The sequence below is a fragment of the Schistocerca gregaria genome, chromosome 3 (assembly GCF_023897955.1).
Source record: "Schistocerca gregaria isolate iqSchGreg1 chromosome 3, iqSchGreg1.2, whole genome shotgun sequence".
In the NCBI taxonomy this organism is placed as follows: Eukaryota; Metazoa; Arthropoda; class Insecta; order Orthoptera; family Acrididae; genus Schistocerca; species Schistocerca gregaria.
In genome coordinates this window covers 530,875,814-531,019,992 of record NC_064922.1, presented here as the reverse complement: position 1 = coordinate 531,019,992, position 144,179 = coordinate 530,875,814, and positions in this window count along the sequence as shown.

Here is a 144,179-nt window from a genome sequence, read left to right as displayed (position 1 = left end):
CACATGAGCACGTGACATGTTACGCCAGGGACATCAACTCCGCTCTCCAGCACTGTCACCTGTCAGTCACAAAATAATTTTAATCGGAGTGTAGAGGGAGCTGTGGAGAACAGAAACTGTAGGGGAAGGTGTAACAGCTACTCTGGCACGAAGAGGTTGGCACAGGGGAGAAATTTTTGGCAGACTACACACATCAAACCAAACAGATTAGCACAAGTGAACCCCAGCCTCTTTCGAGAATAGGAATCCACTGCATAAAACCACTTCAAAGTATGATTACGTTACAAATAAGATAATTGTGTTAAGCAAATAAGCGAGAAATAGTTTGGAAACAGTTTGAAATAATGGTTAAAGTTTGTTGGGACTCGCTAAGTGCTGTCATGGTGAAACACAATATGACTATAGTTTGGAGTCCGCAGCTCGTGGTCGTGCGGTAGCGTTCTCGCTTCCTATGCCCCGGTTCCCGGGTTCGATTCCCGGCGGGGTCAGGGATTTTCTCTGCCTCGGGCATGGATGTGTGTGATGTCCTTAAGTTAGTTAGGTTTAAGTAGTTCTAAGTTCTCGGGGACTGATGACCATAGATATTAAGTCCCATACTGCTCAGAGCCCTTTGAACCATTTTTTATAGTTTGGATTAACTGCCCCCTTTTTAAACATAAGCTAGTGCTTCCCGCATCTCAATATTTCTGAAGTCGTATTGAAAGTTGTTAGTTCTAACCTATCAGAAATTGTTATTATTACTGGCCTGGTGAAAGACGCACTGAAATGTGTAAAGCTTCATCTCTGATAATGTTATCGTCATCTATACTTTTTTCTAAAAAACTGCAAGGCTCTAGAGAAACTTTGTTATCGTTATCATAAAGTCTGATATTTAGCTGCACAAACGCTAATTCCGACATGCCAGCATTCAAACATTTTCTGTAACCTCCTACTGTCGGACATGTCCGTATACTGATAGAGAACAAAAACAGAAATTAATTACTCTTTCTACAAATCACGAAAAATTGGTTCTCTAGTACATGACTGCGAACTTTAAAATATTCTCTAAAGTCTCCAATCATACTACACTGCTTTTGTTTACACAACAGGAAACTTACCTCGCCTTTCCGCTGCAACTGCGTGATCAGCAACATGCCTTAAGCGGTGTAAAAAAAAACTGAAAGGAACCAATAAAAACTGTTACTATATTTTGAAAATGAAGATTCATATATTGACAAACTTTACTCAAACCTTTCGTTTCCTTGAACTGTTTGAAAACTTTAATTATTTGACAGTGTCTGCAATAAATAATAACGTAACTGGTCACAAAAAGATGCGAATATTAACTGTCAATATATGTGTACACAAATCTAACAAAATCCCCCCCCCCCCCCCCGTGCATCAAAAAGGCAAATTACCAAAAATCCTCAATTAATACCCATGTCTCCTCCGGCGCTAGCCAATATATATATATGATCGTCCAGCTTTCAGTATCTCCTGAATTGTGTGTCGAACAACGATACAATTTTCAGTTTACATGTAGATACCATTTCAAAGTGTGCTGCAAACAGAGTTAGTATTATAGAAGCAATATACGTATTAAAACGACATGCTCGACGCAATTTTACTGCGCGCCATTGTAAGCAGAAGCTAGTTTACCATTAATCTAAATATCTGTGACGTCACATCTGCCGAACTGCGTGTTGCACAAAGATATAATTTTGCAAGTACATTCAGTGGTGTATGTGGATAATGTCTGCAAATTGTACTGTGAATAGAGTTTGCAGTAAAGAAATAATTACTTCAAACGTCATGTCCGATGTTGAAATATTACAGCATGAACAGCGAAAATGTAGTAAGCGACAAACTTTTTTGTCTTTCACCGTTTTGTGAGAGTTTCAGTGAAAAAAAATCGTAAAGGTTTGATATTACGTGTCAAGTTTGGTGGGAGTCGTTAAGTGTTCTCATTCCCAAATGATGGATTAATAAATTCCAGGTATTTGTGTGTGGTCAGTTACACTGCCTCAAGAGAACCACACAGTTTCTAACTGTAATAGATAGGTAATCTGCAAATGGTACCGGCTTACGGGATAATCATTATGTGGTACAGATGATCCAAAAATAAACTCTGCAGTAAGGCGAGAGAAGGTACTCAAAACATTAGGCTTTTTGTTTCACTTTAGGAATGCTATTTGTTAGCAGGCAGTACAAAAAGCTGTTCGATTGTTCGAAAGTAAATTAATTTCAAGTGGAATAGGTTCCCGATAAGAATGGTATTAACAGAACGAGGAGAAATTGTGGTATGGAGACGTCGACCGTTGTTTTAAGAAAAACTGATTTCAAGTGGGACAGGTTTTAAATCATCGTAATTAGAACAGGGTGAGTTAAACTGATGAAAGGTCTACGAATTTAAAGATTATAAGACACAAAATATTGTTTTCTCGGAATAACTGGTTTGGCTACGTATTTTCACGACCGCGAAGATTTACAGTATCTCAAATGCGCTAATTTGATTCGTACTTGGCTATCGCACTTTTTAATCAAAATGATATGCAGGTTCTAAGCAATTACTATAATCCGTAATTATCTCGGTTCGACGGCCATAAGAGCGGTTATCCAAACTTCGCCCAAGCCGGTTTTACCATTCATATTTTGTTACAAAACCTATTAATAACATATAAAGAATTACATAATTATGAATGAAAGACCGTAACACAATGTTTGGACAAAAAATGAGTGATTATTTTCACTTAAACTTACATTAATATAAGCATCTTAATAGCGCAAGCTCAGGAGGAGGTAAGGTAACGAAGGAAGTGACAGGAGAAGAAAGACAAAAGACAGAGATCACAGACAAAGATATTGTAATTTATACCACTACCTCCAGAGTTTCACACACTATGGTTTCAAATTATATAAATAAGACATTTTTCTTTGTCATTAATGGCTCAGTGCATTACAGTTAGTAAAAGTAATTTTACGAGCACAAGAAAAACAAGGAGAAAATATTGATATGTCGTTTAAGGTTCTCAGTAAGATTGGTATTAACCGAATGAGGAGACGTTGTTACCTGGAGATGTCGTTTGCTTTGTGATCTGCTAGCGGTGAATATAATATTAAGAATTGATGAAACAAGAGTCAAGACGTGTCATAGATGACCCGTTGCGTGGACAGAAGATTCGTGTCATAGATCGAGTGTACTAGCACCAAAGGGTTAAAACCGAAAGGTGAGAGACTGATTCTAGTTTTTTTGGCTCCAATACTACGCTGATATGGTGACAAAGAAACTGTAGATTATCAAGAAGGAATGAATTCACGTACATTTACAATCTGGTTAATTACCTGGTTGCTGCCAAATGTCAGTTCAGCTAGTGTTCTTGTGGGGAATAATGTTCCATAGCACGCCATATTGTTAATAGAAGCACCAAATCCCCTGAAGAGGATAATATAGTTTCTGAACTATGGAAGTACTCTAGTGACAACATGATACAGTGTCTATCAGAAATACTAAAAGAAATCTAGACAGATTACCACCAGACTGGACATCTGCATTAATACATCCACTACATAAAAAAGGGAAGAAAACAGATCCTAGCAATTATAAAGGAATCTCCCTCTTACCAGTGACCTATAAAATCTTGTCTAAGGCGCTTTTAAAAAGAGCAGAAGAGATACTTGACAAACAGCCAGCAGAGTATCAGGCTGGATTTAGGAAGGGAAGGTCATGTGCAGAACAAATACTAAATTTAAAGAACATAATAGAAATGAGGAAAATCAGGAACTTAAAATATGTAATTACTTTTGTGGATTTTAAAAAATCCTATGATTCAATTGACAGAAATACACTGCTTGATATCTTAAAAGAATTGGGACTCGATGCTAAAACAACTGCAATAATTAAAGGTACTTTGACAAATACAAAATCGAAAGTAAAATTTAGGGGAGAGCTCTCAAAATCGATTGAAATAAAGTCAGGTGTTCGACAGGGAGATGGTCTGTCACCTGTGCTTTTCAATTGTGTCTTGGAGAAGGTAGTTCGAGAATGGAGGAAGGCCATCAATAATTCAGGGATTCAACTAGGGAGAAATCCAAACAAGATCACTGTCGACTGTTTAGCCTTCGCAGATGACATGGCATTGATTACAGATTCACTAGACAATGCCCAAGAACAAATAAGAGAACAACAAAAACAAGCACCCAAAGTAGGACTACAAATATCCTATGAAAAAACAAAGTTTATGACAAACATCTGTGTTGCTCCTCAAAATATTGCAGTTGACAACAACATAATACACAAAACAGATTCCTTTAAATACCTAGTAGAGTGGATTACATACAATGCCTAAGAAAATATAGCTATAGAAACTAGAGTGCACAAAATGGAAAGAGTGTTTTATATGACCAAAAACGTTTATAATAAAAAATTCTTGTCCTGGAACACGAAATTAAGACACTACCAAACAGTGGCCAGACCTGAAGCTCTCTTTGCGGTAGAAACACTTAAACTAACAAGAAATGGAGATCTTGAGAAACTAGAGAAGGTCGAAAGAAGAATTTTAAGGAAAATACTGGGAGCTAAAAGAAACTATTATGCTGAATACACGTTAAGACCAAACAGAGAGCTATATCTGAAAACGGAGAAACTAACTGATGTAATGAAGAAGAGGAGACTACAGTTTTTTGGACATATATTCAGAATGGATAACAACAGACTAACCAAGCGGATATTCACATTACTCAATAGCTACAAATCCAAGCCAGCATGGTTCATACAGACTGAAAAGGACATTGAAAATGCTGGAGTTACAATAGACACAATAGAAAACAGAACACATTTCAGAAAGGCAGTTCAAAAGGCAGAATTTCTGGAGAGAAAGAAAATAACTAGATGAAAGTAGACTCAAGAAGAAAGTGAACAACACTCTAAAAGGATGAAGGAAATTTGGAAACTGAAGAAATCTAATACAATGAAGAGTAGCCAAAGTTGATTCATCGTACCCTCCAAATGGGTTATTCGAAAGAAGAAGAAGAAGCAGCACCAAATGTGTCTGAAAAATTTTGGATGAGTCGAAGAAAAATAATATAGATTTCACCAAGAAGGTTAAAGCGAAACTTTTGGAATCAGTGAATCTGTGTAAGTCACTGAAAACTCAGTATGTAATTCCTTCGTAGTGCGGAATCACTACCACCGAACCATTGCCGTTTCATTGCTAATGAAATTGTCTGGCCTCAAATTAAAGCACATGTCGCGGAGCCAAATAAAATGTTTGTGCTGTGAGACATGGGGAGACACCACACGAATAACGCGAGAGAATTGGTAGAACAACATGAGCCACATGTGTTATGAGATTAAAAGGTCCAATGAAGAAGAGGACGTAAGAAAACGTCACCAGATGTTTTACTATTTTTGGGAGTGACAGTCATTTATAATTATCTAAGGTCACCAAATTTTTTTCACAGTGAGTCAGATATCTGACAAAATGACGAGCGCGGTCAGTATCTTTCTGTACATTACTTGCAAACTATGAGGAAAGCTCTGGCAAAAAGACGATAAACAAAGTTCAGCATTCAGTATAAATAGTGGGTGAGTAGCATGCAGTGAGCCAAAAATAAGGGCAACCAACATATTCAGTTGCTAAAAAAGTTGCCAAGAAGGCGACTTCAGAAAAAAGGTTAGTTACATCAGACCTATGTAACGTGCACATATCCGAATCTCGCAAACTACGCAGCAAAAAACATTAGACTTGTGAAGCTGACGGTTGGCTTTCAGACATCGTCAGTGTTTGGTTTGGTACTGCTGCATCCAGTTAAGAGAATTGCTTTCAAATGTTCATCAGTCAATTTCATTCGATGAGCTGCCTTCACATACTTCTTTTTCGAAAATGTTTGCTCACAGACACAAGTTGTTTCAAACGCTGATGCCATACCAGCAGCAAAATTTCTTCACTTTTGGAAACTCAGTATCAGATAAGTAACACGTTTTCCTTCTCTGTGTTTCTCTTTCAACAAGTCATTTGCTTGTGAATCAACGAGCTCCACCTATAGACCAACTGGCACACCATCAAGGTTACAATCAAACTGATTCTGGAACAGAAGAAAGTCACTCTCACTTCTGCCAAGTTATGAAAATCTCTCCAAGCAATGCTTCTCCAAATGTTGATATTTTTTCGGAAAATAAAGGTTAACATCATCGTGTATTATAGCATAGTACTCTTTGAAACACTGAAAATGAGGGGAAAGCTTTCTCCTTCCAGTTGTGCCCTGCACGGTGGCCTCCTTCTCCGAAATCCTTTAATGATACTGTAGAGATCACACACAGGATCATCCATTGCCTGGAGTTTCAAATTCAGTTCATTCACGTGGAACGCGATGTCGACCAGAAATGACAACTTTGAAAGCCAAGTAGGATCCGACAGTTGTGGACCAGCTCTATCTCTTTCAGTGGGAAAAAACATCTATTTCGTTTCGGAGCTTGTAAAAGCGGAACAGGACTTTACTGCAGCTGACACCCAAACCTCCAGATGTAAGACTTTCAGATCGGTACCAAACGTTGTACATCGATGTAGCATGAACCAAACTCCGATTTAGTTCGTACTGTGTGGTGCCGTCTAGCATAAAGGGCGTAAACGTTAACTAAAAGTAGCATCAGAACTAAGGAGCACAGGAGAAGGATACCTGTGAGTAACTAATATCTAGAGTTTCCATGGGGAAGTTAGTAGAGCGTTAGATCGTCGTACCAAGGGTCCTGTGTTCATACTCCAATGATGACATTTTTTGTTGCTTTATTATGAATGAAAGAGTTATATGGGACTATTAATACCTCCGAACGTGTTATGCAATTGTTTCTTTAGTCGTCTGTTCCGAATGTTTATGTTTATTCTGTGAAACTACAAATCCACTAGCTGCGTTATCACGAGTGGTGTCTGTTCTGTCGCACATGTCAGACAGAACACCATATTTATCTATACAAATGTACTCTATAGTTTTGCTACTTTCAACTAACGAAGAGAAAGTAGACTGCCGAAAGGACATTGCTATAAATTCCGAAAAGTTCTTTTGCATGTCAGGAAAATGTTCTCTCATGTAACAATTTCGCGCGCGAACATTTAAAACAAATTGCCATCAGTAGGGTTTCAACGTGGGACTTTTGGCATGACGACCTCACGCTCCATCAATTCATCCACGCGACATCTATAGAACAGTCACTCACCGACACGCATGTTCTACTGAACGACAGTGGTGGTTTGGTTGACACTCCATCTACATGCAACGTTTGGTACGAACAGATTGTCTGAAATCTGGACGTTTGGGTGTGAGCCACATCACTGCTGTGTGATAAGGCAGGCCACAGCATTCAGAATCAATATCGTCAAGAAAATCTTGGAACTGACGGTGATTAAGTGCTTGTCCCCGAATGAGCCTCACAGCAGAAGCGGCTTGTTTCTGTACACAGCAAATATCTGAGCTCTTCCCACAGAGTGGTTGCTGAATTATGATGCAGTGTGTGAAAAGAGCAACCGAATTTTGCAAGCCTTCCAACAGGTTCATGATCTGCCCCACCAGAATCTTCCTCACTCCAGTCTTGTTTTTTTTTTTTCCTTTTTCCTCCATCCAATGTAACACCTCGAAGCTGATTCTATTGAAGGTTATGATCTCGCAAATGTTTTTCACTTCCACGAAAATGTCTTTTCCAGTTTTTGTTACACGCGTCCCCCAAACGGATACAAATCTTACATTATCTGAAAAACGAAACCGACACCATCAACACAAGAAGCTGAGACGTACTCGAGAGATCAGCAGACTCGTCCAGCGCCAGAGAATGCAGAAGAAGTTCTTAGCTTTCTCACATATCCCCAAGTTTGTCTGTCCTGAGCACAACTGAACTTGCCGAAAGGATGATACTTCCAGACCAGTCGGCTTTTCTTAGGACGCAAGTCATTTACCGCTTCCATCATACAATCTTTAATGAAGCTGCCGCCGGTAAACGGTTTTCCTCGTACTGGAGTCTTTGCACTACTTTGTAAGTTGCACGAGCGACGGATTCGTTCCCAGCAAACTTTCCCGTGAACAGATTTCTTTGGGTTTCTAAATTACGTTTCACGAATTCACGTTACTCAAAGCCCAACTTTCCAGAAAACTTTGAATATGTTGATAGATGTTCTGCTTCATAGTGAGCCCGAAGATTGTACTCTTTCAGAATGGCAACTCTTTCGATGCATAGTACGCCAGTAGTTTTCTGGCCCCTCATTTCTACGAAGAAGTACTTTACTCTCTGTTCTTCATTCAAAATGCGACACTCGGCATCCACTTTTAGTTTCTTAGTACCCACGATCAAGGTTGAAGTAAACGCTGTCTGGAAATGAAGAGAACATTTAATTATAAACATTGTAAAAATCTTGGGATGGCGCGAACTAAGCGAACATTATAAGAAACAAGAAAATATATGTACAATAATTTAACATTGAACAAAGTAAATTTAAGACATATAGTAGATCTGTCTCCGAGAATGTGAAGATCTCCCAGTATTCTAAACATAAAATTTAAATTTAAACTGTATAATAAATGTCTCACGATCCATATCTTTTATCAAGCTAATGCAAGTACTATCGGTGGGCCAGGTGAAATGAAATCGAGGGCCTGATCTGGCCCACAGGCTGTAGTTTGATAACCCCTGGTCCAAATGGTAATTCATCCGGCATTTGAGTGTTCTTTTGTTTCCTTCCGGACACCATCACAAATATTATCCAAATACTGAATAACTTCATAATGGTGTAGAACTTAAAGCTAACTGGATCTTTGCTGAGATCTGAGAAAATTCATACAAGATGTTAGTTTATTGGCAGACAGATCCTTCAGCCAAATAATGCAGTGTATGGAAACTGTAATGTTGCGCAATATGGGAGTAGCTAAAATGGTCAATATATGTAAATTGTGTGCTGGGTGAATGGTCGATCATGTGAAACGACTGAGAAATACGTTTTCTCATCTCACATTGGCTATCCACAGCACGCCATTATAAGGAAGTGGCGCGTTTCCTGCCCCCTAAGAAAATGAAATGATCCTACGGCATTACTGACCGGAAGGGCACGTCTGGGATACTTCGACCACCTGGTGCAAACCCTACGATGTGGCGCCACTTCGGCGACTTGCGCGTTCTTCATTGACTAGAATTTGAGGACAGGGATTCCAGAGTGGCGTGACACCGAAACGAGACTATAACTAGCACGCCGCACTTCACCTAGCGCATGCGCAAAGCGTCTTAGTAGCCTGCACGGGCACCTCACTGCTGTTTTCGGCGCGCCGATGGTCGTGTGCTTAGAGGCGTCAGACTACAACGAGCAGCAAAAGCTGTCGTCTTAGCTTCCTACCTAAAAATACTCTGGGATATAGCGACATATTCGGTAATAATCAGCCAAATATTTGTAACAAGCTAGGAATTATAAATGTCACTGCTGCTCGTTTGACTCGAAGCAATTTAAGCTATACCCTTCGTGTCCTGCTTTACTAGACCTTCATAAATCACTACATATTCGGAAAAAACGGCCAAATATTTGTGGTAAGTAAGAACATAAATGTCATTGCTGGTTCGAGAACTGTTACAAACACGAAGATGGAGAAAAAATAGCAAGCAGTTTTCCTGAAGGCCTTTATCGCCAATGCGTCATAAACAGACATTTGTTTCATTATGGTGTAGTATTTATAGGTAATTGTAAGGAATGATCAATCATCAACGCCCCTTAAACAACTCTGTGAGATGCGCGTGCTGCCTGCTAGAGGCTTTGCGCACGTGGGGATACTGGCTGTAGAGTCTCGTGTCACGGATCAGCGGCATCAGTCGACATGGAAAAGATCATGCATAGTGTGGCAGTGTGTTTTATTCTGAATCAGCCGTGTCGATCGCTTGTCATTGTTTTCATAGCATTTGTATTGAGTATGCTACACATTGCACAAATGATAGTAAATAAATTGTGACATCCCTAAAAATATGTAATTATTCATTGTCAGTAACTCAGCAGACTGTTAAAATTGTAGCAGTCGATGTGAGTGTTATTAGTGGACCTAAGATTGTGTGATGCCTTCTGCGTAAGAGATGCAGCTACAGAAGACGCAAGGTAAGTGGATAGAATATTCGCTATGTGTGCCTGTGTGTTCAAAAAAATGGTTCAAATGGCTCTGAGCACTATGAACTTAGAACTACTTGAACCTAACTAACCTAAGGACATCACACACCTCCATGCCCGAGGCATGATTCGAACCTGCGACCGTAGCGGTCGCACGGTTCCAGACTGTAGCGCCTAGAACCGCTCGGCCGCTCAGGCCGGCGCCTGTGTGTTCAACGCCCACGTGAAATGTTTGGCTGTCACTGTCAGCCCACATCGTCAAGTTGGAAGTCGCTTTCACTCGTCAGTTTAATTTCTTCCCATCACATTTTGTTTCTGTAGACTGGGGTATTTATCTTTGCAATACTTGGCACAAGTCAGCTCTAATGTAGTTAGATTAGTCAATAAAGACACTGTAAAAATTCTTTGCTTCGACACTGAAGCATATTTTCGTCTTTCGGGATTCAGTTACTTTTCGACCAATGAGAATCGTTCTTGGGTTGCAGACCATGTCTATCTATGTCCTGTCTGGATTAGGTTGGATGCTATGAGGGGCATCAATAACTAATACAGCACTTTTTTTTCTCAGACAGTTTCGATTGAAAAATGCGGAATTTGTTGTGGGATATCGTGGAATATTGCCGTTTCAGCCCCCATATAGTTTCATGAAATTCCGATGGATGGTGGCGCTATACTTAACCTTCAAAATGGTATGGAGGTGCGTTTCAAGCAGAGAGTTTCCATTGAGTTACTTTTGACGGAAAACCAGAGCATCGCAGATATTCATTAGCGTTTGCAGAACGTCTACGGAGAGCTGGTAGTGAACAAAAGCACGATGAGTCGGGCGAAGAGTCTGTGTTTATACCAAGAAGGTTGCGATAGCCTGTCCGCATGCCGGCCGACCGCACACAGCTGTGACTCCTGCAGTGTTGGAAAATGCGGAGACTAACTCGATGTTATCGACGTATCACAGTCGAACACCTCACTGCGCAACTGGACGTCTCGGCTGCTTGTGCTGAGACAGTAGTCCACTAATTCAGACACTCAAAGGACTATTGTTACTCATCCTCCCAACAGCCCGGATTTCTCACCTTCCGGCGTCTGTTTGGCAAGAAGCCGTACGTGGACAATGGGGAGGTTACTGAAGCGGCAAGACGTTGGTTCCGACGTCGACCAGTAGAGTGGTACCATATGGGCATACGGGCTCTCCCAGTAATGTGGTGTAAGGCCATTGCGCTGAATGGAGATTATGTTAAGAAAATGGTTTTTAGTGAAAACAGTGAGGAATAATATGGTGTATTGGAACCCAGAATAAAACCAACCTGCTTTCAGAAAAAAAATCTGCTTCATTACTTACTGAACCCCCCCCCCCCCCCCCCTCGTAGTTCGAGTAGCCGTGTTGGGACAGAAGACTGCCGTTATATGGAGTAAAACAAAAAGTTTTGCATCACATCGGTTCCGAGAGTTCATGAACCTGTACAGAAAATTGGAATGGAGATCAACATAAACATCATTTCCGCCCTTTTTATTGCTCATGGAAACCACACATTGCATGTTGTACCACCATACAGCGAGACCTTCAGAGGCAGTGATCCAAACTGCTGTACACACCAGTACCTCTAATACCCAGCAACACGTCCTCTTGCATTGATGCATGCGTGTATTCATCGTGGCATACTATCCACAAGTTGATCAAGGCACTATTGGTCCAGATTGTCCCACTCCTCAACTGTGATTCGGCGTAGTCCCCTCCGATTGGTTGGTGGGTCACGTCGTCCATAAACAGCCCTTTTCAAGCTATCCCAGGCATGTTCGACAGGATTCATGTCTGGCCACACTGGTCGAACTATGTCAGTATCCTGGAGGAAGTCATCCACAAGATGTGCACGATGGAAGCGCGAATTGTCGTCCATGAAGATGATTGCCTTGCCGATATGGTTGCTCTATCGGTTGGAGGATGGCATTCACATATCGTACAGCCCTTATGGCGCCTTCCATGACCACCAGCAGTGCACGTCGGCCCCACATAATGCCACCCCAAAACAGCAGGGAACCTCCACCTTGCTGCACTCGCTGGAGAGTGTGTCTAAGGTGTTCTGCCTGACCGGGTTGCCTCCAAACACGTATCCGACGATTGTCTGGTTGAAAGCATATGCGACACTCATGGGTGAAGAGAACTGATGCCAATCCTGAGTGGTCCATTCGGCATGTTGTTGGACACATCTGTACTGTGCTGCATGGTGTTGTGATTGGAAAGATGGCCATGGACGTCAGGAGTGAAGTTGCACATCATGCAGCCTAATGCGCACAGTTTGACTCGTAACACGACATCCTGTGGCTGCACGAAAAGCATTGTACAATATGGCGGCGTTGCTGTCAGGGTTCCTCTGAGCCATAATCCGTAGGTAGCGGTCATCCACTGCAGTAGTAGCCCTTCGGCGGCCTGAGCGAAGCATGTCATTAACAGTTCCTGTCTCTCTGTATCTTCTCCACGTCAGAAAACACCGCTTTGGTTCACTCCGAGACGCCTGGACACTTCCCTTGTTGAGAGCCCTTCCTGGAATAAAGTAACAATGCGGACGTGATTGAACCGCGGTATTGACCGTCTAGGCATGGTTGAACTACAGACAACATGAGTCGTGCACCTCCTTCGTGGTGGAATGACTAGAACTGATCGGCTGTCGGACACCCTCCGTCTAATAGGCGCTGCTCATGTACGGTTGTTTACGTCTTTAGACAGGTTTAGTGACATCTCTGAACAGTCAAAGGGACTGTGTCTGTGATACGATATCCATAGTCAACGTCTATCGTCAGGAATTCTGAGAACCGTGGTGATGCAAAACTTTTTTTTGATGTGCTGTTCTGAAGATGCTGCAATGAATAAAGATTGAGGTGGGACCATTTCAACTTACTTGACTTGGTGAAGCTTTTTTACAGCGCAGTGATTATATTGGCATGGTTTGGTTGAAATCACTCCGCGAGTTGGAATGGAGGCATGCTTCCACGTAGTAAAATGGAATCTCATAGGTTCTCATACTTAGCTGAACGGAAGCCGATTACAGCGTCGTACATTCTCTTCAAATTCAAAGATGTTGTCCTTTTCTGAAGAATAAAATAGTTCTGCCTGGGTGAGACATGATGATCCCATTGCTTGTCGTGAATCTGAATCGTGTATTTAAACAATGGAAACTCCAGGTTGGAATATTAACAGTATAAGGGAAAGATAGATTGCTACTCACCGTAAAGATGACAGGTTGAGTTCCAGATAGTGACAACGAAAAGACAGTAACACGTTAGCTTTCGGCCAAAGGCTTCTTCAGAAAAGGAAAAACACACACATTCATTCACACAAGCAGGAATACCTCACGCACACAAGGGCGCCATCTCCGGCATTCCGGTCCGAGCTGCAGGAGACAGCGGTCATACGTGTGTGTGTGTGTGTTTCCTTTTCTTAAGAAGGCTTTGCCTTAAGCTAATGTGTAACTGTCTTTTCGTTGTGCCTGTTGTTTGCAAGTGTCATCTAATGTGAGAACAGTCTACCTTTCCTTATATTGTCGAATCTTATATTTGTAAATTTGAGTACACATGCGGACTTGTAAAATCATTTCTTGTGTTCAGTTATAATGTAATTGCTTATCAATCCATTTCTACATCTACATCTACATGACTACTCTGCAATTCACATTTAAGTGCTTGGCAGAGGGTTCATCGAACCACAATCATACTATCTCTCTACTGTTCCACTCCCGAACAGCGCGTGGGAAAACGAACACCTTTCTGTTCGAGCTCTGATTTCTCTTATTTTATTTTGATGATCATTCCTACCTATGTAGGTTGAGCTCAACAAAATATTTTCGTATTCGGAAGAGAAAGTTGGTGACTGAAATTTCGTAAAAAGGTCTCGTCGCGACGAAAAACGTCTTTGCTGTAATGACTTCCATCCCAACTCGCGTATTATATCTGCCACACTCTCTCCCCTATTACGTGATAATACAAAACGAGCTGCCCTTTTTTGCACCCTTTCGATGTCCTCCGTCAATCCCACCTGGTAAGGATCCCACACCGCCCAGCAATATTCTAATAGAGGACGAACGAGTGTAGTGTAAGCTGTCTCTTTAGTGGACTTGTTGCATCTTCTAAGTGTCCTGCCAATGAAACGCAACCTTTGGCTCGCCTTCCCCACAATATTATCTATGTGGTCCTTCCAACTGAAGTTGTTCGTAATTTTAATACCCAGGTACTTAGTTGAATTGACAGCCTTTAGAATTGTACTATTTATCGAGTAATCGAATTCCAACGGATTTCTTTTGGAACTCATGTGGATCACGTCACACTTTTCGTTATTTAGCGTCAACTGCCACCTGCCACACCATACAGCAATCTTTTCTAAATCGCTTTGCAACTGATACCGGTCTTCGGGTGACCTTACTAGATGGTAAATTACAGCATCATCTGCGAACAACCAAAGAGAACTGCTCAGATTGTCACCCAGGTCATTTATATAGATCAGGAACAGCAGAGGCCCCGGGACGCTCCCCTGGGGAACACCTGATATCATTTCAGTTTTACTCGATGATTTGCCGTCTATTACTACGAACTGCGACCTTCCTAACAGGAAATCACGAATCCAGTCGCACAACTGAGACGATACCCCATAGGTCCGCAGCTTGATTAGAAGTCGCTTGTGAGGAATTGTGTCAAAAGCTTTCCGGAAATCTAGAAATACGGAATCAACTTGAGATCCCCTGTCGATAGCGGCCATTACTTCGTGTGAATAAAGAGCTAGCTGCGTTGCGCAAGAGCGATGTTTTCTGAAGCCATGCTGATTACGTGTCAATAGATCGTTCCCTTCGAGGTGATTCAGAATGTATGAATACAGTATATGCTCCAAAACCCTACTGCAAACCGACGTCAATGATATAGGTCTGTAGTTCGATGCATTACTCCTACTACCCTTCTTAAACACTGGTGCGACCTGCGCAATTTTCCCATCTGTAGGTACAGATCTATCGGTGAGCGAGCGGTTGTATATGAGTGCTAAGCAGGGAGCTATTATATCAGCGTAATCTGAAAGGAACCTAATCGGTATACAATCTGGACCTGAAGACTTGCCCGTATCAAGCGATTTGAGTTGCTTCGCAACCCCTAAGGTATCTACTTCTAAGAAACTCATGCTAGCAGATGTTCGTGTTTCAAATTCTGGAATATTCCATTCGTCTTCTCTGGTGAAAGAATTTCGGAAAACTGCGTTCAATAACTCCGCTTTAGCGCACAGTCGTCGGTAACAGTACCATCGGCTCTGCGCAGCGAAGGTATTGACTGCGTCTTGCCGCTTGTGTATATACGACCAGAATTTCTTCGGATTTTCTACCAATTTCGAGACAACGTTTCGTTGTGGAACCTATTAAAGGCATCTCGCATCGAAGTCCGTGCCAAATTTCGCGCGTCTGTAAATTTTAGCCAATCTTCGGGATTTCGCGTTCTTCTGAACTTCGCATGCTTTTTCTGTTGCCTCTGCAACAGCGTTCGGACCTTTTTTGTGTACCACGGGGGATCCGTTCCATCTCTTACCAATTTATGAGGTATGAATCTCTCAATTGCTGTTGCTACTATATCTTTGAATTTGAGCCACATCTCGTCTACATTTGCATAGTCAGTTCGGAAGGAATGGAGATTGTCTCTTAGGAAGGCTTCTAGTGACACTTTATCCGCATTTTTAAATAAAATTATTTTGTGTTTGTTTCTGGTGGATTTGGAAGAAACGGTATTGAACCTAGCTACAACGACCTTGTAATCACTAATCCCTGTATCAGTCATGATGCTCTCTATCAGCTATGGATTGTTTGTGGCTAAGAGGTCAAGTGTGTTTTCGCAACCATTTACAATTCGCGTGGGTTCGTGGACTAACTGCTCGAAATAATTTTCGGAGAAAGCATTTAGGACAATCTCGGAAGATGTTTTCTGCCTAACACCGGTTTTGAACAAGTATTTTTGCCAACATACCGAGGAAAGGTTGAAGTCCACGCCAACTATAACCGTATGAGTGGGGTATTTATTTGTTACGAGACTCAAACTTTCTCTGAACTGTTCCTCAACTGTATAATCGGAGTCTGGGTGTCTGTAGAAGGAGCCAATTGTTAACTTAATTCGGCTGTTAAGTATAACCTCCACCCATACCATTTCGCACTGAGTATCTACTTCGACTTCACTACAGGACAAACCACTACTGACAGACACAAACACTCCACCACCAATTCTGCCTAATCTATCTTTCCTGAACACCGTCTGAGACTTCGTAAAAATTTCTGCAGAACTTATTTCAGGCTTTAGCCAGCTTTCTGTACCTATAACGATATCAGCTTCTGTGCTTTCTATTAGCGCTTGAAGCTCATGGACTTTACCACCACAACTATAATTCCGACTGTTCCTTGATCCAAGCACGTCCTGTATTTGCCATGCACCCTTTGACATTGCAGCCCACCCCGTACTTTCCCGAGGCCTTCTAACCTAAAAAAAACGCCCAGTCCACGCCACACAGCCTCCGCTACCCGTGTAGCCGCCAGCTGAGTGTAGTGAACTCCTGACCTATTCAGCGGAACCCGAAATCCCACCATCCTATGGCGCAAGTGAAGGAATCTTCAGCCAACACGGTCGCAAAACCGTCTGAGCTTCTGATTCAGACGTTCCACCCGGCTCTGCACCAAAGGTCCGCAGTCGGTTCTGTCGACGATGCTGCAGATGGTGAGCTCTGCCTTCATGTCGTAAGCAAGACCGGCAGCCTTCACCAAATCAGATAGCCGCTGGAATCCAGAGAGAATTTCCTCAGATCCAAAGCGACACACGTCATTAGTGCCGACATGTGCCACCACCTGCAGCTGGCTGCACCCTGTGTTCTTCATGGCATCCAGAAGGACCCTTTCCACATCAGGAATGACTCCTCCCGGAATGCACACTGAGTGCACACTGGATTTCTTCCCCTCCTTCGCCGCCGTATCCCTAAGGGGCCCCATTACGCGCCTAACATTGGAGCTCCCAACTACCAATAAGCCCACCCTCTGCGACTGCCCGGACCTTGAAGGCTGAGAATGATCCTCTGATACAGGGCAGGCAGCTGCATCTGGCTCAGCCAGAGACTGCCTGAAACCGGTTTGTCAGACGCGCCGGGGAGGCTTTCTGATCTGCCTCCGGGGACGCCTTTCGCTCCCTGCCACGCCTTGGAACGACCTCCCAATCAACCACAGGCGAGGGCTCAACCCCACTGCGGGCAGCAACCGGGTAACCACAGTGGCAGACAGATCTGGGGACAGACGGGACGAGGTTGACATCCCCGTGATACCCAAATCCGGCTCCCCACAGTGGTGTCCATTGGCAACAGCCTCAAGCTGCGAGACCGAAGTCGGCGCCGCTTGCAGCTGTGAGCGAAGGGATGCCAACTCAGTCCTCATCCGAACACAGCAATCGCAGTCCCTGCCCATTCTAATCGATGTTGAACAACAGTTACTGAAACAAGAGTCCGTGCCTAGATAACGCAAGCGAAACACGCGAAGAATGTATCAACTAACCTGTACAAATGCCTAACGGCTGCGCTACAATCTGCCTGAATTTACGATTACAGTAACTAAAACTCGAAATTACACCTCCTATACGAAACTCACACGCAATTTAAGTAAGAATCTACGAAGTAAACACTAAAGCGCGATGCTACAACTCTCAAATACTATAATACGCCCGAAATATATGAATTAAGCAATGCAAGTACCAAAAAACACGCAAAGAAATTAAGACTTAACTATGTAACAAATAAGTAAGCTAGGAGTATACGACTTGCTGCTGGCAGCTGTTTATCCAATGGCGGCAGGGAGCACATTGGCTGTGACCAACCGACACTGGCTGTTCAAAACAAAAACAGAAGACAGACGACTACGCGAATTTCCACTATTCAGGTACTAAGGCGCGATGCTACAACCCTCAAATACTATAATACGCCAGAAATATATGAATTAAACAATGCAAGTACACAAAAACACGCAAAGAAATTAAGAATTAAACTATTTAACAAATAAGTAAGCTAGGGGTATACGACTTGCTGCTGGCAGCTGCTTATCCAACGGCAGCAGGGAGCACACTGACTGTGACCAACCGACATTTCTTTTCGAATTTATTTTAACAAACGCATTATTACTCTGTACACAAAGACACTAGAGCGTGCCACGCTACATGGCCACCGTGTTTAAACATGTGGCCTTGCTTCACGGTTTACAAATACTTAAGCCGTATCGGAAATCAAATACTGAATTCTGATCTCACAAGATACTGATAATTACTGGCTCTTCTTTGCATGCTATTAGGTTCCAGGCCCAGCCAAGGTAGGATCACAAGTGCTGCCTATCTGATTGCTGCTTGTTGTTGTGAATAAATTTTGCAAATTATTATGTTGTTACGTAAAGATGAAAGTCGTGAAATACATTTTGTCTCATATGTTTTAATGACCTTTTGTTCTCAAATACAACAGTTCCAAAACTGAGGGAACATGCTCATAGTACAGCTGGATGTTATATGCAGAAAGCTAGCACTGGTTAAATTTAGCTCACTACATATACGAATCAGAATTCACTGTGTAAAATTCATGCTACACAAGGCGATTTCTTTTCCATAGCACTGAATTATGATAGTATATTAGCATGTAAATATGTCTATTAAACTTAATCGACGGTTTCAGTCCGTGTCTAGCTATCCATATTTAGGTCTACCGCTGTTCTCCTGAACCGATCCATGTAAATGGCGGAATGGTTCCTTTGAAAGTGTACGGCCGATTTTCTTCCCCTTCCTTGAAACAAACCGAGTTGTGTTCCGTCTCTAATGAAATCGGTGTCGATTGTACGTTAACCCCTATCTTCCTTTTTCGAATCACACTGCTCTTCCAAATTGTTTTTCTGGAGCATGAGATTTATATATTTTGCATAACTTGAAGCGTCATGACTCGATTATCATTATTTCTGGGAGGAGCCTTTGTTTTTCATCGTAACACAGGTCTTTCGATGTATTTGGTACAATGTCGGGAGGAGCTGCTGCGATGACTGCAGCACTGAAATTGCAGTAGTGCCCAAAAGGAAATAAAAGAACGGTCGAATGGAGAAAGTGCGACTATTTAGCCATATACACTGCCTGACAAAAAAAGTGAAGCACTCAGAAGACAAGGTCGGATGTCAGTTTAACTTTGTATATGTACACACCATCGACGGATATGTAAATGATTAGAGTTTCAATTCCCTGTGAAAGGTAGAACACCCACCGGAGAACATTAGTTTTGTTAGTGGTTAGTGTTGTTACGAGACCGCCGGCCGCGGTGGTCTCGCGGTTCTAGTCGCGCAGTCCGGAACCGTGCGACTGTTACGGTCGCAGGATCGAATCCTGCCTCGGTCATGGATGTGTGTGATGTCCTTAGGTTAGTTATGTTTAAGTAGTTCTAAGTTCTAGGGGACTGATGACCACAGCAGTGCTCAGAGCCATTTGAACCTTTTTTTTTGTGTTACGTGACCTAGTAAAGATTACGTATAAGTGACGTCAACAGGGGCAGATATTTGGTGATCACTGTAAAGAACACTGAGTTGCTGAGCACTGATGTGAGACAGCGTAATCAGCAGCTAACTGAGCTTGATAGGGGCCTCATCATAGGTCTCCATTTGGCTGTCTGGTTTAATAGTGCAATATTCACATTTATGGCGCGTTCGGACGTGACCGTGGTGCGATGTGGACAGCATGGGAATGTGAGGGTAGGCACCTTTATCGTCAGTGTACCGGTTGACCGAGAGAATCGCCATATTGCACACCAAGCACATCGTAACCGCCTCACCTTTGTACCTGCCATCCAAGAACAAAAAAATGGACTCCCTGCAACATTCTCTGTTATCCCACACCATTCATCAGAGACTAGCACCAAATGGACTAGGGGATTACTTTCCCACATGTAGCCAGTTGTTAAGAATACAACACAAACAGTTCCATTTGTAGAAGTCCCGTGACCAAGAAATATGGACTCCTGATGAACTGTGTTGCATTGTGTTCAGTGATGAATCGCAGTTCTACACTACCCTTGATCATCATCATCGATGAGAATGGCGGTGACCTGGGGACAGGTCCCATTATTCCATTGTTTTGTGGAGACACGGCAGTGTTACTCCTGATGTCGTGGTGTGGGGAACGATGTGGGGAGCCATCAGGTATGTGTTCAGGTCACACCTGTAAGTGACTAAGGGAACGGTATGTCACGAGCATACTGTATTGTGGTGTGTTACGTCCCATACGACAGTATTTCGGTGACATTTTTCAACAGGATAATGCATGTCAACACATTACAAATGTGTCAATGAACTGTCTGCGCGATGTTGACGCACACTCGCGGACAGCAAGATCCTCAGATCTTTAGGAGCGTCCCATCTCCAGTACCCAGGACATCAAGAGCCAGTTACAACTCTTGTCCCCCGGCTTGCCTCAGGAGGGAATACAACGGCTTTACGTGACTCTTCCTAACCGTATCAGTGCATTCAACCGATCACAGCAGATGCATCGTCATAATGAGAAGTGGGCTCATTCCACCAAGTTCTTTGTAAATTTGGCTAAATACTGTAATCACTGAAATAACCTCACATACGCTCTCGATCCGTAAAGTTGTAAGTAGGCTGTTTAGGTTTTTTATATTGGTAACGCCACGTAGCGCTCTGTATGAAAATCACTGGCTGTGCTGTGTGCAGTCAGTGGCTGGTTGGCATTGTTGTAATACTCGCCATTGTAGTGTTGGGCGCTGGATGTTAACAGCGCTTAGCGTTGCGCAGTTGGAGGTGAGCCGCCTGCAGTGGTGGATGTGGGGAGAGAAATGGCGGAGTTTTGAAATTTGTAAGACTGCATGTCATGAACTGCTATATATATTATGACTTTTGATGATATTAAGGTAAATACATTGTTTGTTCTCTATTAAAATCTTTCATTTGCTAACTATGCCTATCAGTAGTTAGTGCCTTCCGTAGTTTGAATCTTTTATTTAGCTGGCAGTAGTGCCGCTCGCTGTATTGCAGTAGTTCGAGTAACAAAGATTTTTGTGAGGTAATTGATTTGTGAAACGTATAGGTTAATGTTAGTCAGGGCCATTCTTTGTAGCGATTACTGAAAGTCAGATTGCGTTGCACTAAAAATATTGTGTGTCAGTTTAAGCACAGTCTTGCACAATTTTTCAAAGGGGACGTTTCAAAGTTTTATTTCGTTTCCTTCTCCCCTTTTGAGTGTTTCGCTCTTTTTTTGTCAGGCACTCTATAACAGTCTCTTTGCCAAAAGATGAAGACAACAGAAAAATTGCTATAAGCACTATGGGACTTTACATCTGAGGTCATCAGTCCCCTCGACTTAGAACTACTTAAACCTAACTAACCTAAGGACATGACATACACCCATGCCCGAGGCAGGATTCGAACCTGCGACCGTAACAGCAGCGCGGTTCCGGACTGAAGCCCCTAGAACCGCTCGGCCACAGCAGCCGGCTAAGACATCAGAAGACAGTGACGGCATTGCCGTCTGCTTACGATGATATTGATATTTCCTTTCTCTCGCAAGAAAATTAAAGAGAATGTATTCATTTGTTATTACATACGTAACGTTTGTGCACGTTGGTGTTTCTTGTCACCTCTGAAAAGCGCTAGCGTGGCCGCGCTCGTTTGTCTGTATGTAAAGAGACGAATACTGAAACCATATGCACATTTTTTGAACAAACTCATATTTTTGCTGATCTTCCATAACTGAAAGGAGTGTAGGCTTGCACGTAAGAAAGCCTGTCTTGCGCTCTTCCTAGAAGGCTGAACTCAATGTTTTGTTCCTTCAGGCGTTCTCCGTAAGGTATGCTAATCATGTTCTGTTAGATGAATTACTCTGCGGCGATCTATAACACATAGATCTAACATTAACTTGTTAGAAGACCGAACTTAACTAGGGAGCAAGTAGGACTGCGTTGCGGCGTAAAGAAACACACTGGCATCTGCCGTTCCTATATTTAATTTTATACAGTCGTCCTTCTTTAATTCGCTCCGTACGACTTCCTGTACATCATTCCCTGATCTGACTGTTACAGTGACTGCTCGGGAATCAAACGAGGACGGGTCTTTCCGCCGGTTTATGCGCAAAACGCTGCATTTACACTGAGGTGACAAAAGTCATGGGATACCTTCTAATACAGTGTCGGATCCCGTTTTGTCCTGCGTTGTGCAGCAACTCGACGTGGCGCGGAAGAAGTCGTTGGAAGCCCCCTGCAGAAATATTCAGTCATCCTGCCTCTACATCCGCCCATAGTTCAGAAAATGTTGCCTGTATAGGATTTTAAGAACGAATCGACGTCTAGATTAAGTTCCGTAAGCGCTCAACGAGTTTTATGTCCAGTGATCTTGGTGGCCAAATCATTCTTTCGAACTGTCCAGAATGTTCTTCAAACCAGTCGTGATCTATTGTCATTCCATTTCCAGTCAATGATCGCTTCAGTTGGACCAAAGAACCAAGCCCATTCCATATAAACAGAGTCGACGCCATTATGGAGCCACCACCAGTTTGCACACTGCCATGTTGACAAACTGGATTCATGGCTTTGTGAGGTCTGCGGCGCATTCGAAACCTACCATTAGCTCTTAAAAACTGAAATCGGGACTCATCCGTCCAGGCCACAGTTTTCCAGTCGTTTAGGGCTCAACCAATATGGTCATGTGCCCAGGAAAGACACTGCAGGCGATGTCGTGCTGTTAGCAAAGGCTTTCGCGTCTGTCATCTGCTACCATAGCCCCACTAACGCCAAATTTCGCCGCACTGTCCTAACGGATACGTTCGTAGTACGTCCCATACTGATTTCTGCGGTTATTTTACGCAGTGTTGCTTGTCTGTTAGCACGATGCTGCTCTCGGTCGTTAAGTGAAGGCCGTTGGCTACTGCGTTGCCGTGGTGGGAGGTAATGCCTGAAATGTGGTATTCTAGGTACGCTCTTGACACTGTGGCTCTCGGAATATAGAAGACCCTAACGATTTCCGAAACAGAATGTCCCATAAGTTCAGATTCAACTACTATTCCGCGTTATGAGTCCGTTAATTCCCGTCGTGAAGCCATAATCAAGTCGGAAACGGTTTTCATGGATCACCTGAGTAGAAACAACTCCGCCACTGCACTGTCCAGTTACAGCTCGTGTACGCGATACAACCATCATCTATATATGTGGATATCTGTACACCATGACTTTCGTCACGTCAGCGGATTTACGTTGGAGCCCATGGAAAAGAACCCGAAAAGAGGCCACGATGCAATAAATATGCATAAACTAGATATAGCTTTAATCGAAAATAACAGTTAAATGAGTACGAGGCGGTTTCTCGCCTGTGCTTAACTTCTGATGGCCAGAAATTTGTGGACTGTTTTCAGTTTTTCGTTTATAGCTCTAAAATGACTCATCCGACATACAGTTTATAACATAGAACAATGAATGCGGGGGAAAGCTTGCGTAGAATGACCTACTTACAAGCTAAAATCGGTTGAGCCGTTTAGCTACAGTCAATCGTCAAAGATCTCCAGTTTAACCACTTGCCGTAAAAATGAATTACGCTCGTGTTCCAATGCCTGTAACTCAAAAACGAGTACCCCAAATGAAAGGTACCATTCACGAAAGTTGTAGAACATCAAATTCTACTTTAAACAATCTTCCTAAATTTTAAAAGTTCCTCACTCCTTTGCAAAGATACAAATAAAAGGGTGAAAGGTTGCGAAGCGCTAAATTTCTGCTACGACTTTTTACGAAGTCAAATTACTTTTGAACGTCATATCATTCACTTTCGTCCAAATATTCAGATTTAAGGACAATTTAGTTAGGTACCTTCCTATCAACGTCTTCAGCTCTATTTATTAATTTAATTATTCAAGTAAGTGATGTATAGTGTTTTGTGTTAATTACTTGTGTCCTTGGTAACTACCGGTATATAAGGAGTATCTAAGAAGTGGGGAAAAAACATGCGAACTATTCAAGCTTTAACGATGTGCAGATCCTGAAGAAGACCTGAAATTGAAATTTGTGGTAAGTTCATATAGGACCAAACTGCTAAGGTCATCGCTCCCTAGACTTACGCACTACTTAATCTAACTTAAACTAACTTACGCTAAGGACAACACACTCGCCCAAGGCCGAGAGAGTTCTCGAACCTCCGACGGGGGCAACCGCGCGAACTGTGGCAAGGCGCCTAAGACCGCACGGGAGGAAGAACTGAGTAGTGCTCCTATGGGTCGTGATGGGGACAATCAAGATTCCTTCGAATCGCTTTCTGTATGAAGTAACCACAACAGCTCCAATCATTCCCCACATCCATTAATTCTTTTTGACGACGATGGGATGATGCGCAAGACGAAAAAATCGTCTTTAAATTGTTCAGTCCTGTCAATGTTAAAATCAAGCATTGTCCTTGGCGGTGGGTCCTTCTTAGACCCTGTTGTGTGATACACTGATGAAGTATTTACCTCCATCCTTGAAAAGTATCTAAACTACCTCAACAAACACTTTGGGTCCTACTGCATCATAGTGTTTGATGGATACGCTGCGGGTGAGCTGAGAAAAGCACGAAATCTGTTGAATCTGTCCGAACACTCCTCCCTGTCTCATCTGCTTCTGTTTCAATTGAAGAGACAATGTCACGTTTCTTACAAGCAACCCCTCGAGTGCGGGGTTCGCAAGTTCAAATTTAAGTAAGGCTCATTCTAAACTGGTTTGTTACCAATTATGACAGGAAAAATATTAGCTACTAATGACGCACTATGTGCGTCGGAGGGCGACAGTAAACAAGTGTCCGGGAGGTGCAGAGATCGACCTTCTATGGCATATATGTACTACATTTCACAAAATGGACATCGTCGACATTCATGAAATGTTCGAAACAAACTATTAACTTGCACCGTGAACACCGAGTGAAAAACGGTGTACTGCAATGATGACAAAAGTTCGCAACATCAAGATCGACGTCGAATCCTTGGCAGCTAAAAACCGTGCACGACGTTCAGCTTGGTATCCGCTCTTAAGGAGTGCAAATAGAATGAGGACGTTCAGCTAGGTATCAGCTCCTAAAGAATGCGTATAGAATCATATTGGTGTAATGGGGTGACGAGAACTGATGGAATGTGATGGCAGGCAATCGAACGCCAACTTGGGCTGTCGTGGAGCTTGTCGTCACACTCGCTACCCTTTAAGGTGTAGCTGTAGGTAGTGCGGTAATGGATTTTACAGCCACGAAAAAAAAAGAAATATCCAGTTGCTGAATTTGTCCTGTGGTTCCACGTGGTATGAACTGCAATGTCACGCGCTTTTCAGGAGGGACAATGAGCCTACTTGTGGTACTCCTCCGGTCGGTGTGCATAAAGGGCGGCAAGACATTTGTAAACAATCGAAAATTATCATATCGAATGTACTCACGTTTTTTTACTGATCTGTTCGACAATGGAGAACGAGGAATAACTTAAATGCGCAAATTCATAAACTTACTGCTAAAGCGTGTGGTGTCTCCAAGTCAACTGCAGGCCACAGTAGTGAATCTGTGTCACTCGCAGAATCTCCAGACAAGGATGAGTGTTTCGATTCTCCAAGAAAGGGATACGAACTTGAACGGAAATCAACCGACATTGACGATTTTAACAAAGAGCTTGTGCGTTGAACTGTACTCAGATATTACGACAGAGGAGAGTATCCAACGTTTAAAAAAGTACAGGCTGACCTCCGTGAAAAATTTAATTACTCGGGCTCAGAGATCTCCGTTCTTCGTCTTCTCCGCTCTCTTGGTTTCCGATTCAAGCAGTGTAATGACGGACGGAAGTTCTTAATGGAACGCAGAGACGCTGCAGCAGCAAGAGTGAAGTTTTTGTGTACGATGCACGTCTTGTGTGCTGAAGACACCAGGCCTGTAGTGTGCTTGAATGAAACTTGTGTTTCACAGAACCACACCAATAAGTATACATGGCACGACTCCAAAGGAAACGGCGGTTTGAAAGGGCCCAGGCTGGTTCATTAACCACAGGCTTCATACCAGAGGCCATGTTTGTTTTTCGTGGTGGGAAAAGTTCTTGCCAATCCGATTACCATTCAGAAATGAATGGAAAACTTTTTAAGAATTGGTTTATTCGACAGTTGTCTGCGCTGGAAGAAGGATCAATTTCATGATTGATAACTCCCTTCAGATAGAAAAGCTGCCATGTTCAAATTGGCGCAAGGTAGATATTAAAGAGAAAGAATATTTCATTTTCAGTAGATGAAACGAAGGCAGAACTCCTGTCTAAGAAAGAAATCGTTGGTGCCAAAAACACTTACGAATTAGATCAACTGGCAAACGAAATGGGACAACAAGTGGTATGTCTACCATCGTATCACTGCCAGTATAATCCCTTTGAATTGATATGGGCCCAAGTAAAGCGAGAAGTAGCGAAAACAAATACTACTTTCAAACTTGCTGATGTTGAGAAGCCAACACACGAAGCTCTTGACAATGTTACTCAGCAGGACTGGCAGAGGTGCGTAAAAGACACAGAAGCATAGCAAGAAACTGATTTCTTGAACTAGGGCTTAAGAGACACCATAGTGGAATCTGTAATGATGCACCTGGCTGAAACAGGCGACAGTGAATCTGAAGACACGGAGCCAGAAGATCGTTCAGTTTAGGTAAGTGCCGTCTATGTAAAAAAAACTGACTTGATTTAAATGTTTGTCTATTCATTTCAGTTGTAGAGGACATACTGCGAATGCTTTTCCCTTACAGTAGACGTCTGATAAATGTATCATAAGTGGCGGCGATTAGTTTACTGGACAGTAACTGTCAATTAAAATAAGATTGTAAATTCTGCATTAACTAACAACAGTTTTTCCTAAAAACCTGTATTGAATGTCTTTACATTCGGATTTAATCTTACTTCATTCTGTTTACTTGTACATACGAAATTTGACTCCTTTTTTCATAAAAGGATTTACTGGCTGTTTCGTAGTAAGGGTAATGTAATTCATAAAATGACATGGCGTTGTGGTGCTTCTGTATCGACTGTATGTATAAACAATGCAGTAACATCAGAACAGTCCCAGCACCTATTCTGATTCTCCGAGAAGACCATTGAAATCTATGAAATATTACGACTTTTACAAAAAGCTGGAACGTACAATTTATTACTTTAGCATGACAGAAGATAGTATCCGATGGCTAGAGAAATACAGGGTAATGTCCGTGATAAAATTGTTTATTCTGGCCAGTCACTTCAGTAAACAGTCTTCTCCGCCTACTTGGTTTTTAATTCATTAACTATAATGATGGACGAGATTTATAACACAGTACAGGGACATTTCAGTAGTAAGAACGAGGTTTTTGTGTACCAAGCACATATTGCGTGCTTAGAATAATAGGCTTACAGCAAATTTAGATAAAACTTGGGTTTCACGAAACCTTTCGAACAAACATTTTGCTCGACATTAGTGAAAATATTGGCTTCAAAATAACTACAATTACTTTTGAGTAGCGTATATTGACGTTTTGAGTGGTGGATGCAATGACGAAGGATATGTATTAGCAGCCAGTAAAATATTTTCGGGAAGTAGGGGATATTCTCGGTCATATTAAAGTGAGCTGTCCGAACAAAACTCTTAGCGAAGTAATTTACCTCTGTACGTGATTCAATACTATAATGATGTCTGAAATGTCACCAAAAATAATTTTGTAGTTTTCTTAACAACGGGAAGTTTTCGCAGTCCTACAGAAAGAAAATTCATCAGCGACTACATTTTTCGCTACGCAGTCGTCACAGGTTTACACCTCTTATAATGTTTTATTTTTTATCTCAGAATGCTTTTATGTTTCCGAAATAAAAGAAGCAGCATATGCGTCTGGAAACTTTGAGGATGTTCATTTTTTTTCACTCCAATTACATTAATGATTCTGTTGCTACCACAGGTTGAAGTAAAAAATTATTTTCCTCCAAAATTTCTTCTAATGTTAGTTTTCATTTTTCCCCCTAGTAGCTGGTACGAATTTTCTTTTGGAAAGTACTCTATCATATGCCAGACTGAAAATAGAGTTGCCCAACATTTTTTTTCTTCAATTTTTACGATCATTTGAAATTATCACTATTAAAAGAACAGGCAATGCTGTAAGATGGTGAGATGACCTTGAAGCCCTATTTTCGTGCCCGCCACTATAGTGCTGTAGTTCTGTTGTGATTTACTAGTCGAACAAGCAGTTCGATACGCTCCGTAGCCTCATGCTGTGCTGACCATTGGATATCTCCATTCCCATCCAATGTTGCCATTAGCAGCCAATATTGTGGTTGCATGATAGACAATACGTGGGCTGTCAAATGCTGTAAACATAACTGGCCTTTTGCGACCTCACACACGCAGGCGTTCCTTGTTAATAAACGAAGTTAATAAGAAACTTTTAATCTCAATAGGATAGAAAAATTAAAAGATGAAGCGTTTCAGGCCAAGGAGACCGCTGAGGAATCAGATCCCTTGATTGTTGGTTCACACACGGAAAAATCGAGACAGGGAGGCAACGTCTTCATTTTTGGGCAAGATAGTTATTTATCCTGCCGACTGATCACATAGCTGATACTAGTGAGCAGGAAGAACCCTTCACCAATGCCTTCCCTATGAAACCTGGAAAAGGCAACCAAAATAAAATCATTTACACCCCCAACAGTTCTAAGCTCTCTGAAGAGTCCAAAAAGCGTGCGTTATTTCTTCACTCCTTCAGTGGCTGTGACACCACATTTCCTTTTTTTCTGCATGGCAAAATGAAATTCTTAAGCACTTTCAAATGAACGCTAACCTCCTAGGCGTCGCCGCAGACTTCATGGGTCCCAATGCCACCTATGACGAGGTCACTGAGGCAGGAGTTAAGTTCATTATTTGTACGCAGGTGGCAGCTCCATACCTTTGAATGTAATTCGTATGCAGCTGTTCCATAGAGCTTTATCGAAAAATAAAAACTTCAGTTTGGCATGTTTGCCTCTCACCGGGCGAGCCGCTAACTGGCATTCCCTCAGGGTGTGTTCGCATTTTCAGTACTGGAGGAACAATCAGCTGGATCTGTTGGAATGGAGATACGAGACTATAAAATACGGCTTTATACCTAATGCAACCATTCAACCACTAGTGCCCCAGGAACTGCTCAACATAATACACTCCTGGAAATGGAAAAAAGAACACATTGACACCGGTGTGTCAGACCCACCATACTTGCTCCGGACACTGCGAGAGGGCTGTACAAGCAACCATCACACGCACGGCACAGCGGACACACCAGGAACCGCGGTGTTGGCCGTCGAATGGCGCTAGCTGCGCAGCATTTGTGCACCGCCGCCGTCAGTGTCAGCCAGTTTGCCGTGGCATACGGAGCTCCATCACAGTCTTTAACACTGGTAGCATGCCGCGACAGCGTGGACGTGAACCGTATGTGCAGCTGACGGACTTTGAGCGAGGGCGTATAGTGGGCATGCGGGAGGCCGGGTGGACGTACCGCCGAATTGCTCAACACGTGGGGCGCGAGGTCTCCACAGTACATCGATGTTGTCGCCAGTGGTCGGCGGAAGGTGCACGTGCCCGTCGACCTGGAACCGGACCGCAGCGACGCACGGATGCACGCCAAGACCGTAGGATCCTACGCAGTGGCGTAGGGGACCGCACCGCCACTTCCCAGCAAATTAGGGACACTGTTGCTCCTGGGGTATCGGCGAGGACCATTCGCAACCGTCTCCATGAAGCTGGGCTACGGTCCCGCACACCGTTAGGCCGTCTTCCGCTCACGCCCCCAACATCGTGCAGCCCGCCTCCAGTGGTGGCGCGACAGGCGTGAATGGAGGGACGAATGGAGACGTGTCGTCTTCAGCGATGAGAGTCGCTTCTGCCTTGGTGCCAATGATGGTCGTATGCGTGTTTGGCGCCGTGCAGGTGAGCGTCACAATCAGGACTGTATACGATCGAGGCACACAGGGCCAACACCCGGCATCATGGTGTGGGGAGCGATCTCCTACACTGGCCGTACACCTCTGGTGATCGTCGAGGTGACACTGAATAGTGCACGGTACACCCAAACCGTCATCGAACCCATCGTTCTACCATTCCTAGACCGGCAAGGGAACTTGCTGTTCCAACAGGACAATGCACGTCCGCATGTATCCCGTGCCACCCAACGTGCTCTAGAAGGTGTAAGTCAACTACCCTGGCCAGCAAGATCTCCGGATCTGTCCCCCATCGAGCATGTTTGGGATTGGATGAAGCGTCGTCTCACGCGGTGTGCACGTCCAGCACGAACGCTGGTCCAACTGAGGCGCCAGGTGGAAATGGCATGGCAAGCCGTTCCACAGGACTACATCCAGCATCTCTACGATCGTCTCCATGGGAGAATAGCAGCCTGCATTGCTGCGAAAGGTGGATATACACTGTACTAGTGCCGACATTGTGCATGCTCTGTTGCCTGTGTCTATGTGCCTGTGGTTCTGTCAGTGTGATCATGTGATGTATCTGACCCCAGGAATGTGTCAATAAAGTTTCCCCTTCCTGGGACAATGAATTCACGGTGTTCTTATTTCAATTTCCAGGAGTGTACTTGGCCGGCCGCGGTGGTCTAGCGGTTCAGGCGCTCAGTCCGGAACCGCGGGACTGCTACGGTCGCAGGTTCGAATCCTGCCTCGGGCATGGATGTGTGTGATGTCCTTAGGTTAGTTAGGTTTAAGTAGTTCTAAGTTCTAGGGGACTGATGACCACAGAAGTTCCATAGTGCTCAGAGCCATTCCGTCTGTAATGACCTCGTTGTCGACGGGACGTTAAACACTAACCACCACCTCCACCACCAGAGCCATTTGAACCATTTTTTGAACATAATACTTGCACATGCAGGATGGTATGCCAAGCAGCTTGTTCCTTCAGGAAAGCGTGCATAAAGTGCTATATGCAGCGATTCAAAGAGGCTTTCCGGCCTCAACTCTCTAACAGAAGAGGACATCTTCCTTGATTCAACGAAAATCGCCGATGGGAGTGGCAACGTGGCGGAGGAAATCGACTAAGATCCCACGCTAAAAGAAGACGAAGAATGAGACGACAACGTTATTATTATACCATTATTGCACCTAACTTGAAGTGCAGTTCAGTAGTAATTTTATGTAACAATTCCCATTCGGGAAAGAGAGTGCTGTGACGCTTATTTTAAATAACATTATATTGCTACCTTTGACGTTGTATTGGAGTACTGCGGTTAACAGAAATAACTCACTTTATTGAGTAGAATTGTCGGGTATTACCGCTGGGATTTTGATAACATCTTTTGTGTACGCCAGATGTGTCACAAAATAATCGCAAAAAATCGATATATTCATCTGGCGTTTGTTGATTTAGAAAATGTCTATGATTCCGTGGGAAGGAAGTTACTATGGGCAGCACAGGACAATGTTGTAGTGGATCGTGGATTAGTAAAGTTTGCAAAAAGGTTGTACCACCAATGTGTGCCAACTGTGAAGGGTAGTTGTAACATGTCGGAAAGTTTTAAAGCAAGTAAATGATTAAGGCAAGGATATTCTACGTCATCACCATTCTTTAATTTGTATTTAGAAGCTTTTCGTGGGTACTGAAGTAGACAGTGCGGAAGTTTGCGTGTGGAAGTACAATGTAATCGTTTACATTCATTGCTGTTTGATGACGACAAAATGCTTATGGCTGTGAATAAGGATGATGTCGTGCATCAAATGTCGAAGTTAATGAATATTTATAAACAATGGGGACTAAAATTCAATATGGAAATAACAGAATATCTTGTTGTCGGAAATGGGCAAGGTGAGGATTTGGATTTTGAGTTTGGATGGGTAGGAAATGTGAGGTGTTCAAATATGTGGTTTGGCTAATCGATCATACTGGCCAATACGAAGTGGATGAAACCCACAGGATAAGTCACGCGAGGGTAGCTATTATATCATTAAATGATATCTTTTGGAACCAGCACGTTTCCACACGAAAGAAGCAGTTTGTAACAACTGAGAATAAGCAACAGTTTATAAGTGGAAACGCCTGCTAAAGTAAATGGAAGTAGATCAGCATTTCCATAAAATATACACTGTCTAGTCACATTAACGCGAATAACCAGTGCAGACTGCTTAGAGACATGCAGGAAGAGAGTCTGATTCTCGATTGGGTTTAAATACGGCGTCGCTGGAGGCCAGAGGAGTAAGTGCTCTTCGAAACTAGTACTTACACTGCGAGCTATGCGACACTGTGTTGTCCTGCAGGGAAAAGTTATTGTGCCGAGGAGAAACAGGCTGCCTGTAGGGGCTGACACGGTCCTCAAGGATAGATGCATATGTGGGTGCCTTTCAGAATGACGAGGTCCCAACGAATCCAACGAAAACATTCCCCAGACCAGAGCGTTATTGCTGGGTGTTTGAATTCAGACGTTTCACGCCCTACACACCAACGGCTTCTGTCCGATGGAGCATAAAACTTGACTCATCTGAAAAGGCCACGTTTCGCCACTAAGTGGACGTCCAATTGCAACTCTGGCATGCAGATGTCAGCCTTCGTCGCCGATGAACAGTAGTCAGCAGTTCATGAAACAGATGCTTGCTGTGTAGGGCCATGCGCAGCTACGTTTGCCCAACAGTCGTTGAGGAGACATTGTTGGTAGCCCTTCGGTTCATCTAGGCGTTCAATTGCTCAACAGATGCACATCTATTCGTCCACGCACATCCCTGTCATCTATGGACCATGGTACAGCACAGATGCCTCGGAGACGATTTTGAATAGCGTCATTTTGCCATCAACGGTATCTTTTAATCACGGCGGCACTCGAACAGTTTAGTCGTTGGAAAATGCTTCCAAACATTGCCTGAAAGCCAGTGATCATACCCTTTTGGACATCAGATAAATCGCTCCGTTTCCCCATTTCGATAACGAATGTGCTGTTTTCCGAATCCTCCCATCACGTTTTATAGACTCTCCATTGCTAGCGTTGCCACTCGTCATGTGTGAGTGGTTATTGCACGTATAGGCAGTGGTCACATTAATGTGACTGGACCACGTATTATGTGAAAGCTGATACACTGGTACAATAACATTTACAGGCAAAATATATACTCTCCTTCCAGTTACTAGTTTGAGAAGAATTCAAACACACGTCACAAAACTACTTTGACCCCTTGAAAGGCATCATTTCTAGGCCACAAATGTGTGCTATCCTGTTCACTATTGTAGTCGTATCAGCTAGTTTTCGCTTGCAGGGGGAAAGGACTTTTTGTTCGGCCTGAAGTTGATGGCTCGTGCTTTCCCTAATCCTCCTACATGTGTGGTTTCAGCAGCGAGTAATTTTCCTATGATGGGCCTTGCAGAAAATTTAAAATGTTGCCAGAAGACATTAGCTCGCAGAAGCGCTGTCAGCAGGAACAGGAAACGGCCAGTGAGAATTCCTATATTCTGCTCCTGAATCTGATTGAATGAAAGGCCTATATGTTAAATTACTTCATGGAGGGATTTTGGAGCTCGTGAAGTCATGGTAGTGGCGGGCAGACCGTGCAGGGTAGCAGTGTCAAGTGGTAGGGTTGATGTGTCAAGTAGTGGCTCCTGTGAAGCGGAGTTTGTGTCTTAAATGGTTATCATTTCAGAAGTCTGAAATGATAGAATGAAATGGAATGATCGGATGGTACTGACGGCTGGGAGTCCTCACCTGGGGAAGTTCGGCCGCCGAGTTGCAAGTCCTTTTAGGTGATGCCACACTAGGTGACTTGCGGTCGATGATGATGATGAGGAAAAGTCTACACCCAGTCCTCGAGCGGAGAATGTCTCCGACCCAGGTGGGAATCGAACCCGGGCCCGCAGCATGACAGTCAGAGGCGCTGACCACTCATCTAAGGAGGCAAATTCTGGGATCGGTGATCCTTCGTGATCGACGAAGTTACTTTCTCAGTAAGTAAAGCCAACACAGCACTCGAAAGTGCGTTCCCACGCACGTGCGTCGCATTGCGCCTAGGCACCTTGCTGTGTTTCTCCGCGAGTGTTGCGGATTAACGAGCTGCTTAAGAAAGAGACCTCACAGCTGTACATGGAAGGTGTCATTAGTTAGCTGGAGCTGGTGTGGAATAAGAAAAAGTCGGACTTAGCTAGTACTAATTCATGTCAATAAATTTTATTCCTTAGAGATTGGAAATTTGAGAGTGATGTTTTTCCCTGACTCTTTCCCTATTGACTTTAACTGTATTGTTATTGTGATTATTGGCGATATTTGCTAGTGGCCAGTTAGAGGTGGTGTACGAACTGTAAGAGGTGTAAATATTATAGTCCATGGGCCGAATCTCGCTATCCTTCTGAAAGTAATTTGATTGCTGCACGGCTTTGATGTTGATATTGGAGTAGTGAGAAGTTAAACCTTCTCTCGGGGAACAAAGCGAGGCTGGCGACCCTTGATTTGGTACCGTAGCAGTGCAGATAATTAATCCGGGATCGGCAATAAACGTTTCCAATTAAACCCGTCGGGGCAGTACGTCGCGTCATTTGTCTTGCACGCCACACACAGCCCGGAGTAGATGGATCCAGACCGCGGCAGTGAGGGTGGCTCCGCGCGACACCACAGAAGCTCCAGAGAACAGAAGAAAGTAACTTCTCACCTTCAGTGCCCCACACAGTGTATTTGCTGTTTTGCCCAGATTTTCATTTTGTGGAAAGATATTAGTTTGCAAAAATGATAAAAATTGTAGGGTCCATGATGTTTATCGTTCTAATGTTTTGAAACGACAAGGAAAGCGTTATTGTATGCTTCATTACTCAAATGTTGTGTAGACAAAAATTGCAATATTTTGCAAAAAAAGTGCATTCTTCATTAGTCTTCTGTCACCTGTAGCTCGTAGGCTTGTCTACAAAAAATCCTTAATACAAATATATCGCATACTTAAAGGTTAAACTGAAGTAAAGGACACAGATTAAAAATGCTAATGAAACACAGAGAAAACAACAAGATTAGTTGTGTCTAACCATCGAAAAATCGTAGGAAAATTTACAGGATACTGTGATATAATCGATTCTGAGTATAATAGATTTTTATTCGCTCTAATTATTGGTTACAATACACAAGTAGATAAAAGACAGCCGGGCGATGTGGCCGAGCGGTTCTAGGCACTTCAGTCCGAAACCGCGCGACTCCTACGGTCGCAGATTCGAATCTTGCTTCGGGCATGGATGTGTGTGATGTCCTTAGGTTAGTTAGGTTTAAGTAGTTCTAAGTTCTAGGGGACTGATGATCTTAGAAGTTAATATCCGTAGTGCTCAGAGCCATTTGAACCATTCGAAGTTAACAGGCAGCAAAGTTTTCTAACAACGTGGATTGGATGTACACAAAACGACCTAAACAGTGTGGGGAAACACCAAATTATATGAAAGACTGCATAGAGGAAATCCAACATGTTACCCTTATCTGGACGTCTCACTAATTCGACATTAATGAGACAAAATCACAAATTACAATCAAATGGAAACTCAAGTTATGTGCCAGAACAAGTAATACTAAGCTGTTCAGACGGCAGGCGGCAGACCAATCCCATGGCGACCTAAACAGCAATGCATCGAAACTTATTTATCTCTCCTCAACTCTCGACTTTCAAAAACTTCAAGGAGGGGACAACTGAATGCTATTGCCTATGTGGAGGACGAGATCATCATTTATTTCATGAACGAACAGGGGAACAAAGCAGAAACTTCCCACTCTTCACGCACGAAACACTCATTAACAGAGGTGAGGCTGACACAGGACTTTAGCAGCGTATCCTCGATTGGTCGCTCTCTTTGCGCGAGGCACAGTGGCAGGGCAAATCAATTCGACTGGACACCAAAATTTTGTACCGAAAGCAATCGTATTTCTCACGCTGTCCGTGCAGCACCGCGGCGTCTCGACCTTTGATGTTCATGCAGAAAATGCAAAAATGTCACACTCATTTATTCTCTGGAGACAGCAGTGGTGCCGTGGTGTCCCCTGCATTCAGCTAGTCCAGGCATCAGCTCTAAGCAGAAAAGCACAAAGATGACCACAACCTTACTTTCACAAAGACTGGCTGTGTCCCTGGGAAGATTCCCTTCTCCTAATGAGTTTCACTGACAGCCTTTTGCTGACAACAGAATCCTCAGAGCACATAGCAGTGCACCTTCCTAGCGCGAAAAACGCATGTCAAGTACTCTCAATAAAAAAAAAACACCAAATAATCGCAAAAAGTGAAGCAATATCGTTTAGTGACGTGATAGTAATGTCACAGGAAGAACAAACAACTTTTTGTGAAGTGACAGTCCAACTGGGCACAATGAATTAGCTTTGAACAATACAAAGACATGAAAAACTATTTTTAATGAGAAAAGATTAGACTGGCTGGGTGGAGTGCACATGTGTACTCAAAGTGCAATCAGATTAAGACTAAGTTCAGATGTAATGTGCGTTGACACACGCTAACGTATGACTGAATTTAAAAGGAGCTCAGATGATGAGCGATAGAGCTTCTTATTCGCTGCTATTATACTCTCTTGCAGTCTGTCTTGGCATAAGCATGATTAGCGGCAGAGCTACACAGTTGCATAAACAATGCGCTTGGACATCTGCAAAAAACATTTGAATCGCTGTGGTAACGAAGGGGACAACTTCTTAGACAGGATCATTACTGGTGACGAAACATGGATCCATCATTGCGAGCCGGAGAGTAAACGGCAGAATATAGAATGGGAACGCCCAAATTCGCCGTGAAAGAAACAGTTCAAGACCCAACCGTCGGCAGGGAAACTGATGCTTACGGTTTTTTGGGACGCACAAGGTCCAATACTGGAACTTTATGGGGAAAAGGGCACAATGATAAACCGTCTACATTACAGAGTGATGCTTACTGCCTGGCTAAAGCCTGCAATTCGAGGCAAACGCCGGGGATTGCAGTCAAAAGGTGTTATGTTGTTGCACGGCAATGCCCGTCCGCATACTGCTGCCCACACTGCTGAAACGCTCCAGAAACTCAAATTTGAAGTTCTGGATCATCCCCCATATAGTCCCGATCTTGCCCCTTCTGACTATCACTTGTTTGGTCCACTCAAACAGGCATTAAGAGGCCGTCGATTTGCCTCCGACGAAGCAGTGAAAGAAGAGGTGCATTCCTGGCTCGCGGCTCAACCGAGAACTTTCTTTAATGAGGGCAGCAGGAAGCTTGTACAACGATGGACCAAGTGCGTTCAAACGCAAGGAGACTATGTCGAAAAATGATGTTCTTGTAAGTTTCCTATTTGATTACAATAAAATTTTATAACTATTTTGTGGATAATAATTGACTTACCCTCGTACAATTAATATCTCGCATAATTTGATAAGAAACATTCTTGTAGTAACCTTGTATGGACATATGTGAATAAATTAAAAAAATGGTGGAAATGGCTCTGAGCACTATGTGGTCATCAGTCCTCTAGAACTTAGAACTACTTAAACCTAACTAACCTAAGGATATCACACACATCCATGCCCGAGACAGGCTTCGAACCTGCGACCGTAGCTGTCACGTGGTTCCAGACTGAAGAGCCTAGATCCGCACGGCCACACCGGCCGGCAATAAATCAAAACAACAGGAACAAAATAAAATAAAATCAATAATCGGGTTTCCAACACGGGGTGCAAAATCAAGAAACCGCTGAACCATCATTCCATTTTAGAACACTGCACGGTAAAAGGCTCAGACAATACCTCGAAAATACCTCCAAAACTTTGACCGCCGTTTGTTCAGAAACGTATGCGTATCTACGGATATGGTGAGACACGTGTTCGTTTGTTTTGACTCCTCTTCCACTGAGCGGGGTTTCTGCGATATCGGGTGATGGCACCTGGCCGTGTCCTCCTCGTGAGACAAGGAAGCCTCTCTTGAGAACCGGGCTTTTCACTTGACAGGCGGGCAGGCGCGAGCTGGCAGCGCGTGAGGTGAACCTCTGTGGGAGAGGAACCTGTGCGGCCGGCCGCTCTATTTGTGGAAACGTAACGCTCCGCTCTGCTGCCACGCACCGCCCCAGTCAATGGCGCTCACTTCACATGTACAGTCTCCCTGCCGCACTACAAGGGCACGCAATCAGTGTACAAGACTACACAGCTCCAGCAATACCGTCTGTCCACAGCCTGCTAAGGGAACCGCCCCTGCTGATCACCTATTTCGTCCAAATTCATTATACAGGGTGCATCAAAAAAATGTATACATACTTTATCTGTCATAGACAATTTATTTCCTGTTGTGCAAGGTTAAATATCTGTGAGAAAGTAATGTTATGTTTCTTCAATAGGTGGCAGCACTGGCAAGGAAGTAACTGCAACATGCCGGACGTGTGTTTGAGCTTTGAAGCGCGGAAGCAGATAATTAAGTGGTACTGGAAGATTGAGACTCTAGCTGCGGTTTGAAGAGTATGGTACAGAACCACCTTCAAGGTTTACAGTTACACGTCTACGAGACAAATTCGGAATTCATGGAACAGTGCATAAAGGTCGATCAGGGCGACCTCACACAGCTACAAGTGATGATTCCACAACTGCGGTCTTGGAACTGTTTGAGCGATCGCCTCAAAAATCTTCAAGGCAAGCGGCACGTGAGAGTAATGTAAGTACTGGTAGTGAACTACGCATTCTGAAGAAAGGCATGTTTCGTGTGTACAGTCCAAGGCTGGTGCAAGAGCTAAGTGACGACGATCCAGATCGAAGGTTAGAATTTTGTGAATGGGTTCAGGAGATGGTGAGACATGAACCGGGATTTATGGGTAGCATAATTTGGTCGGATGAAGCTCAATTCAAACTAAATGGAACTGTCAATAGGCACAATTGTGTGTACTGGGCTGAAGACAATCCTCGCATTACAGTTGGAAAGGCTGGGAATTTGCCTGGTGTAAATGTATGGTGTGGTTTGTCTGCAAGGGGACTCATTGGGCCTTTCCGCTTTGAAGGTACTGTTACTGGAGAAATCTATATAACAATGCTTGCTGACTCCATATTCCCTGCCATTCGTGCATTATACGGTAATGATGAATTTTATTTCCAACAAGATGGCGCCCCGACGCACTATCATAGGGACGTACGAGCATACCTGGATCACAATTTGCCAGGCCAGTGGATAGGACGCAGGGGACCAATCGAGTTTCCTGCACCCTCTTCAGACCTCATGCCGCTGGATTTCTTCTTATGGGACACAGTAAAATATGAGGTGTACAAACGTAAACCACGTAACCTGGACACACTTTGGAATGAGATTCAGGCGGCGTGCGCTGATATCTCATTTTACACTTTGGTGCGATGTACGGAATCAGTGGTGTACTCAGAAATGTATTGATGCTGAAGGTCACCAGTTTGAACATTAATCACATTTGCAAAGTACATTTATTTTTCCAATTGGACTTTAAGCTTTCCATTTCCAGAAATTTAGCATTGTAGAAAGGGAAATAAATTTTCTATGACGCTTCAAAGTGTGTATACATTTTTTTGAAGCACCCTGTATATGTAGGGCTTGTCCAGAAATGAAAGCGACAGACATGGGAGCTCCAATGGCCAAGCTTTTGGAAAAAAATCATTTTTGACTAGGGTCTGGCGAGGTATCAGCCATTTATGTTTACATAGTTCTCAGGGCCTGGTTGGTGCAACGGGAAGACTTTAGAACGATAATACGAGGGTGTGATGTGATTGAATCCCTGCGCGGAACTTTTTTATTTTCCTTTCTTTTCATATTTTATGTTCTTTGAGTGCAAATAAACCGAAATAATGTTCAATATATTGCATTTATTAATATTTTCATAAAAGGCATGAAAAGGAAAGGCAAAAGAAAATTTGGGATTGCAAATAATTGCCACAGAGTGAATGTACTTGCAGCGTCCAGGAGGACTCTGCAAGCAAATTTCGAAGAAGGGACTGTAATTAAAACATAGAGGACTTCCATTAATTTCATTTAGACCTTCAAGCAGCCTTCGGCAGCTGCACGAGAACATTAAGTTCCTTGCTTTTATGATGAATACCACTCCATAACGAGTCAATCATTAACTTGCAATAATAAAAGAATCTAATTTTACACACGAATTTCTCGTGTATGCTTTACGTCTTCCTGGGATTTTTTTAGCAATACAAATTTTCCTTTGCTTTTTCATTTCTGGCCTTTTATGAAAATCCTAATAAATACAATATACTAAGCAGTATTTCGGTTTATTTACGCTATAAGTAACGTAAAAATTTAAAATACGAACGTTATTCGGAAAGTGAGGAACGATCGGTCGCGAAATGGACACCACAGTGGAGATCCGATGAAGTTTTACACAGGTGTGTCGGGCAGTGTCTCTAGTATGCCCATCGATCGCGTTACGTCATTCTTTTTGGTTCTGAGCACAAAGGGAGCACATAAAGATACCTAGAACAACAGTGTCTTCCACCAAGTACGAGGGGCTGGTGATAAATTTCGCCTGAAGCTATGCAGCCAACATTACATAACTGGCGTGCGTTTTCTTCTTCAAGACAATTCTCAGCCGCATTCTACAGAGGCAATGAAGGCGCTCCTGCATCGTTTGTACTTGGAAATGTTTGATTGCCCACAATACAACTCCTAATTGTCTCCATCTGAGTTTCATCTCTACTCACATGAACCGCTGGCCATGAAGATAACATTTTGGCATCGACAACGAGCTGTAGGCCATCGTAGAGAATTGGCGCAAAGCACTTGCGGCTGCCTTCTATATCGACTCTATTGGAAAATTGGTACAACCCTACGACAAACGTCTAAGTCGGATCGGCGACTATGGAGATAAGTAGCTGGAAGTTGCAGCTAACTGCTGCATATAATACAGTTTTGATTTTCACTGTGGTTTCCATTTCGCGACCTATCGTTCCTTACTTGCCGAGTAGCCCTCGTAAGAAACAAGTTTCTTCATAAGCACTCGATCCCGCGACCCTTGTCTCATCGTTTTACTCTTTCTGTAGCGTCAGCCACTGCCTGGTAAAAAAGGTTACATAATTGACTCCTGTCTCGCCCAAACCGACGCCAAAAATGCTATTTTTACCCTAAGGGCTTGGCCATCTTGAACTTCCACTTCTGTTACCTTCATTACTGGACAAGCCCTGTGTATACGAGAGCCTTTCAATAAGTAATGCTTATTTTTCTGAAAGCTGGTTGATTTTATTCGGTATTCCAATACTCCATATTATTCAGCACTTTTTGGCTATAAAACCCTATTTTTCAACATAATCTTCGTTCAAAGTAACGGCCTTACACCACCTTACTGCGAGGAGATGGCGCTATTTGACCACATGGTGCAGTTTGACGATTATTGAACTATATGAAACAGAATCGTCATAGCTTCTGAACGGTTTCTACTAGGACGTTCAAACTTCACGGTTGGCCGCGGAGATGATGGGAATTAATATGCGCATGTATGGTTTGGTTTAGCGACGAAGCTCACTTTCATTTGGATGGGTTCGTCAATAAGCAAAAGGCCGGCCGGTGTGGCCGAGCGATTCTAGTCGCTTCAATCTGGATCCGCGCTACCGCTACGGTAGTAGGTTCGAATCCTGCCTCAGGCATGGATGTGTGTGATGTCCTTAGTTAGTTTTAAGTAGTTATAAGTTATAGGGGACTGATGACCTCAGATGTTAAGTCCCATAGTGCTCAGAGCCATTTGAACTATTTTTTGAATAAGCAAAATTGGCGCATTTGGATGATTGAGAACCGCATTTCGCAACCGTGAAGTGTCTTCACCCTTAACGAGTGACAGTGTGATGTGTAATGTCCGGTCAAAGAATAATCGGTGTGATATTCCTTAATAGCACGGTGACTACCGAACGGTACGCGAAGGTTTTGGAAGATCATTTCATGCCCATTATTTCCCTGATTTCGACAAGATGTGGTTCAATCAAGACGGAGCTCGACTCCATCGAAGCAGGAGAGTGTTTGATGTCGTGGAGGAGCCGCTTTCTAGCTCTGGCCTCGATCGGCCTCCATATTGTCCGGATCTGAACATATGCGACTCATTTTTGTGCGGCTGCGTTAAAGACAAGGTGTACTGCAATAACCCCAAAACTATTTGTGAGCTGAAAACAGCCATTCAGGAGGTCATGGACAGCATCGATGTTCCGAGGCTTCAGCGGATCATGCAAAACTTCGCTATTCGTCTGCTGCATATCATCGCCAATGCAGGCGTAGCCGCGCGGAGTGGCCGCGCGGTTTGAGGCGCCATGTCACGGATTGCGCGGCCCCTCCCGCCGGAGGTTCGAGTCCTCCCTCGGGCATGGGTGTGTGTGTTGTTCTTAGCATAGGTTGGTTTAAGTAGTGTGTAAGTCTAGGGACCGATGAGCTCAGCAGTTTGGTCCCTTAGGAATTCAGACACATTTGAACATTTGATGGCAGGCGTATCGAACATGTCATAACCTAAATCCGAAAATCTGTAATAACGTTTACATGTTGAATAAAGTGTGTGTTACCTTGTAAATAATTTAAGTTTTTTCTTCATATAGTTCAACAATTGTCACCCTGAACCTCTCTGCTGTCCGACACCGGAGCCAACGTCTTCGTGCCTCAATACCCTCCCCATCATCTAAGCACTACTTCGCACGGGGTGCATCCTTCATTGGGCCAAACAAGTGGACGTCGGAAAGTGGGAGATCCGGGCTGTTAGGTGGATGAGGAAGAACAGTCGAATGAAATTTGAGCTCCCCTCGGGTGCGCAGACTCGTGTGAGGCCTTGCACTGTCATGGAGAGGGAGATGTTAGTTTGCATTATCGTGGCAACGAACACACTGAAGTCGTCTTTTCAATTTGCTGAGGATAGTACAGTACACTTCAGAATTGATCGTTGCACTTTGAGGGAGGCCATCAGACAGCATACCCCTTTAGAATCCCAGAAGACGGTCGCCATGACTTTACCGGCTAGAGTGCGACTTCGATCTTTTTCTTCGGAGGTGACGTGCTGGCCGCGCGGGATTAGCCGGGTGGTCTCAGGCGCTACAGTCATGGTCTATGCGGCTGGTTCTGGCGGAGGTTCGAGTCCTCCCTCGGGCATAGATGTGTGTTGTTCTTAGGGTAATTTAGTTTAAATAGTGTGTAAGCTTAGGGACTGATGTCCTTAGCAGTTAAGGCCCATAAGATTTCACACACATCAGAACATTTTTTGAGACGTGCTGTGACGCCACTCCATGGACTGCTGTTCGCAGTGATGAACCCATGTTTCATCGTCTGTAAAGATGTACCACAAAAAATTGTCACCATCAGCCTCGTAACGCCGGCAGCGGTGGTCTCGCGGTTCTAGGCGCGCAGTCCGGAACCGTGTGACTGCTACGGTCGCAGGTTATAATTCTGCCTCGGGCATTGATGTGTGTGATGTCCTTACGTTAGTTAGGTTTAAGTAGTTCTAAGTTCTAGGGGACTAATGACCACAGCAGTTGAGTCCCATAGTGCTCAGAGCCATTTGAACCAGCCTCGTAACATGCAAGCAAGTTCAAATGGTTCAAATGGCTCTGAGCACTATGGGACTTAACTTCTGAGGTCATCAGTCCCCTAGAACTTAGAACTACTTAAACCTAACTAACCTAAGGACATCACACACATCCATGCCCGAGGCAGGATTCGAACCTGCGACCGTAGCGGTCACGCGGTTCCAGACTGAAGCGCCTAGAACCGCACGGCCACACCGGCCGACCTGCAAGCAAGTACGCACAGATGGTCCCTGTACCATTAATTTGGACGAAACCGGTAATGAGGAATAGGCACGGTCCCCTTGCGAGAGTCAGTGATCACCTCTTCTCAAAGTAGAGAAATCGTCTGTTTTAGACATAGCAGTAGCGAGTGAAACGTACCCATAGCCTGTATAAGGTGAATTCGAAAACACTTTGTGAATTCCATGGCGAACATTATGGATGGTAGTATGCTTGCATGTCTCATTTCATACACGCGTAGACTGTGATGCACATTCCTGTCGTTATTCTACGAGAGGACTTTAAAAAGTAAATTACGTATGTCGTCCCACTCTAAGATGGTTCAAATGGCTCTGAGCACTATGGGACTCAACTGCTGTGGTCATTAGTCCCCTAGAACTTAGAACTACTTAAACCTAACTAACCTAAGGACATCACACACATCCATGCCCGAGGCAGGATTCGAACCTGCTACCGTAGCAGTCGCACGGTTCCGGATTGTGCGCCTAGAACCGCGAGACCCCCACTCTAAGACCATTGCATAATCAGAATGGCATATTGTCAGTACAAGTTCCCGGTTTCCTGCAGACACATCTCTGCTGCGGCGGGAATAACAGCTGCATCACATTGTGTGGGAGTGAAATAGCACGCTGACTGGAAATGTAATTCAAAGTTGAATAGCAAGCGACCGCACGACTCTTGCGAGCAAAACGTCTAAACTGCACACTGATTCACCGTGAAATTCTGCTGGTACATGTGTCATCGTGAAAGACTGGAAATGGAGAATGTTATAATTCACATCGTCGCTTGGTGTAAGTCCGAAATAGAGGGTGGTTGTAACTAAACTTTCGCTCTTGAACCAATGTAGTTGGAAAACTACTTACTGTATACGCACCCAACTTTATGTGAATGATGTTCAGGCTGTGCGATGCGGGATTTGCGTTGTTATCAGTGTTAGTGTTATAACTTGCCAACAGGCGCCAGTACTGTGGGGCGACTACGGGTTCAAACAAGCATCAGTGTGAATTGCAGCTACAGACGGTCGACGTTGGTCTGGATTACGTGAGCAGGGATTTACTCGTAAAGCTGTTTTACCAAAAAGAAAACATCAGCAGTACCGCTGCTCTTCGGGAGTATCGACGCTTTAAAGGAATGCAGAGAAATTAATTGGCTGCTGCTGCTCTTTGGGGAGTATCGACGCTTGGGAATTCCTCGTCGGAGAGGGCGACGGCCTATTCGACATAAAGTTTTGATGAAATTTCTGTTGCCATGGCTGAGAAAGCTGGTTGCAGTTTGCGATGCTTAAGCGGTGCACGAGCTGTGTCACGACAGCTGAACATTCCATTGTCCATCGTTCGAAAAGTGCTGTGAAAAATTGTGAAACAAGCTGAACATCCCATTCTCCACCGTTTGAAAAGTGCTGCAAAAAATTGTGAAACTATACGTTTAAACTTCCAGTCTCTCGTGGATGCAGACGGTAGTCGTCACACTGTCATAGTAAATACAACAACTATTGCCACATTTTTTTTAACACAGAAATTGAACGAACAGGAGGTGTTTGCTCAACTAGCCTTAAATAGTGTAAAAAAATGAAAGAAACCACTAAAGACTTTAAATTGCTATACTCGCAAAATAGATTATTTCAATACTGACAAACTTAACACAGACCTTAATTAGTCCACAGCGTCTATACTCAATAAACACGTGTCTGGCCATAACAAAGATACGAATAACACTCTCAATGTATGCATACACAAGTATGACAAAATCCCTCCAGTGCACGTGCAAGCAAAAACTACCTGCAATAAAAACGTAAATGACCAAAAATCCGCAATTAATACCCAAGTATACTCCGCCGCTACTATCACGATGACTGAGGTTGCGACCTCCCGTGTCCGTACGGCCACTGCAGAAATTTTCTTCAACACTATTAACAATTACTTCGAGCTGTCCTTTGGTTTCAAGATCCCCGAGACGTTCGCCAGGCAACACTGGCGCTCATGTGCCGCTTTTCAGTTTAACGCCAAACATAGCTTATTCCTTCGTGATATGTAGTGTTTCTGGCAAATTGACCATGTATTTATATCGTTATTGTTCACCGTGTAATTAACAAAAAATGGTTCAAATAGCTCTGACCACTACAGGACTTAACATCTGAGGTCATCAGTGCCCTAGAACTACTTAAACCTAACGACATCACACACATCCATGTCCGAGGCAGGATTCAAACCTGCGGCCGTAGCAGTCGCGCGGTTCCGGACTGAGCGCCTGAACCGCGAGACCACCGCGGCCGGCAATTCAGCTGCAGATCCAATATCTGCAGATGACGCACACCCCGAGCACTTTTAAAGTCACGCAAACGCTTTCGTTACGAATAGCTGCGCTGTATGTACTTGCCACTTCTGCGGCTGTTTAGGTCGTAGTTTCTGCCATTTGAATCAGGTAACATCGAGTTAACAAGCTGGAATGCTAATCACTTCTAAGAACAAGATATACATCTATATTATCTCAGTGTTCCCATCAGTCAAACAAATCAGTAACAGCTTGCACTGTACGTGCTTGAGCATTGTCCTGCAAAATGATGCTCAGTTCATGCAGTTCATGGAGTTGAACTTACGAGGGAGTGCAGTAGGTGCTGTAGCATGCAGAAAGTGTCGTCACTTCTGTCTCTATTCTGTTCATTTTTGGAACACGACCTACGATCAGCCTAGAGACAGAAGTGATGACACTTTCTGCACGACCTGACCGTCATTTTTCAGGGCAATGCCAACCACGTACAGTGCAAGCTGTTACTGATTTGTTTGACTCATCGGGCTGATAAGTGCTTTACTACCTACTGCACTCCCCCGACTTAAGCCCTCGTGAGATCAACTCGTTTTCCAAACTGAAGGAAACACTTCACGGCACATATACTGTAGGCATCGTTTACGAAGGGACTGTCCGAAATTCCACTCCTAAGGGTGTGAAATTGCGGATGAAAGGCTTTTTGAAAGTACACTCCTGGAAATTGAAATAAGAACACCGTGAATTCATTGTCCCAGGAAGGGGAAACTTTATTGACACATTCCTGGGGTCAGATACATCACATGATCACACTGACAGAACCACAGGCACATAGACACAGGCAACAGAGCATGCACAATGTCGGCACTAGTACAGTGTATATCCACCTTTCGCAGCAATGCAGGCTGCTATTCTCCGATAGAGACGATCGTAGAGATGCTGGATGTAGTCCTGTGGAACGGCTTGCCATGCCATTTCCACCTGGCGCCTCAGTTGGACCAGCGTTCGTGCTGGACGTGCAGACCGCGTGAGACGACGCTTCATCCAGTCCCAAACATGCTCAATGGGGGACAGATCCGGAGATCTTGCTGGCCAGGGTAGTTGACTTACACCTTCTAGAGCACGTTGGGTGGCACGGGATACATGCGGACGTGCATTGTCCTGTTGGAACAGCAAGTTCCCTTGCCGGTCTAGGAATGGTAGAACGATGGGTTCGATGACGGTTTGGATGTACCGTGCACTATTCAGTGCCCCCTCGACGATCACCAGAGGTGTACGGCCAGTGTAGGAGATCGCTCCCCACACCATGATGCCGGGTGTTGGCCCTGTGTGCCTCGGTCGTATGCAGTCCTGATTGTGGCGCTCACCTGCACGGCGCCAAACACGCATACGACCATCATTGGCACCAAGGCAGAAGCGACTCTCATCGCTGAAGACGACACGTCTTCATTCGTCCCTCCATTCTCGCCTGTCGCGACACCACTGGAGGCCGGCTGCACGATGTTGGGGCGTGAGCGGAAGACGGCCTAACGGTGTGCGGGACCGTAGCCCAGCTTCATGGAGACGGTTGCGAACGGTCCTCGCCGATACCCCAGGAACAACAGTGTCTCTAATTTGCTGGGAAGTGGCGGTGCGGTCCCCTACGGCACTGCGTAGGATCCTACGGTCTTGGCGTGCATCCGTGCGTCGCTGCGGTCCGGTCCCAGGTCGACGGGCACGTGCACCTTTCCCCGATCACTGGCGACAACATCGATGTACTGTGGAGACCTCACGCCCCACGTGTTGAGCAATTCGGCGGTACGTCCACCCGGCCTCCCGCATGCCCCATATACGCCCTCGCTCGAAGTCCGTCAACTGCACATACGGTTCACGTCCACGCTGTCGCGGCATGCTACCAGTGTTAAAGACTGCGATGGAGCTCCGTATGCCACGGCAAACTGGCTGACACTGACGGCGGCGGTGCACAAATGCTGCGCAGCTAGCGCCATTCGACGGCCAACACCGCGGTTCCTGGTGTGTCCGCTGTGCCGTGCGTGTGATGGTTGCTTGTACAGCCCTCTCGCAGTGTCCGGAGCAAGTATGGTGGGTCTGACACACCGGTGTCAATGTGTTCTTTTTTCCATTTCCAGGATTGTATATCGCTATTAAGGGAATTTGGAACATAGAACTGCGAAAACCGTTATTTTATTTATGAATCAGAAAATAGAAAGTACGAGTTTCAGAATTTTTGGAAAGTCATCCACTAAGAGGATAAAATAGTGTGTGAAAGGTTTTCTGAAAATAAATAATTACTAAGGGATTTTTAAGGGTATATCTATGACAATTGGTATTTGACTTCTCTGTCAGAAATAATAATAAAAAAAAAACGTTTTCCAGTGTGTCTGGAAATTAAGCCTCTAAGTGAGTTAATAGGGAATCAAAATTTTGGAGAAAGGATTTCGATAAATGAAAAAAATTAAAGCAGTGACATGGAGGCATCGGTGGTCTGCTGCCGACCGTAATTACGAGCACTCATCGTAGTTTCATATGGTCAGATTATCGGAACTAGGGGCACAAAGACTATTTGTTGATTCTCCGACTAACTGGTAGTGTCAGATCGACCGCCTGGCGCCTGTAGCACATACTTAAACTGAACAAGAGGAGTAAACGGTAGGATCATATGATCTGAAAACTGACTGTAGCAGTCACGGAAACGTGTCTAGACCGTAAAGGTAGAGCTGTTGCTGTCGGCTTGTTGGTCCCACGTAAAACTGCCAAGCGGGTCTAATGTTTATATCCAGTCGCTGGTTGACCAGTCTGGGGTGGCAGTAGAAGGGAGCAAAAGAAAAACCAAAGTTTTAAAATTCGCATTTGAGATATCGATCAGCCAGGATAATCGCACTAAGAGTAGCATCATTTGACCATGGCGAGGATATATTAATAAGCATTCTTGGCGTAGACAAACAACTGAAAGTGCTGAAAGCAGATAAGTCTTCAAGTCCGGATGGAACCCTAGTTCCGTTTTACAAAGAGTTCTACGTTTCTACTCAGCAACATTTATCTCGAATCTCTCGCGAAAAGTCGCAAGCGACTGGGAGAAAGCGCAGGTGATTCCTGTTCATAAGAGGGGTAAGAGATCGGACCCACAAAATTACTGAAGACTGGTTCGCTGCAGAATTCTTGAATATAGTCTCACATCGAATATAATAAATTTTCTTGATACAGAAAACCACAAGCTAGCATCGTTTTAGAGAGCATCGCTCGTACAAAACTCAGATTACCCTTTTCTCACATGATATGCAGAATTTTATGGTAAAAAGTTAGTGTGTAGAACTGTAGTTCGATACTACGACAGAGGAGAATATCCGATGGCTAGATAACTACAAGAGTAGCCACCGTGAAAAAATTAATTATTCTGGCTCAGAGACCACCGCTCTTTGTCGTCTCCGCTCACTTGGTTCTTTGATTTAATGGAATGTAGAGACATTGCAACAGTAAAATGTAAGTTTTTTGTAAAATGCACTTATTGCATTCTGAGGACAATAGGCTTGTGGTATACTTAGATAAAACTTGGATTTCACAAAGCCGCACGCAAAAATATATTTTGGTCGACTTCAAAAGAAACATTGTCCTCAATGTATCTACACTTTTGTATAGCGTATATCGGGAACTTGAGTGAAGGGTGCAGTGGCGAAGAGTGAGTAAGAGCTGCAAACAATAAATTATATATAGGGAATATTCTTGGTCGTATTGAGGCGAGCCTTCGGAAATAAAATCCTGGCGGCGGCAAACAAGTGCTCGCGCGCTGTCGCAGACGGAGTATCGTAAATAAAATGAATTCACACGAGACACGATACAGTAATGAAGTCTCAGATGTTACTAAAATCAAATTCTACTTTTCTTAGCAAACTTTCTCGCTGGAAGTTTTTACAAGATCCAGCAGAACGCAAACTCACCAGAAATGGTATTTTCCGTTGGAAGTGCGGAACAGTTTCACTCCACTTACCGTATTCAATTTTTTATCTCGGAATACTTTCATGTTTTCACGATACAATAAAAATCAAAAGCATCTATAAACTTTGCGAATGTTCATAGCTTATTTGCAATCCAAATATATCAGTTATTCTGCTCTTTTACATAGGTCGAAGTAAAAAAATATTTTTCTTCAAAATTTCTTGTAACGTTAGTTTTTATTTTATTTATTTATTTATATTTTTTGTAGAAGCTGGCATGAATTTTCTTTTGGTAAGTACTCCATCTTATTCTAGACTAAAAGTGGAGATGTCCAATATATTGTTCGGAATTCCTTCGTGACGGACGCATAGTAATGGTACAGGAAACCCTCCGCCAAGCACCGTACGGTAGCCTCGGAATATGTACGTAGATGTAGATGTAGATTTAACACTTTGGATTTCAGAGAAAACCGCCGACTGCGCGAAAAGCTCCACTTCTCGTAGCCACCCTAACTGCACGTTAGCACAGTCGTGGACAGGCTACAAAGTTAACTTAGGTTGGCTAGCACTGCCTTCCTATAACGGTCAGCATCGCTACTCTGGCGCTTCTTGATGTACCCGTGCGCGAGGGGACGTTCAAACGTAGGATACAGGGCTCCCTTACAATTTCTGAATTAACAGCAATCGCTACCACAAAAATCTATGGGAAATACCCCTACACCGTGACGTCGTCATTGTCTATTTGCTATCTCTCGCCCGCACTCGCAACACATAAAATCATAAATAAACTATAGTTCGTATTCAACACTTTGAATAGAAATATCGTAAATAGCATCAAAGGCTTCTTGAGCTGTAATCACCCTAATCCAGATAACAGGTCGCCGCTTCTGGAGAGTGTGACAAATTACAGCCGTATATCAGGCGCCATCGGAGGGCATGACAATTTTAGCATCCAAAATTCTCCATATCATGTAATTTAATAACCTTAACGTAAATATTTTATATGGCGCCCTTTTAATTTTCACTTGCACAGCTAACTGGATTCACATTTGATAGGCCTTTTCGGCAGATAGTCTATCACTTGAAAATCTTTTCTGATGTTTTAAATCGTTTAAAATAGTTTTTAGATGTTGATGATAATTCAAACTGACCAGATTCTGTCGCATAAGTCTGTTACATGCTCAATGTGGGACATATCTAGTGACAACGTTAGCCAGCGTGTGACACTATGACTCCAACAAGTAGATGAGACTTTTTCCGCGTGCCGTGATTAAACTGAAGCGCCATCTGACTGCTGTTGGTGTAGCTATGGTGAATGAGCAATATCCGCCTCTTCTGTCATACCACCTGTTGGCTGTTTATACAAAGATATTAGCTAAATGTGGCCATGCTTCGCTGTGGCTCAGTCTGGCACGATATGAATGGGTCAGTAAAACAAATAATCAAATCACTTTCCAGGTGATTAAATCACTTGCAGTGATTATGCACAGTAGTGTGAATGAAAATAGCAACTTTTCTCTTCCTCTTCAACTCGGAAAACTCGTAATAGGGCCCACTAAGAATGAAAATGAATTAAATCGATTTTCGAATATATATATATATATACATATATATATATATATATATATATATATATATACATGTGTGTGTGTGTGTGTGTGTGTGTGTGTGTGTGAAATGCTTCTTTGAGTCAAAATTTCAGAGTTTTGCGAACACAAATATTTGCAGACTTAATTTTTATTTATAAAGATTAACTGTGCACAGTAAGTTCAAATATAGGGTAGTTAAAGCTGCTAATTTAAGGAGATGGGACCTGGATAAACTGAAAGAACCAGAGGTTGTAGAGAGTTTCAGGGAGAGCATAAGGGAACAATTGACAGGAATGGAGGAAAGAAATACAGTAGAAGAAGAATGGGTTGCTCTGAGGGATGAAGTAGTGAAGGCAGCAGAAGATCAAGTAGGTAAAGAGACGAGGGCTGCTAGAAATCCTTGGGTAACAGAAGAAATATTGAATTTAATTGATGAAAGGAGAAAATATAAAAATGCAGTAAATGAAGCAGGCAAAAAGGAATACAAACGTCTCAAAAATGAGATCGACAGGAAGTGCAAAATGGCTAAACAGGGATGGCTAGAGGACAAATGTAGGGATGTAGAGGCTTATCTCACTAGGGGTAAGATAGATACTGCCTACAGGAAAATTAAAGAGACCTTTGGAGGAAAGAGAGCCACTTGCATTAATATCAAGAGCTAAGATGAAACCCAGTTCTAAGCAAAGAAGGGAAGGCGGAAAGGTGGAAGGAGTATATAGAGGGTTTATATAAGGGCGATGTACCTGAGGACAATATTATGGAAATGGAAGAGGATGTAGATGAAGACGAAATGGGCGATATGATACTGCGTGAAGAGTTTGACAGAGCACTGAAAGACCTAAGTCAAAACAAGGCCCCCGGAGTAGACAACATTCCATTAGAACTACTGACGGCCTTGGGGGAGCCAGTCATGGCAAAACTCTACCATATGGTGAGCAAGATGTATGAGACAATCGAAATACCCTCAGACTTCAAGAAGAATATAATAATACCAATCCCAAAGAAAGCAGGTGTTGACAGACGTGAAAATTACCGAACTATTAGTTAAATAAGTCACAGCTGCAAAATACTAACGCGAATTCTTTACAGACGAATGGAAAAACCGATAGAAGAGGACCTTGGGGAAAATCAGTTTGGATCGCGCAGAAATGTTGGAACACGTGAGACAATACTAACCTTACGACTTATCTTAGAAGAAAAATTAAGAAAAGGCATACCTACGTTTCTAGCATTTGTAGACTTAGAGAAAGCTTTTGACAATGTTAACTGGAATACTCTCTTTCAAATTCTGAAGGTGGCAGGGGTAAAATACAGAGAGCGAAAAGCTATTTATAATTTGTACAGAAACCAGTTGTTGTTGTTGTTGTCTTCAGTCCTGAGACTGGTTTGATGCAGCTCTCCATGCTACTCTATCCTGTGCAAGCTGCTTCATCTCCCAGTACCTACTGCAACCTACATCCTTCTGAATCTGCTTGGTGTACTCATCTCTCGGTCTCCCTCTACGATTTTTACTCTCCACGCTGCCCTCCAATGCTAAATTTGTGATCCCTTGATGCCTCAAAACATGTCCTACCAACCGATCCCTTCTTCTAGTCAAGTTGTGCCACAAACTTCTCTTCTCCCCAATCCTATTCAATACCTCCTCATTAGTTACGTGATCTATCCACCTTATCTTCAGTATTCTTCTGTAGCACCACATTTCGAAAGCTTCTATTCTCTTCTTGTCCAAACTAGTTATCGTCCATGTTTCACTTCCATACATGGCTACACTCCAAACAAATACTTTCAGAAACGACTTCCTGATACATAAATCTATATTCGATGTTAACAAATTTCTCTTCTTCAGAAACGCTTTCCTTGCCATTGCCAGTCTACATTTTATATCCTCTCTACTTCGACCATCATCAGTTATTTTACTTCCTAAATAGCAAAACTCCTTTACTACTTTAAGTGTCTCATTTCCTAATCTAATTCCCTCAGCATCACCCGATTTAATTTGACTGCATTCCATTATCCTCGTTTTGCTTTTGTTAATGTTCATCTTATATCCTCCTTTCAAGACACTGTCCATTCCGTTCAACTGCTCTTCCAAGTCCTTTGCCGTCTCTGACAGAATTACAATGTCATCGGCGAACCTCAAAGTTTTTACTTCGTCTCCATGAATTTTAATACCTGCTCCAAATTTTTCTTTTGTTTCCTTTACTGCTTGCTCAATATACAGATTGAATAACATCGGGGAGAGGCTACAACCCTGTCTCACTCCTTTCCCAACCACTGCTTCCCTTTCATGCCCCTCGACTCTTATTACTGCCATCTGGTTTCTGTACAAATTATAAATAGCCTTTCGCTCCCTGTATTTTACCCCTGCCACCTTTAGAATTTGAAAAAGAGTATTCCAGTCAACATTGTCAAAAGCTTTCTCTAAGTCTACAAATGCTAGAAACGTAGGTTTGCCTTTTCTTAATCTTTCTTCTAAGATAAGTCGTAAGGTCAGTATTGCCTCACGTGTTCCAACATTTCTACGGAATCCAAACTGATCTTCCCCGAGGTCTGCATCTATCAGTTTTTCCATTCGTCTGTAAAGAATTCGCGTTAGTATTTTGCAGCCGTGGCTTATTAAACTGATAGTTCGGTAATTTTCACATCTGTCAGCACCTGCTTTCTTTGGGATTGGAATTATTATATTCTTCTTGAAGTCTGAGGGTATTTCGCCTGTCTCATACATCTTGCTCACCAGCTGGTAGAGTTTTGTCATTACTGGCTCTCCCAAGGCCGTCAGTAGTTCTAATGGAATGTTGTCTACTCTGGGGGCCTTGTTTCGACTCAGGTCTTTCAGTGCTCTGTCAAACTCTTCACGCAGTATCGTATCTCCCATTTCGTCTTCATCTACATCCTCTTCTATTTCCATAATATTGTCCTCAAGTACATCGCTCTTGTATAAACCTTCTATATACTCCTTCCACCTTTCTGCCTTCCCTTCTTTGCTTAGAACTGGGCTGCCATCTGAGCTCTTGATATTCATACACGTGGTTCTCTTCTCTCCAAAGGTCTCTTTAATTTTCCTGTAGGCAATATCTATCTTACCCCTAGTGAGATAAGCTTCTACATCCTTACATTTGTCCTCTAGCCATCCCTGTTTAGCCATTTTGCACTTCCTGTCGATCTCATTTTTGAGACGTTTGTATTCCTTTTTGCCTGCTTCATTTACTGCATTTTTATATTTTCTCCTTTCATCAATTAAATTCAATATTTCTTCTGTTACCCAAGGATTTCTAGCAGCCCTCGTCTTTGTACCTACTTTATCCTCTGCTGCCTTCACTACTACATCCCTCAGAGCTACCCATTCTTCTTCTACTGTATTTCTTTCCCCTATTCCTGTCAATTGTTCCCTTATGCTCTCTCTGAAACTCTGTACAACCTCTGGTTCTTTCAGTTTATCCAGGTCCCATCTCCTTAATTTCCCACATTTTTGCAGTTTCTTCAGTTTTAATCTACAGGTCATAACCAATAGATTGTGGTCAGAGTCCACATCTGCCCCTGGAAATGTCTTACAATTTAAAACCTGGTTCCTAAATCTCTGTCTTACCATTATATAATCTATCTGATACCTTTTAGTATCTCCAGGGTTCTTCCACGTATACAACCTTCTTTCGTGATTCTTAAACCAAGTGTTAGCTATGATTAAGTTGTGCTCTGTGCAAAATTCTACTAGGCGGCTTCCTCTTTCATTTCTTAGCCCCAATCCATATTCACCTACTATGTTTCCTTCTCTCCCTTTTCCTACACTCGAATTCCAGTCACCCATTACTATTAAATTTTCGTCTCCCTTCACTATCTGAATAATTTCTTTTATTTCATCGTACATTTCTTCAATTTCTTCATCATCTGCAGAGCTAGTTGGCATATAAACTTGTACTACTGTAGTAGGTGTGGGCTTCGTATCTATCTTGACCACAATAATGCGTTCACTATGCTGTTTGTAGTAGCTTACCCGCATTCCTATTTTCCTATTCATTATTAAACCTACTCCTGCATTACCCCTATTTGATTTTGTGTTTATAACCCTGTAGTCACCTGACCAGAAGTCTAAACCAGATGGCAGTTATAAGAGTCTAGCGGCATGAAAGGGAAGCAGTGGTTGCGAAGGGAGTGAGACAGAGTTGTAGCCTCTCCCCGATGTTATTCAATCTGTATATTAAGCAAGCAGTAAAGGAAACAAAAGAAAAATTCGGAGTAGGTATTAAAATCCATGGTGAAGAAATAAAAACTTTGAGGCTCGCCGATGACATTGTAATTCTGTCAGAGACAGCAAAGGACTTGGAAGAGCAGTTGAACGGAATGGATAGTGTCTTGAAAGGAGGATATAAGATGAACATCAACAAAAGCAAAACGAGGAGAATGGAATGTAGTCAAACTAAATCGGGTGATGCTGAGGGAATTAGATTAGGAAATGAGACACATAAAGTAGTAAAGGAGTTTTGCTATTTATGGAGTAAAATAACTGATGATGGTTGAAGTAGAGAGAATATAAAATGTAGACTGGCAATGGCAAGGAAAGCGTTTCTGAAGAAGAGAAATTTGCTAACATCGAGCATAGATTTAAGTGTCAGGAAGTCGTTACTTGAAAGTATTTGTATGGAGTGTAGCCACGTATGGAAGTGAAACATGGATGATAAATAGTGTGGACAAGAAGAGAATAGACGCTTTCGAAATGTGGTGCTACAGAAGAATGCTGAAGATTAGATGGGTAGATCACATAACTAATGAGGAAGTATTGAATAGGATTAGGGAGAAGAGAAGTTTGTAGCACAGCTTGGCAAAAAGAAGGGACCGGTGGGTAGGACATGTTTTGAGGCATCAAGGGATCACAAATTTAGCATTGGAGGGCAGCGTGGAGGGTAAAAATCGTAGAGGGAGACCAAGAGATGAATACACTAAGCAGATTCAGAAGGATGTAGGTTGCAGTAAGTACTGGGAGATGAAGAAGCTTGCACAGGATAGAGCAGCATGGAGAGCTGCATCAAACCAGTCTCAGGACTGAAGACCACAACAACAACAAAGCATTACATTTTATTTTTGTTAGCGGATGTTCAAAATAATTATGTATAAATAAAAGACAATTATTCCTGAATACATTTGGTGAAATATTTTACTCGAGTGTCATTTGTTTTTTGTTGAGAAACCAGCGAACACTTATGGCCATGGTGGACATTTGTGTTTAACGAAATTACCAGAACTATCTAAAATGGGAGTTTATGTCTCTGAAAACAAGTGATAAATTTTACTCCGCTTGTCTTCTTCCAGCTTACCTACTTTGTCTTCTGCCTTACCTTGTACTCATAACATGAAAGTGTACCCTATCTGCAACAGTTGGCTCAATAATTATCTTGTTTGCTGTATTTCACCATGATAATTATTTTAAAGGTGATCGCTACCTTATCTCCGTATCATGCAAATAACTTCCATTGCGTTATGCAAGTATTTTTTGCAGGCAAAATACCAGTTGCAGGCGGATTGTTCACGAGACCGAACACTATTCGTGTTCTTTCATTATTTACTTTTTTAATGGGAGCTAGAACCCGTCTGATATATTTCTATTGATCATTTTCATTACCTTACTAACATTTTTTTCGGAAGAACTGTACGGAACTGATCGGTCACCGCCCGTGAACAGTGACGTCAACCAATCTACTTATTGGCTTGGTGCGTCAACAAATATAAGAAAGAATAGGTGATGGACCTAAACAAGTAAAATTTCAATCAAAGCAACATTTTATCAATGTAATGTATGTCACGGTGCCTTTAAAAACGAATTGTTCCCAATCATCAACGTGGTCTGCATTGTGATCGCGACAAATAACTTACGTAAAATCATACACACATCAAAAAAAGTTTTGCATCACCCTGGTTCCTAGAACTCCTGAATATAGACGTTGACTGTGGATATGGTATCACAGACACAGTCCCTTTGACTTTTCAGAGATATCACTAAACCCGCCCAAATATGTAAACAACCACGCATGAGCAGCGCCTATTAGACGGAGGGGGTCCGACAGCCGATCAGTTCCAGTCATTTCATCGGGGAGGAGGTCCATGTTCGTGTTCTCAGTTGTTCAACGATGCCTAGACGGTCAATAACGCGGTTCGATTGCGTCCGCATTCTTACTTTGTGCCAAGAAGGGCTCTCAAGAAGTGTCCAGGTGTCTCGGAGTGAGCTAAAGCGATTTTGTTCGGAGATGGAGGAGATACAGAGAGACAGGAACTGTCGATGACATGCCTCGCTCACCCGCCCAAGGGCTACTACCGCAGTGGATGACCGCTACCTACGGATTATGGCTCGGAGGAACCCTGACAGCAACGCCACCATCTTGAATAATGCTTTTAGTGCAGCCAGAGGATGTCGTGTTACGACTCAAATTGTGCGCAATAGGCTGCGTGATGCACAACTTCACTCCCGACGTCCATGGCGAAGTCCATCTCTGCAATCACAACACCATGCAGCCGGCCGCGGTGGTCTCGCGGTCCTAGGAGCGCAGTCCGGAACCGTGCGACTGCTACGGTCGCAGGTTCGAATCCTGCCTCGGGCATGGATGTGTGTGTTGTCCTTAGGTTAGTTCGATTTAAGTCGTTCTAAGTTCTAGGGGACTGATGACCTCAGATGTCAAGTCCCATAGTGCTCAGAGCCATTTGAACCAGTTAAAACTAAGTCAGTACCTCTCCGCCGAGTAATGAAATATTCATCGTTGTTAAAAACTCTTACCCGTTAAACTTGAACGTTTTTAAATATTTGCTTACAGAGGCCATAATCAAAATGCAGACTTTGAAAATAACGTTCTCTCATTCATTGCCCATGGCAGTGTGTTTAAATTGTTTTCTGTTGCGCGTATATGTCTAAATGCTTGCTTGTGGGTTTTGTTCCCTTTATATTCGCTGCTTTCAGGTTAATGTGCTCCAGTTACGTTATGATCCAGCATCGCATTACACTTCTGTGATTCATTATTTGCGTTTCATTTTGTGGTAAAGTGCTCTTTCGTGTTTCGGAATTAATTTGTATGTTATTTGGCGATGGAGTCTTCCTCGTTTAATTGTGTTCCAAGAAGTAGTGAGATTCTCTCTGCCGTATTCAGTCCGACTGCATTTAAACTGGATATAAATTAGCAGTGAGATTAACTTCAAAGCTCGTCTCTACCCGCAGAATTCATTTTTTATCTGCGCTAGAAGGACTGACGGCGCAATCTATGTCGGTGTGCTGTCCACGTTAGCTAAGGAAAAGAGGTTATTCTCCTATAAAAGGGTATTGACGAACTTCTTGTTGAGTAAATGCAAAAGCTTATCTTATAGGAAAATGAATATACACCCCAGAAAACCAGCTTCATAGATATAAAGGTGCTTGTACCTGATCTTCAGAGAAATAAAAAATCCTAATTCACCTTATCAATATAACGAAATTATTGCAGCAGCCGATTTTTTCTACTTCTTAAAAAATCCAGATTATAGCAGTTAGCAAAACCCTGCACTGCCGATAATTTCCGAGAGTATTTAGAGATCTCAATGATACTATCAAAACTAAGGATAATGGTGAACTGGACCGTGCATTCCTGAGACCAAGATTTAGTTCCAAAGAACTGATTTCGCTTCCCAGCGAGGCTCCCAATTTTTTTTTTTCGTCGAAGTCCCAGCAAAAAGCTAAAAGAGTATCTGTAAAAAAGGTAAAATTTATGTGGACCAGGGGACACACTAATATAAAATATCCTAAACTAGTCAAAGACCTAAGGAAGATGGATGCTCTAAAGGAGATTTTTAAAATTACTGAAATAGCGTCTTCATGCTTGAAGACTACACTGTACACAAGAGCTAGACGGAAATGGGAAGACGACCATCGAAACGGAGTGAAGGCATATATTACGGCTAAATTCAGCCAAAGTTTCTCTCTAAGCTCTAGTTCGGAGTATTCTACTTAGTAACATTAGGAGCTATATTTTCTTTGCTTTAGGTTTTAGGTTGTTGGTAAATCAAGAAAAAGAATTATTGCAGTTGTTCATAGAATATTATCAACCGTTACCAACTAATATGACAATTATAGCTCATCAAAATGATGTATGAGTGGACATTATCATAGCAGATCAAGTAACTTTTAATGAATGCTGCAGTACACTTCAAAGTGATACAAGCCGGCCGCTGTGGCCGAGCTGTTCTAGGCGCTTCAGTCCGGAACTACGCTGCTGCTACGGTCGCAGGTTCGAATCCTGTAATTAGGTGGTATGGATGTGTGTGATGTAATTAGGTTAGTTAGGTTTAAGCAGTTCTAAGTCTAGGGGACTGATGACCTCAGATGTTAAGTCCCATAGTGGTTAGAGCCATTTTTTGAAAGTGATACATACATTACTATTTTTCAGCATAGTCGCCAAGCCTATGTAAGCAATGGTCGGAACATTCTACCAATCGTCCAATTCCTCGACGATAGAAATCCCCTCATTGGTCATGGAGCCACTTGAGGACTGTGGTGTGAATGTGATCGTCGTTGGAAACTCTGTGACTACTGAGAATCAGTTGCCTGGGCACTGTTGCCTGTGGTTGATACAGATGGCCGTCTTTCCCAACAGGTATCACCTTTCACTCACACACCGTGACGCACCAGTTATCCGTATTGCAGCAGAACTGTGCCTGCATGAAACGGAGAACATGTACTCTCTTCTGATAATGATGCACCGGTTTTGTTGCGCACTGATCTTGGCGAGGGGTGGTACGTGTGACTTACGTTTTAAAGTACCCCTACATTAATTTGAAAAATATTAATAATGTTTTTCAGTAAATTTACCTTTACGCGGCTGTAAAACCCTACAAAAGGCCTTAAACACCAATTGCCGAGTGCACAACATCGATATAAAGTTAACCGCAATAAAGTACACGCTCAACACCATTCAATGCAACATTCTGGTGCGCTGTCCTCGATCGAAGTTAAACGAGTGGCTTGATCACGGTTAAATTTGACTGTGGCTCACTACCGGTTTTCGCGAGATGACAAGGGTTTTATAAAAGTACAGCATTAAGATTGAGGCGAGTTTATATGTACTGAGGCAGAACCAAGGCATCGTAACCGTGCCCCATACTTAAGATGAAACCAGAAAATTTATTAAATTAAGAATCAAACTTACCAGGAGCAGAACTAAATTGTGTCTCCACATGTGATCGCTTTGCTTATTTTACCGTTACGAGGGGACCAAACGATTATGGAATTTTTGTAAATTTTTATATTTATGATACTTGAATTTCAAAACTCAGGTGCACTTCTCCTAAAGCACTTCGATGTAACTCTCAAAAATTCTTCTGAGTTTTCCGACCATGATTAATATGCTAAAGTAATGTAGCTGTATTTCGACAACCGGTGTGGCTATGTGATAGAGTGCGTGCTTGCTGTATGCGTCTGGGTTCGATTTTAGGTGGATTAAAATTTTTAAACAAAGATGCATCTTCTATGAGCATTTATGTGATGTGTAAAATACAAAATCACAGATGAAATCTAATTTATTTTTAATTATATAATTCTTTATTAAAAAATTGTTTATAAAACATATACAATTAAGATTTTTGTTAGCAATTAAAACTGAGCAGTATATATTTATATAGTTAAAAATTAGAAGATGTGCATTTTTCATAAAAATGACAATTAAATCTGTTAATTAGTGTGTATTTGATGAATTTTATTTTTAATGACGCAGGTATTCGAAGTGACCGAAAACAACGAACAATCGCACCGACCAATTCGAGATACCATGTAGTACTTCGAAAAAGTTGGCATTCTTCTTTTGTTTAACATTTCGCCAAACTAAACGAACGGACTAGCAGCAAGGTATAAACGCAATAAACACACTTTGCTTGTTGGCGAACATGAGACCTTGTGACAATGACGTCACTCAGGAGCGACTCTCTAAAAACCTATGTACGTAGACGGCAGTGTGCAAATTCGTTTTTGAATCTCCAGGGTGGCTTCCACTGCAATACACGGAGTTAACCACGGTCAAATGCACGTTTGGCTGACGAGGGTTTGCTGGCCGCGATTAACACTGGTGCACCGGCGAATGCCCTTTACTTTTAACTGTGATCACAGGACCTTGGTTATCTTACCTTTTAACCAAAGTTGATGCACTCAGCCATAAGAGATGGAAGTATGGACGACAGGCCAAAATCCATTAAAACTAAATAAATAGGGACATCTACCTGACATTCTAAAGTAGCCACACTTAAATTTGTGATTAAATCAGAATTAATTACCATATCCACATAAGTAACTTGTAAGAATTAATGAAACTACTCATTTAGAGCTAGACACGTGTCTCTCAGACACGCTATCACTTCAGATAGAAACGTAACAGTAATGTTATTGCAATTCGCAGCAAAATATATCCAGGGAAAATTTTATTCATATATATCTATAGCAAAAGGCGAGCTTAACTCCGTCGTATGATATAAATAGCATAACCAGGCGACTCTTAGACAAGATCAGCCTAACTGTTTTCAGTGGCGGTTAACACTGACAGTAGCAATCTACAAACAGAATGTATCAGCACTCCAGGCCCTAGAGTAGCAATCTACAAACAGAATGTATCAGCACTCCAGGCCCTAGTAAATGTTAATCATCACATCACATACAGCTCTCACTAGAACCTTGCATATTAAGCAAGTTGAAATTAACACATTCGAGGACAGACTCAATAGGATTAGCAACGGCCGACCAAGAAAATGAAGTCAACAGCCCAGAACCCAGTAGTCGATTCCGGCCACAATTTACAGCACAAGCAAGGCCCTCATCCTCTTGCTTGTTCGACGAAGCCAGCCGCCGCAGATCCCGCTGCCAGGAGACACGCAGGAAGCGAAATACACCAACGGCTTCCCAGTAACGTGACGGCTTCCACGCCGGCGATATTTGCTACGGCGCCGTCACCCGGGTAAACAGCCCCATTTAGGTGTGCTCTTCCTGCTGCCTCGCACGGCGCCTGTACTGTCCGCCAGACTTCCCAAACGACGTTACTGCTAAACGTCCCAAAGCAAAATTCTCGCTACTTACTAGACCCTACCTCTCGCTTCGCGATTGGCCCGGTAGGTGCCGCCACCGTGCGCTCTGCACACACCACCAGAAACATGACCCATACCAGTGGAGGGAATATCGCTGATCGAGCCACACGACTCACTACAAATGACAACGAAATGGAGTGGATGATATTCTGGATGTTTCGTGTGCTGTTCGGTGTTCCCTCAATAAAAATCAATGTATCGTTAGTGTGAGAACACCATATTGCCAGGAGATGTCTCTGCGTATCGCTGCCTAAAATCTTTGGAACGTCGCCTGCCAATCTCCAATTCGTCGCAGCTCTGCCACGTGATCGACGTCTGCTCTCTTCACTAAAAAATAAATTGTGCCTTTCGTCTTTCCACCGTAGGTACATGGCCCATGTCGACCAATTTATACACATAAACAGATACTCAAACAACGACTTGGCTGTCATATCTTTATGTGGGACATATTGCCAATGAAATACATAACAATTATCAGCAATTCTCAGGTCCGGAAAAAGATTTTCTACGGCTTTGCCTTTGTTCTAAGGCAAATGCCGGAACAGTAAATCTCAACCCAAACATTCCCATCTGGAAACCCATCTTTCCCTTTGCCAGCTCGGCTGGTATTTGGCTGGAAAGGTCTGTACTCAACAGTTGACCCTACCTTGACTATGTGGACTTGTACCTCTACCCCGCACCACCAGCACATGTCCCAGTAGTCAGATAGCACAAACCTGTGCCCTCAGAGAAGTCTGGATAACGAAGAAAGAAGTTTCACAGACACATAGTCTTCATTTTCCGATGGATGTCTACCGGTGTTTGCCCTTCACCAGCCAAGAAAAAAATAACAGCAAGTTGGCCCAGTTTGGACGCATTTGGTAATAATTTCGTCATGGTTCACGTGTCTACACTTACCGCTCGCATGTCGTTAAGTGTCACACGAATCCCTTGCCTACATGTCGATGCTTATGGACCCGTGCTCTGCTGCATGTACGCTGGAACAACGCCCTCAGACGGAAAATTTTTGATCGTCCCCTTTAGGTGGATATTCTTTGAGAGTATTGTGACAATAAAATTATCTTCGAAAACGTTTCATTTGGGAATTACCATCTCTAAAACGTGGAGGATGATGTACGCAGTTTGGAGCACACAGGTAAGGCAAGGAGAAAAGGAGACACCATAAATTGCAGCAGCTCTGAGAATGCTGACACGCTCGGGCAGTGGTTTCCAAACCGCAGGTAATTACTCCCTCAAGGATAATTTTTTTAAAGGGTAGAAACCACAAAGGTTCAATTCTGTCTGAGTCACAAAACTATTTCGAGAAGATCATTAGTATTATCATAAATATTGTAAGATTGTAATACTGATTAGTTCCAACAACAATTTTCCCAAATACTAGATTTAGTAAGTGACACGATGCTGTGAAGTTTACTGATTACGAAACAAATGTATGAACATCATCATCTTCACATATCATCCCCTATACAAGTATTAGTCCGCGCGGGATTAGCTGAGCGGTCTCAGGCGCATCAGTCATGGACTGTGCGGCTGGTCCCGGCGGAGGTTCGAGTCCTCCCTCTGGCATGGGTGTGTGTGTTTGTCCTTAGGATACTTTAGGTTAAGTAGTGTGTAAGCTTAGGGACTGATGACCTTGGCAGTTAAGTCCCATACGATTTCACATACATTTTTTTGAATGCGTATTCATATGCAGAGATATGGAAACAGGCAGAATGCGGCGCTGCGGTCGGTAACGCCTATATAAGACAACAATTGTTTGGCGCTGTTGTTAGATCGCTTATTGCTGCTACAATGTCGGGTTATAAAGATTTAAGTGAGTTTGAACGTGGTGTTATAGTCGGCGCACGAGCGATTGCACACAGCATCTCCGAGGTAGCGATGAAACGGGGATTTTCCTGTACGGCCATTTCATGAGTATATCTTGAATATCAAGAATCCCCTAAAACATCAAATCTCCCATATTGCTGCGGCCGGAAAGTGACAATACGTGACTTGCAATTCCAGCACATAAGCTAACAGAGTGATGATGCTATGTAAAATTACTAATCAAATTGTGAAAGAATAAATCACCAAAATGTTTCTATGAAATACTCTGTGAATTTACATACGCCAAATTTACTAAATATTTTCTGAACACTGAATAATTCACACACAGCTTTAACAATGCACCGTGAAAAGAGAACTGTCTGCATATGAAATGGAAACTGAAAGAATCTTTACATAAACTGGGTCTGATAACGAATTTTGAAAATGTAAAGTTAGATGCGTATTTCAACAAATTTCGTATGGATTGCCTGTGACAAAGGCAACTAGGTACTGCTTGAAGTGATGAACATAAGATATGCAGCACTGCAGCAAACGAGCTAAACAGAAAAGAAAAAGCCTTTCGCAGGTGCAATGAAGGACGTGTAACTATTATAAACAGAGCATGCTTTGTTTTTATTTTGAACAGCTGTGTTCCACTCCGTCCAATGCGGCAACACACATAATCAGAAAATAAGATTGTTTTATTGAGGAGACGGTGCTCGAATTTGAACTTGATAAATGACCTAAGGAAAATTTGCCTTAAAAAAAACCGTGTTTCAAAACCAACTCATTGTCTGACTGCATCAAGTATCTTTACAAAATGTATCCTTTACAATAAATTTTAGTCTGCAAAAATTATTTACTGAAATGGTAAACGCGTGGTAAATATATAACCTCTGGATGCAAGCTATATGAATGAATAGCTTTACTAACTCTCTGAACAGTGAAACCAACTAACCCAAACCAGAAAAGAGATAATCCATTAAAACTTTGCGTTATTCACACACATCATAGTGGCGTGCAGGCAAGTAACACAGCAACACTTTACCCCTAAAAGTGTTCACTTGTCCCATTAATCTTCACAGAATCATAATTCGCAAGTCATCTCTGTATCTGCGTGTCTGTGCTTTAGAAGCCATTTCCATCCGCTTACTATCACTGTCAACACCAGACCGTTTCATTAGCTGCACTTAGAATGCCAACTGAAAGCGTGTTAAGCAAAGGTCACAGTGTCTCTACTCAGAAGCTACACTACTGGCCATTAAAATTGCTACTCCAAGAAGAAATGCATATGATAAACGGGTATTCATTGGACAAATATGTTATACTAGTTCTGATGTGTGATCATATTTTCACGCAATTTGGGTGCATAGATCCTGAGAAATCAGTACCCAGAACAACCACCTCTGGCCATAATAACGGCCTTGATCCGCCCGGGCATTGCGTCAAACAGAGCTTGGATGGCGTGTACAGGTACAGCTGCCCATGCAGCTTCAACACGATACCACAGTTCATCAAGAGTAGTGACTGGCGTATTGTGACGAGCCAGTTGCTCGAACACCATTGTCCAGACGTTTTCAATTGGTGAGAGATCTGCAGAATGTCCTGGCCAGGGCAGCAGTCGAACATTTTCTGTATGCAGAAAGACCATACAGGACCTGCAACATGCGGTCGTGCATTATCCTGCTGAAATGTAGGGTTTCGCAGGGATTGAATGAAGGGTAGAGCCACGGGTCGTAACACATCTGAAATATAACATCCACTGTTCAAAGTGCCGTCAATGCGAACAAGAAGTGACCGAGACGTGTAACCAATGGCACCCCATACCATCACGCCGGGGGATACGCCAGTATCACGCTTCCAATATGCGTTCACCGCGATGTTGCCAAACACGGATGAGACCATCATGATGCTATAAACAGAACCTGGATTCATCCGAACAAATGACGTTTTGCCATTCGTGCACCCAGGTTCGTCGTTGAGTGCATCATCGCAGGCGCTCCTGTCTGTTCGAAATGTTCAAATGTGTGTTAAATCTTATGGGACTTAACTGCTAAGGTCATCAGTCCCTAAGCTTACACACTACCTAACTTAAATTATCCTAAGGACAAACACACACACACCCATGCCCGAGGGTGGGCTCGAACCTCCGCCGGGACCAGCAGCACAGTGCTCCAGTCTGTGATGCAGCGTCAAGGGTAACCGCAGCCATGGTCTCCGAGCTGATAGTCCATGCCGCTGTAAACGTCGTCGCACTGTTCGTGCAGATGGTTGTTGTCTTGCAAACGTCCCCATCTGTTGACTCAGGGCTCGAGACGTGGCTGCACGATCCATTATAGCTATTCGGATAAGATGCCTGCCATCTCGACTGATAGTGATATGAGGCCGTTGGGATCCAGCACGGCGTTCCGTATTACCCTCCTGAATCCAGCGATTCCATATTCTACTAACAGTCATTGGATCTCGACCAACGCGAGCAGCAATGTCGCGATACGATAAACAGAAATCGCGATAGGCTACAATTCCACCTTTATCAAAGTCGGAAAAGTGATGGTACGCATTTCTTCTCCTTACACGGGGCATCACAACAGCGTTTCGCCAGGCACCTGCTGTTTGTATATTAGAAATCGGTTGGAAACTTTCCTCATATCAGCACGTTGGAGGTGTCACCACCGGCGCCAACCTTGTGTGAATGCTCTGAAAAGCTAATCATTTGGATATCACAGCATCTTCCTCCTGTCGGTTAAATTTCGCGTCTGTAGCACGTCATCTTCGTTGTGTAGCAATTTTAAAGGCCAGTAGTGTATGTGACGTAACGTATCGACCATCGAAAACTACAATTTGAAAAATATCCAGTACACACGTGTGAAATACGACACATCGATGAAAATAGATCATATATAACTTTTACTGAATACTAAAAATAATCTATGAAATTTACAGGACATAGGACTGGCGCGAGGATCAAATCTTGGAGTATTGCGGGGACTGCGTTAGACATTCCACTGTGCGTCCGAACGTGGAAAGTGCGACCACCGAGGGAACTCCGCAGGATAACGTGCGACACGCGAACCCAATGCAAAGAGAACGTGAACAGGAGGCTGTAGCACCACGGCGAGTGAAACGCACAAGACAAGTCGAGCGGCACTACACTCTAAACACTCGCTTCACTCCGCGTTCTTCAAAGACGGATATGCAACTAGCGAAAATACAAAACATAGCCGCAGTAACCTACAATGGGACAAGTTCAGACAAAACTGGAAGAAATTCAAGGCATACTTATTTCAGGATCGGCTTTCAAACGAAAAACATGAGAAGATTTGAACTGCGACATAAAATTAGTAACAGTAAAAGTAAGTTACTCGGTTCGGGTGTTTATAAAAGTGGTGAACCAGAGTATAGGTAATAAATTGAACCCGGTCCACTCGATCTAATGCGACCACCGCACATACTCAACGTCAACGTGCAATAACCACTGACAGACGGTAGGTGGCAGCACTAACGGTGGAGAGGATATAAAGCGTGTCTGGGGGAAGTGGACAGCAGTGCAGACGTCGTCGTAATCTACATCTACAACTACATCTACATGGTTATTCTGCAACTCACACTTAAGCGCCTGGCAGAGGATTCATCGAACCATTTTGATACTACTTCTCTACCATTCCACTCTTGAATGGCGCGCGGGGAAAAGGAACACCTAAATCTTTCCGTTCGAGGTCTGATTTCTCCCTACGTAGGTGGGTGTCAACAAATTATTTTCGTATTCCGAAAAGAAAGTTGGTGATTGAAATTTCGTAAATAGATCTCGGAGCAAAGAAAACCGCCTTTGTTTCAGTGACTGCCACCTCAACTCGGGTATCACATCAGCGACACTCTTGCCCCTATTGCGCGATAACACGAAACGAGCGACCTTTCTTTGCACTTTTTCGATGTCCTCCGTCAATACTACCTGGTAAGGATCCCACACCGCGCAGCATTATTCCAGCAGGCTCTCTCTTTAGTGGGTTTGTCGCATCTTCCAAGCGTTCTGCCAACAAAGCGCGTTCTTTGTTTCACCTTTCCCACAATATTACCTATGTGGTTTTCCAATTTAAGTTGCTCGTGATTGTAATTTCTAGGTATTTAGTCGAATTGACAGCCCTTAGATTTGTGCGATTTATGGTATATCCAAAATTTATTGGATTTCTTTTAGTACCCATGTGGAGGACCTCGCGCTTTTCTTTGTTTAGTGCCAATTGCCACCTTTCGCACCATACAGAAATTCTTTCTAGATCATTTTGCAATTGGAACTGATCGTCTGATGATTTTACTAGACGGTAAATTACAGTGTCATCTGCAAACAATCTAAGGGGGCTGCTCAGATTATCATCTAGATAATTTATGTACATCAGGAACAGCAGAGGGCCTATGACACTACCTTGCGGTTTCTGAATCCGTGTTGGTTATGTATCAATAAGTCATTTTCTTGAAGGTGATTCATAATGTTCGAGTACAGTATATGCTCCAAAATCCTACTGCAAATTGAGGTCAATGATATGGGTCTGTAATTCAATGGGTCACTCCTATTTCGTTTCTTGAATATTGGTGAGACCTATGCTACTTTCGCCGGCCATGGTGGCCGAGCGGTTCTAGGCGCTTCAGTCCGGAACGGCGCGACTGCTACGGTCGCAGGTTCCAATCCTGCCTCGGGCGTGGATGTCTGTGATGTCCTTAGGTTAGTTAGGTTTAAGTAGTTCTAAGTTCTAGGGGACTGATGACCTCAGATGTTAAATCCCATAGAGCTCAGAGCCATTTGAACCATTTTTTTGGTGCTGCTTTCCAGTCTTTACGAACAGACCTTCCGTAAAGTGAGCGGTTGTATATGATTGCTAAGAAAGGCGCTATTGTGTCTGCATATTTTGAAATGAGCCTGATTGGTATACCATCTGGACCGGAAGATTTGAATTTTTTCGCAACACCTAAAGACATCTACTGTTATGTCACTCTTGCTAACACCTGTTCTCCTAATGCGGAATCATAGCTCTTTACCGAAGTCCAAAAGGGCATGATCATTGGCTTTCGGACCAAGAGAGGAAGCATTTCCGAAAAGGCTAAGTTTGTAAACAGTTCGGGTGTCGCCATGGTTAAAGTATACCGTGCTTGGCAAAATGGCGCTATCCAAAATTGGAGCCGAGGCAACTGTGGCACACAACGAGCCATAGATAACAAGGTTGAACAACGGCTGCGGCGATGTGTATGGGCGAACAGACGCGAATCTGTTGAACAACTGACCACCCAGGTGGACCAAGGGGCTACCAAAAGTGTCTCCTCAGCGACCGTTCAGCAGACGTAGCTGCGAGTGGGCCTCCGCGGCAGGACCTTCGTTCATACACCCATGGTGACTGCTGTTCATCAGCGACGAAGGCTGGAGTTTGCACAGCAGTACCGCGACTGCACATCCGCCGGGTGGCGACAGGTGGCCTTTTCAAATGAATCAAGTTTTGTGCTCCATAAGACTGAAACGTGTGAAAGGACCTGCAATAATCGTCGGACGTGTGGAGGCCGGGGGAGGGAACGTTATGATCTGGGCAAAGTTTTCGTGGCATTCCCTGGATGATCTCGTCACTCTCGAAGCCACAATGGATCAGCACAAGCAGTCTGTGCGTCTATCCTTGGATACCCACACCTACAGTCAGTTTGCTTTTCCTCGGAATGATAGCATCTAAAAGCAGGGCACTGCAACGTGTCGGAGCGCAGGTGAGTGGTTCTAAGAGCACCAGAATGAGTTTACCATACTCCCTTGGCCACCACCATGGATCCTCAATCGAGAAATTTAGCGCAGCTGGCCACGGCATTAGAGTCTGCCTGGCTCTACATTCCCGTCGGTACCTTCCAGAATCTCACCCCCCCCCCCCCCTCTTCATTCTCGTATCCCATCGGTCCGCGCTGCAAAAGGGGCTTATTGAGGCTTTTGACACGTGGTCACATTAATATGACTGGATAGCGTACACAGAAAACTTCCTCATGAGTCTGTTAGTGCAAACCGTATCAAAATCCTTCCGCTTCTTCCGGAGATAAGCCTTCACATGTAGACAGAAAAAATTAGCGGGAGACTTCCATTTATAATATGTGTAGATACAGTGCCAAAACTACGACATAAATTGTATCGGATATATTGACAGAAGTTTTGCAACCCGATGTAAAGAACGTACGTATACGAATAACAAAATTTTCTTTGCTCACATTTATCAATTACCAAACACGCATTCGAAAATATTCTTGAAAACCTAGGTGTCACTGTCTCAAATTTCCATGGGGAATCTCGTTAACCTTTTTGGATGTGAGGTGCGCCAGTTATGCAAAACACCTTTTTTTCTCAATACCCAAACATGTTTCAGCACCACTGTGCCATCATCAGAGGGTTTTCGTTTTTATTTATTCTGCAATGTGAAGATTTTTGTTAAATGATTATAAAATTATGTGCATCTTTACTTCAAACAAAAGATCGTTTCTTTTTGTAAATACCTTTATATTTGATGTGCATGAATTTTCTGGATCACTTGTTTGTCAGTTACTACAAGTAGCTTGTCATCTGCAACCAAACGATGTTGATGAGAAAGTTTTTTGCTGGGAGTTAACCCGTCTTCTAGGATGTAATTTAGATTGTCGCGATGTTATCGCGCCTATATTCGTTTTTACTTACGTTTACGTGTGGCAAGCACTTCCATTCCCCGTATCATGCTGAGGCGTTGTCATTCACACGTAACTATAACAAGTATTTTCCACGTATAACGCACTAAAACACTTTTCACTTCACCAAAACACAGAGTGATTGTGGTTTCTTGTGAGTTCGACCCCAGTCAGTGTTCATTTGTTCACCAGAGAGTTCGGCGCCAAATTTGAATCTTGTTTGCATTTTATCTTTGTATATATACAGGGTGTTACAAAAAGACACGGCCAAACTTTCAGGAAACATACCTCACACACAAATAGAGAAAATATGTTATGTGGACATGTGTCCGGAAACGCTTACTTTCCATGTTAGAGCTCATTTTATTACTTCTCTTCAAATCACATTAATCATGGAATGGAAACACACAGCAACAGAACGTACCAGCGTGACTTCACTTTGTTACAGGAAATGTTCAAAATGTCCTCCGTTAGCGAGGATACATGTATCCACCCTCCGCCGCATGGAATCTCTGATGCGCTGATTCAGCCCTGGAGAATAGCGTATTGTATCACAGCCGTCCACAATACGAGCACGAAGAGTCTCTACATTTGGTACCGGGGTTGCGTAGACAAGAGCTTTCAAATGCCCCCATCAATGAAAGTCAAGAGGGTTGACGTCAGGAGGGCGTGGAGGCCATGGAATTGGTCCGCCTCTACCAATCCATCGGTCACCGAATCTAATGTTGAGAAGCGTACGAGCACTTCGACTGAAATTTGCAGGAGCTTGTAAAAGTACATGTTCTAGCAGCATATGTAGAGGATCCCGTATGGAATCATGATGACGTGCTCCGTTGAGCGTAGGTGGAAGAACGAAACTAAAGTGAGCTCTAACATGGAAATTAAGCCGATAGCCGTACCGTAGGTGCAACAACAACGGAGGGGTATCTGTTGAGAGGCCAGACAAACGTGTGGTTCCTGAAGAAGGGCAACAGTCTGGATGATTGACTGATCTGGCCTTGTAAAAATAACCAAAACGGCCTTGCTGTGCTGGTACTGCGAGCGGCTGAAAGCAAAGGGAAACTACAGCCGTAATTTTTCCCGAGGGCATGCAGCTTTACTGTCTGGTTAAATGATGATGACGTCCTCGTGGGTAAAATATTCCGGAGGTAAAATAGTCCCCCATTCGGATCTCCGGGCGGGGACTATTCAAGAGGATGTCATTATCAGGAGAAAGAAAACTGACGTTCTACGGATCGGAGCATGGAATGTCATATCCCTTAATCGGGCAGGTAGGTTAGAACATTTAAAAAGGGAAATAGATAGGTTAAAGATAGATATAGTGGGAATTAGTGAAGTTCGGTGGCAGGAGGAACAAGACTTCTGGTTAGGTGACTACAGGGTTATAAACACAAAATCAAATAGGGGTAATGCAGGAGTAGGTTTAATAATGAACAGGAAAATAGGAACGCGGGTAAGCTATTACAAACAGCATAGTGAACGAATTATTGTGGCCAAGATAGATACGAAGCCCACGCCTACCACAGTAGTACAAGTTTATATGCCAACTAGCTCTGCAGATGACAAAGAAATGTATGACGAAATAAAAGAAATTATTCAGATAGTGAAGGGAGACGAAAATTTAATAGTCATGCGTGACTGGAATTCGTCACTAGGAAAAGGGAGAGAAGGAAACGTAGTAGGAGAATATGGTTTGGGGGTAAGAAACGAAAGAGGAAGCCGCCTGGTAGAATTTTGCACAGAGCACAACTTAAGCATAGCTAACACTTGGTTCAAAAATCATAAAAGAAGGTTGTATACATGGAAGCATCCTAGAGACACTGACAGGTTTCAGATAGATTATATAATGGTAAGACAGAGATTTAGGAACCGGGTTTTAAATTGTAAGACATTTCCAGGGGCAGATGTGGACTCAGTACAATCTATTGGTTATGAACTATAGACTAAAACTAAAGAAACTGCAAAAAGGTGGGAATTTAAGGAGATGGGACCTGGATAAACTGAAAGAACCAGAGGTTGTACAGAGTTTCAGGGGGAGCATAAGGGAACATTGACAGGAATGGGAGAAAGAAATACAGTAGAAGAAGAATGGGTAGCTCTGAGGGATGAAGTAGTGAAGGCAATAGAGAATCAAATAGGTAAAAAGACGAGGGCTAGTAGAAATCCTTGGGTAACAGAGGAAATACTGAATTCAATTGATGAAAGGAGAAAATACAAAAATGCAGTAAATGAAGCAGGCAAAAAGGAATACAAACGTCTCAAAAATGAGATCGACAGGAAGTGCAAAATGGCTAAGCAGGAGTGGCTAGAGGACGAATGTAAGGATATAGAGGCATATATCACTAGGGGTAAGACAAATAGTGCCTACAGGAAAATTAAAGAGACCTTTGGAGAAAAGAGAACCACTTGTATGAATATCAAGAGCGCAGATGGAAACCCAGTTCTAAGCGAAGAAGGGAAAGCAGAAAGGTGGACGGAGTATATAGAAGGTCTATACAATGGCGAGGTGCTTGAGGACAATATTTTGGAAGTGTAAGAGGACGTAGATGAAGATGAAATGGGCGATATGATACTGCGTGAAGAGTTTGACAGAGCACTGAAAGACCTGAGTCGAAACAAAGCCCAGGGAGTGGACAACATTCCATTAGAACTACTGACAGCCTTGGGAGAGACAGTCCTGACAAAACTCTACCATCTGGTGAGCAACACGACTTATCTTAGAAGCTAGATTAAGGAAAGGCAAACCTACGTTTCAAGCCTTTGTAGACTTAGAGAAAGCTTTTGACAATGTTGACTGGAATACTCTCTTTCAAATTCTGAAGGTGGCAGGGGTAAAACACAGGGAGCGAAAAGCTATTTACAATTTGTACAGAAACCAGATGGCAGTTATAAGAGTCGAGGGACATGAAAGGGAAGCAGTGGTTGGGAAGGGAGTGAGACAGGGTTGTAGCCTCTCCCCGATGTTATTCAATCTCTATATTGAACAAGCAGTGAAGGAATCAAAAGAAAAATTCGGAGTAGGTATTAAAATCCATAGTGAAGAAATAAAAACTTTGAGGTTCGCCGATGACGTTATAATTCTGTCAGAGACAGCAAAGGACTTGGAAAAGCAGTTGAACGGAATGGATAGTGTCTTGAAAGGAGGATATAAGATGAACATCAACAAAAGCAAAACGAGGAGAATGGAATGTACTCAAATTAAATCGGGTGATGCTGAGGGAATTAGATTAGGAAATGAGACACTTAGAGTAGTAAAGGAGTTTTGCTATTTTGGGAGCAAAATAACTGATGATGGACGAAGTAGATAGGATATATAATGTAGACTGGCAATGGCAAGGAAAGCGTTTCTGAAAAAGAGAAATTTGTTAACATCGAGTATAGATTTAAGTGTCAGAAGTCGTTTCTGAAAGTATGTGTATGGAGTGTAGCCATGTGTGGAAGTGAAACATGGACGATAAATATTTTGGACAAGAAGAGAATAGAAGCTTTCGAAATGGTGTTCTACAGAAGGATGCTGAAGATTAGATGGGTAGATCACATAATTAATGAGGAAGTATTGAATAGGATTGGGGAGAAGAGAAGTTTGTAGCACAACTTGACTAGAAGAAGGGATCGGTTGGTAGGACATGTTCTGAGGCATCAAGTGGTCACCAGTTTAGTATTGGAGGGCAGCGTGGAGGGTAAAAATCGTAGAGGGAGACCAAGAGATGAATACGCTAAGGAGATTCAGAAGGATGTAGGTTGCAGTAGGTACTGGGAGATGAAGAAGTTGTACAGGATAGATTAGCTTGGAGAGCTGAATCAAACCAGTCTCTGGACTGAAGACCACAACAATATATATATATATATATATATATATATATATATATATATATATATATATATATATGTGTGTGTGTGTGTGTGTGTGTGTGTGTTGTCTTTTATATGGTATTCCTTTTGTGTGTAAATGGTCCGTCCTTGCTGATTTTAGTGTACCTATTTTGTGTGTGTGTGTGTGTGTGTGTGTGTGTGTGTGTGTGTGTGTGTGTAGAATTTATCTGTTTGTGCTGTTTTTGCCCTCTCAGGGTGTAGTGTATTCTTTTACGACCTGTTTTCCTTCTGCTATTGCCTTCTGTTTATGGAAGTTTTCCTCAGTGGTCAGTTTGCTGTATAGGCTGTGGCCGGGTTTTAGTATTCTTAAGTCTGTTTCTGTTGTGGTTGGGTGGTGATTGTTGACTACAAGGTGGTCAGCAAATGTGCTAAGGGAGCTGTTGCTTTTTTAATCTCTGAGATGTTCTGAATATCTTGTTTTGAAGTTTCTGCATGTTTGTCCTGTGTACACTGACTGGCAAGTGTTGCATGTAAGTTCATATATTCCTGATCTGTTAACCTGTTGGATGAATTAGAAATCTATTGTCACATGAAAAGGGATCTTGCAACACCGCTCAATGACCGGACATGAATTCAGTCTTAACTCTTACTTTTTCAAGGCTGTCCGGTGTGCAGATAACGGGCGAAGCGTTCATACACCGAAGGTGGAGGCCCTTGACTGATTGCGCGCCGTGGGACTGCGGAAAACAAGCTACCAAAGCTCCACCAGATGGCATTCACATTACAGCATCAACGAAGGAAACGAAAATAAATAGTTTATAATATATCACAAAAGGAAATTTGTGTCATAGTATAAGCCTAAATTAATTTTGGACTCTAGAGGTGGACGAGATTAGTGTTTAACGTCCCGTCGACATCGAGGTCATTAGAGACGGAGCGCACACTCGGATTAGAGAAGGATGGAGAAGTAAATCGGCCGTGCCCTTTCGAAGAAATCTTCTCGTCATTTGCCTTAAGCGATTTAGGAGAATGGCGGAAAAGCTAAATCAGGATGGCCGTCGTCCTCTCGGAGATACGAGTCCAGTGTGCTAACAACTGTGCTACTCCGCTCGGTGAACCAGAGCGCTTGTTTCAGATAGTTCTCTATATCTAAATAAGAACGAGTTAGGATGCATAACTGTCACTATTTTACGTTGTTTTATTTTCATTATGTTTAAAACAGTAAAACTTAAAAATGAGTATTCGGCTCATTTTAAATGTAACGCGTGTTTTTTTTTTTTTGTTTTTTTTTTTTTTTTTTTGCATTTGAATATTTTAAAATTTTGTTGTTCAGTATACGAAATATTATGAAGCACGTCATCCTTTGTGTACCGGGTGCCGTTTCTCAGGTGTTTATGGACATCTGAAATTTCGTTTTTGCAATGTGGAGTTAGCGCAAACTAATAATAATCTTTCAGGCGACCCTCAGTGTCGATGGAAATCGTCGGTTTGTTTTAATTTACAAAGAAAAATGTTTCTAAAACGGAATTTTACGTACCCGTTCGATAGAGCGGTTCCAAATTGTTCTAGTACGACACTCATCTTCAATCATTTGCCAGCAAACATAAAAAATTTAGTTACAAATAGAGATCAGTTTAAAAGGAGCCTGAAAGACTTACTAGTGGCCAACTCCTTCTACTCCATTGACGAATTTTTTAATAGAAACAAATGATGTGTTGTATATATTTATACTATTAGTATTGTTATTTCAGCTTAAAAAATAAAAAGAAGGTGACATGTTCCACATCCACGAGGATCTCCTCAACACGGATCTATGAAACGAAAACTAATCTAATCTAATCTAATCTAATTCTGCAGCGACAGCACAGTCCCGGCCCGCGCTGATTGCTGCTGCTATGCACCAGCGCTGTTCAGTTCGTGCTGGAGTACTAGTTCTCCTGCACCCGTTAATATTTATCGATAAACAAATATCGCAGTAAAGTAATTTCGGACCCCTGTATCAAATGGACATATAAAATTCCGCTTTAAAAATCTTTTAATCTTTCATCTTTAACGGGAAACAAACCGACGCTTTCCGTCGACACTTGGGTCGTACGAAAGACGTAATGAACATTATTTCTTGGGTCTAACTCCAGCTACACACTGTGGAAGCTAAACTGCAGATATCTGCCGAAACGTAAGAGAAAATGACCTTGACGACCCTTAGGAGGGACATTCGGTATATGAACGATTATATGAAGATGCCAATACCATCCATATGCAGCACCTTTACAATGTGGCCTGTACATGCTGTACAAAAAAATACTTCCGATAATATACGTCTTGTACTGAGCATTGGTAAAAATAGTATGCTTGTCAACGTAGTAATGTTACTCGTAGAGCCTATTCGTACTGAAATTGTAGTTCATTATATTTGTTGTTAACTGTGTTTCTTCTTTCCTTTTGCCGGCCTCTGTGGCCGAGCGGTTCTAGGCGCTTCAGTCCGGACCCGCGCGACTGCTACGGTGGCAGGTTCGAATCCTGCCTCGGGCATGGATGTGTGTGATGTCCTTAGTTTAGTTAGGTTTAAGTAGTTCTAAGTTCTAGGGGACTGATGACCTCAGATGTTAGGTCCCATAGTGCTCAGAGCCATTTGAACCATTTTTCTTTCCTGTGGCTGATGGTGAAACCGATTGTCGTAACAAATGGCACGGTGATCAGTGACTGAAAATACTCGTAGTAAAAGCTTCCTTTGTTAGCAGCAGTAGCTGGTGTGTGATGGAATTTCCACGCCGGAATCAAACTGTTCGTCTGGTACGAGGCTTTCAGCTTCTAAGAATACCTTAAGATGTACGTGTTAGGTAGTGAAACTTCTTGACAGATTACGTAAAGTAGTATGCCGGACCGGCACTCGAACCTCGGACTTTTGCCTTTTGTTGTTAAGTGCTCTATCAACTGACGTATCCAAGCACTGCTTACTCCCTGCCATCACAGAATATCTTTGGTAGCACATCTCCTGTCTTGCAAACCTGACTAAAGTTTTCATGCATACATTGTGGGGCTAGCACTCGAGAAAGGCGGACGTAAAACAGTGGCGGCAGGTCGTGAGTAGTGCTTGGATAGCCTTCGGTAGAGCATTTGCCCGCAAGAGGCAAAAGTCCCAGGATCGAGTCCCGATCCGGAACACAGTTTTAATCTCCCAGGAAGTTTCAAATTAGCGCACATTCCGCTGCAGAATAAAGGTTCATTCTGGATCTTGTGTAGTTCAGGCAGCAGGCGTATAGATCTTCGGTGTTCGAAGGTCCTTGCCTGGTTTGGGGAGGGGTACGATTTCACCGTGTCTCTAACGGGCTGGGTACAACACTGACGGTAGCACCTCACTGAAGATGGCCGAAAACTGTTCGCAGGGAGATGTCAGGCAGCTGCCTCGGAAGCTATTTTGTAAGGCCTGGGTGCCTCGACCATTCTGTCGGTTGAGATGGTTTTGCACCTCGTCAGCAGATGTCGGATCGATGTGATAGCCCTCGTCTCGCTCAGCGAGGATATCGGTGGAGTCAGTCTTCGATTGACTGAATATGGTGGGGTCAGTATAGGAATCCACCGATGTAAAATTTGTCTCGAACGCCTTAGCTAGGGAGTTCGCCTTCGGTGGCAAAACCTCTGCCGATGGCAGAGTAGCATATCACAATTTTAAACATGGTTGTCAGCAGCAACCGCACATAAACTACAAGAAAAGACGTTTACAGCAAACCAGTTGCAAAATTTTATTGTAATAAAATTTACAGACTAGCATATACAATCACGTATGAGAATATCGGGAAAAAAAATCGTAAATGTGTTGTCCTTGAGCTCAGCTTGGGTCATAAATGGCTCTAAGCACTATGGGACTTAACATCTGAGGTGTTCAGTCCCCTAGAAAACAGAACTACTTAAACCTAACTAACCTAAGGACATTACACACATCCATGCCCAAGGCAGGATTCGAACCTGCGACCGTAGCAGTGGCACAATTCCGGACTGCAGCGCTTAGATCCGCTCGGCCATCGCGGCCGGCCTCAGCTTGGTTTCTTAAAAATTTGTAGGGAAATTTGGTCAGGTGTGTACTTCATTTATTGTACATCTTTGTGTTTTTTGCAAAGGCTTTCCCCATTTAATGTCTCTAACCAAAATGCACTCTGACATATGTTACTCGATACTAACACACTGATCATTTTTTATGATTTTTTCTGTCGCTACTTGGTAAAGTAATTTGTAGTTGTAAGTGGAAAAAACATACTGTGATTGTTCCATAATATTTATATAGGAAGTTGACAGTTTGCTCTTTCACTGATAATTAGTCATTGATACAAGTATGCTAAGCATATTCTTTCAACACTTTTAGCCGAACTTAGGATGAGCGTAAATAATGAAAAAAACTTCTACTATATTGTATTTAATTTTCGTTACGCCTGCAGGCAACTGATTGCACACAGACGCATCTCAAAATCATTAGTATAATACTAGCAGCAAGTGAGCAACGATAGAACATTGATTATATTATTTCTATTGTAGATTGATCAACAATTTCGTAAGCCGGCAGCGGTGGTCTAGCGGTTCTAGGCGCTCAGTCCGGAACCGCGAGACTGCCAAGGTCGCAGGTTCACATCCTGCCTCGGGCATGGATGTGTGTGATGTCCTTAGGTTAGTTAGGTTTAAGTAGTTCTAAGTTCTAGGGGACTGATGACCACAGATGTTAAGTCGCATGGTGCTCAAAGCCATTTGAACCATTTGAACCAATATCGTAAATTCTGAAAAATTATTATTTCAGTATCGTCAAATTCGAATAGAAAATCTCATTCACGCACCAATCAGATCACTTACACTCACGTCCTAGGCAGAGATATTCGAAAAGTACGCAATTCCCCGCGAGCAGAATTTATATGGGCTCTTGAACAGCATACAATTCCACTTAATTAAACAGCTGCCGCTTAATTAAGCAGTTAATCAGATACTGTTTGTTCAGCTGGTTGTGAACCGTATTTGCAGGTTACTGAAATAAACAAACCAAACACGAGCGTCGCCCGCACATCCCAACAGCCGATTGAAAACGCGTACTGCCGCGGGAAACGATAACTAAAACCTGTTTTATACCGTGACTCGGCATCAGAGCCGATAAATGTGCAAACACCGTCACGTGCGTCACTGAACTATGCAGTTTGGTACGCAGTTGAAGAATTATACCGTGACGTAGTTGTGTTGTATTGTAAGGCTCGACGTATACCGTTTATATACACTCCTGGAAATGGAAAAAAGAACACATTGACACCGGTGTGTGACACCCACCATACTTGCTCCGGACACTGCGAGAGGGCTGTACAAGCAATGATCACACGCACGGCACAGCGGACACACCAGGAACCGCGGTGTTGGCCGTCGAATGGCGCTAGCTGCGCAGCATTTGTGCACCGCCGCCCTCAGTGTCAGCCAGTTTGCCGTGGCATACGGAGCTCCATCGCAGTCTTTAACACTGGTAGCATGCCGCGACAGCGTGGACGTGAACCGTATGTGCAGTTGACGGACTTTGAGCGACGGCGTATAGTGGGCATGCGGGAGGCCGGGTGGACGTACCGCCGAATTGCTCAACACGTGGGGCGTGAGGTCTCCACAATACATCGATGTTGTCGCCAGTGGTCGGCGGAAGGTGCACGTGCCCGTCGACCTGGGACCGGATCGCAGCGACGCACGGATGCACGCCAAGACCGTAGGATCCTACGCAGTGCCGTAGGGGACCGCACCGCCACTTCCCAGCAAATTAGGGACACTGTTGCTCCTGGGGTATCGGCGAGGACCATTCGCAACCGTCTCCATGAAGCTGGGCTACGGTCCCGCACACCGTTAGGCCGTCTTCCGCTCACGCCCCAACATCGTGCAGCCCGCCTCCAGTAGTGTCGCGACAGGCGTGAATGGAGGGACGAATGGAGACGTGTCGTCTTCAGCGATGAGAGCCGCTTCTGCCTTGGTGCCAATGATGGTCGTATGCGTGTTTGGCGCCGTGCAGGTGAGCGCCACAATCAGGACTGTATACGACCGAGGCACACAGGGCCAACACCCGGCATCATGGTGTGGGGAGCGATCTCCTACACTGGCCGTACACCTCTGGTGATCGTCGAGGGGGCACTGAATAGTGCACGGTACATCCAAACCGTCATCGAACCTATCGTTCTACCATCCCTAGACCGTTAAGGGAACTTGCTGTTCCAACAGGACAATGCACGTCCGCATGTATCCCGTGCCACCCAACGTGCTCTAGAAGGTGTAAGTCAACTACCCTGGCCAGCAAGATCTCCGGATCTGTCCCCCATTGAGCATGTTTGGGACTGGATGAAGCGTCGTCTCACGCGGTCTACCCGTCCAGCACGAACGCTGGTCCAACTGAGGCGCCAGGTGGAAATGGCATGGGAAGTCGTTCCACAGGACTACATCCTGCATCTCTACGATCGTCTCCATGGGAGAATAGCAGCCTGCATTGCTGCGAAAGATGGATATACACTGTACTAGTGCCGACATTGTACATGCTCTGTTGCCTGTGTCTATGTGCCTGTGGTTCTGTCAGTGTGATCATGTGATGTATCTGACCCCAGGAATGTGTCAATAAAGTTTCCCCTTCCTGGGACAATGAATTCACGGTGTTCCTATTTCAATTTCCAGGAGTGTATGTATACGTGTATGTCGTCGTTGTGGTCTCTTCTTTCCCTCGTAGATATCAGAGCATGGGAAATGTTTATGTTTGTGTTTACCTATTTGTTGTTGACAACACACAGCTACACGGCCACGGTACGACCTGATTCCAGAATAGCTGGCTTAACATAGTCAAAAGATAGTGGGTTTCGATGCAGCGTTATTTAAGTGTGATTTTGGCCGGCCGCAGTGGCCACGCGGTTCTAGGCGCTTAAGTGTGGAACCGTGTGACCGCTACGGTCGCAGGCTCGAATCCTGCCTTGGGCATGGATGTGTGTGATGTCCTTAGGTTAGTTAGGTTTAAGTAGTTCTAAGTTCTAGGGGACTGATGACCTCAGCAGTTAAGTCTCATAGTGCTCAGAGCCATTTGAACCATTTTAAGTGTGATTTTATTCTTCACTTAATCTTTGAGACTCTAAGAACAAGCTACTCTTAATCAGGCCCAAAAACTCGACTTGTAACGAGAGCACTTACGACCAGTCTGTAACAATATTAATAATACGTATGGTTCTAAACCACTATAATAAAGTATCACTGTTCATGAAATAACAAAATATACGAATAAACTTATTTATATATTTCCTTTTATTCAATCAAATGCTTTCAAATGTTTATATCGCACCCACAAATCATTCACACCTCGATGTAGGATGTAAATGTGTGCATGAAAAAAATGTTAAAATGTGTGTGAAGTCTTATGGGACTTAACTGCTAAGGTCATCAGTCCCTAAGCTTACACACAACTTAACGTAAATTATCCTAAGGACAAACACCCACACCCATGCCCGAGGGAGGACTCGAACCTCCGCCGGGATCAGCCGCACAGTCCATGACTGCAGCGCCTAAACCGCTTTTTTTTTTTGCGGGCAAGAGCTCTACCGTTTTTACCGCTTTTTTTTACGCTCTATCCATCCTTTGTTTACGGGCAAGTGCTCTACCAACTTTTTTTGTTGTTTATTTTGTTTTTTGTGTTTTTTATTTGTTTTTTTTTTAATTTTATATTTTTGTAATTGTAAATTATTTTCTCTGCCAACCTTTTTTTTGTTATATATGGAAAAAGGCGTCTTTCAGTTACGACAAACAAAATTAGAATGTACATCCGTAGCAACAACAGAACAAGAGTTTCTTCTAAACTTTGAAATAGAATTTGAAACTAATAGTGTGATGATAGATAATAAAGAAATAAAAAAGTAACCAAATCCTGCACGCCACTCCATGTGCATCGCCTATCTGCGTACAGATTCCATGTTCCCAATTGGTACAACATTTCGCAGCGTGTGGAGCCCCATGAAGTCGGTCATCCTCTGCCCGGTACTCCCCAACTGTGAGGGGGGGGGGGGGGGGGGGGGGTTATCGAAGACATTGCCCAAATAGTTCGCAAATAGTTGTCGGTATTGGGGTGTACACTCAAGTGTGCTATGACTGTCCTGGAGCAATTGCCACTAATCAAGCAGCATCTTCTCATCATCTCGAAAGAGGTAGTATATGGACATGCCTTTAAACCATGTGAGAGCGTGAGTCTTCGCAGATGGGAAATAAGTATCCTCTGAACAAAGGAGGAGCTGTGGCTCAATTGTTCGAGGCGCGACATTTAGGTAGCAGGCGAGGATCTTCTGCACTAGCAGCCATACCTCTAACGCCGATCCACATGTTAAACGGTGTTCGTCAGTATCCATGAGGTGGCTACGTGGGCGAAGGGGGGAGTCCGTCATCCCAATAGCCTGCAGCCTTTGTCGTGTTACAACCTTCCCGTTCACCACCTCGTACCACGCGGCTCGTACCCGCGTGGGGAAGAACGGCCTCTGGATCGCTCTCCACACTGCAGGCCATAGGGTCATAGGGCTCTTCCTCTCAATCACATTGCGAGGGATGGACCTCAGCAGCAGTCTGTAAACTCTCTCGCCTTGGGAGTGCGAGTGTTGGGCAGATCTGGGTGCACGTAACTATACTCAAGAATAAATGCCGAGAGGTGCGAGAGTGAGTGTGGAATGTGCGCAACCGAGACAGGTGGCAGAAGAGACGCCGGCAGCAATTCCTCTAACAGACGTCCCGTAAGGGAAGCATCTTTGTGGGTTCATCATTGTGCACAAGTATAACGCTGTAGCTCTCGCTCGTACATTTATAAGTCCCAGTCCGCCATCACGCGGAAGGAGGGTGAGTGTTTCGTAGCGGACTTGGAATAGGTGTCCGGCGGTGAGGTAATACCCAAACGCTGCTTGCAGTCTGTGTGCCATCGCTGTCAATATCGGTAGGACCTGGTCCATGTGGATCACCTTAGTCGCCACGTGAAGGTTGAGGTATTCCACACGCTGTAGGACGTCCATCCGTCGAACTAAGTTCCGGCGGACTTATGTGCGTATTGCCTGTAGTAATCGAGCATAGTTCATGGCACCTGTGCGGCGCACATCCTGTGTAAATGTTATGCCCAAGAACCGGATCTTGTTAACTAGTGGGAGTGGGGCTAAAGCGTCCTCCTGTAGACCTCTCCCAATGGGCATCGCTGCCGACTTGGCCACATTTATGAGACTGCCCGATGCCAATCCATAGCGATTGATCCATTGTATCACCGAGCGTACCTCGTCACCAGATCAGACAAGTAATAGAAGGTCATCAGCATATATCCTGCATTGAAAGGTGTGATCCCTCAATTACATGCCCGAGAGCCTGCTTTTCAACCCTCCGACAAGTGGTTCGAGTGCGATCGCGTAAAGGATCATGGAGAGTGGGCATCCTTGGCGAACGGACCGTCGGATCGGAAAGGGACGCGCAATCCGTCCATTCACCAGTACACGGGATGCAGCTCCACGGAAAAGCCGCTGAAAGATGTCGAGAAAGTCAGGCGGGAAGCCCATGCGGGCTATAACGGACAGAAGGAACTTTTGGTGAACTCTGTCGAAGGCGTGGTCGAAATCAATGGAGATCAGAGCAGCTCGAAGGCGACAGGATGTGGCGACGGCTATTAAATCCCTGCATTCGCTGGTTGCCGTTTCCATGTTGGTCACCCCGCCCTGTGTCGTTTGCTCCATTGAGAGGAGTAGGGGCAGAACCTTCTTTATGCGGCTGGCGAGTAGTCGGGCGAAGATTTTATAGTCCGAGTTGAGCATTGTAATTAGCCTGTAGTCCTCGACCGTCCGACCTCTGGAAGGCTTGTGTATCGGTGTAAGGAGACCTTCCAGGAATGCATGTGGCACATAGGAATCGGAGGTCATCAGTTCTTGGTACATGATGATCCATCGGGGCATCATTAGATCGCGGGAAGTCCGATGAAACTCGAGCGGTAGTCCGTCTGGCCCGGTAGATTTGTTGAGTGCTCCCTTGTTAAGCGCGTCCTCGATGTCGTCCCGTGTAATTCCACCTAACAGCGTCGCCGCTGCTGCATTGTCGAGGTGTGCGAAACGTGCTGCAGTATGTCGTTCGTCGTAAAACCGGCGATAGTGATCTGCAAAGGCTTCTGTAACCGCCGCCTGAATCATTACGACCCTACCACCTGGCAATACGAGGTCCGTGATCAGCTGCTGTCGGCGTCGGCGGCTGTCGAGCACGATGTGATGCATAGACGGGTTTTCTCCTTCCGCTCTGTCTTGACGTCGCGATCGCACTACGACCCCCTCCAAACGTTTCCCCGTAAGAGACAATATTTTACCTTTAATTCGGCGGCTTTCCATTTGTCGGTTTTGAGATGGTGGTTGGCTGCCGAGTTCGCGAAGCATCGTGTAATAAACGTCCCATGTGTGACGATGCCAAACTGCGATACCTTTCCGAATTGTGTTAGCACACGCCGAAACGCTGGTTTAGAACAGTCCACCCACCATGCTAGAGTCGAAGGGTATCGGGGATGACGAAGTTCGCAATCCAGCCATGTGTTGGCGATAATCTGACGGCATTCCAGGGCTTGAAGATGTGCCACATTGAGCTTCCAGGGTCCTCGGCTGCGCCATATCCGCTGCCGCTGTAGAGTGAGTGTGATGAAAGCGCTATGATCGGAGAAGCAAGCGGCCAACGTTCAGCGTCCGATACTCCCGGCGCTAGAGCTCGTGAGACATAAATGCGGTCTAGGCTACTGGCTGAGTGGCTAGTAAGGTATGTCGGCCCGGGACGGTCACCGTGCATTGTCTCCCACGTGTCGGTGAGAAGCAGATCTTGAACCAGGAGCCGAAGTTCTTGACAAGTCCAGGAGTGTGAGACTTGGTCTTTGGGGTGGAGCACACAGTTAAAAAATGTTTCAAATGGCTCTGAGTACTATGGGACTTAACATCGATGGTCATCAGTCCCCTAGACCTTAGAACTACTGCACACAGTTAAAGTCGCCGCCGAAGATATATTGATCGAAGCGGCTGATAAAGAGGGGGCGATACCCTCCGAGTAGAACAGTGCTCGTTTGTGGCGTTGATCAGCTCCTGATGGAGCGTAAATGTTAATGATGCGCGTGCCCAGTGCTGTGATCGCCAGCCCCCTACCTGACTGAAGGTAAGTCACTTCTTCGATGGCAATTCCGTCGCGCACTAGTATTGCCCTACCGCTGCCATTCCGGTCCGTAGAAAACGGGGAGGGCCGCTATATACACTTCTTGCAACAGGGCAATGTCAACATCCGAAGAATGAAGCATCTCACGCAGCAACTGGACCTTCACTGCCGTTCGTGTCGTGTTGAGGTTAAGCGTGGCGATACGATAAGCTTGTTGCCGAACCGCACGTGTTAATTTATCCATTAAGAGTGGAGTTACCTGTGACGCTTCTGACTGCACTGACACCTCCGCATCCCCCCAAACCTCACGTGCAGTCCTTTGTAGAGAGCCGGTGCCAATGGCGTGGGCCCTGTTGGAGTAACTTGCATGGTTACGTCGTCGTCGTGGTCATCCGCCCACGTCGGGGAACTCAAAGCAAGATCGGCTTCCCTAGCTTCCTCAGGACACGGCATGGGTGCTTGCACTCCAGAAGGTGGTGGGCAGCATCTGTCCTGCATATCGGCATCCGATTTTGCCACTGTAGATATATGTGGTTTGTCCTCAGTTCCGTTCGGTGGTGCCACACTGCAGCAAATAGCGGCTGCCTCTGTGGTAGCGTCGTCATTGAAGGTGGAGTCGTCATCCTCTGGAGGCTGTGTCGCATCCCGTTCGGAAGGTGCTCTACGCCTCCGCTTACGTCGCTTCGGAGAGCGTTGCTTCCTGGTGTGTCCTTCTGTGTCAGACGATGGCAAATATTCACGACGTTCCGGCACAAAGGCAGCCGTAGGCACAATAAGCGAGTCTACGGCCATGCTATCGTCATGTATGTTGTTATCCGTCGACGGGGGCGGCGGCATCGGAACTGAATCCGTAGCTCGTGGAACGGGTGTGTCCTCATCGCCCTGTTTTGGAGGATGGAGCCGCGAGCCAACAGTGGATGTCGGCTGTTGTGGTGAAGTGGTAGCTGTCGTGAGGACTGCTGCATAGGTCACGGGAAGCAGCGTCGGCTGCGACGGCGGGTCCGCGGCAGCCGGCGGCAGTTGAGTGATTCGACGTTGGATACATTCGGATCTGGAGTGTCTCTCCTTCCCACAACCAGAGCAGGTCTTCGGTTGCCCATCGTAGATGACGATGGCACGGCAGCCACCGATATTCAGATATGAAGGTCCATGTCTTTTAAGTTCTATTCGGACCTGGCGGACTCCGTTCGGCACAGGATATGTCTGGAACTGCGTCCATTTTTCCGCAATATGATCATGGACCGTGCCGTAGGGGCGCAGCGCTGTCACGACGTACTCCGCCGGTAGTTCGAAAGGAAGTTCGAAAAGTCTGATCGTGCGAAGTCCCATGCTAGAATAATAGATGTGCAAAGTCCCCACATTGCCATCAGCATGGCCCTGTTTCGTGTCCCGAAGGATCCGTTCACATGTTGCGTCGTTGATGATCTTGACATATACGATACTACTCACAATGGACAAGTGAATGCCGAGAATGTCGGTCGCCGGGATTTTAACTTCTTCTCGTAGAAATCGTTCGACTTCGAGTGCTTTGGGCCGTGCAAATTTGTAGCGGAACGTAAATTTGAGCGTCGATTTTCTGTATTGGTGCGCCATAGTGATCTATATGCAGAGTACGGCACTCGCGAAACGGCCGAGTACAATGGAAACAACACGAGCGCTCGCTCCGCGGCAGGAACACAAACAGCGCGTCCTCACCGCAGCACAGCCAAAGGCCAACTGACCCCTTGACTAATCCCGCGCGGGTGTGTGCATGAAAGGTAGAGCACTGTTTCTGCTGAAAACCACGTATGAGCTATTGGGTTGCTGGGATACATCGATCAACAGGATTTATATTGGATTTTGAAATTGATCTTTCTATCCAAACTTACGTCCTCTACAATAGCCCATCAACAGTGGATAATAAGAATTCGCGTAAATAGTATTTTCGCGAGTTTAAAACAAACCATCGACGGCGCGAAAACAGTCTTGATACCGCGACACACTCGCGACGCTTAGTAGGCTGTTGCTCGTACATCTACAATCAATTCCAAGGTCATAATTCGCCCTACACAATTGTGTGCAATTGAACTTCGTGAAATCAATTATTTCTCGAATCGTAATCACTGATCCCGACACTGGCCGTCCATAAACGCACAATTAAAACTCTTTTTTTCTTAAGTTATCAAAATATTATTCCACTTGACCTCAAACATTTATCGTCATTATATTTTAACGCTAATCAGAAAAAAAGATTTATTATCGGAAAATAAAACATAACAGATCGCAAATCGCAAGGAACTAAATGACAGCTTGGCATAACGTCGGGACTTAATCACGCAAAACTATATAAAGAAAGGCCTGAAATCTCAGTTTCTCCACACGAACTGACAGATACAAATAAGATATTCAAGATATCATAGATCAATCCCGACCTGTAATGTTATAGAATGTTTTATCTAAAACTCAACAGCGCATGTCAGAACACAGAAACCTGGTTTCTTAGTCATCAGTAATCAAGCAACGAAACTTCGATTAAAATTGCTGTGTGCACCTTCCAACACAGCGAGACAGCGGCAATTAACTCTTAGATAGTTAGACTTTGTACTTCCTTTAGCCATAAAACAGAAGACGGGGTGGTAGTATTAAGAGACTAAAATTGGTGAACGTCGCGTTTAATATATAGTAGAGAGAGAATAATGCCTTTGAAAGCGAGTCCGTAATATTACTTCGTTAACATAGATATTTTGAGTAAACTGGTTGAGTGTTGTGTCTGTCTGTTAAATTAAAATTGTCCAACGTTATTTGCCATTTACACATAGACAAATAAAGAAAAATCTGGTAAAATGAGGACAGTAGTTTTGAATCTCCAGATTAGTACAGTGAGATTCTCTCTCTCTCTTTCTCTCTCTCTCTCTGTCTCTCTCTGTCTCTCTCTCTTTCATTTTCTCTCGCTCTCCATCTGTGTAGCTCGCCTGTCTTTTACTTTACGAAATTTGGCGATATAACTGCCACCTCATTTTGCGCTCGAATGTATGTAGGAGTAACGCCATGTATGTTCTATAATAAATAATCAAAGGTAACGTATCGGGTTTCACAGTCATAAATCGCATATGAATGTAGCCTGCTTGCGAGAAGACAAGCCATGTTTTGCGTAAGAAGGAGAAGCGTCTTCCAGCACGGTTGATCGTTCTGCGATTCGAGGTATGTTCAAAAAATTCGGGAACATCCGTAATTTCGTGCAAATGGTGTGTTGGAACGAAATGCGTTTGCCATCCCTCCACACGCCTGTGTTTGATGTGTAACTGTGGGAAGTTTCATTGTTATATGTTTGTTACTTACCGTTCAGTGCTGTATTGACTTCTGTCGCGATTTTCAAGATAGCAGAGTTAGAGGAGCAACGAGTCTGCATTAAATTTTGCGTGAAACTCAAGAAAACCTCTACAGAGGCGCATCAAATGATGCAGGGAACCTACAGTGATGAGTGCCTAAGCCGTACCGGTTTACGAATAGTTCACACGGTTTAAAATTGGCCGGACGTAAGTTAAATATGACTCTCGTCAGGACGTCCTTCGACTCTACCGAAGACGCTTATGTCAGGAACGTCAACGAAACTGTGTGTGCCAGTCGAAGACAGAAGAATGCAACATTTCAGTTAGACCATGTCATGAAATCTTAACACAGCGTCTTGAAATCCATCGTGATGCTGCGAAATTCGTCCCACAGCTGTCATGACCAGAAAGACCTTCGTCTCGCGACCTACGAAGAGCTTTTGGATTGCACGAATGAGAACGAGATGCTCCTTAAGAGAAACATGACTGGTGATGAGACGTGCGTCTACAGTTATGATGTCGAGACCGAGATTAAATATTCACAATTGGTCGGGGAAAGTTCTGTAACACCAAAAATATGCCGTCAGGTTAGGTCAAATGTCAAATCCATGCTGATAGTTTTCTTTGACTTTGAAGGATTAGTTCATTAATTCATGCCACAGGGACAAACTGTTGATCGTTGGTACTATTGGTACGTGTTGCGACGTCTGCGGGGATATATGAGAAGGATCCGGCCTGAAATCTGGCGAGACGGCGAGACAATTCGTAGCTCTTGCATCACAATAACACACCCGCACATTCATCCTTGTTGGTGCCTTATCCTCCGTACTCTCCAAACCTGGCCTATGCGGACATTTTTTTATTTTTATTTCCAACGTTGAAACCCCCGAATATTTGCAACGATAGACGAGATAAAGGAAAATTCGAAGAAGGCTCTTCGCGAGATCCGGCAAAAACCGTATCATGACTGCTTCCGGAAGTGAAAACAGCGCTGGGAGCGGAGTATCAATTGTGGAGGAGAGTACTGTATTTCGAAGGAGACCATGCACAATACGTAAAAGGTAAGCGTAGAAAAATTTTGAGGACAAAATTCCGGAATTCTTTGAACAGCCCTCGTATTGCTGGTCGTGTTGGTCGGGATCCCACAGCTATCATGTGGGTAGGGAATCAATAGCATCAAGGCCATACCCAACACCGTGCAGTACCTCAGCGGGCCCGCGCCATTAGCGCCTGGGAGGGCAGACAGCCTCTGATCAATAGAACCGGATATCTTTATGTAATTCGGAATTGACCACTAGATGTCACATAGACACCCCCCCTCCCCCTCGTCCAGTGTAAAAAAAAAGAGGTGGAGAATATTTTGTCGTTAGTAGAGAAGCAGTAACAGGTGAGATCAGTGACTCTGAAAGTCGAATACTCATTGGATATCACCTGAGTTCAAAAAGGTTCAAATGGCTGTAAGCACTATGGAACTTAACATCTGAGGTCACCAGTCCCCTAGACTTAGAACTACTTAAACCTAACTAACCTAAGGACATCACACACATCAATGCCCGAGGCAGGATTCGAAACGTAGCAGCAGCGCGGCTCCGGACTGAAGCGCCTAGAACCGGTCGGCCACAGCGGCCAGCCTGTCACTTGAGTAGCAAACTCATCAAGAATATTTCATCCTGTCTAAAGCTGTCAAGGCAACAGAGGAATGTGAATATGAAATGGAAACACAAAGCAACAATGACGACTAAACCGTAACCAGGCAGATCCCGTGTACTGACGAACGGAGTCAGTCAAGCATTTGTAGAGCGCTGTTTCCAAAACATCGCATGAAGTCAGCGGAAGCACTCACTCGTGAGTTCAGCAATGCTACCAGCAGTTTAGCCAGTACAGAGACTGCGTATGAAGTTAATAAGAATGATGAACAGTGGTCGAGTAGCTCCTCATAAGCCACACATACCTATAGCCAGTGCTAAACAACACTTGATGAGGTCTGAAGACTAACGGCACTGCTCGTTGGATAACTGAAAACGAGTGGTTTGAAGTCATGAATGACCTGTACCATGTAACAAACCGATGGAAGGATTTGATATTGACGAATGCCTGTAGAACGTTACCTGCCACCATGTGTAGTGCCAACAGCGAAGTGCGGAGGAGGTTGTCTTACCTTACATGGGTGTTTTTCATGGTTGGGGTATAGTCCGCTTATCGCGGTTAAGAAAATTCTACAAGCAGAAGGATATAAACATACTTTACGACACTATACTGCGTAGAGTAGAGGAACTGTTTAGATACGATGACTGTATCAGCTTGAACCCGATCGTCAAACAGCATCTTTGAAACAAGGGTGTGTGGACAACAAAATTTCTGAGACGAACTGGCCTGCCCAGAGTCCCGAATTGAACACAATGGAACATCTTTGGGATGCGTCAGAAAGCCGATTTCGCTCCATTCCCAGCGTCCAACGTCACTGCCTTCTCTAGTTTCGGCTCTTCAGGAGGACTGAGCTGCCATTCCTCTGCAGACATTCAGACACCTCAATGAACGTGTCCCCAGCAGAATTCAGGCACCCAGAGGCGAAGGGCAAACACGCTCCGTATTACTGTCAACCAATAGGTCGCACGTGGTCCCGGGGTAGCCTCTTTTGATTAGAAACCAAAACGTCCTCGGTCCCGGGTTCGAAACTTGCCGCCGCTTGAATTTTGATTAATAATTAGCGTTGGCGACCGAAGACTTCCGGCATAAGATAACATCCTCATTCTGCCAACGGCCTTGTCAAACAGGGGGCAAAGCAGACAGAGGTTCAAGACACTCTCTTACCCGTGGAGTGGGAAACTGCCCCTAAAGGCGAAAGAATCAGCAATGATCAATAGCATGAGGATGCATAAGGCAATGGAAAGCACTGCAGTAAAGACCCATGACGTGTAACCGCAGCACATGTGGCCTGTCATTGAAAAAGTGTCATGATAATCTTTCCATTGGCAAAAGATTCCAGAATAGTCCCCCATTTGAATCTCTGGGAGGGTACTGCCAAGGGGAAGGTGACCATGAGAACAGATTCAATAACCGACCAAAGGATACCGTTCTACGAGTCGGGATGTGGAATGTCAGAACCTTGAACGTGGTAAGGTAGCTAGGAAATCTGAAAACGTAAATGTAAAGGCTCAATCTAGATATAATAAGGAAAGAAGACAAAGATTTTCGGTCACATGAATATACAGTAATATCAACAGCAGCAGAAAATGGTATAACGGAAGTAGGATTCGTTATGAATAGACAGAAAGTGTCTAACTGTGAACAGTTCAATGATAGGACTGTTCTTATCAGAATCGACAGCAAACCAACACCGGCAGCTCAGATATATATGTCGACGTCGCAAGCTGAAGATGAAGAGATAGAGAAAATGTATGAGGGTATTGAAATGGTAATAGAGTACGTAAAGGGAGATGAAAATCGAATAGTCATGGGGGACTGGAATGCAGTAGTAGGGGAAGGAGTATAAGAAAAGGTTAGAGGAGAATATGGGACTGGGACAAGGAAACAGAGAGGAGAAAGACTAATTGAGTTCTGCAATGAATTTCAATTAGTGATAGCGAACACTCTGTTCAAGAATCATAGGAGGAGAAGGTATGCTTGGAAAGGCCGGGTGATAGAGGAAGATTTCAGTTAAATTAAATCATGGTCAGACAGATATTCCGAAATCACGTAGTAGATTGTAAGGCGCACCCAGAAGCAGATACAGACTCAGATCACAATGTAGTAGTGATGAAGAGTAAGTTTAAGTTTAAGAGATAAGTCAAGAAGAGTCAATATGCAAAGAAGTGGAGCATGAAAGTACTAAGGAATGACGAGATACGCTTGAAGTTCTCTAAAGCTGTAGATACAGCTATAAGAAATAGCTCAGTTGAAGAGGAGTGAATATCTCTAAAAAGAGATACAAATAAGGTAACTGCCAAGAAGCCATGCTTAACAGAAGAAATACTTCAGCTGATCGATGAAAGAAGGACGTACAAAAATGCTCAGGGAAATTCAGGAATACAGAAATGTAAGTCGCGGAGGAATGAAATAAATAGGAAGTGTTGGGAAGCTAAGATGAAATGGCTGCACGAAAAATGTGAAGATATCGAAAAAGAGATGATTGTCGGAAGGGCTGACTCAGCATATAGGAAAGTCAAAATAAACTTTGGTGAAATTAAAAGCAAGGCTGGTAACATTAAGAGCATAACGGGAATTCCACTGCTAAATGTAGAGGAGAGAGCGGATAGATGGTAAGAGTACATTGAAGGCCTCTATGAGGGGGGAAGATTTGCCTGGTGTGATAGAAGAAGAAACAGGAGTCGATTTATAAGAGATAGGGGATCCAGCATTAGAATCGGAATTCAAGAGAGCTTTGAAGGACATAAGATCAAATAAGGCAGAAGGGACAGGTAACATTCCATCAGAATTTCTAAAATCTTTGGGGGAAGTGGCAACAAAGTGACTATTCAAGTTGGTGCATAGAATGTATGAGTCTCGCGACATACCATCAGACTTAAGGAAAAATATCATCCACACAATTCCAAAGAAAGTAAGAGCTGACAAGTGCGAGAGTTATCGGACAATCTATTTAACAGCTCATGCATCCAAGTTGCTGACAAGAATAATATATATAAGAATGGAGAGGAAAACTGAGGAGGTTTTAGATGACGATCAGTTTGGCTTTACGAAAGGTAAAGGCATCAGAGAGGCAATTCTGAAGTTGCAGTTGATAATGGAAGCAAGACTAAAGAAAAATGAAGACTTGCTCATAGGATTTGTAGACCTGGGAAAAGCGTTCGACAATGTAAAATGGTGTAAGATGTTCGAAATTATGAGAAAAATAGGAGTGAGCTGTAGGGATAGACGGATGATATACAATACGTACAAGAGCCAAGAGGGAATAATAAGAATGGACAACCAAGGACGAAGTGCTCAGATTAAAAAGGTTGTAAGACGAGGATGTAGTCTTTCGCTTCTGCTGTTCAGTCTGTACATCGAAGAAGCAATGATGGAAATAAAAGAAAGGTTCAGGAGCAGAATTAAAATTTAAGGTGAAAAGATGTCAATGATACGATTCGCTGATGACATTGCTATCCTGAGTGAAAGTGAAGAAGAATTGCATGATCTTCTGAATAGAATAAACAATCTAATGAGTATAGAATGTGGATTGAGAGTAAATCGAAGAAAGACGAAAGTAATGAGAAGTAGCGGAAATGAGACCAGCGAGAAACTGAACATCAGGATTGATGATGACAAAGTGGATGAAGTTAAGGAATTCAGCTACCTAGGCAGCAAACTAACCATTGACGGACGGAGCAAGGATGGCATCAAAAGAAGACTAGCGCTGTCAAAAAGTGCATTCCTTGCCAAGAGAAGTCTACTACTATCAAACATAGGCCTTAATTTGAGGAAGAAATATATGAGAATGCACGTTTGAAGCACAACGTTGTACGGTAGTAAATTAAGGAGTATGGAAGTATCGGAACAGAAGAGAATCGAAGCATTTGAGATGTAGTGTAGTGATACAGACGAATGTTGAAAATTAGGTGGGCTGATAAGGTAAGAAATGAGGAGGTTCCGGGCAGAATCGGAGAGGAAAGGAAAATGTGGAAAATATTGCCAAGGAGAAAGGACAGGATGATAGGACATTTGTGAAGCAATCAGGGAATGACTCCCATGGTACAAGAGAGAGATGTAGAGGGCAAAAACTGTAGAGGAAGACAGAAATTGGAATACACCCAGCAGATAATTGACGACGTAGGTTCAAAGTGCTACTCTGAGGTGAACAAGTTGTCACAGGATAGGAATTCGTGGCGGGCAGCATCAAACCAGTCAGAAGACTGATGAATCCAAAAAATAAATAAATAAATAGATCGCCAGATACTGTTGGTCAGATAGTGTGTTGTTTGCTCAGCCGAGCAGGACTGTACAGCCATGTCCCGTACCCTGGATGAGGATAGGGAATCGCTTGCAGCAAGTGAGGTATGCACACGGACATTGCTAGTGCCATGGACTGGCACAATGTCAACCTCTGTGATGGCTTCCCTATAAGCGCCACCAACGAGAGGCGAGCTGAAAACGGTGGGCCCTGTGGCCACAATGCACACATCGTCCCTTCTGACGTTTCGGTTCTGCGTACATCTTCACGTGGACGTATACCTGTGTGGAAGATCCGGGGAGAGCGAACGTTCCTCGGTTTTATGTAGAGAATTTGAGTGTTGGCGGCTGTAACTATAACAGATTAGCAAATAAGCACCGACTAACACTGTTCCCAATAATAGCACACATGGGACGCACTTTGCTTCTTACAGCACATGTTTCATCGCCTAGTAAGAAACCGATTTATAGAGGGAACAGTAGGGAAGCTACAGACAACGAAACTCGGGATAATCTGTAGAAACATGTATTCAGAAATAAACACGTAAATGAGGGGTAGCCCTGTCATAAGTTTCCATAAATTATCACTCACAGAATGTAGCCACTGGGAGAGCAATAGACTTGCTATAGGACAAGTTAAAAGTACACAACAAACCCGTCTTCAGAAGAAAGACTAGTCCGCGTACAGAGTATAGAAATGAAATAACGGGTATCACTTTAACAGAAGAAACTAACCATGGGTCACGTTTAGGAAAAAAATAATAGGGGCGGCCACAACAGCTCACCACGCTATATGTCGGTCTGCAGGGCCAAAATTTTGCGTCGAAGATGTAGCTGTAGTACAAAAGCGTTGTAACTGCGGTGTTCTTAGTAACTTTAAACATCATGAGCGAACGACTAACTTGGGCTGTTCCCAAGATAACGGGAAGCGTCACAATGTTGACACCCTCACACCTCTAGAAGCCGCGCGGGATTAGCCGAGCGGTCTTAGGCGCTGCAGTCATGGAGTGTGCGGCTGGTCTCGGCGGAGGTTCGAGTCCTCTCTCGGGAATGGGTGTGTGTGTGTGTGTGTTTGTCCTTAAGATAATTTAGGTTAAGTAGTGTGTAAGCTTAGGGACTGATGACCTTAGCTGTTAAGTGGTGGTGGTGGTGGTTAGTGTTTAACGTCCCGTCGACAACGAGGTCATTAGAGACGGAGCGCAAGCTCTGGTTAGGAAAGGAGTGGGAAGGAAATTGGCCGTTCCCTTTCAAAGGAGCCATCCCGGCATTTGCCTGAAACGATTTAGGAAAATCACGGAAAACCTAAATCAGGATGGCTGGAGACGGGATTGAACCGTCGTCCTACCGAATGCGAGTCCAGTGTGCTAACCACTGCGCCACCTCGCTCGGTAGCAGTTAAGTCCCATAAGATTTGAACACTTCTAGAAACTGCAACAGAATGGACTGGAGAGCTGCCTTCCCAGGTTATTAAAAGACTGGGTCGATGAGCTATGCTGCACCTACCCGTTCACGAAGAAGTCCTTGTAGCCATCCTAACAGGAGTGAGACGAGGGGACGTTCCCTCTGTTCTGGCCACCTGGAGTGGCCGAGTTCCAGTCCTCAAGTTGGGTGACCTGAACTGGCAAGCATCCTCAGAACGCGACAGAATTGTGTGTGTTTGCTTCCGCCACCGCGTGGCTTCAACGACGATTCGAAATAACAGCCAGAAAAGCAATTAGATTTTATCATCTTGAGCGTTTTCTGTATTGATTAAACGCGGAATGTTACATTTACCCTGCCCCCAACCGATGGCGCTCTACGTAGACAATACCTCGGTAGTGTCAGTGAACTTGGAAAAATTAATTTAGTAGTATCAAAGCAGTAATTACTGTTGATAAATTGTTCATCAGTTAATCGACTGGACTGAGTTATGTATCAGTGTACTCGGAATTTTATTTGGCTTTCAAATCTGCAACCAGAATTAAAGGGCTGATTTTATTACTCTCTCTTCCTCTGTGGTGAGGACTGGTCTGGACAAATGCTGGTCTTGTCATGTGTATTTTGTGCTTCACAAAGTCATTGCGTTACATATTTTGTATAGTAATGTGGGACCAGCACCAGTCGTGGCGGTATGGCACTCCTTTGTGTAAACTGCACCCAGCCTGGTTCTCATAGCCCTTAATATGGGCAGCTGGCATTATCTTATACACGTGTTGAGGCCCAGAACTGAGTCCTGTCTTTGAGATCTCCGCGATTTTATCTTTCAACAACATAATATCAGATCCTATGATACCTTGCTGTCCTGATGCACCTCGATACAGGGTTTTTCGACTTTTCTCCTGTGTAACACTCACTCCAAATCTCTCCCTATTGAATATCTGGTTAGGTTGGCGGAGAGACTGGCGCGTCACCATTCGCCAGCCACTAAAACTGATGAACTCTGGCTTAGCACTGAAGCAACTTGGAATTACATACCTATACTTGTTATTATTTATTTAGCATATGGTTCACAGAATTGTGTTTTACAAGCGCGCACAATTAACTTGACACAAGATAAGATAAAATGATGTGAATCAGAACAAGCTAATACATTTAGATATATGTATGTGTAGGTAATAATGAAGGATGGAGAGCTGGCAGTAGCTAAAATAAGTTGAGATATCTATTGTCTATCAGAATTGGTTATCCAAAGTCTCCAGCCAGTTAATTGATACGGCTGAGGGAGCGCCAATTTTTCTTTGTTGGTTAGCACCTGGGAGTTAGGTGGTCGGGTCTACATTATCTAACTTCTTATAACAACCGAAAGACATCCATTGTAGTTTTCGGGGCGAGCTGGCCAGTGTTGAGCCATTTTGGTTCTCTAGATTTCATGAATTCGAAGGTCTCGAGATCTTTGGAGTTTCATCCACTCCTGTGTTGCTCCTTGCTGTCGTTGGAGATTCGCACAGGCAGTGTTGGTGAATACTGACAGACATGATATTGGTGTGGACTTACCAGTTCCTGTCGTGGTTCTCATCACATCATTTAGATTGTAAGAAGGCTATTTAGGTTTTCTTATTGGTAACGTCACATAGCGCTCTGTATGAAAAATCACTGGCTGTGCTGTGCGCAGTCTGTGGATAGTTTGCATTGTTGTCTGCCATTGTAGTGTCGGGCAGCGGCAGCTGGATGCTAACAGCGCGTAGCGTTGCGCAGTTGGAGGTGAGCCGCCAGCAGTGGTGGACGTGGGTAGAGAGATGGCGGAGTTTTGAAATTTGTAAGAATTGGTGTCACGAACTGATTTATATATTATGACTATTAAGGTAAATACATTGTCTGTTCTGTATTAAAATCTTTCATTTGCTAACTATGCCTGTCTGTAGTTAGTGCCTTCAGTAGTTTGAATATTTTATTTAGCTGGCAGTAGTGGTGCTCGCTGTATTGCAGTAGCTTGAGTAACGAAGATTTTTGTGAGGTAAGTGATTTGTGAAACGTATAGGTTAATGTTAGTCAGGGCCATTCTTTCGTAGGGATTTTTGAAAGTCAGATTGCGTTGCGCTAAAAATATTGTGTGTCAGTTTAAGCACAGTCTTGTATAATTTTTCAAAGGGGACGTTTAAAGATGGATATCTACACTCCTGGAAATTGAAATAAGAACACCATGAATTCATTGTCCCAGGAAGAGGAAACTTTATTGACACATTCCTGGGGTCAGATACATCACATGATCACACTGACAGAACCACAGGCACATAGACACAGGCAACAGAGCATGCACAATGTCGGCACTAGTACAGTGTATATTCACCTTTCGCAGCAATGCAGGCTGCTATTCTCCCATGGAGACGATCGTAGAGATGATGGATGTAGTCCTGTGGAACGGCTTCCCATGCCTTTTCCACCTGGCGCCTCAGTTGGACCAGCGTTCGTGCTGGACGTGCACACCGCGTGAGACGACGCTTCATCCAGTCCCAAACATGCTCAATGGGGGACAGATCCGGAGATCTTGCTGGCCAGGGTAGTTGACTTACACCTTCTAGAGCACGTTGGGTGGCACGGGATACATGCGGACGTGCATTGTCCTGTTGGAACAGCAAGTTCCCTTGACGGTCTAGGAATGGTAGAACGATGGGTTCGATGACGGTTTGGATGTACCGTGCACTATTCAGTGCCCCCTCGACGATCACCAGAGGTGTACAGCCAGTGTAGGAGATCGCTCCCCACACCATGATGCCGGGTGTTGGCCCTGTGTGCCTCGGTCGTATGCAGTCCTGATTGTGGCGCTCACCTGCACGGCGCCAAACACGCATACGACCATCATTGGCACCAAGGCAGAAGCGACTCTCATCGCTGAAGACGACACGTCTCCATTCGTCCCTCCATTCACGCCTGTCGCGACACCACTGGAGGCGAGCTGCACAATGTTGGGGCGTGAGCGGAAGACCGCCTAACGGTGTGTGGGACCGTAGCCCAGCTTCCTGGAGACGGTTGCGAATGGTCCTCGCCGATACCCCAGGAGCAACAGTGTCCCTAATTTCCTGGGAAGTGGCGGTGCGGTCCCCTACGGCACTGCGTAGGATCCTACGGTCTTGGCGTGCATCCATGCGTGGCTGCGGTCCGGTCCCAGGTCGACGGGCACGTGCACCTTCCGTCGACCACTGGCGACAACATCGATGTACTGTGGAGACCTCACGCCCCACGTGTTGAGCAATTCGGCGGTACGTCCACCCGGCCTCCCGCATGCCCACTATACGCCCTCGCTCAAAGTCCGTCAACTGCACATACGGTTCACGTCCACTGATGGCGGCGGTGCACAAATGCTGCGCAGCTAGCGCCATTCGACGGCCAACACCGCGGTTCCTGGTGTGTCCGCTGTGCCGTGCGTGTGATCATTGCTTGTACAGCCCACTCGCAGTGTCCGGAGCAAGTATGCTGGGTCTGACACACCGGTGTCAATGTGTTCTTTTTTCCATTTCCAGAAGTGTATTTTGTTGACGTGGCTATTTCTTCTCCAAATAAGAGAACAGTATTTGGCGACATTACTTGTGCTGTAGTTCTTAAGGTGTTTGTATTAGATCCCCAGCTACCATCAGCCAGTTTCCTTAACATGTTATTTCTTTATTTTAGCTTCTGTCCGAAAAGTTTTAGGTGTTTCCTAAATAGTAGGGATGCGTCGAGAGTCTCATCCAAATATTTCGGGCGACGTCAAAGTCGTATCTTTTTGTTGAGAAAGATTACGTTCAATTTCCTGTTCGCCATACTGATGGTTAGGTGGAATGAGCTGACTTAAGTTTTATTAGGGTTCGGCCAAAGTCTCCACTTTTTTCAGTACTGGTCGAGCTTTACTACATCGTTAATAAGTGTTGTGCGCCGTCTGTATTTGTGATGCCAGCTCATTTCGACTCGATGTCCTTCCGGCTTAGTGCCTTTGTTGCATCCAAAGATTGCATTTCTGTGAGCTAAATTTCGCACCCTGTATAGCCCAAGTCTCGTGGCAATATAATCATATATTCTTCCTTACGTTATAAGCACAGTAAGTAAAATTTCCTTATTTTCTATGTTTCCTTGGCATGCAATTTTATGGTCAGTGGTGTAGGGTCAGGCTGAATAGAAGAGAAAATAGATCTGAATAGCCTGTGCAGGAAATCCAACGCTTTTGTTCACAAGCAACAAGCACCTTTGCTTTGTCCTACGTGCCTGTAAAGGCTGGTGTTGATGTGTGTCATTATCGGATTGGATGTCCAATCGGGTAGCTGAACTTGACGTTACTACCTGTCGAATGTCTCATAATGGTAAACGTAACATACACTCACACGAGGGAACAATAGTGATAGGTTTGGGATTAACACAATTGACGATCGGTCACCATATGCATTGCCTGACAAAAAAAGGGAAGCACCGTACGTTAATATTACTTCGTACATGTTCACACCATCTATGGGTATGTAAATGACTGTATTTGTAACTTTCTGTGACAGGTTGAACGGCCACCAGAATGCATTACTGCTGTTCGTGTTTAGTATTTTTACTAATCCTTGTAGGGTATACAGGGTGAACATTAATAAAACCTACAAACTGGGCGAAACAAGCTCCTATTAACATGTGTACGGAAACCCATCTTTGCGACGGTACAGGCCGCTGACGAATGAAACTTCCTGATGTGTTGCACACTGTGAGATTGACGCAGCCTACTGTAAGCAGCACAATGATCCGGTATTCACGTTGGGAACAAGCCGAGTTGGTGTTTTTGTATGGCCAAGCAGATGGAAGCGGTCGAGAGGCAGCACGACTACACAAAAACAAGTACCCTCACAAACACCAATCACAACACACTTTTCACGCTCTTTTTGGGCATTTGTGTGATTGTGGGGCCTTTCAGACAGAGGCCCAAAACGAGCTTGAAATATGGTTGATGCGGTTAGTCACTGTGTACCCACTCGTTTTAGATAGCCGTGCTGCCTCTCGACCGTTTCCATCAGCTTGGCCATACACAAACACCATCTCGTCTTGTTCCCAACATGAATACCAGACCACTCTGCTGCTTACAGTGCCCTGCGTCAATCACACAGCCTGCAACATACAAGGAACACACGGCACGTGGTGAGGGGAACTTTCATTCGGCAGCATCCTGTACCGTGGCAACGATGCATTTCCGGACACACGTTCATAGGAGCTTTTTCCGTCCATTTCCAGTTAGGAATCCGTCCCTGCAGTTCGTATACTTTATTAATGTTCACTCTATACAAGGGGCGTCCACAGCGTCAGAGTTGAGTGATAATTGTGATGGACGCGGAGATGTCATGTACTCGTGTAAGACACCCTTATCAGCAACCACCTGACGGAGTATGTAAATGGCTCGTTGTGGTGTCCATTTGGCCGGATGGTCGAATCGTGCAATATCTACATTTTTCGATGCAATACCGAGAGATTGGATGGCAGTATCGTGCATCGAACACGTCGTAACCCCTTCTCATCTGCGCGTGCCTTCGGAAAATCAGTATTGGATTCCCTGCAATATTCTGTGTTGTCCTGCATCATTTGTCGGAGACTTCCACCAGCCAGGCCAGGAAACTCCCACTCCCTGCATAGGCAGACATTTTATTTATTTAAAGGTATGTTGATTTTATACAATATGCAGTTGATATAGGACAAGTGATTTTATACAATATACATACGATATAAGACAAGATTAAACCTTAAAGTCCGTGTTTTTCAACCAATTAATTAAGCTGGGTGTGAGAGTGAACAAGTCGTCGGGAATTCCAGGGTATGAATGGACAGCGTTGGACTAGATGTTCAGTTGTCTGCTCTTATTAATTACATTCACACATTGGTGAACTGATCCAGCCCCATTTGTAGCTACAACAACCATGTCCAGTCCTTAACCTGTTGAGGGGGCACCAGAGGTTCCTCGGTAGGTGAAAACCTTTTGGCTTCTTTGTGGGACCAAGGTGATGGGCTCTTGTTCCCAATGTTTTTGTTGACCATTCATGCTTCCAGCTTTCATTTACATCAAAACCACCGATAGGCAGACATTAACACCACACCACAAAAGACTGCGTGTGGAGCTGTCCCGTGACCGGTAAATATGAACTGCTGATAAATGGCGTCGCATTATGTTCTTCGCTACCCTGGATGTCTGTCGTCATCGAGCATGGCGGCGGCCATTGTATTGGAGAGGCACAGTGATATTACTTCTCGCGTCTGTTTGTGGGAGCCATCGGGTATGATTTCAGGTCACGGCTGGTACTGACTGACGGAACTTGACGGCACATCGGTACGTCGCGGAGATTCAGCAGGACAATCCGAATCTACACATGGCACTTGTCTCTTAGTACAAGGAATTTGGCGGGTCTGGCGCTGGGTTTTTAATCGAGGATAGGTCGTGCTGACTCAAATTTCTTTTGTTAATCAAGTTCCTTTTTAATTTATTCATTCAAAATCTCAGCTCCACAGAACTCTGAGCCCCGCATTTCACCCCCTGATGTGCTGCTGAAGGAGACCGGGCACCAGGCTCCGAAGCTTGGCGCCGAGCGGTCATTGGACATCGGTGGCGGGAACAGTGCGTTTGTGAGAGCTCCTAGGGTAGAACCAACAGACGACAGAGCATCGCTCTGTAACAAAACCTGAATAACTAATTACGAACAGTCAATCAACGCAACTAGCTGTCAGATCTGCCCCTTTTAAACATACAATCAATAAAATCATAAAGTAATTAAGCTTAAAAATGAAATCATTATAACGATACATCGGGCAGATCTCTGGTAGGAGCCACAGCTAATTATTATACTAAACGAATGTTCTTTTAATGATGATTATAAAGCCTAATTAAAATTCACTATCATGTGGCAACACGTTCAAAAACATCTTTCAGTTAGTGAATACAAATACAAAAGAACAAATAAGTACAATCTATCAGCGCCGCATGGAAACATGCTCGGAGATCTGAAAATGTTGTCTGTCAACGTCATCTCTACGTATCACACTAAACTGATAAACATCACACACTACTTCTGGACATGTCTTCCAGTTTATGAGTTTATTATGAAGAAGCTAGGACACTGCTCGAGGTATAAGGAATTACTTTTCGTACAGCGTTAACATCCACACACCCCAGCGACCATCCAGTAGTTCCAAACGCGCTGGTGGAGGACTGAAACACCCTACCACAAGAAATCCTTACTAACCTTGCGGCCAGCGTGGGAGCGCATTACAGAACATATACTGCCGTCAGCGGCGATCACACACTCTGTTAAGAACAGAGTGCCGCCTCTTGTAACACCAAAATGACCATCATGAACCGCGGTGACTTCAGTGTAATTATTGTCTTCTAATACAAGTGTAATTTCTGTATGTCTCATTGCATTTTTCTTTCAGTTACCTTCTGTACTTCCATAAGTTTTGCATGCCAATGTAGTTAACGACAGTATGAATTTCATTATGATATTATAACAGGGTGGGAGCGAATGTCACACTTCTGGAGCCAATTTTAACTGTGTGAGTTCGGGCTAGCTTTGTGTGCGCTGAGGAAGGATATTACGCAGCTGGAGAAGGACCGATGGTGATTACAATAAGTTCTTTATTGAGCCTTCCTTACAATATTTGGTTGGCAGTGTGATGAATATGAGGGCGTTTCCCCAGTGCGACTGCTTTCGGCTGCTGACTGTCCATTCTGCGGCTCCTGCCGTTGCTGTTGCCGCTTCGCCAGATTCGTTTGTGTCCCAGCTGTATAAGTTGTGCTGGCGGCGGTTAGTATGTCGTCGGACTGCGTCAGCGTAGTGGTTTTCTGTTGTCACCCCCGGTGAAGGCAGAGAATGCCGGATCCTCGTGTCATACTCTCGGGACGGTGACCACGTGGGGGACTGCCCCTGGCACACAGATGTTTAGGTGGCACATGACGTTCGTGACCCGCTGCCGGTAGAAGCGTCTGCGTAATCGACGCAGGGCGGAGAAGCACAGGCTCGACGTCAGATAACTGAGCAGCATTTCGAAGACGCCGAATTGGTTTTACAGCAAGAAGCCATTACCGGAGACACAATGAACATTACACTGCCTGAAAACGCCAAGTCTCCAACACCGTTAAAGTAGATCATTTTTATATGTCTTATTCGTTCACAAACTTCAATGCTCAATACGCTCCTGACCAATATACACAATGACTGCATCCAGTAAGACAAAGCAAGGCGCCTTTCGTCTAGATCCAAGTAAACAAGTTGTCTGCCCTGACCGTGCGTACATCGAGACGCGGCACTTGTTGCTTACCCGGCATCACTGTCCCGACTCGCGGCTGCTCTTCTACCGCTACTCTGGCACAGATAAAGCTCCGGTTCATTCAGAGAGGTCCCCTCAGAGGATGGTTGGTTGGTTGTTGGGGAAGGAGACCAGACAGCGAGGTCATCGGTCTCATCGGACTAGGGAAGGAAGTCGGCCGTGCCCTTTGAAAGGAACCATCCCCGCATTTGCCAGGAGCGATTGAGGGAAATCACGGAAAACCTAAATCAGGATGGCCGGACGCGGGATTGAACCGTCGTCCTCCCGAAGGTCCCCTCAGAGAGTGTAGCCAACATAACTATTGTTATACTCGGGAAGTGCGGAACAACGAAAATTGGAGGAGTAAGTGGAGAAACTAGTTTTATCTCTCAACTGAAGTTCATACAAGATCTGAATACAAACACTGTCAGACGGAATTGAACACTGAGTGATACAACATGTCACTTCGAGTCTGTATATGACAGTAGTTACAAGCAGTGAGTCCAATTACTTCGCAGCCTGACTTCGATGTGGTGAGGCGTGCGCTTTTAACCAGTCCGGACGCGCTGGAGTACACAGGTCACCGGTGATCCCACAGTGGCGTGGCTTGGCGTGATTGCACCGTAGTCGATAGGCTGCTGTTTTCCGTATGGGATTACTGCGGAAGCGGCTTAGGAGTGGTCGCGCCTGCGCTGTTACGCGGCGGTGGTGCCGCCGCGTATCGGCCAGCTGAAAGCCGTCTGATTCCCTGCCGCGAAACACTGTGCGCCACGTTGCGGTCATTGATAATACTGCAACTGTACGACCGTGCTTATTCACGGTAGGTCGCGTCGACCATTCTATGCCGGAGGCGACAAACCAGGTGCCGTAGGCGGGCTGCAATACTCCCTGAAGGCTCGCCCGGTGTCAACACGGGCAGTCTGTCACAGAGTCGGCTGAAAACCTGCTGACCATTTAGTCCACCTGACTTTGGTGTTTTTTGATTCCGCCTTTGCACATCACTGCTGATTGAAAGCCCTGCCTATAATTTTACCCCTTCACGTTCCCTCCCTTCCACACATATAGACACAACACTTTATTTACTTACTTACGCTCCTCCTTTACTCTTCCATACATGGTATCACTTCGTCCTTTGCACTATTTACATTATCTTTCCCACTTCACTAGCACTTATCTCTGCACAGAGATCTTTGTTCGTGGTTCACTTTGACCGTCGTTAAATTGCTTCTGGTTTCTGCCATTGTGACTAATTCGAAACCGTAAGTTGAGGGTTCGCAGGAATTGGATTTTGAGCTACTTCTTGTATGATTTGGTACTATACTATTGCTGTTCCTGCGAAAATTATAAACGCCGCTGAATTTGAGGATTCTATACCTACTAGTTACCGCTGATATTCACTGAGGTACGCTTTTACATGCCCTAATAATGTTCTATCGACATGCGGCCACGCTACGTGCTAACATTCGAGCTACGTAGATGAGCGTGACTAGATCTAATGTATTATTTAGGAAGATTAGGTTTTCTGTGGATAAAATGTCAACGGTATATCGGGTACGTAAATCAATATGTGAGTTATATTCAGGGTGGTGGCTCCTGTCACAATTATGGAAGGAAGGTTGGTCTGGTTATGTCACATTGAGTACCGTTTATAAACAACCCGCCTAATAAGTACAGATAACGACTGCTTGGTCTGCTACGGAGTATAGCCAGTGCAGACCAATTCCTTAAAGAAACATGACTTCTTTCGTTCATTCTATAGCAGAATTTTGAGAGTGCAAGAATGAAAACTCACATGGCTTTAGGACGGTATGTACATGTTTTTTTCAGGACAAATGGTGGTTATTCCGGCTCAGCAGTGTAGTACTTATCTCGTGGGGAGCAGGGCATGGGATTGTCCACTGTGCGTCAGCATTGGTATTTCGTGCACTTTTAACTGTACAAATTTTCGTTGCCCTGTCAATGCCACAAGGTATGCACGAAGAGCGTAACACTCAAATCTACAGTCCTTATGTGTTAATGGGGTCTGAATATGAATTTCCGAATGGGTGCGCACTTGCTTACTCGAAACGATGGTCATACAGCAGAATAGTGACATTAATTGTTCCCTTACTGTTGTTGGTAATTCTAATGGTGCGAGCAATTCGGTTTGAATTTCTCACAATCCTTCTTGGAAATGAACCGATGGTCGCAATATTGGTGTAAAATACATGCGAACAGCATGTAACAAGGTTTCCTGTAATTCCGTGGTCTCAAAGCGTGCACAGTGATGCTATCGGCAGAGTAATTTTGCTGTCATTAACTGGGTGTCTGTGTTATTTCAGATGGTCCCAGCAGCTGCCTGAATGTGGGGCATTAGCTTTGCCGCCAAAGTAAGCATCTGTCTAGTATTGTCTATTAAACCGTTTTCCAGATTGGCGAGCTGTGTAGTGTGCAAGTCCACTGTTTCCTGGTTGCCTTTTACATCCGCGTGTACTTGTTTTAACGCCTTATCTATATTTCCTAGATTCTTTGTGCCGGCTGGTCCGAAAGCTGTTTTCAAAACTTGACCGCCCGCGTCGAGCCAACCTGTATTTCGTCCCACTCGCTGGACCGACCATAGATGCTATAGACAGCTTGAAATGTTTTGTTACGCTTTAGTAAGAAATGAAATCCATTTGTATCCATAATGTTCAAAATATGAGTTTATGTTTTACAACCTTTGCACGTAAAGTGATGCGAATACGTAAAGTAAGTAAAAGATTGCCATTGTACATTACAGGAACCCCCTGAGTGAACTTTACTAGTTCCCTCAACTAAAATAAGTTTTATAGGTATAATCAATAGTCCATATTCAATCTTAGCCTGGTATAACGCTATCAGAAGGATATCTGTACCACGAATGACTTTAGTACTGATACATAAACTCAGTGAAGAGCAAATGGAGTTGTTTTTCGGTTCTGTAGGACGTCGTGGAGAAACAGAATATCAACCCTGTGATTTGAAGCTGCTTTCAAGAGATAACTGCTACACATTCATATCAGTACAACTATCAGTGCTAATTGCTCTGCCACTATAATAAATAACGTCTATGATTAAATACCTCATTCATTGTCCTTCGCTTTGTGTTTGGCTAGGAAACTGAGCAAAAAATACTGCGCCACTTTTGGCAAATCTGACAATGTTCTAATGTTTCTATCGCCGGTATTTTAAACAAAAAAGCAGACGTATCTTGTCTATTGTATCCAGTCATGCAAAATGTGCCAGAAAGTATTAGACAAACGCTAATTTTTAATGTGAAAAACTCTTTTCAGAAATTAGTTGTCCCTGCTTTGCGGGGCATGAAGGATGATGTTTCCTTCAGCTGAATGAACATGTTTCAAACAGTCCTTCCCTTGATAATCACATTCATCGATTGAAAAGAAGCTGTAGTCATTGAGTATTTAAAAAAAAAAAAGGTGCGTCCTGAAGTGAAGTCCCCAGTGAGAAGCTACACCATTCCCTGATTAGAAGTTTCCACACAAAAATAGTTCTGTTTGTTTTGAAAACAGAATTATGCTCACATATGCTGGCACAGTTGCAGAAGTCGTTACCTGCAGATGAACTGTAGTTTTTGTGTCTGTCTGCGGAAATAACTTTATAAAGTTGGGTGCTATTCTTTAAGCTTTCTCTGTATCTTCCTTAAACTCTGTTGTTGACAAGTGAGAAGTTAATGCCTCATATTCTTGTGATGGGTGGGGGGGAGGGGTAAACTCAGAATAACTAGCAAAAACTTTGACTAAACAAAGTTGATTCCAAAAGATCTGTGTTAAGTTATACAGTAATAAATTTCCACGGAACAAAGATGTAAGTTTTGCGTAAATGCTATTTGTCTATGACACCAATATTCATAAATGAAGTGCTTTTATTTTTACCAATAGTTCTTTCATCTTTCTTTTGTCTTTCTGTTGTGTTCATTGCTGACCCAGGGAATCTGTTGAACTTGTTGACGCCAGGCCAGGACGAGTAAAGTTTCAGTCACCAGAAACCATTTACCCCTGATAACTAACAAGAAATGGCAGCAGCCCTTATTCTCCCATATATATCACTAACACATGTTATATAGCCTATCGGAGATCCTAAAGAAGTAAATGCATTTCTATGAAACTGAGAGTGATTCTGTTAAATAGAAGCTCTTTACCTAAAACTGAATTATCCTCTGAGACAGAGTACTTAAAATGAATTAAGTGCTTTTTAACGAGAAGTGAAGAGCAACGTTATTGTATAAAGTGGATAATTATAAACTGCCTAGAACGTTTTTTAAGACCCCTGGAATTCTTCACGCACTTCTTAATGCATGTACTCCTTAATGGTTTTCTTACAGTCAGCAAATGTGATGTACACAGTTACAACACAGGAGATGCAAAATGATCTTCATATACGCTTTGGCTTTATACCCTGTGTTCAGAGCGCAGTTGCAGATTCTGCTGCGAAAGTATGGTATTTAACAAATTCCCATCTACTATACAGCGAGAGCTAGGGAATTAATACCAATTTGAACGAAAAATTTATTTATTAGCCTCTCCTTCTAGAAATTATCTGAAGATCTAGACAAAAGGATTAAAAAGTTCAGTCAGTTATGTGGCAGTTAAGCAATTTACATATGGAAGTACTATTTTGTTTGATAAAAACAGGTAGAGCCAAGTACATATCAATCTACCAGTTGGAGATAAACAGCAACTATTTAGTACAACTGTGAAGGCAGCACCTCCTTTCAAAGCAGCAAGCGCGGGATTAGCCGAGCGGTCTCAGGCGCTGCAGTCATGGACTGTCCGGCTGGTCCCTGCGGAGGTTCGAGTCCTCCCGTGGGCGTGGGTGTGTGTGTGTTTGTTCTTAGGATAATGTAGGTTAAGTAGTGTGTAAGCTTAGGGACTGATGACCTTACCAGTTAAGTCCCATAAGATTTCACACACATTCGAACTTTTTTGAACAAAGCAGCAACTTTCTTTTTAATTTTCTTAGTTAAATTTAATTAGTGCAGGAATGAATAATCCTAAGCAATATAGTAGTAAGTAGATTAATGTCAATAGCGGTACAGATTAAGGTCTACAATTTGTTTTTTGTTAATGTAAGTATTGACGCATTCTACAGCTCTGAAGGTTCTCCTCCTTCGTAAGATTTTGTCTCAGGTAAGAATCTGTGCTTTGTACTAGAAACGGAAGTAACGACCTCCATATATGCTCAAAGAAGTATTGTTTTGCACACTACAGATTAGGCAAACCGATGAAAATCTCAGTTGTGAAAGTGTACTTTCCCACAATCCTGACACAGATGTTTCCATGAGTTGAAAGTTAGAATATATGTTCGTCCTTAGAAGTAAAACTCGATGAAAGACTACAGATTTTAAGATGATACGACACGATGCCAAAGGAACTTTGCATCATAATTCAGAGCAACACAAGCATTGCAATATCATATCAGCCTATATCAGACAAGCGACTTTCAAATAAAATGTTCACCTGTACGGGAATAGACATAATGGGCGTATGAGTGCACTCTGTAGATGCATGGCTAACGACATATGGAAGCTTGTTTCCCGCCGTGAGTCATGCACAGATGGCAAAATGCGAAGGAAGCTGCTCGCAGTAAGTGGGAAGTCCAGGTTCGAATCCTGGTCCAGCCCAAATTTTCATTATCGTCATTAGTAGAGGGTTAAAGTTCTTGGTAGCAAATTTCATTAGCGTGGGTTGCATACATTCAGGGGCAAGCATACATCCAGGGGCAGATTAGATTGATTTATGACTCCCCTCCCTTTAACTTATTGTACTGCTAAGTGGTTTACAGTCCCCTGAGTGTCGATTTTTGACGCGCCAAGGATAGTCTGTCCATCTAATGAAGCCTCCCAGCCTTCCCCCCACCCCCCAACTCCCCCCACCCCTCTGGGACACCCCGACGTTGATGCTACCACAGTTTTGATATGAAATTAATTGATTAATTAATTAAATCGATATATTAATTAACTTCTCCATCTCCTGGGAAATCCCCCAGTCCTCCCCTCCCATTCCCCATTCCCCCTCTCCTCCCCCATCTGGAAATTGGAGAGAAGGGGATTCAGTCTGTACTGGAGAGGAAGGATGATACGAAATTGGAGTCAGTGTCAGTTACATAACAGAGAATATACTGTTTATTTATAAATTTCAGTTATCAGAGGTTGAATCATTTCTTGGGAAAAGCTCACATTTACCAACTATATGTGTTGCATATGTAATTACACCACTACAGATTGGAGGTGTTGCCTTGTTGGAAAATTTACGTTTGTGTGCTCACCTTGATATACAGGGATTGAGTTAGTGCACAATGCCACCACCAGACGATATCCCACCCACCCTCTCCTCGCACCCTCCTGCCACATCTTCCACAAGGAATTGGCCAGAAAAAGACTCAGACTGTGCTGGAAAGGAACGATTTCACGAAACGAAATTCAAATCAATGTCAGTAATATACTGATGCGTATTCTTTATTTAATCACTCTGTGGGGGACAGGGCCCCCACACTTGGGTAGATCTCGCGACTGTACTCCTCACCCCTGCTTCCCATGACGTAATAACTGCAAGCACAAGGAATGGAATGAAGTGACGTATAGTAGCCACAGTTTGGGGTCTCCTGCTTGTATGTTTACCGTCCAGGCGCCGCCACAGAGGTCAAAAAAAGACCATGTCCTAATTACAGATCACGATACTAAATACCACCGACCACGAAGCGAATATCAGCCTTCTTTGATCTCACAACCCTAACGGGGCGTCACGTGGTGGCATGCTGTTGATCGAGAAACCCCAGACTCGCTTCCTGTCTCTGTTTCTCTCTTCCTGTTTGTGTGTGTGTGTGTGTGTGTGTGTGTGTGAAGCAACGTCTCCAAACAAGCAGATGGGGGTTTTCATCTTTCCTAAGAATATTGTATTCCAATTGGCTAATGCTGGGTACAAAGAGAGAGCTGACGTCATTTCGATATCAAAAATAGAGGGAAATCACTTGCACTACCCTATCAAATTAAATGTTTTTACAATTTAAAAGAGTCAAATAAATCAGTTAAAACACTCACCACCATCTTACGATGACGCTTCTTCATAAGAGAAGTATATTTTCAGCATTTTAGTATCACACACAAACACCATGCAAATTAAATAATTAAATTCATGCCAGTAACAAATCGCAGCGGTAAATATATCTGAGGTCTCGTATGCAACAATGTTTGAGAACACAAGCACACTCCTACACCACAACATCTCCGATGAAAAAATCCAACCAAGCTGTGGTGGTTCGGTTTGCTGGCCTAACTACCTCTCGCACCAGTATCGGTAGTCTCCTCCCTTGTGACTTATCTTTGGTTCTCTGGTTGAGGTGTGGAGGCTCGGCATGGCGAGGTGAGCTGTGAACAGCGCATGACGGAAGCATGAGGGCTGGAGTAGCAGTGCCTGGCGGCAGGGTGTGGTTGGGCAGATTTTGGATGCACAACGCATCTGGATCGCCAAACGACTTGTCGAATCTTGGGCAGTCGCTAAAGAAGGCGACGAAGGTCGTGCTCTGAAGCTCTAGTCACGGGGACCTCCTTCTGTTATTTTAAAAGAAGTTAAAAGAGTACTGCCTATGGATCTTCTGGCCCTGTGGTTTAATTGTTTAAAGGAAAATTGGAGCAATATTGTCTTGTTCAGTGAATAATATGTATTTGTTTGTTCTGAAGTATACCTTGGCTTGAGAGTGGTCAATGATTGTCAGTGTGTCTTCCTTGAAGCCACATGATTTTGTTAATTGGTAATCCGCATGTGTGCACCTGCATGGGGTGCGTTGTTATGAATTGGAGTGGTAACAGCAGTGGATGGCACTGCACCTGGTGGTACTGTCATGGTACTGGGTATGAATTTGGAATCTAACTGTGATTTAGTAAAGTGTATTTATTCTCTCCTACATTGATGTGTTTTAGCCATAATTGAATTATGTAGGGCTACTACTGAGAGAAGTTTTCTACCTTGCTTAAGGGTTTAACTGCAACTGCTCTGTTTGTACGTGCCCCTTGTAAGTTACATGTACTCACTTACCTGGACAGAGACGTTTGTATTTATTGTGTACATCAAAATCCATTCTAATTATCTTTGTCAATCTTGGCGAGTTTCCCCTGATCTGATTATATATATATATATATATATATATATATATATATATATATATATATATATATATATATATATATATATATATATTGCCACCACTTGATGCTTTGTTTAGAGCCATGAGATCAGAGGGGGTGAATATCTCGTCCGTGGTAGGTGGTACTTAATATCGTAATCTGTAATTAGTAGATTCCTGCCAATTATTTTCTGAAAGGATTGGGGAGGGAGGGACGAGGGGTTGGGGGGTGGGACATCCTCCAGTGGTGGCATTGTGCACTGGCTCAGTCAAAGTCAGCCAGCACACATACAAAAATTTTCCAATAATACAATACCTCAAATCTGTAGCAGTCTAGTTAACTTATTAGGACATGTAGTGTGGTGGATGTGGCCTTTTCCAGCGAAATGAACAGATTCGATCCCTGATAACTGAACTGTTTAAAAAAACGGCATATCCTTGGCTATGTAATTGACATTGACTTCAGTTTAATATCACAAGATCCTTACTCTCCAGCACAGGCTGAGTTCTTTTCCCATCAATTCCTGGATTGGGGAGGAGAGGGGGAGTGGGGTATGGGAGGCGAAAGCTGGAGGATTTCCCAGAAGGCAGAGAGAGTAATTAATTTACTGATATAATTAATTAGTCAATTAAGTTTATATCAAACGAATGCTTGTATCAGTGAGGAGGTCTCCCAGAGGGGTGGGGGAGGTGAAGGGTAAAGGGAGTTTCTCAAAAGAAAGATTATCTCCAGGGGTTATAAATCAACCCTCAAGGGTCATAAAACACATAGTAGAACAGTAGGTTAATGTGAGGGGGAAATGGTCATAAATCAACCAAGTTTTTCCCTGAATGTATGCTTGCTGCTGAATTTATGTGAGCTGCACCAACAAAATCTGTCCACCTACAGTCATTCCATTCTACTATTGATGGTTGTCCATATTCACAATTGCGAATGCATGTAATGTATTCCAAATGGTTGTAGTCTCCAAAGCCTCTGTTCCAAAGGAACTTTGCATCATAATTCAGAATAATACAGGCATTGCAGTATCATATGGAGTAAGTAGTTTTCCCAGTGAACTGCATCGTCAGTAATTTGCATAGAAATTCCCAACTTTGGAAATACGAAAAATATGGAAACATTTGGAATAGAAGTATATTCGTACCCACTACGGAATTTACATTGAACAACTAACTTGAGTAAAGGGTTATGTAGGGTCGAAAGTTCACCACATGCCAAGAATGCAAGTGGTCTCTGTCAGATAAGAAACACAATGTAAAGCACGAAATCGCGATAGCTATTCGTATTAAATAAAATCACTTTCACATGGACAATTACTACAAAGGTTTACTGCAGGAGAAAATGAACTGACAGAGCTGAAGGCTCAGTACACTACATGAGAAACATGTGGTTGCAATCACAGCCTCACGCGCTACTGGCAACATGTAACTCGCGAAATGAAATAAAATCGAACCCCCAGAAAAAAATTCAAAGACTTGCGCATAGGAAACACACAATATATTCCCACATAAGAATACACATTAGCTGAGTTAAGAAATAGGTTGGTTAAAACAATCTCATCGCTAAGTTGAGACAGGACAAAGAATCAAGCTAAAGAAAGGGAATATTAATAAACATCATACTTCCTCCTAAAATAAAAACTGCCCGAACAGGCTGAGGAGGCCCAACGGTATCGACCGGCCGCAGCGTCATCGTCAGCCCACAAGCGTCACTGGATGCGGATATGAAGGCGCGTGCGGTCAGCATTGCGCTCTCCCAGTCGGATTTCAGTTTACGAGATCGCTACTACTTCCTAGATATGAATTATATACGCTCCTGGAAATGGAAAAAAGAACACATTGACACCGGTGTGTCAGACCCACCATACTTGCTCCGGACACTGCGAGAGGGCTGTACAAGCAATGATCACACGCACGGCACAGCGGACACACCAGGAACCGCGGTGTTGGCCGTCGAATGGCGCTAGCTGTGCAGCATTTGTGCACCACCGCCCTCAGTGTGAGCCAGTTTGCCGTGGCATACGGAGCTCCATCGCAGTCTTTAACACTGGTAGCATGAAGCGACAGCGTGGACGTGAACCGCATTTGCAGTTGACGGACTTTGAGCGAGGGCGTATAGTGGGCATGCGGGAGGCCGGGTGGACGTACCGCCGAATTGCTCAACACGTGGGGCGTGAGGTCTCCACAGTACATCGATGTTGTCGCCAATGGTCGGTGGAAGGTGCACGTGCCCGTCGACCTGGGACCGGACCGCAGCGACGCACGGATGCACGCCAAGACCGTAGGATCCTACGCAGTGCCCCAGGGGACCGCACCGCCACTTCCTAGCAAATTAGGGACACTGTTGCTCCTGGGGTATCGGCGAGGACCATTCGCAACCGTCTCCATGACGCTGGGCTACGGTCCCGCACACCGTTAGGCTGTCTTCCGCTCACGCCCCAACATCGTGCAGCCCGCCTCCAGTGGTGTCGCGACAGGCGTGAATGGAGGGACGAATGGAGACGTGTCGTCTTCAGCGATGAGAGTCGCTTCTGCCTTGGTGCCAATGATGGTCGTATGCGTGTTTGGCGCCGTGCAGGTGAGCGCCACAATCAGGACTGCATACGACCGAGACACACAGGGCCAACACCCGGCATCATGGTGTGGGGAGCGATCTCCTACACTGGCCGTACACCTCTGGTGATCGTCGAGGGGACACTGAATAGTGCACGGTACATCCAAACCGTCATCGAACCCATCGTTCTACCATTCCTAGACCGGCAAGGGAACTTGCTGTTCCAACAGGACAATGCACGTCCGCATGTATCCCGTGCCACCCAACGTGCTCTAGAAGGTGTAAGTCAACTACCCTGGCCAGCAAGATCTCCGGATCTGTCCCCCATTGAGCATGTTTGGGACTGGATGAAGCGTCGTCTCACGCGGTCTGCACGTCCAGCATGAACGCTGGTCCAACTGAGGCGCCAGGTGGAAATGGCATGGCAAGCCGTTCCACAGGACTACATCCAGCATCTCTACGATCGTCTCCATGGGAGAATAGCAGCCTGCATTGCTGCAAAAGGTGAATATACACTGTACTAGTGCCGACATTGTGCATGCTCTGTTGCCTGTGTCTATGTGCCTGTGGTTCTGTCAGTGTGATCATGTGATGTATCTGACCCCAGGAATGTGTCAATAAAGTTTCCCCTTCCTGGGACAATGAATTCACGTTGTTCTTATTTCAATTTCCAGGAGTGTAGAAAGATTATAAATGGCTGCAGCCGAAAGAAACTAACTCTTACACATTCGAACTTCCTAACTTACACTACTATAAATGGCCCGACAGGACAGTCTCACTTACTAAAGCCCCACCAAAGTGCCACTGTAAGCTACCACACGGTAGCAGCAGAAAAGGTCAGAGAAAATACACACCAGCTACCTGTACCAACCTACACAATGCCTGCTGACCAGCGGCCATTAGTGTATCTTTGACCCAGCCTAATTCTACTTAAACTCTACACAAAAGATGGTTAAACTCCCAGTACCAACCTGTTACCGTAAACCAAATCATATTGGAGTATCAAACGCACAGACTCAAACATACTCTCCCTAGTAGATGAGATACGGAGTGGGAAAAAGAACACAAATATAGCATGGAACACAGAAAAATAGCCTGAATACATAATAAACATGGTTAAAGGAGTGCATAAACATTTAACAGACACAGAGGTGTGTGAAACATAAAATATAAATTGGAAAATCAGTGTATCTGAACACTGAAATGCCCCTGTAGCTGTCTAATGAAGTAATCTTCTGTTCATCTTCCTCTCCACTTAAATTCATCGATGCACCAACAATTCATGGTGCTAAGAAGTATAGGAAAACTGAAGTCATCTCAGCAGAACTAATGGCACGTCACATGGAGACGTATCGACTAAACAAGATTTTTGGAAACTACGATTCCTCTATATATACACAAATAAGAAAAAGTCTTGCGTCACCCCAGTTCCCAGAACTCCTGAACATAGACGTTGACTGTGGATACTGTATCACAGACACAGTCCCTTTGACTGTTCAGAGATGTCACTAAACCCGCCCAAAGATGTAAACAACCAGCACCTATTAGACGGAGTGGGTCCGACAGCCGATCAGTTCCAGTCATTCCACCAGGAAGGAGGTACACGGCTCTTGCTGTCTGTAGTTCAACGATTCGTATACGGTCAATACCGCGGTTAGATACGTGCGCATTGTTACTTTGTGCCAAGAAGGCTCCAACAACGGAAGTGAACAGGCGTCTCGGAATGAACCAAAGTGATATTGTTCGGACATAGAGAAGATACAGAGAGACAGAAACTGTCGATGACATGCCTCGCTCAGGCCGCCCAAGGGCTACTACTGCAGTGAATGAGCGCTACCTACGGATTATGGCTCGGAGGAACCCTGGCAGCAACGCCACCTAGTTGAATAATGCTTTTCGTGCAGCCACAGGACGTCGTATTACGACTTAAACTGTGCTCAATAGGCTACATGATGCACAACTTCACTCCCGACGTCCATGGCGAGGTCCATCTTTGCAACCACGACACCACGCAGTTCGGTACAGATGGGCCCAACAACATGCCGAATGGACCGCTCAGGATTGTTATCACGTTCTCTTCACCGATGAGTGTCGCATATGCCTTCAACCAGACAATCGTCGGAGACGTGTTTGGAGGCAACCCGGTCAGGCTGAACGTGTTAGACACACTGTCCAGCGAGTGCAGCAATGTGGAGGTTTCCCTCTATTTTAGGGTGACATTATGTGAGTCCGACGTACGCCGCTGGTGGTCATGGAAGGTGCCATAACGGCTGCACGATACGTGAATGCCATCGATAGTGCAACCATTTTGGAAGCATATCGGAGAGGCAGTCGTCTTCATGGACGACAATTCGCGCCCCTATCATGCACATCTTGCGAATGACTTCCTTCACGATAACGACATCGCTCAACTAGAGTGGCCAGCATGTTCTCCATACATGAACCCTATCGAACATGCTTAGGATAGATTGAAAAGGGGTGTTTACGGACGACGTGACCCACCGACCACTCTGAGCGATCTACGCCGAATCACCGTTGAGGAGCGGGACAATCTGGACCAACAGTACCTTGATGAAGGTGTAGATAGTATGCCACGACGAATATAGGCATGCATCTATGCAAGAGGACGTGCTACGGTGGCACATCATTCAATGTGTGGTTTTCATGAGCAATAAAAGGGGCCGAAATCATGTTTACTTTGATTTCTATTTCAGTTTTCTGTACAGGTTCCGGAACTCTCTGAACCAAGATTATGCATTTTTCCTGGTGTTTGAGCAGATATTTCCAATGCATTTTTGCGTTGTATAGCTTGGGTCATCCCAAACAAACAGTGCTCACCATTTCATCAGTTTGTTTCCCATTACAAGTGTAATGATTTTAAAGCGGAATTTTACGTGCCCTTTCGATAGAATGGTTCCAGATTAGCCTATTACGGTATTTGTTGTGCCTATGTACAGTATCAGGTACAGTAAAACGTAAAGAATAATCAGTATTCCAGCAGCAACAGCACAGCTCTGGCCCGCACTGGCTCCTACTGCAAAGCTTGTAACGTTACTGAATCGCTGCATGGTTGCTGATTATTCTTCGTGATTTACACTCCCTTTCTAATATGTATCGATAAAACCAACCACACTAGAGTAATATTGGACCGTTCTATCGGATGGGTACGATAAATTCCATTTCAAAAATCATCTAGTTTGTAATGGAAAACAAACCGACGCTTTCTGTTGTTACTGGGCGTCGCGTGAATGATGTGACAAGCAGTAATTGTATGGGCTGAATCCAATTAAACAACCCAAATGTCTGCCGAAACACGAGAGGAAAGGAGCCTGACGACACTGACGTGAGACACGCAGTATATATAGTCCAGTCACGTTAATGTTACCACCACCTGTGCTCCACACCAACGAGCAATAACAGCTCACAGATTTCAGGCAGCAGTGCTAGCTGTGGAGGGTACAGAAGCGCGTCGGCACATGCGGAAAACAGTGCAGCCGTTACAGTCGTAATGCGGAAATCGAGCAATTTATCCAGAGGAGCATTGTTATTGGCTTCCAGGCCAAGGGTGGAATCATATCCAAAACCCCTACGTTTGTAAATTTTTCACATACCTTCGTGTTTGAACTATACTGTGCGTGACAATATGGCCCTATCCAAAACAGGCTCAGAGCACTGTGGTGCACTATGGGCCAAAGATAGCAAGGGTAAATGACGACTGGGTGAATAGACGTGCAACTGCTGAGCAACTGACCGCCCAGATGAACCAAGGGAATACCAACATTGTTACTTCAACGACCATTCAGCAAACGTTGCTGCATATGGCCCTCCACAGCAGGCGCCTGGTTCATGTGCATCTACCAGCAGGACAATGCAATGTGTCACACAGCTTGCAGTGTACGTGCGTTCTCAGAAGACCACCAGTATGAGTTTATCATACTCCCTGGACCACTAAACACCCAGGAATTAAATCCAATCGACAGTCTGTAGGACCATCTAGATCGAGCTGATCGCACCTTGGATCCTCAACCAAGAAACATGTCGCAGCTGGCCACCGTAAAGGAGTTGGCATGGCCCTGGACCCCTGTTGGTATCTTTCAGAACCTGTCAAAGATTTCAGGTTAAAAATGGTTCAAATGGCTCTGAGCACTATGGGACTTAACTTAGAACTACTTAAACCTAACTAACCTAAGGACATCACACAACATCCAGTCATCACAAGGCAGAGATAATCCCTGACCCCACCGGGAATCGAACCCGGGTACCCAGGCGCGGGAAGAGTTTATCGACCACAGCTAGCACTGCTACTGCACGACCACGAGCTGTGGATGAAAAGATTTCAGGCTTTTGTTAAGTGATCACAGTAATATGACTGAATAGGGTATTACATAGATTTGAAATATACAGCCTTCGTCTTTATGAGTGTTTATTAGAGTATCATGTAAAAATTGTAAGTAAATTTTTCAAGGAGTAATTTTGATTTTTGGAAACAATTAAACATTGTGTCGTCGTTATAAAGCAGTCTAAATAATATACTTCAACAAATTTGTAGATGATTTAGGGTATGTATATGCGGAGAAAAGTATAGTACACCACGTTCACTTTTCTGGAAGTAATAATGGCTACTCATATTAAAACTACACTTGGATGACAGATAAGAGATGGAAATGTTACTTCCACTGTGCACACTGGACTCTCATTTGGGAGGACGATGGTCCAATCCTGCATCCGGCCATTCTGAGTTAGGTTTTCCGTGATTTCCCTAAATTGCTCAAGGCAAATGCCAGCATGGTTTCTTTGAAAGAGCACGGCCGACTTCCTTCCTCGTCCTTTCCTAATCCTATGACACCGATGACCTCGCTGTCTGGTCTCCTTCCCCAAAAACAACCCAACAATCCACTCTATGCCAGAGTTTATCGACCACAGCAGTTTGCGAATAATGGAGTGCTGTTCTCTCAGCAACCCATGGCCAGGTGTTTTCAGTGATGAAACATCAGTAGATCGTGGTGGCCAAGGAATCAGTCGAACATCACCTGTATCTGTCATCCATTATCTTGTTGAAAGACAGATCCACGGAACGCTCCAATATGGAACACCTGTCGTTCAAATTACCACCTATGCAGACCAGAGATGACCATGTCTTGTATCCGGTGGCACATCATACCATCATAGCAGGTGCTGGGGACGTAGGACGATTGCGAATGCAACTCGGCAACATCTATTCCCCTTGGAGCCGCCAAATACTTCCATCAGTTAGCTGTGCACAGGACAGACGTCCGTCTGAAAAGATGACATGGTACCACATCCGTGTCTAGTGTGGTGTTTGAGCCCACCACTGATGGCATGCCTCTCGCAGCTTCTGGATCAAGGGAAGTCATGTTGACAGAGCGTGATGCTCGAGGCATCGAAGCAATGTCAGTGTGGATTTATCTTCCTGCATACAAGCACATTTCCTGATATCATATGAAGTGGATGTACAATCCTGCATGGCCGAGCTCTTCGGTACTAGTCACGTGGAGCTGTTGAGATCCTGCTTCCGGTTGACTATGTCCCTCCTGAATCCATCGATTCCCTATTCACATGATAGTTGTGAGATTCGAAGCAACTCGAGCAGCAGTAATATTCAACAATAAATCACAGTCTCTAGAGCCGACAATCCTGCCACTGTCGAATTCCGACAGGTACTGCAAAACAATTCTCCTTCATGCACGTCGTATAACACTATCAGCTCACAAACAAAGCACATTCTAAAGCGATTTCTGAATGAGAAACACACTGCAATGAACTTTCCTTATAAACGAAATGTAGATGGCGTTAGTCCTATCTACTCTGTGTGGTTGTGCTGAACTGCTAATCATTTGCATATCCAAGTATGCAGTACACTTCATGCCTGTTTGAGATTTGTTGCCTGCCACCTTGAACCTGGTACAGTTTAAGTGGCCAGCAGCTTATATGTTACTCCCTGTGTTAGCTGCATTGTACGAACTTCTCCTCAAGACTGATCTTCTGCATCGGGCAGAAAAAATGGATCTCTACAGGGATACCTCATAGTAGTATTGGATGACAATTTGTCGACTCTAACAACAAGGAAAAGTTTCTACGTTCACTTCGATAGCATTTATGAAGACATTGACACAATGGGCATTTTGCATAAAATGAGATTCACAGGAGAATAGGACCTTTCAACTTATATCCTTACTTCGATAACCTGTTACTTTGCTTAGTAGTTTCTTAAAGTGGAGAGACATGTTTGAAAACTGCAAATTTATAACACTTTGCAGATCAGCATAATCTCGTCATAATGACCAACACATCACTGTGTTGGGTTGGCGGTCACGAAAAATGAGGAGACGTAACCAAACCAAACCAAACCAGTTTGGGGTGAACAATGCCAAAAATTGTTCATGTCAAAATTCTGAGAAGGAGCTCAGTGTTTCAGAAATGTAATTCTGCGAAGAGCTTAAAGAAGGTAATGTGTTTGGACAATATTGTTTTTTTTTAACATCTAAAGGAAGATTTGTTTTATACTCTACAGTATACTGATACATGATCTAAGAAAGTCGTTTTTAATCTGCTTTTTATCAGCAACAGGTACACAGCCTGTTTCCATAGAAATAATGTTTGTTATCATTATATGCTTATAAGCTTAATGGAATAGCTTTCCTCGTCATACTTTATGAAATTCCTAATTTTAATAGAGGAAACTCATATATTTAAATCAATGTGTTTGACCTAGAGAAAACTTCAGTTGGAGGAAATGAACGACTGTCAGGTGCCTCGATTTAACTTACTTTAAAAATCATTCCATTCATGTTGATTTGATGCTACTGTCTGATGAAAATTTCTCTATTCTTAATTACTACTGGAATAAGAATATGGTCCTACCAATCTCCTCCCAGTTCCTCGTTTCTCGTATCTTGTCGTAATTTAAATTCCAGTGTAATGTCTCAGTCTTTTCCCTCACACTGTTCTCTTCATCAAACATCAGCACATTGTGTGAGTAAAAGTAGGGCATATGTCCATACACCCAGCAATGCAACCATTTATTGAAGTGGCACCCTGAGCACAGTGGTGATATTACTTGCCTGTGTTTCCTCATTCCTGTGTGTGTCCTCACAGATCGACATCACCATCTGCTCCTCACAGATCGACGTCACCATCTGCTACAACATATAAGACCATTTGCTTCTATGATTATTTTAAATCAAATAATGAAGAGAATGCTGAGCTTTAAAAAAAACTTGCTAAGAGAGTTTATAGACTTCTTGACAATATTGGATCTCTGATCATAACTAAGGACGACAAATTGTAGTCACTGAGTACTGGTGTGTGCCGCATTTGTGAACATCATTTGAAATTTGAGATAAAAAATGTATGATTACTGTCATAACATAAATATTGTGACACTGCATTTTCAGATTGCAACTTATGTTACCAATTTCCATTGTTTATACTAATATTCGTCGAATGAGCAAAGTTGATGACCACTACATAACTGTAAACTTGACAAATATGCAGTCATCCAACTTGGTTATTAGTTTCCTCCTCATAAATATAGAGAGATACGTCGATTTCAAACTATTTCGCTACTGTCCTACACAGTGAAAGACTCATGCATACGTCACTTCAAATACTAGCTTTGTCTTTACATTAAGAAATGGGCATTTATCTCAGACTGCACGTCTCACAGACCCAAAATTTCGTCTAATGACACATTTTATATGACAACCTTCTACTCTGGCAGGAAATGATATTAATCCTGCCACAGCACTTCGCTAATTCACAATATGTCTAATTTCAACCTATCAGTTTCCCTCTTCAATTTCTCTAACCTGTCCATCCTTCTTAGAGATTTAAAATTCAATGCTTCAATGTGATATTTGTTTTTTTCTGATCAAAATGTCCTAATGATGGGAGCTTTGCTATTTATGGAATATTTTACTCTGGGAGATGTTACCATAATTAAAAAATACAGCATGCCAGCGGGAAATGTAGTGTTGTACTTGTGTATTGAATGAATGAACTTAACACACTCTCTTCAACAAAGAATTATCGATAGACACACAAATGTTATTACTGAACAGGATATAGAACCTACTAAATCTGAATTAGAAGTAATCATCAATAAGCCAAAAACTGCTTATTTTAAGACACTACTCAACGCCATGATATAAGTGATGTGTACAGGGCTCATGGCTTGAATGAAAAATATAACTCATCTATTAATATGTCGTTGCTTGAATTGAATACTGTTTTCCCCAAAAAATAATCCGGATAAGACCAAAGTCTACAAAAAAGCCAAGGATTACTCAAGGAATATAGGCATGTCGTAAAACAAAAACAAATAATATGTCAGTCAGAAATAACTCCGATGTTGAGGCTTCAGCTCGTTACAAGAGATACTGCAAATATGGAAGATTATGAACATCAAATCAAATGCAATACAAGGAACGTTCATCACTTCAAACTAGTAAAATAAAGACATAATGGGTTACAATGAAGGAGGAGATTGATGGAACCAGATATGCAGAGGAGCAGATAGCATTAACAGTGATACATTGATAACTGATGTGTGCAGTGTTGCAAAACATTTCAACCTGTTACTGAAAAAGTTGGGCTGCCAGGTTCAGTAGATGTCGCCAAGTAATGTCTCCAACTAGCCATTCAGTTAACCTCAGTAATTTAAATATGATGCTTGTGAACCAACAGAAATAACATTCACCATAAAAGCTTTAAAATCAAAAAAGTCTGTAAGTCATTGTTGGAGGAGTGAGGTAAAGAAATACCATCAAATTTCCATCTAGTTCACTTTTTTCAGCATTCTCCAAATTTTAGAAAAGGTAATATAAAATCAGCCCGTAACAACCTAGCAACAAATGCTCCATTGTCAATGTCACATTTCTGATTTCTCAAGGGTTCTGATACTGTCTTTAAAGCAAGAAAGTATTTAAATTATTAGTCAATAAATTACAGGCTGCTGGTATATTCTGTGGTCTGTCAAAAATAATAAGACTGCAAAAATTACAATATCCTTTTAAGTAGATTAAAATATTACGGTGTAACAGAAAATGGTGCAAAACTGTTCAAATCCTATATCTTTGAGAGGGACTAAGGGTGTCAATAGGAAAGAGACATGTAGTTAACTATCAGGTATTACCCAACTGAGAATTAGTTAGATGTGGTGTCCCAGAATGTTCCACTATAGGGCCCTTACTTTCTTATGTTAATCAATGACCACTCATCTGTAACGTTACCAGACGCCAAGTTTCTTTTGTTTGCAGATGATACAAACATTGCAACAAATTTCAGATCAAGTACAGTGTTAGAAATACCAGTTACGGCATTTTTCATCGATATTAACAAATCGTTTGTAGTGTAAGGGAATAAAACTATGGCGCAATTTGAAGCAGAAGATGGAGACCAGAACTGTTATCAGACCACGGCCACAGCGACCCAGCACTGGTAACAGATGATGCTGAGCCAGTTTCCATCAAGTCTCTGCAACCCACCCTGATGTCGATACGTCAGGTGGTCACTGCCTCTGTTCCAGATCATTTGATGTTACATACACACACAACTCGTACCGCAAAGTCAGCAAGCAGCAATTAAATCCGACGAATCTAGCTTGTCATCATTAAGCAGAGGACCTTTAGAACTCTTGAAAATACTGAAAGTATAACAAGATCAATGTTGAATGCCCCTAAATGTTCTGCTGGCAAGCATGCATCGTCGCTTGCACTGTCTAGCAGTACTATGCGACGGATTCTCCACGAAGACCTTCAGTTTCATCCATATAAAATGGTGATCGCCTAATAAGTGTCACAACAGGACCGTCAAAATCGACAACAAGCCTGTGAAGACTTGATTGAAGAAGTTCCTCCAGACGCCCACATTTTCTTCAGTGATAAGGCACAGTTTCTCATTTCTGGATATGTTAATAATACGAATTATTGGAGTTGCGTGAATCCTGGGGAACTTCATGAGAGACCTCTCCTCATTGCTAAGATTACAGTTTAGTATGCAGTCAATGCTGACGAAATCACTATACCTTATTTTTTTAAGGATGAAAACCACGCTCTTACCGTTAATAGAGGGTGGTATGTGAACATGATCGAAAACATTTTTGAATCACAGCTTCAACAAATGCACATGAAGCTCGTCTGGTTTCAGCAGGATGGTGCCTCGGCCCACACTGCTCGAAATTCGATGTATGTTTCGAGGGAAATCTTTGCTGGTATTTTGATCTCATGGTATGGCGAAATTTCTTGGCCTGCACACTCGCCTGATTTGTCTGTGCAACCTCTTTCTTTGGGGTTATCTCAAAGCTGAAGTTTATAAACACTGTCCAAGGACACTGGGAGCCTGGGAACTTTAGAAACCAGCTGCAGCTGTATATTGTCAACAAAAGAAATCACTTGCACATTTTGTTTTCCAAACTTCATAAAATTAAACTTCATTCTTTCTTACATTTTTAGTTTTACTTTTCTTAACCTTCATAGTTGGGGATAATTCCCTGCCCCACCATTTATATGTGATTCTTCTGCAAGGAAGTAAAATATGGTGGCAGATCCTTTACCAGGTATTAATTTTTGTTGATTGCTGTCATGCAATGAATTAACAACATAAAACACATTCTTAGACATTCAGTTTTTTTGTAATAAAATATGTTTTTTTTTAAATTACTCCAACTTATAAAAGGTAAATTCAATTGAGTTCCTACATATTTAATCTTACAGAGAATCATAATGAAATTAACATTAAACTCTTTTTCCATTTCACTCAAAAATATCAGGCTTAGCTGAAAAGGTATCTACCAGCCCATACTTGTATATGTTAAGAACTTGTGAATAAAAATAATTATTTAAACAAAAAACTTTTTGTTATACCACATTGTTAAAATGAACTAAAAAGTATAAAATAATTACTGAAAGCTTTATACAGATTTCTAACTCTGCACAAATAGTCCCAAAAAATTTATGCTTGTGAAGTTTTAGTGGCTATGACAATGTTTGTAAAACATAAAAAAAATCAGGGGTCATACACCATAGTTAATTGATATATCAATAGTTCGCCTAAGTCAATAACAATTCTATTGCACTGCAAATTATATGAGCTGTTGAGTGATTTTTACTAATGATAGCTACTCCCTACACTCATTATTATCTATTGCATGCATTCCACCTTTTCTCATTTTAAATTTTACAAGTGTTGTCACAATGATTAAAAATTCAGAAGCAGCAATTTACAGTACTATTTGCATGAGGTTAAGAATCTGTATGGGGCTCACATTAAAAAGTGTTTTATTTAAATAAATGTTCAGTGATTTGTAGTCTTTTGTTTGCGAAATTTTTCAATTGATTTCAAACATTTTTATTTGATTGTATCAGAGTATTTCTGTTTCTCTTCACATTAGTCAATGATTATATTGCTTCATCTCCACGTATGTCTCACAGAATGCAATAGAAATGTAGTAAATGAAAGTAGTCATATTCTGCTTATTAAAAATTCAGCTTTCTCATGTTAAATAAAAAAGTCATTTATTGGATGTTTCACCTACGTGCATGACATAGCAATATGAGCAACAACATATTTCAGTTGCTACTCCTAACTGTAACATTCCTCCTGCTCTCCCTAAAAAACTGAGATACATCAATAAAAAAATTGTCTCAGTAAGTCACGGTATGAAGAGATTATGAATACTAGGAAATTCTGCATATCATGAATGCTCCAAAGAGAAAAAGAAAGCTCCAATAACGACAAAAAAATCCTAGCTCTTTTTAGAGAAAATCTCACAAATTCTTGAATGCTCATAAGTCAGTATGATTTTACAAATAACTCAACATCAAAAGTAAACGGTGGGGCAGAATACATCAGACAACTGAGGCGATTGACAACATAATTGTTCGGTGATAGATGACAGATCAGTCTAACAACATTCTTGCATAAAAATTTATTCGAGAATGAGGAAACGATTGGTAAATATATCTCAGAGTGGTTTTGCTTTATAATAAAAAATAAATAAGGAAAAACGCGTTAGGGATCCTGTTGTTATAAAAATGGTTCAAATGGTTCTGAGCACTATAGGACTTAACTTCTAAGGTCATCAGTCCCCTAGAACTTGGAACTACTTAAACCTAACTAATCTAAGGACATCACACACATCCATGCCCAAGGCAGGATTAGAACATGGGACCGTGGCAGACGCCCGGTTCCAGACTGTAGCGCCTAGAACCGCTCGGCCACCACGGCCGGCTCCTGTTGTTATACCATCGAACAATCCACCCTCAATCTTTTCGATGTGGTCACTGAAACAGTAGAAAAATAGGTTGTTGTTGTGGTCTTCAGTCCTGAGACTGGTTTGATGCAGCTCTCCATACTAATCTATCCTGTGCAAGCTTCTTCATCTCCCAGTACCTACTGCAACCTACATCCTTCTGAATCTGCTTAGTGTATTCATCTCTTGGTCTCCCTCTACGATTTTTACCCTCCACGCTGCCCTCCAATGCTAAATTTGTGATCCCTTGATGCCTCAGGACATGTCCTACCAACCGATCCCTACTTCTAGTCAAGTTGTGCCACAAACTTCTCTTTTCCCCAATCCTATTCAATACCTCCTCATTATTTAGGTGATCTACCCACCTAATCTTCAACATTCTTCTGTTGTACCACATTTCAAAAGCTTCTATTCTCTTCTTGTCCAAACTATTTATTGTCCATGTTTCACTTCCATACATGGCTACACTCCAAACAAATACTTTCAGAAACGACTTCCTGATACATAAATCTATATTCGATGTTAACAAATTTCTCTTCTTCAGAAATGCTTTCCTTGCCATTGCCAGTCTACATTTTATATTCTTTCTACTTCGACCATCATCAGTTATTTTGCTCCCCAAATAGCAAAACTCCTTTACTACTTTAAGTGTCCTAATGTAATACCCTCAGCATTACCCGATTTAATTCGACAATTTTCGTTATTTCATAAGATAAAAAAGAAAATACGCAATATATCGAAATGAATATACAGTCACATATATGTATTTTAATGCTTGATACATATGTTTCCCATACCAAGATATGTAATGTTTTATACTTATTGATTTTGCCTTATAGATGCTCTACAAAGTAATATAATAAAATTATATCGATATGAAGGCACCTATTTTTTCCCTCAATACAATATTTTACTCTTTTACTTTAGGTGCAATATGTGCACTCTAATGTTATCTCATAAATACACTACACAAATTAAGCAGTTCGGATCCTATTCACTCCAACTTTGGATATAGACTAAGTGTTACAGTTTCCATACATTAGTGCAAAACTACTAGGGGATTGCGACTTTTCCCTGAATACAAACACTATGCTGGTTTTCTTAATTGAATAACACGCAAATATTTGGCCAGTTAATTTTCTAATTTAATAAATATCCTGGTATAGCTTTGTTGCTCTCTGTGGTTGTAGTGGGTGCTTCCTTTACTACCTATCACATCAGAGACCGCCTTCTCTGTAGCTGGCCAGCTTGTGGGTCCCATTGTTACCACAAGATGTCACTCAAAACGATAGCCAATAAGAAATAGATAACAACACACATACTACACAGTCACCTATACTATGAACAATATTCATTCTCTGCAAGAACATACTTGAACTGTACTATTTTTGACACAAATTACTTACTGTAGAGGTTTATCTCCCACGAAAATGGTATGTTAGTAAATAGGGCGTTACAAATTCTTAAAAACGATTGGTATTATCAAGTCTGCAGTTGTCTTATTCCTATTTTATAATTACTGTGCCGTATATAAGTAGTTGGTTATTAAAAAATAATTTTCATCCGTTTTATAAGCCTTATACTTTTTGTCATATATTGCATTTCTACAAGTGATTTTCAATACTTTTATAGGTCTGTGCCACTTTGCCACATTTAGTTTCACTTGAAGGCAGTGCATATCAGTTTTCTTTCTGGTATTAATTTTGTGATCATCTCTATTAGCCTCATACTCAAATGAACTGCTGACAACACATTTCATCTGCAAATAACATCATGTTATAACTCAAGCATGGTAATATATAGTAATATCACCATTTACAACACTTCCATTAATACCATCCGTTTTATAAGCCTTATACTTTTTGTCATATATTGCATTTCTACAAGTGATTTTCAATACTTTTATAGGTCTGTGCCACTTTGCCACATTTAGTTTCACTTGAAGGCAGTGCATATCAGTTTTCTTTCTGGTATTAATTTTGTGATCATCTCTATTAGCCTCATACTCAAATGAACTGCTGACAACACATTTCATCTGCAAATAAGACGATTATGAAGCTGTAATTAATATCCCTCACTGCTTAAACAGATCGCTAGAAGACGTATTGATGGTGAATTATACAAATAATATTATTTACATTCTTTTATACAAGAATTACTTTTCCCCTAAGTAAGGAATTACCCCAAAATACTAGTCCATATAGTATCAATGAATGAAATTACTTCAAATATCTTAACATATTGATTTCTGAACTCATAATGTCGACCATTGTTTTTATTGGAGACATGACTGAAACAAAAATTATGTCATTTCTGTCCAGTTTAAATTTTCAGTGACAACTTATCAATTTTACCCTGTATATTATTTCTTATTTATACACAACACTAATAGAGTATTTTGACAGTGAAATACGAATGAACTCAATATTTTCAAAATTTTAAATTTACTTACCACGGAAAAAAATTAATAACTTTAGAATTTTGCTATTTTTTTGTCATCAATCATTCACTCATTTTGACCAGAATACCTGTAGTCCGCATCGATGTGAGACAACTCTTAAGTACATTAGCTTATCAAAATTTTGCAAGAACTGTCAGGAGACTGACTGATTGCTGTTACTGACAGGTTTAGAATCACCCTTCTACCAAAGAAACCGAAAAGAATGAAACACGCAGTAGTGTCAATAAGTACTGGGTCTACATCAAAATTAAGTAGAAACAAATGTTAAAAAAATTTATTACGATATTTGTTCTAAACATAAATGCCTTCCTTTCCCACACACTCACAGCATCAATTTTAGATGTTCCAGACTACAAATGGCAAAAATATTTACTGGAATGCTGTTCTCTGTCGCCATCACTTCCTGCTGAATAAATTAAATATCTTGAAATACTGTCCCTTGAGAGCAGACTTGAGTTTGAGGAATAGCACAACGATTTCAAGGGCTAAGTCAGGCGGATATGGGAGGGAGTGGGATGTTCAAGGACTTTTATTCATCTGGTGCCCATATACTGATGCATAAGAACTCTTCAATGGCCCAGTACAATGTCACATAAAAGGCAGCATTTATCATACTTTTAGGGTTGGACACAAAGAATTCCTAGAAGCAGGCATTTGAAGATATGCTTGTAATCCTGTCAAGCTCTGACCAGGAATTCATGATGAATAATTTCTTGATAAAGAACGATGCAGTGAGCATGGTCTACACATTTCCATTCAGATTGCACACTTTTTTCAGGAAACCCTCTTCAGATATCCACCAATTTTTCAACTAGCCATTCATCGACAGGTCGTATTCAAAACTCCAGCTCTCATCACCCATGATGGTGTTGAACAAAATGTTCGCATCCATATCCCTAACTTCTCATGAAAAATCTGGAACACCTAATTGTACTGCTCTTTGCCCTCCAGTGGCAAGCGAGGGAACAGACTTCACACGCACATAGCACACACTGAAATCTTCGTGCATGACACTATGCATGGTACCTACAGCAATATGAAAATAAGCTTCGAAGCTAGTTTATTGCGCAGTGTGAAGCAGCTCCAGCACACTGTTCACATTTTATCATTTTCGCATCTGACTGACCTACCAGCATGAAGACCATCTTCTAGGGACTCACAACCATTCTTAAAAAGGGAAAACCATTTGAACACTCGTTTTAGTTGTTTTTTGAGGCTTTTTGCTCGTTTTGGTCACGATTATACGACTTTTAAAATAAACTTCAAGTGTGGATTCTTGCTGCATTTCGAAGTCAGTAACAAAGGAGCAACATGCATTGCTGTAGGTACTGTATACTCGAATGAGATTATTCCTAGCTTCTAAAAAAATGTTGTAATTATAGGAAACTTCAGTTTTCATAGGTCCGCATTTGTCTGAGTGACAGGACCACTTCTTTCTTTTTCAAAAATCGTGTCCTACAGTTTGTACTCTCCTTTTTGAAATATAATTATCTGCATTTGAAAATTTGCTTTAGAGTCTTGGTATCTTCCTTTCTCATGACTGTGCTACAAAGGTTTTAATTTCACTGAATTTCTACTCGATTACCTCAGCTCATAGCTGAGTCAGTCACTCCGAGGCGCCAAACTACGTACACAGCAAAACAACAGAACAGCTGCTCCTCGGATAGCCTCATTTTACCATGTCCATCCTGTAACAATGATATGAGTTGAGGTGAAGAAACGGGTACAGTATCATTTTTCAGTGGGATTGTATTAGTCTACAGCCAATCAGCCTAGAGAAGGGATCTATATAGGTCCACCATTTGCTCCTCTAGCTGTTAACATACTTCTTCGGAAGGACAAGTCCCATCCTGGCCACTTAGATGCTGTTAGCCACAGCGCCACCGTCCATGCTGATTCCAATAAGGAGGACTTGGGTAGCTTTGATTATCAGGCAACTTAGGGGCCCTACTACAACTGCTGCCGCCTTCCGACTTGTGGGTGTCTGGTTCCTGTTCGGGTACGTACAGTCACCCTTCTGACACTGTGGATGCACACCATCTTTTGCTCCTGTTGACAGACTTCATTGTACTGGCTACTCTACTGTACATGGGCCACAACATGCCTCAGCAAAAATCTACACACTGCATGTATGGCTGTCATCTGCCAGTGGTAGCATAGATGACGCCCGGAGCCATCCCGCTACCTCAGCAACCTTTTTCTACCCCTGTCGTCATAATAGCAACAACTCAGACCACACGCATTCTGCCCAGGGCATGCACTGCTCCTGCTTTACTGCCAAGGTCAGCCTGGATCCCAATTCCATCATCCCTTTATTAATGAACAATAAATGTTTGGTTCTTTAATATCGTTTGACTAACGCCCAACAGGTGTAAGACAGTCACCCACTCAACAAGCCGCTATTAACCTGCGCCCAACCATCATCCAACATAACATCCAACACCATGGACATTACACTGCTTTCTTCCTTCCATGTTTTTAAGTTTTATATTTATCGAGATATTTGTAATTTAGATTTTTCTAAGCAATATTGCGTTTAAAGTTTTGGTTTAAACTTATATAGTGAGTTATTTCGAGCTGCGCCACTTAAAATACGTCCAAAACCTAATAGCTTTGGCATGTAGCTGCTATGGCCTTGCTAGTACAATGTGATTCTTTCATTAACAATTTATATGTAATAATACATGTACTTCTTTAGTAAGTGTTGTTTTATAATAGTTATGCCTGATTTCAGATGAATTACTGTCACTATGTACCACGTCAAACTGCCTACATCAGTTTGCACAGTGATGGTGTTACGAAATGGGGCAGGAAGCAACAAAATATTTTAAACGGATTTCAACACATATTTTTCTCAACTACACTACATTGTTGCAATGGATGCCTTTTAGTATTCTGCCTTATATCGTACGTTTCAGACCGTGTATCTGATGTTAGGGTTCTCCCAGAATGTTCCTTGAGGTAAAACATTAAAAATTATTTTGATGGTGAAGACAACTGTATTGGCATTTGCTGTTTACTTTTGCCACTGAATTGGTTGCTACTTTCCAAAGTATATTAAAAATACCTGCTGCACTTCGAATGTCTTTTATAATGCTTCCATTCCATTTAATACAAATGGTGTTTTCAACTTACATTATCTGCCTCCCCATTCCCTTATGATACATTTGTTTGCTGTTATCTTTTCACTGTGTGCATAGCTATCTATATGTAACCAAAATAGCTGCATAAGTGACATGATGACATTCTAGAAAGAAAAAAGCTGTAAGGAAATAGTGATGAAACTCTGGTTTGATGCAACCTCATTTATCTCATAAAACATTAGCACTAGTACTACGCCACTCACACATATCCTTTTCCTAATGGCAATTCAAGCACACCCATTTTAAGAGCTCCAGCAGTGTTACAAAATTGGGGGCATAATATGTTTTATATTTTCAAAACAAAAAAGAGAGAATGGGTGAAGAAAAAGCTTCAGTATGAAAAAGATAGAAGTAATTGCATCTAAACAGAAGTAAGCAGAAAAACTACATTAATTAGTATGGCTCTTGGATTAGTGCAATGTAATACCACTTGGCATTTACCTTCTTTAGTCCCTGTACTTATTTAGTTATTTAGACAGCTATATTGTACAATATTCTGTGGAATAATTGAATTATTTCTGATACAGTTCATTAAATTATAATTACTGTTTACGAAGATGTACCCCAGTCTATGAACTGCCATCATATACTCTTTGATACTTTTTTAACAATATTTACAAACACCAGTTAAGCTTTACTGTCATAATGACTGTAGAGTATTTAGGGTATTCAGAATAACGGAGATAGCCTACAATGTGGTTTCTCACATGCCGTAAAGATAAATTTTGGGAACCTAAATATTATTCATTATTTGCTACTTTTCCTTGCACAAAAACATTTCTAATACATAACTGCTATTTACGATATAGCTCAGTGAAAAAGTTTGAGGAAATATGTAAATATTCTGCACAACATAGCTACACAAAAATCATATTTAAAATTCAGAAAAGAGCAGTGAGATTTGTAGCCAAAATACCACCCATACAAGCTTGCAGACAAGCTTTATTACACCATAATATATGACAGAATATTCACTGAAATGAGAAAATATAAAAATGCAGCAACTGAATGAGGCAAAAGGGAATAAAAAGTATAAAAAATGAAATTGATAGGAAGTTAGGAAGTATAAAATGGCCAAGCAGTGATGGCTTAAGGCCAATTGTAAAGATTTACAAGTATATTTCACTAGGAGAAGATAGATACAGCGTAGCAGAAAATTAAAGCATCCTTTGGGCAAAAGAGAAGCAGCTGTATGAATATCAAGAGCTCATATGTAAAACTGGTCGTGAGCAAAAAGGGAAAGCTGATAGTTGGAAGGAATGTATAAAGAGCCTATACAAGTATCATGAACTTGAAGACAGTATTATAGAAGGGGAAGAGAACAGATGGAGATGAGAGGTATGATTCTGCAAGAATAATTTGACAGAGTGCTGAAAGACCTAAGTCGAAATGAAGGTCCTAGGAGTAGACAATACTCAAAACTCCCAGTGGGCTTGGCCATCATGACAAACCTATTCCATCCGCTGTGCAAGATGTATGACATAGACGAAAAACCCTCAGATTTCAAGAAGAATGTAATAATTCCAGTTCTAAAGAAAGGAGCTGCTGACAGGTGTGAATGTTATTGAAGTATCAGCTTAATAAGCCATGGCTGCAAAATACTAATACAAAATCTTTACAAAAGAATAGAAAAACTGGTAGAAGCCAACCTTAGTGAAGGTCAGTTTCGATTCTGGAGAAATTCAGGAACACACAAGGCAATACGGATCCTTTGACCTACCTTAAAAGTTAGGTTAAGGAAAGACTAACCTATGTTTCTGGCATTTGCAGACTTAGAAAAGCTTTTGACAGTGTTGACTGAAAAGCTGTCTTCGAAATTCTGACGGTAGGAGGGGTAAAATACTGGTATCTAAAGGCTATTTACAACTTGTACAGAAACTGGACAGCAGTTATAAGAGTTGATGGGCGCCAAAGAGAAGCAATGGTTGGGAAGGAAATGAGACAGGATTGTAGCCTATCCCTGATCTTAATCAGTCAGTACAATGAGCAAGTGGTAAAGAAAACCAAAGAAAAATTTGGAGGAGGAGTTAAAGTTCAGGGAGAAGAAATAAAAACTTTGAAGTTTTCCTATATGATACCAAAGGACTTGAAAGACCAATGAAATGAAATGGACAGTGCCTTGAAAGAAGGGTATATGGTGAACACCAACAAAATTAAAAGAAGGCTAATGGAATGTAGTCGAATAAAATCAGATGATACTGAGGAAATTAGATTAGGTAACTAGACACCTAAAGAAGTAGATTAGTTTTGTTATTTGGCAGAAAAATAACTGATGATGGCTGAAGTAAAGTGGATGTAAAGTATAGAGTAACAGTGGCAAGAAAATCGAAGATAGACTTACTTGTTAGGAAGTATTTTCTTAAATTATCTGTGTGGAGTTCAGCCACATATGAAGAGAAACATGGACAATAAACAACTTAGACAAGAAGAGAACAGAAGAACAGAAATGTGGAGCTACAGAAGAATGCTAAAGATTAGATGGCTAAATCACGCAACTAATCAGGATGTATTGAACAGAATTGGGCATAAAAGAAATTTGTGGCACAACCTGACTAGAAGAAGGGATCAGTTGATAGGCCACATTCTGAGACGTCAAGGGATTATCATATTAGTACTGGAGGGAATTGTGGTGGGTAAAAACCACAGAGGGAGACCGAGAGGTGAATACAGTAAGCATACTCAGAAATATGTAAGTTGCAGTAGTTATTCGGAGATTAAGAGGCTTTCACAGGATAGAGTAACATGGAGAGCTGTGTCAAACCAATCTTCAGACTGAAGACCACAATAACAACAACTCGCTGTATATAGTATACATCATAATATTACAGCACTGAGAGTAAGTGATAAACACCTCAACAAAGACGTACATGGACACACAAAAAGAGGAAAGGAAAATTAGTACACAAGACAGCAAAATCTCAAACTGACAATGACTGCTCTTGATGATGCAGACAAAAGGTTTTTTAACAATCTTGCAAAATCAAAGAATTAAAGAATCTAATCTATTTAAAATCTTTTAAAAACATGTCTTACAGAGAACTTTGTTTACAGTGTGTGTAAGTATAGATATCAGATTAAACATTAGCTGTTATTTGTGACAGAAACTATGTAATAACCTCGCATGTACATAAAAATATAATTATGTTCTCTTTATTGTACAACTTGTTATATGCAAAATTGTATGCTTTGCCCTATATTATCGGCTGAAAATTGTTAGCTAGAGTACATGCAGAACGAATAAATAAATAAATAAACACAAATTAAAGGAAAAGTTTGTGTACACAGACAGGGATCTACAAACACACAAGCTACATACTAAACCAGGCTTATTTGAGTAAAAATACTTGCAGATAATAATGTAAATATATATTATTGATGTTGCTGTTGTTGTTGTCTTCAGTCCTGAATTAAAGAATCTAAAGAATCTAAAGAATCGAAAGAATCTAATCTATTTAAAATCTTTTAAAAACATGTCTTACAGAGAACTTTGTTTACAGTGTGTGTAAGTATAGATATCAGATTAAACATTATCTGTTATTTGTGACAGAAACTATGTAATAACCTCGCATGTACATAAAAATATAATTATGTTCTCTTTATTGTACAACTTGTTATATGCAAAATTGTATGCTTTTCCATATATTATCGGCTGAAAATTATTAGCTAGAGTACATGCAGAACGAATAAATAAATAAATAAACACAAATTAAAGGAAAAGTTTGTGTATACAGACAGGGATCTACAAACACACAAGCTACATACTAAACCAGGCTTATTTGAGTAAAAATACTTGCAGATAATAATGTAAATATATATTATTGATGTTGCTGTTGTTCTTGTCTTCAGTCCTGAGACTTGTTTGATGCAGCTCTCCATGCTACTCTATCCTGTGCAAGCTTCTTCATCTCCCAGTACCTACTGCAACCTACATCCTTCTGAATCTGCTTAGTGTATTCATCTCTTGGTCTCCCTCTACGATTTTTACCCTCCACGCTGCCCTCCAATGATAAATTTGTGATCCCTTGATGCCTCAGGACATGTCCTACCAACAGATCCCTTCTTCTAGTCAAGTTGTGCCACAAACTTCTCTTTTCCCCAATCCTATTCAATACCTCCACATTAGTTATGTGTTATACCCACCTAATCTTCAACATTCTTGAGCTGCACCACATTTCAAAAGCTTCTATTCTCTTCTTGTCCAAACTATTTATCGTCCATGTTTCACTTCCATACATGGCTACACTCCATACAAATACTTTCAGAAATGACTTCCTGACACTTAAATCCACACTCGATGTTAACAAATTTCTCTTCTTCAGAAACGCTTTCCTTGCCATTGCCAGTCTACGTTTTACACTCCTGGAAATTGAAATAAGAACACCATGAATTCATTGTCCCAGGAAGGGGAAACTTTATTGACACATTCCTGGGGTCAGATACATCACATGATCACACTGACAGAACCACAGGCACATAGACACAGGCAACAGAGCATGCACAATGTCGGCACTAGTACAGTGTATATCCACCTTTCGCAGCAATGCAGGCTGCTATTCTCCCATGGAGACCATCGTAGAGATGCTGGATGTAGTCCTGTGGAACGGCTTGCCATGCCATTTCCACCTGGCGCCTCAGTTGGACCAGCGTTCATGCTGGACGTGCAGACCGCGTGAGACGACGCTTCATCCAGTCCCAAACATGCTCAATGGGGGACAGATCTGGAGAGCTTGCTGGCCAGGGTAGTTGACTTACACCTTCTAGAGCACGTTGGGTGGCACGGGATACATGCGGACGTGCATTGTCCTGTTGGAACAGCAAGTTCCCTTGCCGGTCTAGGAATGGTAGAACGATGGGTTCGATGACGGTTTGGATGTACCGTGCACTATTCAGTGTCCCCTCGACGATCACCAGAGGTGTACGGCCAGTGTAGGAGATCGCTCCCCACACCATGACACCATGATGCCGGGTGTTGGCCCTGTGTGCCTCGGTCGTATGCAGTCCTGATTGTGGCGCTCACCTGCACGGAGCCAAACACGCATACGACCATCATTGGCACCAAGGCAGAAGCGACTCTCATCGCTGAAGACGACACGTCTCCTCCATTCGTCCTTCCATTCAAGCCTGTTGCGACACCACTGGAGGCGGGCTGCACGATGTTGGGGCGTGAGCGGAAGACGGCCTAACGGTGTGCGGGACGGTAGCCCAGCTTCATGGAGACGGTTGCAAATGGTCCTCGCCGATACCCCAGGAGCAACAGTGTCCCTAATTTGCTGGGAAGTGGCGGTGCAGTCCCCTACAGCACTGCGTAGGGTCTTACGGTCTTGGCATGCATCCGTGCGTTGCTGCGGTCCGGTCCCAGGTCGACGGGCACGTGCACCTTCCGCCGACCACTGGCGACAACATCGATGTACTGTGGAGACCTCACGCCCCACGTGTTGAGCAATTCGGCGGTACGTCCACCGGGCCTCCCGCATGCCCACTATAAGCCCTCACTCAAAGTCCGTCAACTGCACATACGGTTTACGTCCACGCTGTCACGGCATGCTACCAGTGTTAAAGACTGCGATGGAGCTCCGTATGCCACGGCAAACTGGCTGACACTGACGGCGGCGGTGCACAAATGCTGCGCACCTAGCGCCATTCGACGGGTAACACTGTGGTTCCTGGTGTGTCCGCTGTGCCGTGCATGTGATCATTGCTTGTACAGCCCTCTCGCAGTGTCCGGAGCAAGTATGGTGGGTCTGACACACCGGTGTCAATGTGTTCTTTTTTCCATTTCCAGCAGTGTATATCCTCTCTACTTCGACCATCTTTAGTTATTTTGCTCCCCAAATAGCAAAACTCCTTTACTACTCTAAGTGTCTCATTTCCTAATCTAATTCCCTCAGCATCACCAGATTTAATTTGAGTACATTCCATTATCCTCGTTTTGCTTTTGTTGATGTTTAACTTATATCCTCCTTTCAAGACACTGTCCATTCCATTCAACTGCTCTTCCAAGTCCTTTGCTGTCTCTGACAGAATTTCAAAGTCATCGGCGAACCTCAAAGTTTTTATTTCTTCTCCATGGATTTTAATACCTACTCCAAATTTTTCTTTTGTTTCCTTTACTGCTTGCTCAATATACAGATTGAATAACATAGGGGAGAGGCTGCAACCCTGTCTTACTCCCTTCCCAACCACTGCTTCCGTTTCATGTCCCTCGACTCTAATAAATGCCATCTGGTTTCTGTACAAATTGTAAATAGCCTTTCGCTCCCTGTATTTTACCCCTGCCACCTTCAGAATTTGAAAGAGAGTATTCCAGTCAACATTGTCAAAAGCTTTCTCTAAGTCTACAAATGCTAGAAACGTAGGTTTGCCTTTCCTTAATCTTTCTTCTAAGATAAGTTGTAAGGTCAATATTGCCTCGTGTGTTCCAGTATTTCTACGAAATCCAAACTGATCTTCCCCGAGGTCGGCGCCTACTAGTTTTTCCATTCGTCTGTATAGAATTAGAGTTAGTATTTTGCAGCTGAGTCTTATTAAACAGATTGTTCGGTAATTTTCACATCTGTCAACACCTGCTTTCTTTGGGATTGGAATTATTATATTCTTCTTGAAGTCTGAGAGTATTTCTACTGTTTAATACATCTTGCTCACCAGATAGTACAGTTTTGTCAGGGCTGGCTCTCCCAAGGCTAGCAGTAGTTCTAATGGAATGTTGTCTACTCCTGGGGCATTGCTTCAACTTAGGTGTTTAAGTGTTCTGTCAAACTCTTCATGCAGTATCATATTACCCATTTCATCTTCATCTACATCCCCTTCCATTTCCATAATATTATCCTCAAGTATATCGCCCTTATATAGACCCTCTATATTCTCCTTCCACCTTTCTACTGTCCCTTCTTTGCTTAGAACTGGGTTTCCATCTGAGCTCTTGATATTCACACAAGTGGTTCTCTTTTCTCCAAAGGTCTCTTTAATTTTCCTGTAGGCAGTATCTATCTTACCCCTAGTGAGATAAGCCTCTACATCCTTACATTTTTCCTCTAGCCATCCCTGCTTAGCCATTTTGCACTTCCTGTCGATCACATTTTTGAGATGTTTGTATTCCTTTTTGCCTGCTTCATTTACTGCATTTTTATATTTTCTCCTTTCATCAATTAAATTCAATATTTCTTCTGTTACCCAAGGATTTCTACTAGCCCTCGTCTTTTTACCTACTTGATCCTCTGCTGCCTTCACTACTTCATCCCTCAAAGCTACCCATTCTTCTTCTACTGTATTTCTTTCCCCTATTCCTGTCAATTGTTCCCTTATGCTCTCCCTGAAACACTCTACAACCTCTGGTTCTTTCAGTCTATCCAGGTCCCATCTCCTTAAATTCCCACTTTTTGCAGTTTCTTCAGTTTTAATCTACAGTTCATAACCAATAGATTGCGGTCAGAGCCCACATCTGCCCCTGGAAATGTCTTACAATTTAAAACCTGGTTCCTAAATCTCAATCTTACCATTATATAATCTATCTGATACCTTTTGGTATTTCCATGGTTCTTCCATGTATACAACCTCCTTTCATCATTCTGAAACCAAGTGTTAGCTATGATTAAGTTATGCTCTGTGCAAAATTCTACTAGGCCGCTTCCTCTTTCATTTCTTAGCCCCAATCCATATTCCCCTACTACGTTTCCTTCTCTCCCTTTTCCTACCCTCGAATTCCAGTCACCCATGGCTATCAAATTTTCGTCTGCCTTCAATATCTGAATAATTTCTTTTATTTCATCATATATTTCTTCAATTTCTTCGTCATCTGCCGAGCTAGTTGGCATATAAACTTGTACTACTGTGGTAGGTGTGGGCTTCGAATCTATCTTGGCTACAATAATGCGTTCACTATGCTGTTTGTAGTAGCTTAACCGCATTCCTATTTTCCTATTCATTATTAAACCTACTCCTGCATTACCCCTAATTGATTTTGTGTTTATAACCCTGTAGTCACCTGACCAGAAGTCTTGTTCCTCTTGCCACCGAACTTCACTAATTCCCACTATGTCTAACTTTAACCTATCCATTTCCCTTTTTAAATTTTCTAACCTACCTGCCCTATTAAGGGATCTGACATTCCACGCTCCGATCTGTAGAACGCCAGTTTTCTTTCTTCTGATAACGACATCCTCTTGAGTAGTCCCCGCCCGGAGACCCAAATGGGGGACTATTTTACCTCCGAAATATTTTACCCAAGAGGACGCCATCATCATTTATTCATACAGTAAAGCTGCATGCCCTCGGGAAAAATTACGGCCGTAGTTTCCCCTTGCTTTCAGCCGTTCGCAGTACCAGCACAGCAAGGCCGTTTTGGTTAGTGTTACAAGGCCAAATCAGTCAATCATCCAGACTGTTGCCCTTGCAACTACTGAAAAGGCTGCTGCCCCTCTTCAGGAACCACACGTTTGTCTGGCCTCTCAACAGATACCCCTCCATTGTGGTTGTACCTACAGTACGGCTATCTGTATCGTTGAGGCATGCAAGCCTCCCCACCAACGACAAGGTCCATGGTTCATAAGGGGGATATTATTGATATAACAGCAATAAATTAAACTATAAAAATATGTCTATTTAGAATAGACCTCACAATATATTGCAAAGTAATGCAATTGTAAAACTCTTGCTAAAGTAGGTAAGTTTTAAGGTATTGTTAGCTGGGAGGATTAGGTTCAGTTATGTATGGACCATTCTGTAGTGGAACCTCTGTAGGATATGGTGCATGTATGGTGATGCTGCAGGTGGTGGGGAGCTAGTGAAAACGCTGTGGACAATTTAATAATATAACTTAATCATATCTTCATTTCTACATGAGTCAGGCATGTCTCTCCTCATAAGCTCTAGGCGGTGCTGCTGCAGTCGGCTACTAGGACAGTGTTTGTGAATGCTGCATAAGGACTCAGCCCAGGTGGGGAAGGCAAGGCCAGGAATAGTTGCGACAGCGGCACTTCCCAGCAGAGAGACATGCCAGGTGGCGACCCAGCTGCTCTTCATTTCTTGGCGGCAGAGGCGGCTGTGTGCAGGTCTTGGCCCACATCCATTGGACAGATGGCAGCTGGAGTTGTGATGCCAAGTCCCACCCTGGGCATTAACATCAGTGGCAGCAGGCTGGCAGACTGTGGCATCAAGTCCCTTGATGCAACCAGTGCAGCAGCAGACTCAGCCTGGTCTCAAACTGGAGGCTGCAGCTGACACTGCCCAGTCATCTCGCACTCCGGCAGTGCTCTGGTGTCGTGGTGTGGCTACTCAGCGATGACCAAGTCCCTGAATCAAATGACGCCTTGTCCTCAAATTCAGCCTCATGTATACTTTGTTACTATCCATTTGCTTCTCTAAGACTTGGTATCTAGTCAAGCCGCCCATAACAGGTTTATGTTGTGGCAACGACCCACTTACTACATCATTCTTTGCTGTGTGGGGCAGTTTACTGCTGCAACTTACTTGTCCATCCGTATTGTGCCCTACGAGTCAACATAGCATGGCTGACGGCCAGCGCAGTTACCACAATTCTCCGTTGTCACCTCCATGCTGCTTTCACTCTTGCTCTGGGAATCCAGTTTATCAGAACTTGTATTACCCCTGGATCGTGTTCCCCCACATTTGACATCTCCTATTCTGATACAGCTTTAAATGCTGTGGCATTTGTTCAGCAGTTATCTGTCCTTCTTGGGCTGTTATCATTTGTCCTAAGGAATCGTCCAGACCTAGCTCATAAATATTATTCAGAAAGGTAAGATTCTATTTGGATAAGATCTATAGTGGTTCGTATAGCCAGTACAGCTGTTTCTGTGTCACATTAAATAGAGCATCTCCTGTCACAGTCACTGGTAAATGAAATGTAGATCCTGCTATATCACATCTAGTCCCATTACTTAGTAGTCCACTGCCTCGCAACTTCAAACGTTTGGCCTCCATGGGTTTCCTTTGCTCATTTCATTGTACACTGAACAGTCTCAGTGGAGCCCTGCTCTCAGAATATAAGGTTTTGGTTCAATCAGCTCCCTTGGACGAAGACGTTCTCTCGTTTTTCCATAAAATAGTGGCAGGATGTATGTGCCCCTACTCATTATAGCCTCATGAGTTGGGCATGTGGTGACCATCCCATTCTGACATTCCTGGAGTTCATCTGCACTCACCTCCACGACTGATCCTTGTCTTCTGCTAGCAGGAATGCCCCTTCTTCCCCTGCATGTATAAATTTCAGAACTGCCACTAGATTCACCAGATAAGTGTGCGCTATGTAACATCCAAATACTGTGGTTCCTAGCTACTGGTATTTTTATCAATACATACAATTGCGCACTATCTGCTACTACAGACACTGCTGCATTGTAGTAGAAAAATGATAAGTCCTGACTACTCTGTTCCACTACAAGTAGTAATTACAATGGCAGTTCTCCTTGCACCTTCCTCAACCCCTTCATAAATTGCTAGGGTGACAGCAAGACAAGACTTAACTGACTCCTGCAGGTTTGTTAGCTCAACCATTGCGTCCCAGATGATACCATGTAGCGGCTGCAATAACTATTTCAAGGTTAACCTTGCACCAGATACCTGTAAACACGCTTGAACTA